General features: G+C 43.6%; 1 protein-coding gene across 3 annotated transcripts; it reads right to left on the reverse strand.

Annotated features, from left to right (window-relative positions):
- Positions 1-1,230: 1,230 nt before the first annotated feature.
- COL28A1 (collagen type XXVIII alpha 1 chain) lies at positions 1,231-88,514 on the reverse strand. 3 transcript variants are annotated; one of them, XM_066575906.1, is made up of 37 exons: positions 88,328-88,514; positions 77,650-77,807; positions 75,348-75,916; positions 48,447-48,467; positions 44,534-44,593; positions 42,167-42,220; positions 41,407-41,451; positions 40,598-40,624; positions 39,683-39,727; positions 38,794-38,838; positions 38,491-38,544; positions 37,464-37,532; positions 35,938-36,006; positions 35,222-35,290; positions 31,009-31,077; positions 30,828-30,896; positions 30,664-30,732; positions 30,362-30,430; positions 27,339-27,410; positions 27,002-27,070; positions 26,779-26,850; positions 25,656-25,724; positions 23,067-23,135; positions 22,843-22,911; positions 22,668-22,736; positions 21,529-21,597; positions 19,776-19,844; positions 19,548-19,616; positions 18,681-18,761; positions 17,025-17,060; positions 16,187-16,223; positions 13,920-14,477; positions 13,395-13,831; positions 10,572-10,680; positions 8,563-8,679; positions 7,782-7,973; positions 1,231-3,505 (listed from the first exon to the last, which is right to left on the reverse strand). In XM_066575906.1, exons 2-37 carry the CDS (start codon positions 77,798-77,800, stop codon positions 3,498-3,500), a joined length of 3,825 nt encoding a protein of 1,274 aa, XP_066432003.1. In that variant the 5' UTR covers positions 77,801-77,807; positions 88,328-88,514; the 3' UTR covers positions 1,231-3,497. The 3 variants fall into 3 exon arrangements, with proteins under 3 accessions (XP_066432003.1, XP_066432001.1, XP_066432002.1); XM_066575904.1 differs by having other exon boundaries at positions 13,359-13,831; positions 88,328-88,513; XM_066575905.1 differs by lacking the exon at positions 88,328-88,514 and adding an exon at positions 87,566-87,589 and having other exon boundaries at positions 13,359-13,831.
- Positions 88,515-144,179: the final 55,665 nt, after the last annotated feature.

Here is a 144,179-nt window from a genome sequence, read left to right on the forward strand (position 1 = left end):
CGACACTCACTTCCATTTAATCTATGCCCTCCCTCTCCCCTGTCCTCTTAGTGGGCGGGCGGGACTTCCCACTTTTTCTTTCACTGCTTCCTCTTCTGAATGATTCCTTTGTTGCTTTCCACTCCTCCTTTTCCTTTTTCTTCCTCTGCCTTCAGTCCATCCCCTCTTCTCGCACTAACCCCTTCCTTTTTCCACTCCCCGTCAACCCTGTTATGTGCGGTTTCTGTGTAGGCCCAGCTGTCCTCGGCTCCAACTCTTCTTGAGCCGGGTATCACGGAGTCGTTTCCGCTGCGCCCTCCACTTCCCCCCCTTTACGTCCAAATGACGACATACACAGACTGGCTTTGGATAAATTTGGCCACAGCAGCCATTTTATTAAATACACAATTGTATATGGAATTTTTCATTTTTTAGCGTAACACCCTACCTTCCCCCGTGTGACCCTGTAAAAGCGGGGAGGTCCTTCGGAGCCACCCATAGGACTGTCGCCTCACCACCTTTTTTAGGGAACATATCCCATGGTGTCTCCCACCATAGCACCTGACTCAGGAGACCCAATTACTCTTCACACATGCCTCCCGCTGCAAGCCACCTGACTCAGGAGGTCCAATATCACCAGTTGCCTAAGCCGGCTACCTGCCAACTCCGAGACCTGCTAGCCGCTTCAGGACTAGCCCACTCTACCATCTCTGCAAGGACACCGCCTTGTCAGAGGCAATTGGCGACATACCTTCACCATACCATTGATCAACCATGTCAGCTCCCAGGGACCACCCACCCTTTTCCGCCACCGCAAGCACGGCTTGACACCTCATACCTGTGAAGCCCCCACAACACCATGGCCCGCTAGATTCCTTCATGATTGCCAATGCCCACGTCATTCATATGAACTCTGTCCCCCCTCCATTGTCCTGCCCCGTCTCCAGATCCACATATCATACCGCTATTCCCCAATACGTCCTACAGATTTCGCTGCTTCGCGATTTAACTTTGCTCGTGCTCTGTTCAAACTCTTTTTATGGAGTTTGCCCGGCACCACTTTTTACGGGGAACAATGTTCGACCAGACTACAACCATCCCTGGGTGGGCCTTCAACGGTCGCATAATGTCGTGATGTATGTCTATCAACAAGTCAGTATAATAATGGTGGAAACAAGAATAATCATGGCTGACCAGATAGTGACAGTATAGAGGTAAAAAATTACAACAAAGAAAAAAATCACACCAGAATTATTTTATGAATTATTTGTCATTTTAATAGATATAGAGTGGCAGAAAATGAAAACAACATCTCTAACTACTATCTAAAAAACAGTGATATGTACAAATGTCAAAGGTTACATTCACGTGTGATATAGACTAGGGGATATAAATATTACTTATGTGTGACACGTAACTAATTAGTTGTAATTGTAAAAAAATAAGAAGTATAAAACACACAGTGCATTGGAATCAGTCTATTAAACACTACCATTCATGACTACATCGTGATGCTACAGTAATGTTGTACAGTCCATTTAATGAATAATATACATACTTAATTCAGCGCCAAAAAACAGATTTACAATATATATGACCTCCACTGATCACGAGGAAGGACGTTCCTAGTCTCCCGTTGTGAATGAAGCAGCGGTCACACATGCGTACTGCAACTCCATTCATCTATATGGGACTGCCGGAGATAGTCGAATACAGCATTTTGCTATCTCCATCAATCCCACAGAGAATAAAGGTGACTCTTACTACCAAACCATTCAGATGGGGATGTTCTGGAACGCCTGTGTCATAATTAGTGTTGGTCCCAGAGGTCAGACCCCTACCGATCAGACACTTCTCACCTACCATAATTAGGATAGCTGATAGTTGTTTTGGTGCAAACACCTCTTTAAGGTAGACCATAAAGCACATCTTTTCCAAAAACATTAAAATCTACTTGTGCTAATAAATGTTTGTTAATATTTTACTTGGTAGGGCAGCAGTTTGTGCTTCGGAGCTGCTTTTCCTACTATATTATACCCATACAGTTGCCCTTGTGTTGACCTGTCATTAGTACACAAGGAAAATGTACTGGCATTGAGGTAGAAATACTCACAGGACAAGCCGAATACTATACATTCTGAAAGCAACGTCTACAAATTGATCGTCTTACAGGAACACTTCAAGCAAAGCTTATAATGTCATAGGGATTGAAAGGGTATAAAAGATTCGTTGTGTTGTACACTACCCTCTCAAGTTCTGTAAATGGAAAGGTGTAAGCAGCACTCCATGGAACTTTTTCCAAGAAAGCATGCTTGAAAAAGTCCTCTGTGAAGGACGAAACGTTGCAAGCTCCAATATATGCATGGAGTTCTTTTAAAAACAATAAAGATGTTGTTTGGATTTTTTACCATATGAAGATCGTTTAAGGATTTCTTGGAAAAAGTTCCATGGAGTGCTGCTTACACCTTTCTATTTACCTGACATTTCAAGGGACTCTGAAAGTCCGGGTCTACTGGTAAGCCTGTACCCTCTAGCTTCAAGCTTTCTTCGTTATATATATCTCCCCCACTTGTGTGGTGACTTGGTGTGCTGCTGAGACCGTGCATTTACCCTCTCAAGCCCTGAGGTATAACACAGTTTACCAGTTCACTAAAGTGTTCTCTTAAATGGTCACTAACCTTTCAAGAAACTTTTTGTATAAATCAAAAGTACAAGCGAATATGAGAAACTTTGTAATATATCTTATCAAAGAAAAATGCTTTTTTTCTGCTTATCAGGTTCCTCTCCTCCATCCTAAACTGTTCACTCACTCAAAAAAACTGCTAAAATCTGTCTTGGTAGACAAGATGGACTACTATTGGTCAGATTGCTTGCTGCCCATAGACATCTATGGAGAAGTGAGGGGGGGGGGAAGCAGGAGCTGAATCAGAGAGAAGCAGAGAGACATACACAGAGACACTGCTGCAGCTAATAGTAAGGGTTTTACTGTACAACTATTGGATTCATATCTACATGGCTCAGAACTGATGTATAATGTCTTCTATGGTGGTGCTGCTTCTCTATGTATATGGGAACAGAATCTCCTCTCTTCATATAGTGTGTGGGAGACATCATAGCAGCTAGTCTATACCCACCAGGTCAGTGAAAACTGAGAATTAGAGATGGAGGAGAAATGGCTAAAAAATGCAATATCATAAAATGGTCAGATATAGTGCTGTTCCTCATATATATACACATGACAGCTTATCCTGAAAAGTCACCTGAAAGTTTAGGTACGCCTGTAGGTTTTCTAAACTTTTAAGGAAGAGAGAAAACAGCTCTAAATATGGTAAGGCATGTCAGTTTTACAATTAAACATAGTGTCATAATAGTGTACCCTAAGGGGCAGCTGTTCAGAAATTAAAGAAAACACAGCAACTTTGATATCCTGTCATGTGACCTGGTTAATTGACACACTTAAGGAAATGTTTCATTGAATCCTTCAGTTTCAAGAGTAGCAGCTCTCACTTTACCCCACATTATATTTCTGTAAAAAATGTAAAAAAAAAAGGAAAGAAAGCTGTTACAATGTTGTGTGTACAGATACGCATTATAAAGTCTACCTTCAAGCATTATTGTACAGTTTTTATATACAGGTGATCATAATTAACCCTTTCCAATCCACTGTCTGACGTCTAAAGACATTCTGATTAAAGCCTGTACAGCTCCGATGTCAGAAGACATCCGGCAGGGTATTCTTATTGTATATTACTGGCCACTCTATGGTCGGCGGCCTCTCCGGCATGTCACATACTGCAGTACTGGCTCTAGCCAGCAGATGGCGACATTGTAAAATGGCAGAAAGAGAAAGCCCCCTAGGAAACCCTGAATCCAAAATTGGATTGCATAAGGTTAAGGTATCCCCATTCAGAGATATGTAGAGAGACATCTACTGAGTGTAACTGAACCAAACTTGGTAATAATAATATGCAGAACTTGTGGAAGCGTTCCATGATTTAAAAAAAAGTTCAAAATGGCTGGTGCCAGCTATCTTGGATTCATCATAAATAAAATATTAGTGGAGAATGGTTCATGAGATACATGATTTTAGGGAAAAATTTCTTCAGAAATTGATTGGTGCAGTCATTTTTTCAATACCTGCAACCATTATTGAATTATGGCTGATGTCATGTTGAATATTAATAAAGCTGTTTTGTTGAATCATGTAATATGGAAAACACCAATCACATGTTTTTTTCTGGTATCAGAAGATGCTATTAACAATCCAGGACAGAATTGAGATCATCCTGATGGTCGGTAACAGAAGTTCATGTGAGTAAGCCGAGGCTTTCAACACCCAGGAAGTCAGCCGGTGAGTGCATAAACTGTCAGGAAACTTATTCAGAAGTTCAATATAACTGGTAGAGTCCAGGACAAACCGAGAACTGGTCATCTGAGCAGTATTTGCAATCCGCAGGTATCGACAGCTGTGCTAGCTTTTTTCATCAAGAGTCCACAGAAAAGTACCAGGAGACTGTAATTGGAGTATGGTGCGAGTCAACCAACTGTTGTAAGGATCCTCAAGGGACACGCAAGTGGCACCCATAGAAACTGCCCCTGAAACAGAAGTTGTGTGAAGGTGACCCTGACAGACACTTGGAATTCTGTCAGTGGGCATTACAGGTGTGTTAACAAGATGGCTGATTCACAAATTCTGTCTTGTTTAGTGATCACTCAATTCTGTCCAGAATTGTTATCGGCAACTTTGGTTACCTGAAAAGACATGAGATTAATGTTTTCCCTACCACAAAATTCAACATAACAACTTTATTAATACTCAACACAACACCAGCCATAACTCGAAAATGGTTGCAGATCTAGAAAAAAATGACCGCACCTCTCAATTTCTGAGCCCTTTCCATTAAAGTTTCTTGGGCTGAATCGAACATGGCTGCCACCAGCCGTTTGGAACTTTTTTTTCACATGGATCTTCGGCATAGTATTATTATCATGTTTAGTTCAATTGCACCCAGTAGATGTCTCTACAGACATGTCTGGATAAGGATACTTTAATTATGATCAACTTTGTATATTGAAGTCCGTAACAAAAGTAATCCAACATCCAGGAGTTTGAGGATTAAAAAACCTTTTGGTTTATTAAAGAAGAGTTGAAATCATACATCCAACATCAAATAAGTTGAGCTGTTTGCTTGTCCCCTTCTGATGTTGGATGTATGATTTTAAAGGGGTTGTCCCGCGCCGAAACGTTTTTTTGTTTTTTTTAACCCCCCCCCCCGTTCGGCGCGAGACAACCCCGATGCAGGGGTTAAAAAAACAACCCGCACAGCGCTTACCTGAATCCCGGTGGTCCGGCGTCTTCATACTCACCTGCTGAAGATGGCCGCCGGGATCCTCTGTCTCCGTGGACCGCAGGGCTTCTGTGCGGTCCATTGCCGATTCCAGCCTCCTGATTGGCTGGAATCGGCACGTGACGGGGCGGAGCTACACGGAGCCGGCATTCTGCACGAGCGGCCCCATAGAAGACTGCAGAAGACCCGGACTGCGCAAGCGCGGCTAATTTGGCCATCGAAGGCCAAAAATTAGTCGGCTCCTTGGGAACGAGGACGCTAGCAACGGAGCAGGTAAGTATAAAACTTTTTATAACTTCTGTATGGCTCATAATTAATGCACAATGTACATTACAAAGTGCATTAATATGGCCATACAGAAGTGTATAGACCCACTTGCTGCCGCGGGACAACCCCTTTAACTCTTGTTTAATAAATCAGAAGCTTTTTTAACCCTCGAACTCTTGGATGCTGGCTTACTTTTGTTACGGACTTCTGTGTGGTGGTGATCCCTTGCACTTAGGATTGGATTCGGGCACAAAGTACAGAAGGATTTCTGCAAATCTAGAAGCTGGTAAATTCTGAGACTTATTGTTAAACTTTGTATATTACGCCTATGTAGCTAAAATATAAAAAGCACCTTTTCCAATAGTCTTGACTAAAAATATCCTTCTACTTTGTGTATACAGCTGCTATCTAAACCTATGTGTCTCCATGGCAACAGACTGCAAATAAAGCCTGTGTAGTCTATCTGTCCTCTACTTTTTGCTAACCTTATAAAATAATGTTAATGAGAAATAAGGGAGAGGTGCAAGGGGGCATAATTGCAGGATTAGACTACACAGGGTTTGTTTAGTCTATAACCAGTTTGCACAGGAGCTGTTGAAACAGCATGGAAGGATATTTTAAAACTAGATTGTCTGGAAGTTGTTTAATGGAGTTATCCCATTACAGACATTTATCTTTCTCTTCATGGAATAGGGGATAAATGTCTGCAACATACAGTAGAAGCAGAACCAAAAGACAGCAACAGCACTAATAATATATTTACTATCAGAGGTATATATACCTATATCAATACTCTAACCACATTAAATAATGCAAGGTTCTTGGTATATAATTCAATCAAATTACATTGGCCCATCTACCAGCGTCCGGGTGACCAAGCTTTCAGATGGGCCCTTCCTAACACTAATACCAGGTGGCTTAATCTTAACCTGGGAAAGTTGAGTACCTACCTCACAGAATACCTCTCTCTTGGGACTAAGCCTTTATCCTTTTTTATGGGATAAATGTCTGTCTGAGTATTGGGATCCCCAGCGATCCCGAGACCGATGCACCCAAATTCCCCATGTAAGTAGAACAACTGTGCACATGCTTGGCCAACACCCTATTCACATCTGTTAGATGGAAAGAGATTGCCAACCCTATTAACCTCCACCTGTCATATAAAAGTGAATGAAGCAGTGGTTGAGCATGTGCACTGCTGCTCTACTCACATGGGGCATTCAGTTGTGTTAGTCTTCAGATCGCTGGGGATCCCAGCAGTCAAACCACCAGCAATCAGACATTTATCCTGTAGAAGGGGATACATGTCTTCAATGGGAAAACAGCTTTAAAGGGGTTATCCGGTTACTAAACACCATCCCTTTAATAGTGCTGCCTGTACTAAAATAATAAACTGTTCATTATTTACCCTTCCGGGATCCAGCGCTACAGCCCAGCTATGGTCCTGGCGTTTGTTGTGGCAGCTGCTTTCACCAGAAGTCAGTTGACCGCTGTTACATCCCCACTCATTCTCCTGGCATTGGTACTCATATCTTGAGCGCCTTGATGCCAGGAGTTAGGGAACGTGACACTCCAGCCTCTGATTGGCTGCATCGGTCATTTGACTTCCGGTGATGTAGGCTATCATAGCAATCACGGGGACCACTGCGGGGCTCCAGATTATTTTACTACAGGCAACCCTAATAAGGGGATTTAGATGTACTGATCCTGAGTTACAGCCCGTATTATAGTCCAGAGAGTCCAGCATTTAGTATTATACTACTTGGGACTATGCCTTTTGACTGAAAATCATATTTAGTCAATTTTATTTAACTTGTTTTTATTCAGTAATTTTCCTTCTTAACAATTATATGGGTCCGCCATTCTTATTTAAATTACATGTCATTAGCTCTACATTTATGACAAACTGTGAAAGTGGTTATATTCTAAGGAATCATGACATATACATATTGAACTTTTCCATAGTGTTCCAGAGCTGTTCCGTCTCTCGTTTGCCATTCTATATGTTTGGCCAATTTTAGACGTGTATATAAATATAGTTAGTTATCCAAACAATTATGCATGTTCAACATTTTCATTGCATGTAGAACTTTGCTGATGGTGCCCACTTTTTTTCTATTGATGCTTATTGATGTTGACTGCCTTCATGAGTTTTATCATCATGCTGCTGGACTTTGTATAACTTACCTCCCTCGAAGGAAAAGACGCAGGATTTCTTACATTCATCCTCAGTATCAAAACGATTACTATTTCCACTGCAGCCGCCATACCAAAACTGGGCACAAGAATTGGCTTGTTTATCATAATACCATTTTATGATATAAGTCCGGCATGGACCCTGATCTAATGGCAGCTTGCAACGTCCATCCTGGATGTAGTCTACAATACATTAAAAGGGATTAAAGCATAATTATTTACTAAGTTTGTTTGACTTCCTACGCACCCTTGGTCAACCATTAGATATGTTGCTATTCAACAGCAGTCTAGTTACAGGGACTATTTATACACCGGTCTAAATCTGAAGGCCACCTGAGGAAGATGGGCCAAGTCTCTTTATTATATTTGTCGCACCTTGGGTTGTCCATACACCACAAAGCTGGCATAGATTTCAACTAGAATTTACATAAATCTTTCAAGACGTAGGTGACCATGCCTCTCACAATAAGCCCTGCCCATATCATTAAGCCCCACACATTTTTAGAACAGTGGTGAGAACAGCTTAAAAGTGGATAAAAATACATATTCTTTCTTAAGTATGGCTATATTGCAATTGGGACTTAAAGGGGTTGTACCCTATTTTACAATAGAGAGTTACCACTTGGAGGAAAGTAGAACCAGAAGAAGGCTTTATCTAAAAAGCCTCTAGGGCCCCTCAGTGCCAGTGTCGCTTGTGCCACTGAATATTTCACATAACATTATGCTTTTCATAGGTTTGTTTCAGAGATGGCCAACTATAACTAAAGCTCACCTATTTTGGGTATTGTTGGTTCAATTTTCTGTGATGAACTTGGAGATAATAAGACAATCTTAGATGAAGATGATGACTGTGATGTTGAAGGAGCTCCAGTCTCGACTGACGACAGCACTATATCCCAAAGAGACAGTAAACAAAAAACATCACAGTTGAAGGGCTTTTCTACCAGTGGACTATTGATCACCTATTGACAGGAAAGTTCATCAGTTGATTGGTGGGATTCCGCTGCTCAGGACCTCAGCTGATCAGCTGTTGTCTCAGCCACTGACAGCATGTATGGATCAGGAAGCAGATGGTGCCATGTATATTTCAACTGCCCAGGCTAGTAATGCAGGCACAGCTCCCATTGAAATTATGCTTGCATCATCACCCCTATATCTCAGCCAACATCCACTAAATGTCAGGGTCATTTTATTCATTTAAAAGAAGCCTGTTAGCACTTTGGAGCCCCATAAACTACATTATGGAGCACAAAAGTGAGGGGAGTCTGGGGAGATATTTTATACTCACCGTGTCCCCCGTTCTAGCACTGTGCCCCTGAAAAATCAGCACGCCGATGCAGTGTAACTGTTTTAAGAAGGCTATGTGCATGCACTCTCCCATGGAGACTAGTGAGAGAGGTGTGTGTACACAGCTTTATGAAAAGAGTCACGCTATGTGCACACTCTGATTTATTGGGGGGCACAGCGCTGAAACAAAAGACTCAATGAGTATAAAAAACAGCTCTTCCCCCAACGATCCCTCATCTTTGAGCTCCATAATGTAGTTTATGGGACTAACAGGTTCCCTTTAAAATATACAGGGCGAGACAAAATTCTGGACACACTAACTGGTGTAATAATGGAAAAATCGGCTTTCAATGTTTGAAAGTATTAATTGGGAGGGACGCTGCATTTCTGGGTGGATGAGACATTTTTGGCAGCCATTTTGAACTCTGCATATTGAATTCAGCTCAGGTTTTTCAAGTGGAAAGGGAGTCATGTGATATATCAATATTGGCTAGAATTTACTCAAAAACACACTGCAGTGTAAATTTTGCCCTATCTGTGCTTCTTTAGGAGTTAAGTGAGGGCAACGTTGGTAAATTGTGCCTGACGTTCAGGGCTTTTTTCATTGACAAATCACTTAATGGGGAGAAGTACCTCCAGATTTTACAGGATACCATAGTTCCATCTTCAATGAGAACAGTGACTTTTCACATTACTTTCAAAAGGATGGTGCACATCCGTACTTTGCTGTGGCTGTACGCAGATAGCTGGATGTGTAATCCCCTAGGCAATGGATTGGGTGTAGATGTCTGCTAGAATGACAACCAAGGTCGCTGGATTTGATGCCTTTGGATTTTTATATCTGGGGGTTGTTTAACGTCCCTTGTGTATGCGTTAAAAATATGCAGTGTGATTCACCTGAAATCATGAATCCTACAGTGCTGTGAAGAAATATCATATTGAGTTCTTCAGCGTTTCTTCAAAGCTTGGATTAAACAGTTAACTATGTGCATTTGGCAAAATAGTGAACACATGTAGCACGTCATGTAAAGCACTTTGTGAAAGTTGGACCTCACTTAACTCCTAAACAAGTAAAGAAGATCGGGCACAACTGACACTTTCAGTGTGTTTTTGAGTCAATTCTACCCCAAACTGATATATCATATGACTCCCTTCACATTTGAAAAACCTGAGCTGGATTCAATATGGCAGAGTTCAAAATGGCCGCAGAAAACATCTACTCTACCAAAAATGCAGCCTCCCTCCCAATTAATACTTTCACACATTGAAAATAATTTTTCTCCTAATTACACTAGTTAAGTGGGTGTGTCCAGATTTTTTACTCACCCTGTTTTTATTAAAGCTTCACATGAATATATATCTGAGTTTCACATTATGATGTAAATATAAGTTATAGTCCTGTAATTAATTCATTCTGTGTGAACTCAGTTGTGAAAACTAATATAAGGAATTAAACTAAAAGAATTCAAACCAAAAGATATAGCAATCAACTACCTCTATTATTAGAAGATGCTGGTGGCTGCACTGTGTTATCTTTCTCTTTGTCTTTATGTTCTTCCTCTCCTCCTTCATTTAGGCTTAATATAGGGACAATTTGCCTTTGCTGCAAAATAAAACAAAAAGTGTTGAAAAAATCAAACACACATTTTTGTAACAATTGATTCCTACAAGGAACTAAAGTTTAATTTTAGATTTGCTACTATCAATTTTATTACATTTGGTCACATCCTACTTTGTCATGCCCTGCCTACGAGGGTCTACTATAAACTATAGAGACCATTTAACAGGAAACTATATGTTTTTAGAATAGATAGATTATAAATAAGGGGCAAGGAAAAGGAGGGTCATCAGGATGGTATAGCAAGATAGGATAAGAATAGATAAAACAAATAGAATACAGAAATTTAGGCTGTTGATAAAAACTAGTGTCATTTTTTGTGTTGTCCAGAAAGCATTAGAGGTGTTTTTTTTTAATGCTATTGTAAAATAATTAGGTACAATGTAAACTTAAGGCCCATTTAGACACAATGATTATTGCTCAAAATTCGCTCAAAAGCCATATTTTGAGCGATAATCGTTGCGTCTAAAAGTGCGCCCATTGTGCCCTGTTCGTTCATCGCTCATTTCTAGCCAGCTAGAAATGAGTGATAAGACTTATCAACGCCGCATGCTGATATCTCAGCGGGTGGTGCTGATAGCATCCTTTTCAACTGGTATCCTGCTGGCAGTTCTCAGCGGGACACCAGCTGAAAGCCTTGAGAACAAAGCAGCTATTTGCATATACAAAACAGCTGCATTGTTCTAGGAGCTATCACGGCAGTGTCCCGCTCCGCCTGCATAACTCTTAAGTAGCTAATTAGCTACTTAGAGTTATGCAAGGATGATCGCTCAAAACTGTCACTCAAACTGTCATTTGAGCGATTTTTTGAGTGATCGTTTTGTGTAAATTGATCTTTAGAAATGAAGAAGTGAACCTTTACCAGTCCAGCCAATGTCATGAAACCGTTTTCAAAGTTGATATGCTTTTGAAAAAATGTCATAACTTATGCCAAATAAGATGTTCTATCTATCAAGGTTTTTTGAAGACCTAGTTAAAACAGCATATAAGCACTTCTCTAACCTCCTTTACACCTCTCATGTTCTGTCAGTTAGAATGGGCATACAATCCACCTGAGGCATAATTCTTCTTGTATGTTATAAAACTTATCAGCAATTCCATAATGGGGGAGACATGAAGAATTTGATATCCCCTCAGCCAGGGGTGTTGCTAGGGGGGCAGGCGGAGCATGTGCCCTAGGTGCAATGACAAAGCGAGTCGTCAGCTCAGCCTGCAGCCACACAAGACTGCCAGCTGATTGTTGCATAAAAACACAGCAAGACACTCCTTTTAGGGCTGAAGGACCTTGATGTGATGATGATGTGACCAGTCACATGTATAGAAGGGCTACTGGAGGAGCTGAAAGATCTTTGATGACATTATGAGCATGTGAACAGTCACATGTGGGAACAGTCAGACTCCAGGCTGCGCTGTTGGGAGACGTTTTTGTAGTATTTTCTTCAATACAGAAAATTAAGATGTTCTCATGAGCAGGTAAGAGACATCTAGCACTGTGGGGTGGGGAGGGGCACATAGGAGGAGGCTATCACTGTGGGGGCACAAAGGGGGATTATTACTGTGTGGGAGGAGGGAAGAAACAAGTCTTGGGGATTGTGCCTCTGATGTCTTAAGAATTTAGCAACACCCCTGGCTGCAAGTGCCCTAATTGGTTACTAAAGACCCTGTTCACATTGGGGTTTGCTATGGATTTGCTGTGAAATCTGTGCCAATTCAGCATCAAATGCACAAGGAAATCAGCATCTCTCACTGCAGTGCATACAATATTGATTTTTTTTCCATACTTGAACTTGAAATCCACATGCATAAGAAAAAGAAGTGACGTGCCCCTTCTTAACATGGATTCTGTGTTTAAAAATCGCACACAGATTTGCCCATTGACTGTGTTAAATTTGTGTGTGGATCCATGGCCCTAACAAATGAAAATTTATGTCAGAAATCTGTGGCAACCAGTCAGATTTCTGATGCAGATTTGTATTCAAATTTACCCCATTTGAGCATAGCCTAAGAGACCCAATGATGTAACACAAAGTTACAGATGGAATGCTGCCACCAGCCATGAAAAGAAGTTACACGGAGGGGCCCCAAAACCGAATTTGCACCAGGATCCATGAGCCTTAATCTACACCCCTGGGCTTAGAGTAGGACCATAGAGCGATGTGGTAGCTGAGAATCATGCCAAGATACTGTTTAGCACAATTTCAAATTGATAGTTAAATGGCTGCTTACTTTTGCTGGTAAATAGCGGTTTTAGCTACAAAACGACGCAGCCAATAACAATCATTTTAGGAATGATGCCAACATGCTGTTCTGTGCACTTTTCAGCTATATCACAGCTGCCCAGAAGCTACACTGTGGGATCTTATCCTCACATGTCCAGATCCAGACTCCACAATGTAGAACTAAAATAACTAAAGTTACAACACATTAATACATTAATTGGTCAAACTCTATTTTTGCCCTGGGTGCAGGAAAACCTAGCTACACCTCTGCTCTGAGCTGCAGTGCTCTGTCCTATATCTCTTTCTAATGCAATACCTATATTACACAAGAGACTATAAAACAAAGAATAAATCCTTATTTCACTTGATCAGTATGCGAGATTTTACAATATAGAAGCCTTATTATCAGTAGATGACATTTATACTTTTTGACAACTTTCATACCAGAACTTGTGGCTCTCGGGAAACAACAAAGTTCACCTCATTTCTTCGTCTTACTTCCTCTTGTCGAGCCCTTTCTTCTGCTTGTCGAAATAGTTCTTCTTGTTTAAGTCTTTCTTCTTGTCTAAGTCTTTCTTCTCGAACTCTTTCTTCTTGTTTAAGTCTTTCTTCTTGTCTAAGTCTTTCTTCTCGAACTCTTTCTTCTTCTAACCTAGTTCTTTCTTGCAACCTTACTCTTTCTTCTTCTAACCTAGTTCTTTCTTGCAGCCTTACTCTTTCTTCTGACCTATGTTTTTCTTCCAATCTCAGACTTTCCTCTGTTTTAACTCTTTCACTGTTGCCTTGTGATGCAGTAAAAGTAGAACCTGAGGAACCTTTCTGTGCATATATTGTACTGATTTTGTTTCCAACTCGGTTGTAGATAAGAGCACCATTTTCATCTTCACAGAACTGGTTAACCAATTTAGACTCCAAAGCTGAAAAAAGATTATATATGTAGTTATTGATAGTACATACAGTAGTGCAATGTATTTGTAAAGCTACTGAACTTTTGTTCTCTTTTACCTGGTAAAGTGTTGAAATCATCAATTAAGTACATGTGTTCAGCATCAGGATCAGAAGCAATAAGATTAAGTTCCCTTATAAATTCTTGTTGAGTTGGGTCAGTGGAATTCACAATTCCAATGGCGTACATTTCTATATTGGCTGCTTGAGCCTCCCGAACAGCTATGTCCAGTTTCACAGCTTCTCTCTTATCGGTTTGACCATCTGTGAGGACAATAGCTACTTTTCTGACACCATTCCTGGCTCCATAAAAGCCTTCCTGTGTAGCTTTTCTTATGGCAGTTCCCGTGTAGGTACCCTCTCCCATGTACAACATTTTTCTAATGGCTTGCTTTACATCTTGCTGGGTGGTGAACCTGTTCAGCCCAAACTCAAGACGAACTTCTAAACTGTAGAGAATAAGTCCTATTCGAGTAGCATTTCGTCCTACTGTCACACGATCAACAAGGGCTGTCACAAAGTCTTTGATAATTTCAAAGTTTTCAGGTCCAACACTCTCAGAGCTGTCGATAACGAAGACAAGTTCCATGGGTATTTCTTTACATTTAACACCACACCCTATAGGGAACAAAACATATAACTTCAGTAGAAGCTTTCCATCTACATTTTAGTCCTTTATCTGATGCACCCATTAAAGTTTACTTGTAAAATACAAAATGTTACCAAAAATAAAGGGGCAGATGAAAGAGAGTATGACTATAAGATAACACTACAACATCTTGAAACAGGATTTATCTTTTAACGTTGCTCAATTGAATGTCAGGATAACTTTTCAGTGAGCATATACTTTATCCCGTTTATGAAAAGGCCTGTTTGCACCTTAATGACCAACTAATTTTTCAGTTTTTTCATCGTCACATTCCTAAAGCCATAACTTTTAAATTTTTCCATGGACATAGCCATGTGAGGGCTTGTTTTTTGTGGGACAGGTTGTTTTTTTTAATGGCATCATTTTTGGGTACATATAATCTATTGTATAACTTTTATACATTTTTTAAGGGGGAATGGGAAAAAAAGAAATTCTGCCATTTATGTTTTGGATTTCCTTTTTCACCATGTTCAGTATACAAAACAAATAATGTAATAATATTATTCTCTGGGTCAGCACGGCTCTGGTGATACCAAGTTTATACAGTTTTTTAAGTTTTGTTATAAACGATATGTTAATTTTTACTTTTTACAACTTTTTAACACTTAAAAAAAAATTATTTTTGTTTCTCGTTAACATTCAAAGACCTCTAACAGTTTTTTTTTTGCTGTGTAAGGGTGTTTTTTTTGCCGGATGAGTTGTCCTTTTTAATAGTACCATTTCTTGATCCATGCAACATTTTGATCACTTTCTATTTCATTTTTTGTAAGGCGGGCTGAGCCTCATAGGCCGAAGGCCATATTGAAGCCTTCAGGTACCATTGGAAACCTGTGATTGCATTGGGGGGGTCCAATAGGTGAGAGAGGGAGCCCACTCCCTCTGTTAGCCTTTTACATGCCACAGTCAACAAGAGGTTTCTCTGGTCCCAGCTGTTTATCAAATAGCTGAGTACTCGCTCTCTCTGGCACAGGCTTCTGATGCAGCCACTATCAAAAGACAGCATATCAGAATAAAGCCCCTTAGCGGTCTCTGTCAAAAGATGCATGGACGGTCGTTAAGGAGTTATTTGTGCTTGTGAAATAACTCAATCCTTCATCATGTAAAAAAGAATCATGTTGTCTTTCATTGCATCCTCAAAAACTTTCTGTACTGCCCAAAACATTACTACTACATTTAGAAGAGAGCTTCTATAAAAAAATATGGTGTTCAGAGTAGGAACAGTGTCCAATAGTAATGTAAACATTGAAAAAGCTGCAGTGCTTCAATGAGAACCGCATTCCCTCCAGATGCCAAGGATCAAACTCCCAGTGCTCAGGTATTGATGGCCTATCTTAAGGTTCTAAGGATGGGCCATTAATTTCAAAAGCCTAAATAACAGCTTTACCTCTGGCAATCCTGTCTATCAAGTGCGCTCTCTGCGTTTTACAAATGGTACTGCATACAGGATCAGACTACAGAGGGGTTGTTTGTAGTTTCTTACAATAGAGACATATAGGTCTGTACAGTAAAAAAGCTATAGGACATTTTTAATCAAGGCCTATTGCGAATTTTGTTTCATTGGTACAATAAAATATATTTGGTTGTAAAGGTGGACATAGCATTTAAAGTTGTAGTACCGTAAGATACCACCATCTAAAAAAAAGTGAAAGCAAGACAGTTAAACAGTCTTAAAGCTTACCGCAAATCTCCTTAATCATCTTAATGATATCTTCTCTCTGGGTGATTTAAAAAATACATTTGATCTATGACAATAGATATGAGAAATAAAATCTAACAATATTATATAAAATACATATAAAAATAAAATAATACATACGTAGATATAACAATTTAGGTATTGCCATGAGGCTGATTATCCCCAGGAAGTGGAAGTCCACTACCCCTCCCTCAAGGCTGATGTGGCTGGAGTCATTGGACAACCTGAAGTTTATGGAGGAATTGTGTGCAAGGAACGAATTGTGATTTGCTAAATTTTATTCAACGTGGGCAAATTGGATCCAATTCTGTTCCTCTCCGGGATTAAATACCTGGCTCACTAGTGGTGCAATCCTGCCTTAACGTAGCTGAAATTGACATTCACCCCTCTAGATCATCGTTCATGAACAAAACTTTGCACTTATAACAGATCCCAGACCTCGCCGGACAAGATATCCCCAATCTCCCCATTCCCCTCCCATTCTTTCTCTTTTTCTCGTTATCCTTTCCCCCTTTCTTTTTTATCCCTCCCTTCCTTCCCTATTTCATCCAGCCCAATGGATCTCTGTTAGAGACATGCGCTGGAGATACTGTTAAAATTGTTCCATAAGTTGATGAGCTCTATACTAAAAGGAAACAGAAACGGGCTTGAATTAATGATATTTTTATTGCAATTTCAAAGCATTCTGTACACACTGCCTTGAATGTTGCAATCTGAATAAACTATATTTGAACCATAACAATTTAGGTGTTACATTGATATGTGTGTGTTGGATTTAATGCATACCCACTTCTAACAAAAATAATAGCAGATAACTTACCGTTAATCCTTGTTCACCTTTAGTTCCAGGTTTGCCCTGTGATAACATGAAAAATAGTTATTTCTGTGCGGCTTTACTGCCATTACATGACAGGATAACATCCCAATCTCAGCTCTCGTTATACAGCTCATGGCATGGAGCAGCCGGACTCACCTGGTGATCAAGCACTGCAGTTCTCGCGGTCCTTCCAGTCTTTGTTTATGAATGGCTACCTTCTGGCTGTTGACGCCAAGTAAAAGCCAAAGTAGTCATCTGCTGTTCTCTTGGCATCACAACTTAGATGCTGGGAGCTATCATGCCAGGACAACAGCACACAACTGCTGTGGCTTCTGATTGGCTGCCAAAGTCAGGTGTAGCCATTTGTAAGCAAGACTGAAAGGACTGTAGGAGTTGCAGCGCTGGATTCTGGGGGGAAGATTAGAATGGTTGCTTTTATTGTTTTAATAGAGTTGTATCCATGTTTAAAAAATAATCCACATGCGGACTCATCGGATATCATTGATTCTCTTCAATTTGAATGTGTGCATTTGTACTAACGAACTGATTTCTCTTACAGGGAACCTGTCACCTGCTTAAAGCTCCAGAAACTAATTTATGGTACTGTTAGGGCAGATAACAGGGAGACGGGTGCTGTTTTTCTTTATACTCACCCGCTTCCTGGTACCCACAGTGGCTGATGCTGAAGTCGGCTTTGTGCATGAAAATCTGACTCTTTTCAGTTTGTCTTGTCCATGCTCCCCCATAAACTTGTATGGGAGAACGCATGCAAGGGACTCTGAAAAGAGTCAGATTTTCGTGATGGACTTCAACGGCGGGCACCAATACATCACCCAGCTACCTTTCACCTGCCCTACCAGCACCATAAATTAATTTATGGTGTTTTAGACAGGTTCCCTGTAAAGTGACAATAGTTTATTGGAGCATATAGGCTGAATGCCAGAAGATACCAACAGACTTCCCTAGCTATGCTCTGTGTGGTCCTGTTACGTTGGATTTCAACATGCCCCATTCTTAGTTCACCGAGGAAGATAAAAACTGCAAGATCTGTCTACCGCAATCGCTTAAATGGCAGAACAACTAAAGGAACTGTCGACATTTTAGCATAAAATAACGCGTGCAGTTAACGGCTTTAATCTCCTGCATTTTCCTCCACAAGCTGTTTGCTCAGGTGGGTGTGTGTTTAGGCGATTCTTATTGCATAAACACTTTGCCTAGCTGAGAAAACATCTGACCAGCAGATTCCATTGTTCTCCTGGTGGATGAGTAAACACTGCACTCATTGAATATGAAAAGCAAAACAAAGCCATCACTTAGCTGCTGGAAGCACTGAACGAACTACATTCAAACTGAAAGAATTTCCAGCAGTCAAACAATGGATTTTATGCCTAAAAACCTCGGCTAATGATAATTGAACCAATAGTGCACGACTGCCTGCGTTTATATGTAACGATTATCACTCATTTTCGACCGTTTGAACTAATTTTGAGTGTTGCGTGTAAACGGGCCTTTTAGGAGACATTACTGATAGCTGTCACGTGAATGGCAGGATTTAACCAAAGTAATTAGAGGTGATCCAGCATCACAATTTTACATTAGGCTGCTGATAAAAAAGACAATGCTGTTAGAAACCTTATTGTTTACAAGCAAATAACTTACTGATTCTCCAGGGCTTCCGGGATCTCCGTTGTCACCTTTATCCCCTTTTCTTCCTCTTTCACCAGCAGAACCACGATCACCCTAAAATGTCAATGGACTCACATTAGAGAAGACCTTAGCTTGGAATTTATTTTTTACGCCCTTTTTGCACGGGACTATTATCGTGTGGTTGGCATGATAATTGTGCAGTGTGAACGCATGCAATGAAAGACCGATCAGCAAAAAATTGCTAATTAGATCTTTCATGCAGACCCTAAAATCATTGTGGGTCCGTCGCTGCATCATTCAGTTTAAACAGGCAGTTGCTCATCCATGGAACGATCCCTGGATCGTTCCACCTCCATTCACTGAGCAATAATCCTCCTGTGTAAAAGTGATCATCGCTGGGATGGCTGTCGGCGCACTTCTGTGCCCCACAGTCGTCCCGTGTTAAAGGAGCGTTACCTGAAGTTTCCATTTCTCAACAACAATAAATAATAGATCTATTGATCGAGGGTGAAATGTTTTATCTCCAGTTACAGAGATTCTGTATTTGCAAAGATTGATGGCATACCTTTAAGATATACTATCAATGGGTGATAGGTGATGGTCGGAATGCTGAGAAAATATGATGTAGTTAATTCACTCTTATGATCAGAGTGTATCTCTTCAGTCAAACGTGCAGTAATAACAGATTCAAGCACAGAACCCCTTTAATTAAGAACTCGATTCTTGTACCATTAATTTGTGAAGTTCTTTTCTTGTTACCTAATTCTTAATAAATATTTTTCTTAATAAATTCACATTCCTCTGCTTCATGATACCCACAATCTAAAACTGAGATTCTGAAAATAGTCCATCTTAAATTTTAATATAATTTGTCCAGACCTTTGGCCCTAGAAGTCCTTCGCCTGGGAGTCCTCGTGACCCTGGCAAACCTGGAACTCCTTGTTCTCCCTAAAAACAGACAAAACAATGCATACATTTACTTGGAATAAAAAGGGTAGAAAGTTCTAAAGAGTTATAAAGAAAAAAAAAAAGTTGTTAGTGGTTGAGTGGTTAGAACATTCAAAGCCACAACATTAATGAGAACGTTGGGTAAAGTGCATTTCTTACCTTTGGACCCTGTATGCCTTCTCCTGGGGGACCCTGGGGACCTTGTAATCCTGTTTTTCCCACATTGCCCTAAGACCAGTATTAATATTAATAGATTATCAAGCATAGCATAAACAACAGATGCATCCTTTTGCCCAAACCGAACAAAGATTTTGCTGGTCCATGCTCTTATATCACTTATTATTGCTTAATCACGATTACAAACTGTTATGTAGAATACTGGCAGACAGGTTGTAGACCATACTACCTGAGATACTTAGTGCGATGCAGAAGGTATTCATAAAGGGGAGGACTTCTTTATAAAATATTTGCACAGCAAATATTATGATCTGAAACTCTAATAGCCCAGTCTCTATGCTTTTAAGTCTAGATATGGAGAAAGCGCTCAACCAAATGTCATAGCCCATTCTGTATGCGGGCTATGTATGTATCCTAAATAGAGTATCCTGTGTTATCAATATATAGGTGTTACATTTCATTGTAATCCTGCAAGTAATAATGATGAGATAACTATTGAAAAGCGATCTCTATAGAACAAGTGTTAACGTATTATTAGGTGTGAAAACTGCAGGTTTTTAGGTTTTTCTTTAAGATACAGATTGTGACATCGAAGATTAAATAAACACCAAAAATTCTTACAAAATACATTTAACATAAAAACTTGATGTATACAATAGGTCGTTTTCTGATGGCACATTCCTTTTAACAGTATATACTGTATTAGTGTAGATCTGCTTTAAAGAGTACTTACACATTTTTTAAATGTACAGAATAGGCATTTTTAAGCATTTTGCAATAGGTTTTATCAGTCTATTCTGTACATTTTACTTACAAAAACCCTCTTAAGCTGTGCAGCTAGGTGAAGACAGGGATGAGAAATCTGTCTTCGCCTCACTGGCTGGTAATAAAGGGAGTTTCATTTAGCTGTGTCTGCTGCTGTTCTCTCTAGAACAGTTGTAGATACACTAATGTCAATTTACAGTTCCATTTTATTAAGAACTGCAGTTTATTTAATGCAATTTCAGTTCTCCTAATGTGTCTGTCCCACTACTGGTATGTTCAATAAATCCTCTCACTCCTGCCCCTATCCCCTGTGACGTGCTGTGTTAGGAGAAGCTGTTCTATTCCGCAGATGGCTTCTCCTCTTCACAGCACGCCTGCTCAGTGCCGGACCCCATGCATTGTCAGGGTGTCAGTGCATCGGGTGTGCAGTAGTGTATGTTATAACCCAATGCACTGAGTCTCCAACAGGAGAACTGAGATTACATTAAATAAAATGCAGGTATTAATAAAATGGAACTGTGTATTGGCAGCAGAGTGTCTAGAGCTTTTTTTAGAGAGAACAGCAGCAGACACAGCTGGATGGCGCTCCCTCTATGGCTATGCAGTGAGGTGAAAACGGATTTCTCAGTCCTGTCTTCACCTAGCTGCATAGCTGAAGAGGGGTTTTGTAAGTAAAATGTACAGAATAGGCTGATAAAACATATTGCAAAAATACTTGAAATCACTTATTCTGTACATTAAAAAACAAAAGTGTGGGTACTCTTTAAGGGTACTTAGGGTAGAATTTTATGAGGTTTTCCTCTTGCATAATTTTCCCAATTTCAGACAAAGTGGAAAACCCCGAAGACTCTAGACATGAGGCATATTCTGGTTCTTTGTCATATAGTGGAGCTTTCTAAAATACTGCTCATTCAAATGCAGCATGACAGAAATGTATCTTAAATGCAATGAATTTAGAACACATTCTTACCTTAGGTCCTGGCAATCCTTCCCCAGGGGGACCAGGTAAACCAAGAGGACCTCGGAAACCAGGGTCTCCCTAAAAAGCAATACATTTGTAAATCAAGTTCGAAAGTATTATCATTAAATTTTTAGATATGATTCTTTCTAAACCTAATAATGCTATAGTCGGGTCATTTGCCTGAATGGTTCCACAGACTTTGGGCCCATATGTAGATCACAGAAGTGATCCTTAACCCTTTCCAATCCACTGTCTGACCTCTGAAGACATTATGATTTAAGGCTGTACAGCTCAGATGTTGGAAGACATCCGTCGGGGTTCTCTTACTGTATATTGCCAGTCTCTCTGCTGTCGGAGCCTATCCAATGTGTCACCTCATGCAGTACTGGCTTTATCCAGCATGTAGCGCCGTTCAATAACAGCAGAAAAAGAGTAAGCCCCCTAGGAAAACCAGGATACAAATTGAATTGGAAAGGGTTAATAAGGATGAGCAAACTTTTGAAAACTTCGGTTGGTCTGATTCGACAAACTTTTGCAAAAAGCTCACTATGAATTAGTTCAAAAGAACTGAAAGTTCACCAGTACGCCTAATACTGGTGTGTAACACTACCTAAGAGATACTTTTAGAGTGTTTTACAGGGCTTTTACAGCTCTCAAACAGTGTTCTACACCAGTGTTCAGGACTAGTATTGAGCAATCCAAACTTGTTGAATCCTCTTTCGAGTAGAACTTTGCTAAAGCTCAGTTTGGGTTCATGCTAAACCAAACTTTTAGCAAAGTTTGACCCTAAACAGGTTTCTGCTGGTTCAGTTAATCCTTAATTACAGGCTTATCTTTAAATGACTGAAAACCTCGGCATGTCAGACTTGACTCTTGAAAGATCAGAGGCTGAGAAACCATAGTGCTGTTGACTAAGCATTATTGTATAAGATAATGCATATTACAAACCTTCTCTTAAAAACTAATTTTGGCAATAGGGCTAAGGACTATTTAGTAGGTGTAGAAATGTCTTTTGTCCATAGGTATAATAATGTTTATTAATTTATTTGATTGGTTAACATTCATCTATGAAGAAATTAACAACTGTGTTTGGAGCTGAATCGACTAATGTTACATCACTTTTATAGTATCTTTAAACAGAAAACTACCTTTGGCCCTGGAAGCCCAAAGCCTTCCGGTCCTAGTTCACCTGGAGGTCCTTGAGGTCCTGGCATTCCCTAATTTCAAATAGAATCAATTCTCAGTTAGTAAATTTTAGATTTTGACAAGTATCATGTGGTATTTGATGTTCCTAAATCCAGCAAAGCATATTGTTTTACTTACGGGAGGTCCTGGAAATCCATCTCCCTTTGGTCCATATGGCCCTGGTGGTCCTGGATTACCTCTGTCACCCTACAGCACATAGAATACAATTATGAATGTATACATGACTAATTCTGATTATATAAAGCATTATATCACCTTTAAAATAATGCAGTGCATAAGATATTTCTATACTGTCAAGTACGAATTATCAAGGTTGACATGGCTGATAAATTTTGTATTACCTTTGGACCAGCAATACCAATTCCTGGTTCTCCTATAAGACCTTGTGGACCTAATGGGCCAATGTCTCCCTTTAAAAGAAGATATAAGAGGAAACTTTATATATAAGTATAGAAAGCTAAACCTAAATAAGAAGTTACTTAACACATATGTAGCCGCGCAGTATAGACATCCATGAATGGAGCTACATTAACCCCTTCTCGCCATAAATATGACTAAATACATCCTAAATACACAAGCCCCGTGCAGTTAGGGCATCTATAGCAGTCCACAGCTGTGCCAGCTTCATACACAGCAGGTATCAGCTGTCTTTGACAGCTGACACTTGCCTACAACAGTGGCAATTTAAATGTCCCAAACTGCCCCCCACGACTGTGGCAGCCTGAAGTCTTTTTAAGGCTCTCAAGGCTGCCATGATTGTTTGCCTATTAGGGACGTGCCTGCGTAACGTCTTTAATAGGCAGCCTTTAAAATATGGAATAATGCCACAGTATTGCAATATGCTATATAAGTGATTGAACGATCATGAGTTCTAGTTCCCTATGGGGATTAATAAAAAAGTAAAAATAAGTCAAATAAAGATTTTTTTAACTGTTGAAAAAATAAAAAAAAATATTAAAAGTAAAAAAAAACCCTTTTTTCCAGTCGTACCTATAAATTGGTATCACTACATCCATAAAGGTCTAATTTATTAAATTATCAGATTATTGATCCTACATGGTTAACTCCATCAAAAAAAACTAAAATGCAATGATATAAGTGCACTCTTTTTAATCACTCAATCTCAAGAAAAAATTTAAATCAAAAGCAATCAAAAAACTATATACTCCCCAAATTGGTAGCAATACAAACAAGAAGTCACCTTGCAAAAAATGAGGTCACGCAGCCTGATTGATAGAAAAGTAAAAAAGTTATCGGGGTCAAAATACGGTGGCAGGAAGCAATTTTTTTAAAGTTGTTTATTTTAAAGTATTACTGAATAAAAATAAATATATAAAATGGTTATCGCTGTAATCATACTGACCCGCAGACTGAGGCCTTAGTCACACGGGCGTTTTTTGCCGCGATTTGTGGATCGCATGACGGATGCGCATCCGCAAATCGCGTGACCGAGACCGAAAAATCGCCCGAAAAAACTGCTCCTAGCCGTGTTTCAATAGAAACGGGCCGGAGCTGTCCAGCACATTGAATTCAATGGAGCCGGCAATACAGCCAGCTCCATTGAAAGCAATGCGCTGCGGGCGATCTCACGATGAATTGTCGGGAAGGGCTTAAATATATAAGCCCTTTCCTGCAATTCATCCAGAAATGTGTAAAAATAAAAATAAAATATATACTCACCTTGTCCCGGCAGACGGAGTTCAGCGCGGCCGGCCGGCAGTTCTCCTGAACTGCTCTCTGTAGTATTCAGCAGCCAGGGATTTAAAATCCCCGCCTGCTGAATGAACTGCCTCTGATTGGTCACAGCCTGACCAATCAGAGGCAGCTCTCACTCACACCCATTCATGAATTCATGAATGGGTGTGAGTGAGAGCTGCCCCTGATTGGTCCGTGCGCTGAGCCAATCAGAGGCAGTTCATTCAGCAGGCGGGGATTTTAAATCCCTGGCTGCTGAATACTACAGAGAGCAGTGAAGGAGAACTGCCGGCCTGCTGCGCTGAACTCCATCTTCCGGGACAAGGTGAGTATATATATTTTTTTATTTTTACACATTTCTGGATGAATTGCAGGGAAGGGCTTATATATTTAAGCCCTTCCCGACAATTCATCCCGCGCTCGCCGGCATCCCATTGCTTTCAATGGAGCCGGCTGTATTGCCGGCTCCATTGAATTCAATGGGCAAACATCATTCTTCTCTGCCACAGCTGTTACAGCTGTGGCAGATGAGAATGATTTGTCTACTATATGTTCTCAATGGGGTCGGCGCTGCTGCCGCCGGCCCCGTTGAGCGCATATAGAGAAGAGAACAGGAATTGCAGATCACAGATAGATGCGATCTGCGATTTCTGTTCTATAATTTATCGGACGAGCGCATAAAAAGCGCTCATGTGTCCGATACCATTGCAAAGCAATGGTTTTATAAAATCGCTGGATGCATGCGCATGCGCAAATCGCACGAAAAAACGCCCGTCTGACTAAGCCCTAAAGATTACAAGTCACTTTACTGCACCATGAACGCTGTAAATATAATCCCTCCCCCAAATGGTATAATTGTGTTTTTTGTCATTTTGCGAAACTTAGAAATTTTTAGAATTCGCCAATACATTAAATGGTATGTTGAATAAAAAATATAACTCGTCCTATGAAAAAGAAGCCCTTATGTAGCTATGTCACCGGAAAAAAAATTATGATTTATTGAATGTGGGAATATGAGAGCTACAGACTGTGACTTGGACCAAGGTGCATCAATGACTCTTGGTCATGAAAAGGTTAACATGGAAGCAAATATTTTATAATTGTTCAAATAGTTTTGGAGTCTATCATTGATTTACCAGTAATTTCCAGCACTTCAACACAGCTGTTAATGCATAAGTACATGTTTATTTGTACCACATATAACTGATTGTGTTACATGTTACAGCAGCGCATACCTTAGGGCCCACTAATGCCCGACCAGGAGGACCTGGCAAACCAAGACGTCCTGCAGCACCAGGTTCACCCTAAAACATAAAGAGAAATTTGTTTTGTTTGAAAGCCGTATAATAAGTGACATAATATTGTTCTTGATCTTGTTTTTTAATATAACACAACACACAACCAAATTGTATATTTTGTTAAACAGCAATCTTAGCTTTATTTCCATCACAAAACCCTATAGGATGATCAAAGGTCAAACCAGCCGTGATTCTTCATACATTTAAAAGGGTGAATTTATATGGGTTACCTATTAAGATAAATGTACTGTAGGCACGGATGTACATAACATAGAGGAAGACCATGCGACTGCTAGGGGGCCCTTGGATAGAAGGAACCTGACAGCTCTGAACGTACCATCCTTTTGCTACTAGGTAGCAAAAACATGGACAGAAGCTTCCTCCAAAGAGGAGCTGCACTGTTAGCAAACACGGAATTGAGTCATTTTAACCTTTTCCAATGCAGTGTTGGACCTCGTCCAACATTCAGATACCCCTGCATAGCTCCGATGTTGGGCACATGTTTCTAACACTATGCAGGACAGCACTCCGAAGTTGGAGGCTGCTCTGAAGATGTATGTTACAGCATGCAGGACAGTGCTTCAATGGAAACTTGTGCTATACACATTGTATGCAGTTATAGGATGCCTTTGTAGGGCACTGTATTACAGATAGATATCATTAGAAAAGAATAGAGTCTTATTATATAATGTGAAACACTCCTCACTCATGTTTAATTGAAAAAGGTTGCTAATAAAATCATCATCATGATAATTCATTTTTAAGTTTTTCTATTGAGTAATTCAAAGGAATCCATAGCACGCTTCTATCTCGCCTAAAATAAATAAGAGCTGGGGAGTGTGCGGGTGGCAGGGAAATTGGATTAGAAAGGGTTAAAGAGCATGGAATTGCAAACAAACGCCAGGCCCTCCTATGCTGCAGGGCAAATCGAAACACCATAATGGAGGCCTATCACTGTACATCACTGACTAGTTATAGTACATCACCAAAAAGTTAGATAGATGATTATTCCCCATGATACATGGCTCCCAACATATTTTTAATAATGGCATTTAATTACTTTTGGTCCTGATGGTCCAGCAGGTCCTGGGGGCCCTGTTAACCCACGGATGCCACGCTGTCCTTGGTCACCCTTGAAAATACAACATTTGAAAAAGTGTGTTACTACCTATCTGGCTACAGTAGTTTTCTGCTAAAATCAAATTGACTCCATGAGATAATAAAACCATATCAACATTAAAGTTAATAAAGTTCATATATGAATTTAAATATTTGTCACTTACCTTTTCACCTTGTATGCCAATACCCAAAGACCCTTCTGGACCCCTAAGACCTGGAAGTCCTGGCTCACCCTATATTAAAAAATATATTTTTTCCTTAGTTTTAATGTCCTTCAAGCTTATGGAATTGAGAACCATTCATCAGTACATGCAAACATTACACAACAATAACATTAATAAAGCAATCATTGCCATTTTTAAATAAATCTTAACTATTTTGCCCATTTATTGATTCTTATAATTTAAAAAAAATCTAAATTTCAATTTGTAATATATACAAATAAGCATAAAGATATCTGACAATATGTAAAAATATTGTAATATTTAAAGATTTTAAAACCTTTTGTCCTGGCGCACCATCTTCTCCTGGTAAACCAGGTAATCCAGCTAAACCTGATGATCCAGGTTCACCCTGAAATATAAAAAATAATAGTTCAATGAAACAACGGCACATAAGTAGTGTATATGAATATACTTAGCTGATGAATTTACATGGTATCCCTGGCCCACCCCTCTTTATTTAGACTTGCCTATATTTTAAATGGTCCATTTATACCACTTCTTCGCTCTACCTTTCTTCTGGTGGAGACAAGATACACCAGTACCAGTGCCAGATGGCCCTACAGATCTTTTGCCTGTGTGATCTGTTCTCTCTCAGTGCAATTAGGAAACAAATGAACAATAAAATATGCAAAGGTGTGCATATCCCGAAACATCTGATACTTTAGTCTATGTGATCTGGATACCTTTCTTGAGTGTAAGAATATTACATGTTATAGTCACTGATTACTTCAGAACTGTTGTTAATCCAGGTATTTATTTTGATTGCCGATTTGCAATTGGGAAGGAATAATTTTTCCATAAAATGAGGAAAATTAGCTTCTTCCTCATGGGGGAATTATGACTGAATCAACATTGCAGGATAATAGGCTGAACTGGATGGACAAATGTCTTTTTTCAGCCTAATGGTACATTTAGATGGGACGATCTGTCCGTCTTAATGACTATACAAGCGGTAACAAAAGTACATGGTTTGGACAGCACACACAAGTTTTTGAATGCACATAAAATTTATTTGCCAGTCCAGATGTTCATATAAGGCATGAGGCAACGTTTCGGGCTGAAATGCCCTTTATCAAGCATATAAGGAAGCTTGGAGTATTAGCGCTTAAAGGGGTTGTCCCGAGGCAGCAAGTGGGTCTGTACACTTCTGCATGGCCATAATAATGCACTTTGTAATGTACATTGTGCATTAATTATGAGCCATGCAGAAGTTATAAAAAGTTTTATACTTACCTGTTCCGTTGCTGGCGTCCTCGTCTCCATGGTGCCGACTAATTTTCGCCCTCCGATGGCCAAATTAGCCGCGCTTGCGCAGTCCGGGTCTTCTGCAGTCTTCTATGGGGCTCCGTGTAGCTCCGTGTAGCTCCGCCCCGTCACGTGCCGATTCCAGCCAATCAGGAGGCTGGAATCGGCAGTGGACCGCACAGAAGAGCTGCGGTCCACGGAGGAAGAGGCCATCTTCAGCGGTGAGTAGAGAAGTCACCGGAGCGCGGGGATTCAGGTAAGCGCTCCGGTGAGCTTTCTTTACCTCCCTGCATCGGGGTTGTCTCGCGCCGAACGGGGGGGGGGTTGAAAAAAAAAAAAACCCGTTTCGGCGCGGGACAACCCCTTTAAAGGTAACAAAGTTCAGCCTGGCTCTGGCTAACATCCAGAAGTGCAACAATCAGAAAAAGTCCTGTGATCTGGAATGAAAAGGGGGAACCTCAGTCGCCAGCTAAGTAACATCACTGCTAGCTGTTAGCGCCCGTGTACAGCATTTAGACATGCAGATCAGCACTGACTATAGCTGACTTCTCTCTCAGCGAAGCACTGAGTGGGGAGTTTTTACACTTAGCGAGGAGTCAGCGATCCAATGATGATTTTTATGCTGGTTGAATGTCAGCAATAACGAAAAGTTAATTAAATGAATAGTAAAGAATTATTTTTAATGATCATCGTGCATTTTCATTCGTTTTGAGCGATAATTGTCCCGTGTAAATAGCCCTTTATACACTTTATTACTATGTTTGGTGCTACAATTTAATTACAGCTCCACGCCTTTATCTTGAATGGAATTGAGCTTTTTCAGTTAATCCATTGAATGAGCCTTTGATTTGCTTATTGGTAAGCCCCAATAAACCCTTTAAGTCTTTGTTTTTCATTTTACTTTTTTAAAACAAGGTCTAAGGCCAAAAGGATAAAATATTACCCTAAAATGGGACTAACAAAGCCCATTTTGAATTCTTCTGCCTCTTATTTTTTCTGTTCTTTTCCTAGGCAGAATATGTGTGTGATTCCCATTACTCATTGAATTACAGTGTAGAGAAGTTCTGTGTGATTTTGGTTTCAAGTAATATGTTGTTTTGGATTCTATGGATGACAGATATTAAAGGGGTTGTCCCGCGCTGAAACGTTTTTTTTTTTTTTTTTAACCCCCCCCCCGTTCGGCGCGAGACAACCCCGATGCAGGGGTTAAAAAAACAAACAGCACAGCGCTTACCTGAATCCCGGCGGTCCGGCGTCTTCATACTCACCTGCTGAAGATGGCCGCCGGGGTCTGCTCCCTCCATGGACCGCAGCTCTTCTGTGCGGTCCATTGCCGATTCCAGCCTCCTGGTTGGCTGGAATCGGCACGTGACAGGGCGGAGCTACACGGAGCCGGCATCCTGCACGAGCGATCCCATTCATAAAAGAAGAAGACCCGGACTGCGCAAGCGCGGCTAATTTGGCCATCGGAGGCCGAAAATTAGTCGGCACCATGGAGACGAGGACGCCAGCAACGGAGCAGGTAAGTATAAAACTTTTGATAACTTCTGTATGGCTCATAATTAATGCACAATGTACATTACAAAGTGCATTAATATGGCCATACAGAAGTGTATAGACCCACTTGCTGCTGCGGGACAACCCCTTTAACTATATACTACATAACAGACTACATGCAAATTATATGATTAGCATGAAGCTGGCTTTTTCATAAGCTGAAAAATGAATGCATAGAGAATAAAGGGGGCAATGACAAAGAGTAAGATAAATCTCTTTTTTGGTACTGTTGACATCACCACCCCTTACCGTCTGAGATAGGAGACATTGATGTGCATGCACTCCCGGTGTTCTCTACGGGAGTGCATGCACACTGATTGACGAAAAAAGTCATGCTGACAAACAAGGCACTGACTTCCCAAGATGATAGTATGGGTATAGGGAGCCCATTATGTATAAAAAGTGCACCCATGGACTCCTCAGATCCTTATGGGCACCACAACTTAGTTTATGATGTTTATAAGATGTGACAGGTTACCTTTAATTATACTATAGTACCTTTGCTCCAGATTCCCCAATCCCTCTTTCTCCAGGTAATCCAGATTCTCCTGGCAAACCTTGGTCTCCCTAAATAACAAATGAATAAGAAAGGTTATGTATACATGAGGTTTTAGTCATAATTTACATGTTTTCTATGGCAGCCTTGAGAAGATTTTTCTTATTACTGATGAGAGTTGCCATACCTAGAAATATGGTTGGCCATGTGCTTCTTACTCAGAGAGGGATCAATAATTAAGTAAAATGATGCAAACCATAACTTCTGTAAATTGTTTTATAATTTGCTAGTATTTTTTTTTTACCTTAGGCCCCATGATTCCTTCTCCCGGTGGTCCTCTCATGCCAGGTGGCCCGTTAGGACCTTGAACTCCCTTAAAACAGTAGAGAAGCTGTGTTTTACTTTACTTTTAAGATCAGAATTCTTTTTCTTTAACAATACATAGTTAATATGTTATTTTTGTGTCACCTTTTCTCCTTGTATTCCAACACCAGGTAAACCAATTGGTCCCGGAAATCCAGGAGGACCAAAATCTCCCTAGAAAGCAAGATACTGATGAGAGCAAGTCTTACAACAAGCAAAATAGGGATAATAGTGTAGGTAATGGCTTAGTTAAGGAAAAAAATAATAGAGTGCCTTAAATACTTACTTTATCGCCCTTAATGCTAGGACCTGGTGGACCCCGAGATCCTCTAGGTCCTTCAAATCCTCGGTCTCCCTATAAAAGGAACCAGTAGTTTAATTTTGCAGTTAAATTACTTAATAAATATGATATATATATGGTATATTGTATAGTGGAAAAGAGGCATAATACGGTGCTAAATTGATCTATTATATTTAATTAAAAGAAATCTTATTAAAGTGTTTTTGGAATATTTTGGAGACAGTATAAAGGGGTTGTCTGCTTTGACAAACCCTTTATGTTTGAAGGATCTCTTGGCAATAAACTGATCAGAGGCTATAGCACTTGTTAAACATTCCTTTCTCCAGTGATTAGATGTTATCTGTGAGGTATCCCAACATAAAGTTCCCCTGTAGCACTCCCACAGGAGAAATTAAACATTACACCTTTTCATTTATATCAATAGGATATCGGTGTGCTGTATAAATGTGTTGGATACTCCAGAGCAAGAGACGCACTTGGTAGCTGCTTTCTATTCTAGTTGATAGATTAAAAATGTGGGACCTTCTGTCAATGCACCGCCAGAGATTAGGTGCGTGTGTGGATCCGATATAACATCATGGCGTCAGCACTGGACCACATTATAAGCTTGCTGGCACATGAACAATGTCATTCCTTGCTGGATACAGAGGTAGAAACATCTCCAATTTGTTTTTAAGCTGATAGGTTGGGTGAGCTGTGAATTGTCTTAGACAGTCTATCAGTAGCTTCTCTTGGGTGTTTATTTCAGCTCCTCTTAGCAAAATGTACCAGTAATACATTTATATACAGGTTATGCTCAGTGGTTGGGGGTGCTTGCCTTGTGCTTCTGAGTGTTTGTTTTGGTTCCATCCTTTTGGAACTTTGGACTTTGGACTGCATTTATTGGAGTTCCTAGAAGGTAATTTGCATATTTCTGGTGCATTCTGGGAAGAGCAAAGAGTCACTTTGTGCAGAATGATTGCAGGGTTTAGCAGGGTCTAGCTGCTCAAAGGACATTGCCAGAATTTTTACACTTCGTATCATCACAAGAATTCTTGACTTTTAGAAGTTCAAAAGTGGACATAAACATGGAAGGGGAGAGTAGCCATATAGTGAACTGCAATGTATACTATATGTTTACAGACCTACCAGAGAAAAAGTCAAACTTCACCTGCCAGAAATGCAGGCTTGTGTCTCTATTGGAGGAAAAGGTGAAAAGTCTTCAGGAAAGAATAGTTACAATGAAACTCATTAAGGAAGATGAGGATTTCCTTGACAGAGCAGAAATGCCTCATTAGAATATTGAAGGAAAATAAATTTTCAGTGAACCAGTAGAAGCAAAAAAGCATGACATAGTGATCATGGGAGATTTTAACTATCCAGACATATATTGGGAATCTTTCTCAGATAAAAGTAATGGATCCAACAAATTCTTACCCACTTTTGCTGACAGCTTTATCTTCCAAAAGGTAGAAGAAAAAACAAGGGAATCTGCTATCTTGGACCTAATTCTTACCAAGAGGGAGGAAATGGTTGATGAAGTAAGGGTGGCTGGGACCTTAGGAGGCAGTAATGATGGTATCATTAAATTTTGGATTACAAGGGGAAGAAGACCCGAGAAGACTCAAATGTCAAGGTTGGATTTCAGAAAGACAGATTTTAATGAACTCAGAAAGAGGATAGGAAGAATCCAATGGTTGGATGTTCCTAAGGACAGAAATGTCCAAGAAGGTTGGGAAATATTTTGCGAAAGGAGATTCTCAAAGCACAATCATTAACAATTCCTAAAAAAGGATGAATAAGAAGCATTTAGAGAGACCAGGATGGATGAACACAGAACTTAAATACATGCTAAAACAGAAGAAAAATCTGTTTATCAAATGGAAAGAAAGGGGGATATCTAAAGAAGAATATAATGTGGTCTGCAGAAAGTGTAGGGCAAGTGTCAGAAAAGCCTAAGCTAATAATGAAATGAAGCTTGCAAGAAAGGCCAAAAGCAACAAAAAAGAACTTTGGGGTTATGTCAGAAACAAAAGAAAAGTCAAAGATTCTATAGGATGTTTACAGGATGAAAATGTGAATTGGTTAACAATTATGTTGAGAAAGCTGAACTTTTAAATTCCAATTGTGCATGTATTTTCTGTCAGAAAATAGATGTAACATCAGCTAATCTTCCCTGTGTTATTGGGGGAATAAAAGAATGCAGGTTATCTATAAGCAGAGATATGGTGAGGGACCACTTAATAAATGAATTCAAGTCTCCAGGTCCAGATGAATTACATCCTAATGTACTGAAAGAATCAGCAGATGTAATTGCTGAACCACACACCATAATCTTTGAAAGCTCCTGGAGAACAGGAGATTTTCCAGAAGATTGGTGAAGGGCAAAAATTGTCCTTATCTTCAAAAAAGGGAAGAAGGTGAACCCAGGAAACTATAGGCCTGTGAGGCTGACTTCATTATTTTTTTCGAAGATCTTTCCCAGTATAGAACAGAATGTATACCAGTACTTAAATGACAATGGAGTAATTAAGCAGAGCCAGCATGGGTTTGTAACAAACAAGTCATGCCAGATGAATCTAATTCCCTTCTATAACAGAATCACCAACTGGGTTAATCAGGAAAATGCAGTAGACATAGTATATTTTGACTTTAGCAAAGCATTTGACAAAGTATCTCATACCATACTTATTGAAAAAATTACCAAATATGGGGTCAAAATGCAACTGTTAGGTGGATTCAGAATTGGCTGAGTGATCGTACTCAAAGAGTGGCCATAAATGGCTGCACATCCAACTGGAAGAATGTGTCAACTGGGGTACCACAAGGCTCTGTCCTGGGCCTATTGTTGTTCAACATTTTTATAAATGATCTGGAGGAGGGAATTGAGGGAGAGCTGATCAACTTTGCCGATGACATAAAGCTAGGAGGGATGGCTAACACTAGAGAAGAGAAAAAAAGAATTCCAAAAGATCTGGACAAGCTTAAACAATGGGCAGCGACTAAAGAGTGGCCTTTAATAAGGTGAAATGCAAAGTACTACATCTTAGCAGGAAAAAAGCACATGCAGAATGTGAGGAATTGAGCTAAGCACCACAGGTGAAAATGACTTGGGTATACTAATAGATCACAGACTGAACATGAGTCAACAGTGTGATGCAGTAGTAAAAAAAGAGAACACAATTCTAGGATGTATTAAGAGAAGCATAGAGTCTAGTTGACTTGAGGTAATTATCCCCCTCTACTCTTCCTTGGTCAGACCTCATCTGGAATACTGTGTCCAGTTCTGGGCGCCCTAATTAAAAAAAGACAAACAAACAGGAGCAAGTTCAGAGAACAGTTATCAGGATGGCGATCAGTCTGCAAACCATGTCCAATGAGGAACGGTTCAATAATCTGGGAATGCCTAACTTGCAAAAAAGAAGGCCGAGAGGAGACTTAATAGCGGTCTACAAATATCTGAAGGGCTGTCACTGTGCAGAGGGATCAGCCCTATCCTCATTTGCACAAGAAAAGACTAGAAGCAATGGGATGAAACTGAAATTGAGACACAGATTAGATATTAGGAAAAACTTTCTGACAGTGAGGGTGATCAATGAGTGGAACAGGTTGCAACAGGACGTGGTGAGTTCTTCTTCAATGGAAGTCTTCAAACAGAGACTGGAAAGACATCTCTCTGGGATGATATAGTGAATCCTGCACTGAGCAGGGGGGTGGACTAGATGACCCTGGAGGTCCCTTCCAACTCTACTATTTTATGATTATTCTGTCTATAGTTCTTGTATTTAGACCATAGCTTGTTCTTTTGTCTTTTCTGTCCTGCCCTATCTTCACATATTCTCTCTCCTTTATTATACACCTAGGGACATATAGGAAAGGTAAGGTTTCAGAAATAGGGTTGTCTTTTCAGGCCGGGTCTAGTCGGGGCAGACCAGGGACAGTTCTTAGGCCTCTCCACCAGTACTATCACGACCAGTTGTTTGGTCCCGCACATCTCGCTACCCAGTAAACCACTGTGTTTTACATGTCATTCAGCCTATCCCTCTCCTCTGTTTCTGAATTTATTGGTTAGTTTCTTTGACAGGACTGGACAAAAATGATACCTCCCTTTTATGAACTCAAAATTCCCTTGTAGGGCAATTGAAAAATGATTTATTAAATAAGTCAACCAATTGAAACATTATATCAGGGAAATACATAAATAGCAAGTCTGCATTACCTTTGATCCAGGTAGTCCTTCTCCTTCTGGCCCCCTTTCTCCCGGAAGCCCCTGTGCTCCCTGAGGACCCTGTTACAATGGAATAATTACAATATATCATTCTTCTTATGTGATATCTGCTTAGTTAGCACTATAAGGCTCAAACACTCTTTTCTTTACAGGCCATCCAGTCGTAACTTGTTTGACATAAATATTCTCATGCTACTTCATATAAGACAACTGACAAAAGCCATATATCTGGAAGCTAATATTTCCTATTGTTGTACTGATTGTGTTGACAGGACAGAAAATGCAAAACTTTTCATTGTTCATTGAGGCCTGGCTTAACCTTCCACATCTTAGATGTGACATTTGCTGATCAGTATATTACATATGATGACTTTTTGTTTGTGAACTTTATAAAACCATGAATAATAGAAATTCAACTAAAGAGTTTTTTGAAGATATGTCAGAATCAGGATGGATTACAGAAACCTGTCCTGGCATGATCCTTGTTTAGGGAAATGACTGGGTTATTGCATTCCATATAAAATCTGCTGGTTAAGAAGATATTAAATATTCTTTCACATAATACAATATAAACTATATTCTAGATATATTATAGTTGACTTTTTTACAATTGCAATATGTCTTCAGTTTTATTAAGTGACGTATTGAGGTTTTACCTCAATAACCACATTCAGTATGAGCCATTGATAATGTGGAGAAATACTTACTGCTGGTCCTGGTTCTCCGATTCCTGGTGGTCCATTTGGCCCTGGTCTTCCTTGAAAACCTATATCTCCCTAAAATGATCAATTTACATTAGTTGGCAACTTTTTTTTCTTAAATGGAATGTGTCATCAGAAAATGACATATTGTATAAATCATGTTTTTTATGTTAAAAATATTTTTAATGCATTTTGGTGATTTTTTGATGCCATGATCATTATTTTAAAAAAAAAACTAAACTAAAACTTTGCCGTTTTTGCACTGACTACTAATCCTAATAATACCCTAATACTTCCCATTCTGTAGAGAAAACCTTTCAGCAGTCATCACAGGAAGGATTACAATGAAAGCAAACACCTATATATAGATAACACAGGATCCACAATTCACAATAGCAGATGGTCACAGCTCACCTCCTACCCCTCCCTGCCTACACAGGTCACAACACTCTTGCATAGAAGTCAATGGGTCCTCTGCTGCCCATTGGGTCTATGGCCTATGAGTTCTGCTGTAAAGCATATCTCTAAATGCTGTTAACTGCAGCTCAGGCAGGATGGCAGCTCCCATAGTCATGCAGACACAGTAGAATTAAAAAAAATCTACCGTCAGAAACTAAAAACAAATTCGAAAATGAAATATGCTTCACTATCTGGTTTTAATTATTAACTAAAGTATAGGTGATATATGCCCTTTAAGATAGCTCTGCCTTTTGTAGCTCCTAGTGATTAGATTATCATTGGGGTAGCTGCTGGTATGGCTTCATTTAGGTGCAGAGAAAATGTAATATTACATGTCTTCTGTTAAAGTCAGTGAATGACTTTGTTATGGGTGGTCATGCCAAGTATAACTTTGTATAAATACATTAGGGGACAATACAAGGATCTCTCCCATGATCTGTTTATACCCAGGACTGCGACGGTAACAAGAGGGCATCTGCTACGTCTACAGGAAAGAAGGTTTCATCATCAACATAGAAGGAGGTTCTTTACTGTAAGAGCAGTGAGACTGTGGAACTCTCTGCCTGAGGACGTGGTGATAGCAAAATCCATAGAGTTTAAGAGGGGACTAGATGTCTTACTAGAGCGCTATGATATTACAGGATATAGACATTAAATAACCAGCGGGTTGTTGATCTGGGTCTTGAAGTCAGGTAGGAACTTTCAAAATGTCGATCCAGGGATTATTCTGACTGCTATTATGGAGTCGGGAAGGATCCCCCCCCCCCCAAATGGGCTAAATTGGCTTCTGTCTCATTGAGCTTTTTTGCCTTCCTCTGGGTCAACAAGGGATGGTGAAAACAGGCTGAACTAGATGGACATTGTCTCCTTTCAGCCTAACATACTATTTATGTGTGTTACCATATGTTCTTAGCGTTGTCCTCTGGAAAGATCAGATACATTTGGCCATATTTACGTAGAAGTTACTAGAAGGTAGATACTGACTTCCATTTTAAATGTTTTATTCATGCTTTAAGGCACTGGTATACCTGCTAGCTGCTAGGAAGCACTAGTACCCATTTTCTTTTTCTTACCTTGAGTCCAGGTAGTCCTATTCCTGTTTCTCCTTGTATTCCAGGTGGTCCAGGAACGCCTCTATCACCCTGTGACAAGGAATAGCATTGCATTGATTTATTGACAGTTTTTTTGGTTTCAGTTTAATGTAATGACTAAAAAGGTGCTAAACATTCCTGTGTTTTATGAGTGATGTTTGATAGATCACTGAATACATGCTAGCCTTGGAAAGACTAAATTAAAGTTCAAGGTGAAATAGCCAAGTACTTCTGTAGGAGATATCTGCTGTCAATTAGAGCACATTAGCATCATCTTGTCTTAATCTGGCCGGGTTTTAGGGCAGCAATGGAGCATCTCAGCAGATCAGAGAATTATGGCTTATCTCATGGCCATATTTTTTGCTGGAATACTCCATTTTTACTCAAAAAGTCAGTGGTACAGTTGAGAACAAGAATAAAAGGCCAAAAAAGCTCTTGCAATGAGTTGTAATTTCCTATTGTTTTGCAGTCCACTAATATAACTTGTTTACCTTCTGCTAGAGAAGGAAAAAGTTCCACCTAATAAAAGGCCAACATGGGTTACAAAAATCCCCATGGCTAAACCATCAATGAACTACAGACCACTGTTTATAAGGTTGGCTTCAGACAAACGTATGAAAGCACGTCCGTGATGTTGTTGTTGTTAGCCGTTTAGTCGATCATGACCCTCGGTGACCCTAAAGGCGAGATCCCTCCATGTTTTTTGGTTTTGCATTGCTTCTTTCAGCCATGTGATATCCATGCCAGTATCAGCTTTGACAGTATCAAGCCTGTCAAAGCTGATACTGGCATGGATATCACACAACTGTATTGTGGACATGTTTCAAAAGACATTGGATCTGTATGTCATTAATTTTTCATCTGTATTTGCCTCCATATTATTATTATTATTTTTTTATTGGACAAATACAGATCTGGTAGGAAATATGGAAAAAATTGATCATGCTGCATTTTTTTCGAAAATCAGCCATAAAAAATAAGGCCATGGGATGCTTTTATACATTTTTACCTTTGCTCCTTGAGGTCCTTCAGTTCCTTGATCTCCTGGGGGTCCTTGGATGCCCTATTTAAAAATAGTAAAACTTTTATTTAACACAGTACAAATTGCTTCATGTCTGGAAGCAGTTGGCCATATGCAATTCAGCTAGTAACAATTTAAGAATTTCTTTATCAATTCCTCTTGGTTCCAAGATCTCTGCTTGGAGTCATTCAATGGGAATCTTCGTTGTTTATTCCAGTGGATACAACTTTGTCCTAAGTGTCTTATTTGTTAATTATGCAGCATTTAGGTTCAAAGTCATTGTTTCCTTACCTGCACTCCTCTCAGTCCTCTAGGACCAGTTGGACCTTCAGGACCCTAAATGACCAAAATAAAACTATTAGCTTAAAATAAAAACCCCCTTTTATTTATATAGTGCATGCATATTACATCAGTGAATATCGGGTACTGTCCCCACTGGGGCTCACAATCTATATTCACTTGTCTGTATGTTTTTGGAGTGTGCGGGGGAAACAGGAGTACCCAAAGGAAACCCACACAAACATGGGGCCAGCATACAAACTCCATGCTCCTAAGCTACGCCAAGCTTCGATCTAGGCTAAAACTCTTATTACTAGGAGAGTGTTGGAGGGCTGCTGACAAGGAGAATACCACCAAATTTCAGCTAAGGAAAACGCATCGCTCAGCTCACAGTTCAGTCTGCTGCTATTGTTATATTGTGTTGGAAACGTTCTTAAAGTTCGGTTTTGCAACCAACACTGTCAGAGTTATGTGGTCCAGACCCTTCAGACTCATCACCACCCTCCTCCTCATTCTGTTTATCAGAGGAACTTGCAACTTAGAGTTTGCCCCGGAACCACTCACTGATGTATCCATAACTTTAGGTGAGCTGCCACTCTGACTGCTGCCCCCGTTAGGCCAGCAGCAGGGATGGTCCTCACTACTGGCCTATCCCTGGGCTATACTTCACAAGCATAACATAAGATTGCAGTATAATATTTGTGCTTCACGACTACATTTATTTATACATTATTATTTATATTCTGGATCTCATATATGTGAGGGATTACATGGAACTTAATTTGCCTGTATTTTACTTGAAACTGTCATGTGTGAACATGAACAAAAGCCTAAAAACATTACAAAATTATTCAGAATTTTTTTGTGGTTTGTTACTGTAAAGTCTTGTTTTACTACATACTCGATCTCCTTTGACACCAGGAATACCACATTCTCCTCTCTCTCCCTAAAATAAAAAACACACATTTTAACCAATAATAATGATTTTCCATTTGTATTAAGAGACCATCCAGTTTAAAACAAAATTCTGTCCCGAGATCAGAGGGGGTAGATGTTATATTGCATACACTGGTTCTTCTCAGCCATCTCTCCATTCTACTGGTTTCGGGTCCCATTTTCAGCACTCCAGGATGGCCAGCGTAATCTTCTGATTACCTTATCGCCATAATGCATTGGTAGTGTTGAGACTACCAATGCACTATGCCTACTATCCTATTGGCCAGTGCTGCTCATATGATCATCACTGGCCAATGAGTGAGCAGTGCACAGTATGCATAAGCTAGATAGAAAATTGCAGCAGCCATCTTTGATGGCCAAAAACCAGAACCAGTGGATTAGATGGACAGCAGAGAACAAGGGTAAGTAATATACCCCGAGGCCCACCACTCCCAGGATATAATTTTGTCCCAAAACTGGAGGGTTGCTTTAATTTGTGTTATTAGGGATTTGAGTTAAAGGTGTAATCAAATAAGGAAAGATACAGTAATACCAGACAAAAAACACATGAACTGTGCAGTGCTGGATATAGATATAGAGGTTGTATAAGGATAGTGAAATAGATTGCTTATACTGTATTTCCAGAAACAATGCCACCTATGTCTATAGGCTTTTCTGTAATTGCAGCTCGTCTCCATTCAAGTGAACCAATCAATGAGTTGCAAAAAATTGATTTTATTCCAATAATTTTCTCAAATTTCTTTTTGTCAAGACCATGGATGATATAAAATGGTGCAGCAAGAGGGGTCAATGTATAAAAATATCTACTAATATTGTATATCTCCTTGTAAAATGGATGGTTAAGAAACCTCATACATACCTGTTCTCCTTTATATCCAGGTTTTCCCTTTGAAAAAAAGAGGATAATTGAATTGAAGAACACTAATTAATTGGAGACAATAAGAATATTATCCTAGATTCTGTATATGTTAAAAAGTAACTGGACCGAACAGTTATAAATGTTGTATACAGCTGTTTTCAGATCTGTGTTGAAACCTCTGGTCGGAGGTCCCATCACAGATCCTGTCCAAAATACCGGAAGAAAAAGTGCTGCATGTAGCACTTTTCCTCCGTCCAAAGGCTGGGCACTTGAGAGGATACCAAATGGACCCCATTATAGTCAATGGGTCCGTTTGGCACTGTTTAGTTCCGTCCTGAGACGGAGCAGGAAAGCAGAACCCCTGATGCAGGTATGAAACCACCCTAATTAAAAGAAAGTTGCAAAAAATCTTGGTTTTGCCATAGTGAATGTTTATTAGGGAGCTCAGTGGAAACTCTTAGGCAGAGCCATATTTAAGTTCCATTCTGGAATGGCCAATAATGACATAGCAACTCTCTATGTAAATTTCAATAAATCCTACTGCTTTGGGACCTGGTTTGCTGGAAGGTCTTGCAGGAAATGAGATGTTGCATTATTGTGTGCTGCATTATTGTTTGTCTTAAGTCATCACATTAGCCAATTGTCATTTGTGCATTAAGTGACAAATTTCACACTACTATTTTACATTGGCGCACCCCCCCCCCCCCAGTGCCTCCACTACTGCCCGTAATGTGAAGTTCTACTCTTTATACTCAGTCCTGTTTTTCTATAAAATTATAATCTTTTTCTGTATGATTTTATAATTCTACCTCTAAACCATCTCTTCCAGGAATACCATTAAGGCCGGATTCACCCTGCAAAGAACAAAAAGAACATGCACATAATTTACCTCTGGTTCAGAAATGCATCTCAAGACAATTAGAAAATATTGAAGGGGTTGTGATTATGGCGGTCCCATCACTGGGACTCTCACCAATCCCAAGAATGAGGGTCTGACAGTCACCGCATAAATGCAGAAGAGGATACACATGCAGGCTGTCGCTCATTCATTTCAATAAATTAACCTGCCACTGAAGGGGTTAAGCATTGCCTTTTATAAGAGCAATGGTAAAGAAATGACATTATGTTGTAGTCCTGACTTTAATCTGTATTAGTAACCATGATTTGCCTTGCAGAAGATGCTTATTTCTGTACTTTGTCTAGTATACTGATGTAGCAGAGTTGAATTTTTAAATGTTGCCGGATTAGGAAGAGAATGAATAATAGTCAGGAGTAAATTTTTTGATGTGTTAATATTGATAATGGGGAAAATATGTTAGCCCTCTTGTGTCAGAATTGTGGCATCAAAAAGTTGCAATTTTGGCACAAGTTTGAGTCAATTTTGAGGAACTAAGCTGGGCCCTCACATAAGTTGAAAAAGTGAGTTGGGTCTAGCACTAGGGGGCGTAGCAGACCCTCAAATTTACTATAGTTTACACAACCTCATAGCTGGCAAATGTTTCAGTCTGGCGCATGGAGGTGTTAGATACAGTTTACATATTCTCAGATATGGGGGAATATATACAGTACCTTACTGCCTTTCTGTCCAGGAATACCATCATCACCGGATCGACCTTTCTTACCCTATGAAATAGAAACATCTGAATTATGGTACAGTACAGTAAAAAGGAATATTTCTACTGCAATCTGTATCAAGAGTGATCTGAATATTTTGGGGAAAAACTGCTCTTATGCCTTAAGAGATCTGTGGGACTTAAACGGGTTATCCGGTTCAAAACAATAAAAAAATTTCAAAATAGGTCCAATGCTGTTAAAATAATAAAAGCAGAGGTACTTATCTATCCTCTGACCTGGTGATCCAGCACTGCAGCCCCACTGTCCTCCTGGTCTTTGTTGTGAAATGGGCACCATGTGAATGCTACAGCCAATCAAAAGCTGCAGTGTCACCATTCTGAACTCCTACCATCATGACGCCAGGAGAACATGTGGATTGACTGCAGCAGTCACTTGACATCTGTTGTCAACATAGATCGGAATCACTGCCGGACCCACTCTACTGTTTACTGGGGAACCAGAGAGGTGACTATGGTCTATTTAGTTATTTTATAGCATGTTCAGTTCTTTAAAAAATGTTTTTGCCATGTGACAACCCCTTTATCTAAAGTTGCACCTAAAATCCAATAACAGTTACGTAATGAGAGACTGTTTACTGTCTGTGTCACATAAGCAGATGTTTAAAGGTTGAACACGTCTGGTTAAACATGGTGTCTGATTTACAGGCATCGTGTTATAGATCAGCAGGAGCTGAGCAGAGTGATAAAGAATTCTTGTGTGAGTCTTGTGAGAAAGAATTTCGTATAATTTGAATTTTAAAATTCCTGATCTTTCTAGGACTAGGAGTCCAGTGGGCGGTCTTATCAGTGCTTGACAACCTCCCCTGTATGAGTATGCATTCTGATTTAGCTCTCAATTACTGATAGGACCGCCCACTGGACTCCTAATCCCAGAAAGAGCAAGGATTTAACCCTTTCCAATCCACTGTCTGACGTCTGAAGACATTCTGATTAAAGCCTGTACAGCTTCCAATGTCGTAAGACGTCCAACAGGGTATTCTTACTGTATATTACTGGCTGCTCTGTTGTCGGCGGCCTCTCCAGCATGGCACATACTGCAGTACTGGCTCTAGCCAGCAGATGGCGCTATTGTAAAATGGCAGAAAGAGAAAGCCCCCCAGGAAACCCTGAATCCAAAATTGGATTGCAAAGGGTTAAATGAATAAAATATAAGTTGTACTGAATCTTTTCCCACTGAACTATATATCAATCTGCTCAGCTCCTCCTGCTCTATAACATGATGCCTGCAGAATGGACTGCATGTACAACATGAAAGGTTCCCTTTAAAGGGGGTATCTCATCACAATATTCCCTTTGTAGATTGACACCTGCTTTTGAAACCCTCACTGATATTGGTCGATAGAAGTTGTGAAGAACCATACATCTCCCCCTTCCATGATATCCATATACCTAATATGGAAAGGAATTGTCTTCATTAGGGCCCATTCACACGGGCATATGGGAGTTGAGCCCAAGATTCTCGGGCACCATTGCATTGGGCAGCACATGGATACATGTTTGTGTGCTGCTCAATATCTGTGGGCAGTGGACATTGCATGTCTGTTTCCAATCTGTGATACGGACTAAAATAGGGCATGCTGCAATTTTTTTCATATGGACCATCGGTCCATGTGAAAAAAATGGCCATGTGTATAACCTAATTGTCTATAATGGTTTAGCGACATATCCTTGTGTCAATGGGCCTTTAGACAATTCTTCTAATTATATGGTATACAGCGGTTGCAATCATACCCAGTCCCTGGTGACTGAGTAAGCACAGCGGCTCTTCTACAACATAAAACACAATTATATACACTTGTGCCAGTTAAGGGGTTGTTTAACAGATTTTTCATTAGTGCTTAGGGGCTTCAAGTTTTGCTTTGTAAGGAGACATACGGTGGCAAAGCTGTGGCACAGAGACAGGTGACAAGATTTTCCACTGTGATAGAGTTATTGCATAGACTTCAATTCTTATTTCAGCTTTAAATCTAAATCTCCACATGTGCAGCGGTTAAGATTGCACATGAGAACATTCTTATCTCTTGTATTAAGCTTTTGCAATCCAATTTTGGATTCAGGGTTTCCTAAAAAGCTTTCTCTTTTTGCTGTTATACAATGGTGCCATCTGCTGGCTAAAGCCAGTGTGCGCGCACCAGAGAGGCTCCAACAACAGAGTGGCTGGCAATAGAAGGTAAGAATACCTTGTCGGACATCTTCTGACATTGGAGCTGTACAAGCTTCAATCAGAATGTAGGAAGACGTCAGACAGTGGATTGGAAAGGGTTAATGTTTATAGTCAGTATCAATGCTCTTTTGTACTTACAGGAGCTCCAGGAAGTCCCTTTTCACCCTTTTCACAGGTGCAAATTGGTGATTGCTGGCACTGCAAATTAAAGAAAACATATGAGGGTCGTACTGAAAGTAATATAAAAGTGGTCATAACTTCTTTATTAACTGGTGTAGATCATTCAAATTGCATATGTAGTTGGAGTGACTCTTCCTCTATACAAATTTGCTATTCAAAATAGTCTCTATTAAAAGCAATGCATTTGCACTACATGCCGCCATTGCATGGACTGATTCTTCATTTCCGGATTATAAAGATATGCCCATGTTACAGTCCCATAAACTAAAGAATAATGTGACAGCATAAATGGTGCAAAAAATTAAAAAAAGATACTTTGTTTCTCCAAACGAATAAGCAACATTTTGACTTGGTAGTCTTAATCAAGCATATGTTTCATCTAGAGATGAGCGAGCATACTCGTCCGAGCTTGATGCTCGTTCGAGTATTAGGGTGCTCGAGATGCTCGTTACTCGAGACGAGTACCACGCGGTACTCGTCTCGATTAAACGAGCACTGACTATTGAATTCAATGGAGTCGGCAATACAGCCGGCTCCATTGAAAGCAATGGGCTGCCGGCGAGCGTGGGATGAATTTTCGGGAAGGGCTTAAAAATATAAGCCCTTACCTGAAAATCATCCTAAAAAGTGTAAAAAAAAAAAAAAAATTATGTCAGCATTAAGATCGTTCTCCTCTGCCACAGCTGTAACAGCTGTGGCAGAGAAGAACGATGTTAGCCCATTGAATTCAATGGAGCCTGCAATACAGCCGGCTCCATTGAAAGCAATGGGCTGCCGGCGAGCGCGGGATGAATTTTCGGGAAGGGCTTAAAAATATAAGCCCTTACCTGAAAATCATCCTAAAATGTGTAAAAAAAAAAATAAATGTATACTCACCTTTCCATTGCGGCCGGAGTTCAGCCACGTCTGGCCGGCAGTTCTTCTGAACTGCACTGAGTAGTATTCAGCAGCCGGGGATTTAAAATCCCCGCCTGCTGAATGAGCTGCCTCTGATTGGTCACAGCCTCACCAATCAGAGGCAGCTCTCACTCACACCCATTCATAAATTCATGAATGGGTGTGAGTGAGAGCTGCCTCTGATTGGTGAGGCTGTGACCAATCAGAGGCAGCTCATTCAGCGGGCGGGGATTTTAAATCCCTGTCTGGTGATAGATCAGCAGTTCAGCACCACAGTGCAGGGGACAGCAGGAGAAGACGCGGCTGTGCTCTGGCAGCTGAAGGGAGGTGAGTATCTATTTTTTTTGTTTTTTAAATCACTTTTAATTCATTTCCAGGGAATGGCTTATATGTAAAGCCCTTCCCTGAAAAAAAGAATTCAGGTGTTCCAGCAGACCATTGTCTTCAATGGAGTCGCTGGCAGCAGCAGCGGCTCAATTGAAGAGAATGCCTGCATTTTTATTCTTTTTTACACTAAAATCTTTCTTTTTCAGGTAAGGGCTTATATTTTTAAGCCCTTCCCGAAAATTCATCCCGCGCTCGCCGGCAGCCCATTGCTTTCAATGGAGCCAGCTGTATTGCCGGCTCCATTGAATTCAATGGGCTAATATCGTTCTTCTCTGCCACAGCTGTAACAGCTGTGGCAGAGGAGAATGATCTTTATGCTGACAGTGCGGGGGGGTGTCTCACTCTTGCCACTATTGTGGCTTAATAGTGAGACCTCGGAGCCCGAAATGCAACCCTGCATGTTGCTCCTTGCCTGCCCTATCCATTTCTGTGTTTTTTACATGACTTTGGTGATTTGCTAAGATTTTCACAAATGAAAATCTTAGCGGAGCACCAGTCATATACAAAAATGCTCGAGTCGCCCATTGACTTCAATGGGGTTCGTTACGCGAAACGAACTCTCGAGCATCACTGAAAGTTCGACTCGAGTAACGAGCACTCGAGCATTTTGGTGCTCGCTCATCTCTAGTTTCATCCCATGTCACCAGATCGGAAACAAATGTGTCTTCATTGGCAGATCAGAGCAGACCTCCACTCTTGGAATCCATTATTCACCAGCAAAGAAGAAAAAGATTCTGAAAGACCTGTATAGAGGAAGAGTCACTCCAACTATAAAGAAGTTATGACCACTGTTGCATTACTTTAGCATATACCCTCGTATATTATTGATATATAGAAAAAACAGCAATTTATAGAAACCAAAGTAGTATTGATAGAGCCAAAATACTTTCATGGTCTTTAGTATATGTCTTCAAGTGTGCATTCCCATGTGATGGGTACACCCAGCCACGGCTAACAATGGGAGCTCAATCTTGCCCATAAGGTCGTCAAGATAATGCTCCCATTGGTGGCGGTGGCTGGGCGGAGTCACAGCCATAAGGCGGTACAATTACGTGGAAATGCACCCTAAAGTGGTTGTCTAGTTGTAAACAATTTATAGCCAGTCTTTATCATAGGCAGTAGATCATCGGGGGTCCACCGCCCGGAACCCCTGCAGAAAAACTGTTAGCTTGGCAATGTGCTCATGCACTGAGCTGATTTCTACAGGAAGCAGACAGCTCCGTTCCTGCAGTGTCCAGGCTTGGTATTATAGGCAGTTCTCCAATTGAAGTGAATGAGAACTTAGGCTGTAATAACAAGACAGACCACTGCATTCTGAATGGAGCTGTCTCCATCCAGTAGAAATAAGTTCAGTTCATGAGTGCACTCTTCAAAGAACAGCTAAATGGCCGGGTCCCAGGCAGCAGACCCCGACAATCTATTATTGATAGGCCATCAATAGTATCCAACTGCACAATCTCTTTAACTTTGTATGACTATGTTCCATATTTGAATAAGCCTTTTCATAAGCATCATCCACTTGTTCGTCTGCTACTAGGATCTCCCAGAACCTTTCCCTTTTGTATAAACAACCAATGTTTGGGCTTATATGCAGCATAAACCCCATACAGTTGCATTGGCGTATGCAAACACATATTTTTTTACATACGTATTTTATGCATGTAAAAAAAAATAGCAGCATGTCCGATTTTGGACCATTAAATGGACCAAAATCACCCATGCAAGTCTATTGGAGCATAGGAAATACACAGTGAATATGAATGATACATTTTTGCAAGAAGGCAGAAGAAATTCATTGGTCCTTCTTGTATTTTTATTTGTGTACATGAAAAATGCAATGAATACGCACACACAAAAAAACACAGCAAGAACTAAATATGCAGCAAATCCTAGCAGTTTTGCTCCATGAAAACACTGCGAGTAAACCCTAACAGCGTATCTGAGGTTTCAGCAGGTTTTCTAAAATACACCAGGTTCTCCTTACTTTTATTTGCTACTGTTTGCACCCTGTTTTTTGTCTGTAAGTTCTGGTTTTCAGGCAGTCTTCTCCATTTTTCTGTTGTTTGCAATCTACCTTGCCCTTACTTCACATGCTGCATTGCACTGTTTCTGGTCCAGGCAGCAGGGATGCAGAATCTGAATGCTGCCCCTTTGCTTTTCAAAGACCATCAGATATTTACAGACATTCTAGTCAAATGGTTAGTAAACCTACTATTGTGTGTGTGTAATGTGTGCATCCAGACACACACCTACACAGATGCTGTGGCAGCAGGAAAGGCAGTGACTGAGGAGATTGTTATCACAGTGTCTGCAGATCTGTTAGAATGCAGCCGGTTTGTCTGTACCCAACAACTGAGAGTGGGTTGTAGAGAAGCTGGAAGGGAGACCCCTAGTGGCAGCCACTTTAAACGTAATACACAGCTAGAAAGCAACAACATTTTTAATGCAAGCATATCACAGAAATGATGAAACTAACACAAGTTGGTAGATGAGTATAAGTTGTTTGAAAGGGTATTTCCCCTTTTAAAGATCTTCAATTTTCATTGAAAATAAGACAAATTATTAAATAGACAGATTAGAAACTTACCCCTTCTTCTGCAAGTTCTTTCTGTGAAGGTTAGAACAAACATATAAGTGGAATGTAATGATGAATGAAGCTTTTGACAAAGTGCAAACTATTTACCATGCACGCATTTTCAAATACATCTTCTGATGATTTCAAAGCAATCTTATAGGACATTGAAACAAGACCCTAATATATATATATATATATATATATATATATATATATATATATATACAATTATCAATATATTGCAAGATGTAGGGCATCATGCTATGTCAATAGTTCTTAGGTTTAGAAGGCCCACTAACCAATCTTCACTTGTACTCAATGTAGGCGATTTGGTAGACTCATGGCAAAAATATTTTTTTCGCCCCAGTGACTGCTTTTTGACCAGCTTGACAAAGACCATAAAGGTTGAAACGTAGCTGTTTTTTGTGCACTATGGGAGAATAAAAGAATCCAAGCTATTTGCATCTATTTATGCTACCAAGCCATCTCTTTACTTTGGACTGTCTATGGCAATGCGGTTTATATCAGACATACAAAAGTAAAATCTCAATCCTCACTATTAAGAAGGGAGAGGAAGGTGGGTGGGTTGTTGCAATGTACGAAGCAGGACATACTAAATGTCCCAATAACATTTCATACTACATAGGAACCCATTTTTTAATATATTTACAGAAAACAATTGAACGATAATTGTTCATTTAAACCTCTTGGAAATACGCTGTCAATTCTAAATATCCATTCACATTCCTTCTGAAGCAATCTTTTATCAACGTTGCCTCGTCGGCCTACTGATGTTATTGACTCAATGCCTTGGAAGTGAATTTGGTCCAGCTCCCCATTGTGGTATTGGCGCATAGGATTAGCGAGGGGAGTACTATCCCCTTTCCTGAGATTACGCACATGCACCAATATACGTCTCGTAAGCTGTTATGTGGTTTTGCCCACATCATTTTTTGGGCAAGGGCATGTGGCCATGTATACCAGATTAGAGGAACAGCAGTTTAAAAACTCCAGAATTCTGTAGGATTGTTTCGTATGGGCACTGATGAAAGTTTCCCCCTTTTTGATAAACGTACATGCCAAACAGTTGGCACATGGGTAAGTGCCAAAGAATTGGGAGCAATCCAACTAGGATAGTTGTTACGGTATACTACCCTTGATACGCCAGCACGGGTGCCCTAAATGTCACCCACAACCCCTGTCCCTGCCTGCTTGCCTCCACTCCTGGCTAACCCTAGGCGGGCAACTCGGCAGCAATCCCTACTCTTACTAGGGACCAAAAAAGGGACAAAAGGTTTCAATAATGACTTATGAAAAACCCTGTGAACCCTCCATGTAGCTGGCAAATCAAGTTCATAAGCAAGCCAGTTTACTACACGTGTGATGACAAAGGGACCCACGTAACGTGGCGACAGTTTCAAAGATGGAACCTTCAATTTGAGATTTCTAGAATTTTGTAGATGAGGAACAAGATCAGATTCTACAGCTGCCACCACCACCCCAGGCGCCAATATATTCACGGAAGCCACTGTCTCACTGTCCGGCGAACCGAAACTCCGTGAGAGGGCGTCTGCCTTCACTTTCTTCTCCCCTGGAATATATGTAACGACGAGGTTAAACCTGACGAAAAACAATGCCCACGTGGCCTGACGAGCTGTGAGTCTCTTAGCGTTGGTGAGATATACCAAGTTTTTATAATCAGCATACACGGTAATGGGATGCCTTGCCCCCTCAAGATGGTGACGCCATTCTTCTAGAGACCACTTAATCGCCAATAACTCACAATTACCCATGTTGTAGTTACGTTCCGCCAAACTGAACTTCCGCGAGAAGAACGCACATGGACTATACCCAGATCTCCTGCTGACTTCCTGGGACAATACAGCCCCACCTCAGACTCATCGACCTCAATGAAGAACGGTCGCCACGCGTCAGGCTGTACTAGCACCGGGGCAACAGTAAACGCCCTTTTGAGACGACTAAAAGCCTCTAGGTCCTCTGGCGACCATCTTACCAAGTCAGCACCCTTCTTGGTAAGATTTGTCAGGGGTTGAGCAATAACAGGATAATTCTTAATGAATTTACGGTAAAAATTTGCGAAACCTAAAAACCGCTGGAGAGCTTTCAGGTTATCTGGTCTGACCCATTGGGAGATTGCTGCCAATTTATCAGACTCTATTTGAATCTCCGTGGGTGAAATCATATAACCAAGGAAAGACACTTGTTTAGTACCAAAAATGCATTTCTCCAACTTGACAAAAAGTTGGTACTCACGCAAACGGGTCAGAACCATCCTCAGGTGCCGCACATGTGAATTTCAGTCTGGGGAATACACCAGAATGTCATCGAGATATATGACCAAAAATACCCCCAGGAAGTTGTGGAAGTCCGTGTTCATAAACCCCTGGAACACAGCGGGGGCATTACAAAGTCTGAAGGGCATGACTAGACATTCAAAATGTCCAAATGAGGTGCTGAACGCTGTCTTCCACTCATCTCCCTTTCAGATGCAAATTAAATTGTAAGCCCCCCTTAAGTCCAATTTGGAAAACCAGCAATAAATCAGGAATCAGGGGCAAGGAGCACTGGTTCTTCACTGTAATTTTATTCAAAATAGTCTACACAAGGCCTCAATGTCCCATCCTTCTTCTCTACAAAGAAAAGACGTGCCCCGGCAGGGGACCTGGATGGCCTGACATGTCGTTTGGCCAGAGACTCTGAGATATAGGACTTAAGGGCTTTGTGTTCACGCCCAGACAAATTGAAAATGGCTCCCTTAGGGATGGGACTGTCGGGGATCAAATCAATACTACAGTCCCACTCCCTATGGGGAGGCAAAGTCTCAGACAGTTTCTTGGAAAATATGTCATGAAAATCAGACAAATATTCAGGAATAAGTATGGTATCTGCTGAACACATGGATAAAGTAGCTAAGTGACTATGACAGGACAACCCCCAATGTGTCAATTCCCGAGTGGACCAATCAAATCGGGGATTGTGCAGTGCCAACCAGGGCATACCAAGCACTACATCAACGGACATCCTTTCCATTACCCAGAAAGACAGATTCTCAAATGGAGAACACCCACAGTGAACTGTAAAATGGGAGTCCTCCATTGTACAACACCTGCAGACAGAAGGGTAGAATCAATACTAGTGAAGCGTATGAGAATCTTTAACGCCAAGAATTCAGTAATCAGAGGTCTGACAAAACTTAAACTAATCAAATTGGTGGCAACACCTGAATCAATAAAAGCTTGACCGGACCGAGTGAAATTCCGGAAGCCAATCTGACAAGGCACCAACAACTTAGGGAGTACCTGTGATCCTAGGCGATCCTCCCAAAAATCGCCTAAGATCTGAAGTTTTCCGCCGGTTCGGACTGATGTTGTAGACACTTCTGAGGACAGGTCGCTACACGATGTCCGGCTTTCTCACAATAGAGGCAGAGACTATGAATCATCTGGAACTGCCGCCGTTCCTCGAGACTTAACTAGTCCGCTTCCATAGGCTCAGCACCAGAAGTTGGCATCGCATCACGAGTGTCACGGGAGCGGGATGAGAAATGAGTAGATCCTTGACAGCGTCAGAAAGACCCAACAAAAACACATCTTTAAGGGTGCTATCGTTCCAAGAGGTTTCACCTGCATATAGTCTAAATTTAAAGCAATAGTCCTCTACCCACTGCTGCCCCTGACGTAGAGACATGAGATGAGATACCGCCAAACCCGCACGGTCCGGCTCATCAAAAATACCTCCAAGTTCCCGAAAAGCAAATCAACTGACTGCAGGTAAGCCAAATTCTCGGGTAAGGAGTAGGCCCATGTTTGGGGGGAACCCCGAAGTAAGGACATACTCAATCCAACTTTCTGGGATTCTGAGCCAGAGGAGCGGGGCCGCATCCGAAAATACAATCTACATGCCTGCTGAAAAAAAAAATAAATTCTCCCCTCCCCTGAAAACACCTCAGGAAGCGGACACTTGGGCTCAGAAATAGAAGGGGTGGTAGAAACGTGCACTAACTCCCGCTGCTCCTGGGCCACTATATGACCGTACAGGTCTTGGATCACGTCCACTAAATCCTGCAACTGAGTTGCGAGGGTACTCATGGCCTCCATTGGAGAGCAATTTTAAGGGCCAGTTATTATGTCACAGTATACTACCCTTGATATGCCAGCCCGGGTGCCCTAGATCTCACCCACAACCCCTGTCTGCCTACTTGCCTCCACTCCTGGCTAACCCCAGGTGGGCAACTGGGCGACGGTCCCTACTCTCCCCAGGGACTGAAAAAGGGACGCTGGCATACCAGGGTGGAAAGGGTAGAACACCGACAGAAAAGGCAGATGTAAATAACCAACACGAACAATACTAAGCAGAACTGAGGCGGATGGAAAACCCTGGTGGATAATAGCAAAGTATATCAGACAAGATGACAGAAGCAGGAGACCAACAGAGGCAGACTAGCTAGCACACTGAGGGAAACCAATAACTGGCAGTTATTGCAAGTCTCTGCCCGACCTTTAAACAAAAGTTTCCGCCCAGGGGGGGAGAGAGGGAGACAAGACAGCCAACTCCCAACAAAACACAACAAAAGGGAACTCATGCACGGCAGCTGCACTCACAGGTGTGCACGCGCTTGGCCAGCGGGACCCCACACACCGCTGCCCCGGGAGGACCATCAACCGCCGCATGGTAACAATAGTGTTCTGTAGGGAACTAGGTGGCTTTTCACTACTCTATCCTTTATATTGCATCTACGCCGAAACATTATCATAGGCCTATCTGGAAGAATGTCTCTCAGATCAGAGTCTTCTCTAAGGATATCCCAATACTTGGATAGCAGATTACGAACCTGCGGAACCCCACTATCATATGTGCCGACAAGCCTCAATTTATGGTCTGGATCTTTTTTGCGTGCAATCAACAGGTCGGTTCTCTTTGACTTCTCAGCATGTTCAAGAGCTTATTTAATGATTTCATCTGGATACCCCCTTCTGATAAATCTTTGGCACAGCTTTAGACTTTCACCTCTAAAGTCATCCTCAGAGGAGCAGTTTCTCTTTAGATGTAAAAATTGGCCCTTAGGTATACATTTCTTTAAAGGAACAGGAAGGCAACTTTCCCATGAAAGAAGGCTATCTGTAGTCTTTTGTTTCTGGTACAGGGAGTATGTAAGTGTACCATCAAATGTCTTACTAATTTTAAGATCCAAAAAGGCTATAGAAGTTTCCTGGATCTCAGATGTCATTTTAAGATTGATGTCATTTCGGCTAAGATGTGACTCAAATTCTTCAAACCCAACAATTGTTCCAGACCATAATAATAGCATGTAGTCGATGTACCTGAGCCAACATAAAATGTTATGCGTCCAGCCAGCATTCATCTCTGAAAAGACCAGTTGTTCCTCCCACCAGCCCAGGTACAGATTGGCGTACAGTGGGGCGCACTGGCTCCCCATCGCCGTACTCCTGAGCTGGTGGAAGAACTAGTGGTTAAAGAGAAAATAATTGCTTGTAAGTATGAAAGATAGTAAATCCGGGACAAATTGGTTATGTCTGTCAAACAACTGACCCCTCTTTTTCAGGAAATGACTAATTGCATTTAATTCTCCTTCATGTGGTATGAAGCTATAGAGCGCCTGAATACTGAGATTGGCTAGAAAAATTCCATGCTCCACATGCATCCCTTCAATATTGCGCAAAACGTCATTTGTATCTTGAGCATAAGAGGGGAGGGCCATAACGAAAGGGCGTAGAATTTTATCAATATAGATACAAGCATTCTGGGTCATACTTTCAACCCCTGAAACAATTGGCCTCCCCTTTAAAGTGTTCAGATCTTTGTGGACCTTAGGTAGGGAGTAGCTATCTTTGGGTGGGGAGTAGGAATTGATATTCTGTAGTGCTAATACAGTTAGCATCTCTCACCTGGATTAACAAAGATTTTAAGATAACTAGAAAATCATCTGTGGGCTCTGATGGTAGTATTCTATACGTTGATTTATCCCCCAAGCGGCTCATACCCATTTGAATATAATTTTCTTGTTCCATTTTTTTTCTAGGTGTGCAACATTCAGTACCCCAAGAATTCTGAGGGACAATATCAATTTCTGTTACCCCAGAATAGAATTTTGATAATTATAGTTTATATATAAAAAAAGGTGGTGGGTTATTTAATTCATAATTTAGGATATTCTTACACTAAGCCTGCGATTTATTTTATATTTATTTATACCAATAAAAGTTAAGTTTTAGACCTCATGTCCACGGGGAAAATCAGGCCCGCCGTGGATTCTTCATGTAGAATCCCGCAGCGGGTTCCTCCTTTCCCCGCAGCCATGAGGCCTAAAAAGAAGATTTACTTACCTGTCCGGATGCTGCGGATCTTCCCTCCGTCGCGGCCAGATCTTCTTTATGAATCATTCTTCTTAGGTCAGGCTTAGGACAGGATCATAGGAGCATAATTGCATCACATCTTACACGCATGATATACGCGCAACTAATGTAAATGGAGTCAATGAAAGTACGTGGATTTTCATTTATCTATTAACATTAGCATTTTTTTTTATTGTGTATGATACGTGCATATACAAGGTACATAGCATGTCCTATTTTACTATGTATTATGTGCAATAGAGCTCTATTGTTCTCTATGGGTGTGTTTTAAACGCTGTACATATGCAAATAAAGAGCGTCAAATGAAAAAACATGTCAGACTGCGCATGACAGCGTGCGTGAGATATGCTGTCATGCACAGGGCAAAATCACTGCCCTATGCAGTGATATGCCTACTCACCATCGGCTCACAGAGGTAAAATGCTGTGTTATACACGCAGCATTTTACGCATATGCTCGTGTGAGCCAACCTTACTCTGTCTACTGCCCTCTGATGTTCAGTACATCAGTGGCCCAGCCACACAATTGCTTAGTTCTGCTACTGTATTTAAGTTACAAGTTTAGTTCTGTGGCTGTTTTTATGTTATGAGCTTTGTTCTGGTATAGTATCTATGTTCTGAAGTTGATTCATTCTGTGCCATATTTGTTATGAGCTTGGTTCTGGTACTGTGTTTATGTTATGAGCTTGGTTCTGGTGCTGTATCTGTGTTATTAGCATAGTTCTGGTACAGTATTTATTCACTGGCTTGCTCTGGTGTTGGTATACTGCTACTTTGCTACTTTTTGCATAAGCAGAATACAACCAAACTGACTATCAGTGCAATATATATTTTCTTTTTCCTATCACGGGGAGGTCGCAAAAAAAAAATCCGTACAGGGTGTTATCTAACCTAAGGCTGGCACTGTAAATATAATGTATGTGTAAATTTCTAACTACTTTGCACAATTGCTGTTGAAAGCAATCAACAAGTCTGTCCACAGATGCAACACTAAGTTCCAATGGTAAAATGGAAAAGGTGGAGTGGCTTACATGAAGACATGCCACAAAAGAAATGCTAGACCTGAACTACTTTCACTGCTTCTTATAACATAGTCATAGCACCCGCCACTAGGGGGAGCTCAGGGAATACAGATCTCTGCAAATCCCATTGAGTTCAATACTTGCTGTGTAAATAGATACAGTTAGGTGGCGCTGTAGATTTACTGTTCCATCTCCCTATTTGCATATTTCCCAGAGGAGCATGGATGACCATATAAGTCTCCTCATACCTTCTAGGTGCTTTCTTTAATGAAAAAACTTCACCCTTTCTAATTCATAGAATGAGGTGTGTTACAAAGTGCTGCAAAAACTGTGCCAAATCTGCAAACTCTGGTGTTAATTTAGCTAACTAATAGCTGTTATCAAGTTAAACTAGATAGCCTAAAGGTGTGCAAGATTTATGCAGCGGGAGTCCGTGTGATAAATCTGGCACATTTTGAGACTGTCCAGTCTAAGTTTGTACTGCCTAATATTAGACAGTATTACTAAATCTGCCCCATTGGGTTTGAATCCAGCCTAAAGAGAAAATCCAACTTTGATATGCCATAAATACATGTGAGAAGATAATAATGGTGAAATCTGTCATCTTGGACCATCACTGATTCTTCAAACTGCTTTGACAATCAGAAATTTCTGAAACTAGAAATCAGACACAACCTACTAAGTAACCTGCCATTAATCTAAAGGGATCTTTACTTGGAATAGATCTTTGCAGTGATTAAATCTCTAAGCAGTGTGAATGGGTTTGAAGTAGTTGTTCCATTTCTAACTATTGATGACCATTCACTTCAATAGGACTCAGCCTGCAGTACCACTCCGGGCCACCATACGATGTACAGAGCTGTGTGTTTTTGACACACAACCGATCCATACAATAGAACAGCAGCCCAGGAATCAGCTGATTAGTTGAAGTCCCAGATTTTGACCCTGCCAATGTTCTATTGATGAATTAGCCTAAGCATAGGATTGCAATAGTTTGATATGGGACAACCCCTTTCAGCCCCTATAGAGTACCTTATGGTGGTTGTTTAAGATGTCACCCATGTCAACTTTCCATTTGTATCAATTACAAATTGGAGGTCAGATACATGTGACCCTAAGGCCGGTGGCACATGGGCAGATTTGCATTGCGGAATCCACGGCTGGTGTCTGCACGGAGGATCTGCAGCAAATGGCATGCATTGAAGGCTTGTAAAAATCGCTACTTAATGGTAGCCATCTGAACCACAGCCCATCCATAATTGCCATTGTTGATAGGCTGCGGGTACCTGCATCATCGCCTGGCAATATTGCGGGAAAAACCAAACATGAAAAAAAACAAAACGTACTGGGCATGACCAATGGCGAGATCCTACGAGGTCATCCTCAGTGTTAAAAATGATAGGTACGCAAGGTCGTTGCCCGTGGTCAGAGTCAGATTCTGCTGTGGGCTTCTGCATGCGGAATTGGGCCCGTACGTGTGCAGCCAGCCTTAGGCCTCATGTCCACGGGGAAAATCAGATCCGCTGCAGATTCTACATGTAGAATCTGCAGCGGGTCCCTCCTGCCCCGCGGACATGAGCGCTGAAAATAGAAATTTAAAAGCATTTACCTATCCGTAGCGGGCGGCGAAGGTCAGCTGTTCCTCACGGCCGGATCTTCATTTTCGGCCGGCGGATGAATTCCTGACGCCGGCGGCACGTCGACGGCACGTTGTCGACGTGCCGCGCGCATGCGCCGGGCACATCCGCCGAGCCGAAGCAAGGGAGATGCGGCCGTGAGGAAGAGCAGAGCTTCGCGGCCCGCTGCGGGTGAGTAAATGCTTTTAATTCCTATTTTAGGTCTCCCGCGGATCCGGACGGCTTCCATAGGCTTCAATAGAAGCCCGCGGGAGCCGTCCCCGCGGGAGACCCGCATGAAAATGGAGCATGGTCCAGATTTTTTCATGCTCCATTTTTTTTTAAATGCCTTTTATTGACGATCCGCGGGTATTTATCTACCCGCGGGTGGTCAATGCATCCCTATGGGGTGCGGATCCGCGCGCGGGAGATCCGCTGCGGATTTTAAATCACATTTTCCCCGTGGACATGAGCCCTTAATCCCTGGATTTCCAGTATTTATTTGTATTTTGACATTTTTGTTTATGTATTGTGTGAGTGCAGTATCAGAAGGGCCTGCAGAGGGTGCTAAACATGCATACTGTACTGATACCTGGAAAAAAGAAATAGAAAGGGTTAACACCCAGGGTGTGGCAGGAGGATAGATGCAAAAGTCCTAGTTCCTGACAGATTTAGGGAAAGAGTACCAGCTCAGTGGAGCTGAAGGGCTGAAAGTCTGAGATCAACGAGACCAGTGAGATCCTTTGGGGATCTGTTTGTGACCGTCACCCGCTTTGACGAAGCAGGACACCCTCCAGACGCCCCGGGCAGGGTTAGCGACAGTGACCCTGAGGGTTTGTGAACCCTGATATACGGATTTTTGTTTACTATGTATGCGGTTGGTTGCTGTGTGCAATAAAAACTGTCAGGCGCCAGTTTTTTAAAGAAATTGCGAGTTTCCTGAGCCTGCTTACACGTGAGGTGCGCCATTTCCTGGATAAAGAGTCTGGCGATCCGCAAGCAATAAACCCCTTTGCCACAGTATATACAGGTCCGATATAGACATAAAACTTATAATGGATAAATATTTTCATGCTCCATTGACTTCTTTCAGGAAAGTATGAAAAGTCATCTCTATCGAAGGCACCATCATAATATGTTCATGTTTCAACATTAAACATATCTGCATATAATCTCTATTACTAAATTTATATAGACGTAAAAGTAGCTGCAAGTCATGTTTGACTTGTGCAATCACGTGAGGTACTCAAAGTAGTCACCATTAACATCCCATCACTGCTGATTTTGGCCAACTAGTACATGAACAACATTGGTTACAGTGTCCACATGGATTGTTCTGCACAGCATTTCAATTTCTTCCCGCAGTTCAGGAAGTGTAGCTCATTGTCTACATTATAGCCATGGCACCCACAAGGGGAAAGGGAAGCCCTACCCGTGGCCAGGTGGCCCAGGCCTACAGAGAGGCCTGGTCGATCAGGAGAAAAAATAATTTTTCTGATACCAATGGCAAAACAAAGCATATGTTACCCTGTTCTGTCCCCACAGCATTCTTAGCTGCTACCATGACGTAACCAAACAAGGAGGTTATAAACCAACCTTATAAAATGTGGGGGCCATAGCGCATCTTTTAGGGTTATTCACAGGTATAAAAAATAAATATTGCTATTTCTATAGGGGTTAAACCTGGGCCCGTAAGGCCTCCCAGTACTTTGAATAGAGCATTATAAATCGAGGCCCTCTTACAGATTTTTGCATTGAAGCCCAGAAGCTTCAAGTTACGCCTCTGAATAAGTGCCAACTTATTGAGGTAATTTGTTTATTACCCCCCACCAAGCTGGGTATTCATTTTACCAACCTCAGAAGGATAGAAGGCTGAGTCAACCTTGAGCCGGCTACCTGATCCATGTGGGGAGATTGAACTTTCAACCTTCAGGTCGTGAGCAAGAGCTTAGGACTGCATTTCTGCTGCCTTAACACTCTGAGCCACACAAAGCTTGGTGGAAGGTGTAGGCAGTAGAGATGAGCGAGTATACTCGCTAAGGCACTACTCGCTCGAGTAATGTGCCTTAGACGAGTATCTCCCCGCTCGTCTCTAAAGATTCGGGGGCCGCCGCAGCTGACAGGTGAGTTGCGGCGGGGGGCGGGGCAGAGCGGGCGGGAGAGAGGGAGAGAGAGATCTCCCCTCCGTTCCTCCCTGCTCTCCCCCGCAGCTCCCTGCCCCGTGGCGGCACCCGAATCTTTCGGGACAAGCGGGGAGATACTCGGCTAAGGCACATTACTCGAGCGAGTAGTGCCTTAGCGAGTGTACTCGCTCATCCCTAGTAGGCAGTTAAAGGGTGAAGTGGTGGATGGAGTATATCTCCCTCCCAGGCTCTTAGTCTGGATAGGGTGGCGGTCCAGTCCACAACTTCAGCCTGCTTCTCAGAAAGCTCAGCTGTAGGCACTGACCCTGTTACCGGGGCATAAAAGACTGCAGTTGTAAGGAGTCAGTGTCTGACAAGCTAGCGAGGGAGCAATACCTTACAGCACGGACCTGAGCACCCTGCATGGTGTATCGTTGCATCTGTTATGTTGAAAGGACTTTTCTGTTGCTTTGAAGAATAGGACTGAAAGTAAGTTTTAGGCATTTTGAGTCCAGAGTGTCATGGCCGCCCCCACCCCCTGCAGGACTTTCTTACATATGGTGTTTGGATGTGGGCAGCAATCCTGACTGCTAAAGGGCAACGGCACGACACCTGGTGAATATCTTGGGTAAAGGCTGTGATTGCGACGCAAGCACCAACCCCAGCTATGGAGGAGCTGTTGGCACGGATGGATCGGCTGATTGATGTCCTCCTAAAACATCCGGCCTTAAGGAAGGAGGGAGCTCCGACCACAGCTAGACCCAGAGAGACTGTGCAAAAATTTCTGCAAAAGATGATGCCTGATGATGATATTGAGGCCTATCTGACGGTGTTTGAGAGAACCGCCGAACAAGAGAAACTCCCCATGGCTGAGTGGGTCGAGGTTCTAGCACCGTTCCTCACTGCGGAACCACAGAAGGCATACCATGACCTCAGTGCTCACGAGGTAAACGACTATGCTAGGTTAAAAGCAGAGATCCTGGCTCGTCTGGGTGTTACGACGGCAGTCCGGGCTCTGAGAGTGCATAATTGGAGCTACAGGTTCTGACCAATCAGCCAGGTTGCAATTGTTTGACCTGTACCATCCGGTAAAAAAATTACTGGAACCGGACGTTTGCACACCCGCCCAGATGGTCGATAAGGTCGTGGTGGATCATTATACCCGTGCCCTTCCGGTAGATCTGCAACACTTGGTCGGCCATGGAGGACCCAAGAATGCTAACCAGCTAGTAGATCTGGTCAACCGCTACACTGCGACTGAGAACTACCTCCAGGACGTCCATTCCGTCCAGACTCCCGCTACAAGTTCCAGGTCGACACAGGGTAAGAGACCACTAGATGCCGGAGGAAAGCTGTGGCATGGTGGGAAGGAGGTCGAGCCACTGGAAGGGGCACCATTGGAGTCAAAAGGCTCTAATAGCCCCTACCAGTTTTCTAACCCAAGGAAACCAGGGCCTTTGAGCTGCTGGAGATGTCAGGGGCTCGGGCATGTGTTGGCTCAGTGCCCTATGACCAATGAGCCTATGGAGTGTGACGGTGCTTGGCACCGGTCCTTGTTCGCAAGTCCTATTTGCAATGCCTCACAGAGACTAGAGACTGAGCCACAACTGTGTCGCATAAGTGTAAACCACCATTCTATGGAGGCTCTATTGGACTCGGGTAGCCTGGTCACCTTAGTGCATGCTAGCCTGATAGCAGAAGTCTTCATACCGGGTAAGCACATAAGTGTGGCATGTATACACGGTGATACAAGGGTGTATCCGTGTAACTTTGAAACTCATGTCGGAACCGTGACCTACGACGTAGGTGTTGTCAAAGGGTTAATGCACAGCATGATATTGGGGTGCGATTTTCCTATATTGTGGGACTTGTGGGGAAAAATGATAATCCCTTCTAAAGAGACTGACGCAAACCCAGCTCACCTTACACCTTCACAAGATAACGGGGTAAATGTGGACATTGAACCAGAGAATGTAACCTTTCCTTTACAGGTCTTGGCTGGAGATGATGCTGAAGAGGAAGTCTCCCCCTCGGTTCAGGATGTGTTCGATCTGGAGGATGCGCCTGGGAACTTTGGGACAGCCAAGTTAAGGGACCCCACTCTTATCAAGAAAATGTTGTGGTGATAAATGGTGTGTTACAGGAACCGGGTTCTGACCAACGGTTCCCCCATTTTGCCCTGAATAATAACTTATTGTATAGAGTGACAAAAATAAGCGGGAAAGTGCTGAAACGGTTGTGCCAAAGCCGTACAGGCGCAAGGTGCTAGACTTAGCACATAATCATGTATTAGGAGGACATTTAGGAACAGATAAAACGCAGGATAGAGTTCTTCAAAGGTTCTTCTGGCCAGGGGTATACAAGGACATAAAGGAGTACTGTGAGTCGTGCCCCACCTGTCAGATCACTGCTCCTGTGTCGCACTTCCGCAGTCCCTTCGTGCCTCTCCCGATTATAGAGGTTCCCTTTGAAAGAATTGGAATCGATTTAGTGGGTCCCATAGTCAAGTCGGCTAGAGGACATCAATACATTTTGGTCGTGTTAGATTATGCCAATTGATACCCTGAGGCAATCCCTTTAAAAAACCCTACTGCCAAAAACATTGCACGAGAGTTGTTCCTTATGTTCTCCAGAATAGGTCTTCCCAAGGAAATCCTCATGAACCAAGGGACCCCAGTCATGTCCAAAGTAATGAAAGAACTGTGCCAACTCTTTAAAATTGATCACATACGAACCTCGGTATACCACCCTCAGATAGATGGGTTGGTAGAGATGTTCAATAAGACCCTGAAGCAAATGCTAAAGCGGGTGGTAGAGAAAGATGGTGGGGCTGGGACCGTCTGTTACCTTATCTCATGTTCTCCATACGGGAGGTGCCACAGGCTTCCACAGGCTTCTCGCCATTTGAGTTGCTTTATGGTCGGCACCCCAGAGGGTTGTTGTATATAGCCAGAGAAACCTGGTAGACCGAGTCTACTCCCTATAGGAGCGTCATAGAGCACGTGGCTCAGATGCAGGACCGCATTAATATTGTAATGCCCATTGTCAGGGAACACTTGCAGAGGGCACAGGAGGCCCAAAGCAGGGTGTACAATCGTTCTGCAAGGTGAGAACTTTTAGTCCCATGACAGAGTTCTCATCTTGGCACCTACTGTAGAGAGTGAATTCCTCGCTAGATGGCAGGGTCCGTACGAAATCGTTGAGAAGGTAGGTGACGTAAACTATGGAGTGCACCAACCGGGAAAAAATGAGGTGTACCATGTTAATTTAATAAAACTCTGGAAGGATAGAGAAGCTTTGGCTACCTCAAGCATCACGAGGGGTGGGCCGTAGCCCTCCCTGCACGATGTTAGAGTAGGTATGGCCCTTTCGGTGTACCAACAGCAGGAGGCAAAAGAGTTCCTGCAAAGAAACAGAGACAAATTGTCTGACCTGCCCGGTTTTACACACGTCATAACACATGATATCATAACTGAACCCGGGATGGAGGTAAACTTGAAACCATATAGGATTCCAAAAGCACGTAGGGAAGCAGTTTCTGCCGGGGTTAAGTGCATGCTCGAATTAGGGGTGATAGAGGAATCAAAAAGAGAGTGGTCAAGCCCCATTGTGTTAGTCCCCAAACCTGACGGTACTTGGAGGTTTTGCAATGATTTCAGGAAGTTAAACGAAATCTCCAAGTTTGATGCATATCCCATGCCCAGAGTTGATGAATTAATTGAGAGACTGGGTAATGCCAGATATATCGCCACACTTGACCTTTCTAAAGGGTACTAGTAAATACCTCTAACTGACAAGGCCAAAGAGAAAACGGCCTTCTCAACCCTACAGGGCTTGTTTCAGTACAAAGACATGCTGTTTGGATTACATGGCGTGCCTGTTACCTTTCAAAAGTTAATGGATCGGATTTTGAGGTTTCTCTGTAACTATTTTGCCATGTACCTAGATGATGTCGTAGTCTATAGTAGCAATTGGGAGAGTCACCTTGGGAAGGTACAGGTGGTCAAGGATGCCATAAAAGGGGCAGGTTTAACCTTAAACCCTGGAAAATGGGCACTAGCCCTGGAGGAAGCCAAGTACCTTGGCTATGTTGTTGGCCATGGCGTCATTGAACCCCAATTCAACAAGGTAGAGGCCATACAGGCATGGCCTAGACCTTTAACAAAAAAACAGGTCAGAGCTTTTTTAGGAATGACCAGGTCCTATCGTAGGTTTGTGCCAAACTTTGCCTCCATTGCAGCACCACTTACGGACTTGACGAAAGGAGGCAAGTCAGTAATAGTGGCATGGACAGCCGAGGCCGAGCAGGCCTTTAAAAATTTAAAGTCTGCTCTGTGCCAACAGCCAGTATTGATATAGTTCTCGAAATAGTTTATTGTACAGACAGATGCTTCTAATGTAGGGTTGGGTGCAGTGTTGTCCCAGTCCATAAAGGGGAAGAACACCCAGTACTGTATTTAAGCCGGAAGCTTTCTCCTGCGGAGAAGAATTATGCTATTGTTGAACGAGAATGTTTAGCAGTAAAATGGGCACTGGAAACATTGAGGTACTATCTCTTGGGGAGAAAGTTCAAATTGGTGTCAGACCATGCCCCCTTGACCTGGATGAAGCAAAATAAGGAAAAGAATGTGAGGGTGATGAGGTGGTTTCTTTCGCTTCAGAACTTCAAGTTCACCCTTGAATATAGACCAGGCGAGTCACAAGGTAATGCTGATGCCCTGTCTAGGGTGCATTGTCTGGTCACTAAAAAGGCCCAGCCCTCAGGTCTGGAGAAGAAAGGGGGAATATGTAGGCAGTTAAAGGGTGAAGTGGTGGAGGGAGTATATCTCCCTCCCAGGCTCTTAGTCTGGACAGGGTGACGATCCAGTCCACAACTTTCTCTCTGCCCTGTGCCGGTCACTGCACTGGCTGCCCGTTAAATTCAGAATTCAATTTAAACTCATTACCTTCATCCACAAAGCCCTCCACAGTGCAGCGCCCCCCTATATTGCTTCCCTCATCTCAATCCATCACCTAGCCCGGGCTTTCCGCTCTGCTAATGAAACCAGACTGAGTGCCCCTTTAATTCGAACCTCTCATTCCCGCCTCCAAGACTTCTCCAGAGCAGCACCGGTCCTCTGGAATGCACTACCAAAGGCTACCCGAACAATCCAGGACTCGCAGAACTTCATGCGTGCTCTAAAAACGCACCTCTTCAGGGAGGCATACCGCATTCCCTAAACAAACCCCTCTGTACCCCGCCTGATAACATGCTCTCTGCCCTAGTGACTGCAATCCCTGCTAGCCATCATAAACCGCTTCTGCCATCACACGGCTAAATGTCTGACCATTGTCTATGTGTATAACATCGCTTACTCTTCCACTTTGCCATACCGTGCACATCTCCAGCCCCTTTACCTTCTGTATCACCCCACTATTCGTAGTATGTTAGCTCGTTGGAGCAGGACCCTCAACCCTATTGTATCAATCAACTGATTACTATGTAACCGTGGTTCTGTAATTTTTGTATTTTGTCTTTCTGTATTCCCCCTGTCTATGTTAGCGCTGCGGAATATGTTGGTGCTATACAAATAAAGTTTATTATTATTATTATTAACTTCAGCCTGCTTCTCAGAAAGATTAGCTGTAGGCACTGACCCCGTTACTAGGGCATAAAAGACTGCAGCTCTAAGAAGAAAGTGTCTGACAAGCTGGGGAGGGAGCAATACCTTACAGCATGGACCTGAGCACCCTGCGTGGTGCATCTTTGCATCTGTTATGTTGAAAGGACTTTTCTGTTGCTTTGAAGAATAAAACTGAAAGTAAGTTTTATGCATTTTGAGTCCAGAGTGTCATTGCCGCACCCACCCCCTGGAAGACTTTCTTACAGAGGTAATAAATAAATTACCTGAAAGCGCTGCAGAATAAGTTGGCACTAGAGATGAGCGAACGCACTTGTCCGAGCTTGATGCTCGGGCGAATATTAGCGTGTTCGGGATGCTCGTTACTCGTAACGAGTACCACGCGATGTTCCGCTTACTTTCAGTTTCCTCTCTGAGACGTTAGCGCGCTTTTCTGGCCAATTGAAAGACAGGGAAGGCATTACAACTTCCCCCTGTGACGTTCAAGCCCTATACCACCCCCCTGCTGTGAGTGGCTGGGGCGATCAGATGTCACCCGAGTATAAAAGTCGGCCCCTCCCGCGGCTCGCCTCAGATGCCTTGTGACTGAGTTAGCTGAGGGAAAGTGCTGCTGCTGGTGCTGCTGTAGGGAGAGTGTTAGGAGTGAGTGTAGGCTTCAAGAACCCCAACGGTCCTTCTCAGGGCCACATCTATCCGTGTGCAGTACTGTGGAGGCTGCTGTTAGCAGTGTTGCACAATTTTTTTTTTTTCAAAATCGGCTGTCTGCAGAGCATTGCGCCCTGCAGTAATAGTCCAGGGACAGAAGTGGTGGTTAGGCAGGGAGAGAGTTAGGAGTGAGTGTAGGCTTCAAGAACCCCAACGGTCCTTCTTAGGGCCACATTTAACCGTGTGCAGTACTGTGCAGGCTGCTGTTAGCAGTGTTGCATTTTTTTTTTTTTTCAAAATCGGCTGTGCAGAGCATTGCGCCCTGCAGTAATACTACAGGGACAGAATTGTGTAGGCAGGGCCAGAAGACATATATTATTGATTGAATATAGTCAGTGGGCCTTTTCTTTTTAAAAAAAGGGAAAAATTCTATGTGCCCTGCCTCTGTCAGTCCTCAGCGTTCTGTGTACGTGTGGTGGGTGGAGATAGTAAACAAATCATACGCAGCCAGCTACGTTTAACAGCAAGCTTGCGCCAATTTATTTCCTGCCTTCCTGGGAAATCAAATCACTGGTAATACACCATGCTGAGGGGTAGGGGTAGGCCTATAGGACGTGGACGCGGGCGAGGACGCGGAGGCCCAAGTCAGGGTGTGGGCACAGGCCGAGCCAGTGCGGTGGCCAGGGGTAGAGGCAGGGCCAGACCGAATAATCCACCAACTGTTTCCCAAAGCGCCCCCTCGCGCCATGCCACCCTGCACAGGTCAAGATGCTCTACGGTGTGGCAGTTTTTCACAGAGACGCCTGAGGACCGACGAACAGTGGTGTGCAACCTTTGTCGCGCCAAGATCAGCTGGGGAGGCACCACCAACAGCATGCGCAGGCATATGATGGCCAAGCACCCCACAAGGTGGGACGATGCCCGTTCACCGCCTCCGGTTTGCACCACTGCCTCTCCCCCTGTGCCCCAACCTGCCACTGAGATCCAACCCCCCTCTGAGGACACAGGCTCCGCTGTCCTCGGCCCCATCCAGCAATGTCTCTCAGCGTAGCGTCCAGACGTCGCTAGCGCCACAGTTTGAGCGCAAGCGCAAGTACGACGCCACGCACCCGCACGCTCAAGCGTTAAACGTGCACATTGCAAAATTGATCAGCCTAGAGATGCTGCCGTATAGGCTTGTGGAAACGGAGGCTTTCAAAAGCATGATGGCGGCGGCGGCCCCGCGCTACTCGGTTCCCAGTCGCCACTACTTTTCCCGATGTGCCGTCCCAGGCCTGCACGACCACGTCTCCCGCAACATTGTACGCGCCCTCACCAACGCGGTTACTGCCAAGGTCCACTTAACAACAGACACGTGGACAAGCACAGGCGGGCAGGGCCACTATATCTTCCTGACGGCACATTGGGTGAATTTAGTGGAGGCTGGGACAGAGTCAGAGCCTGGGACCGCTCACGTCCTACCCACCCCCCGAATTGCGTGCCCCAGCTCGGTGGTGGTATCTGCGGGGGTGTATGCTTCCTCCACTAAACCACCCTCCTCCTCCTCCTACGCAACCTCTGTCTCGCAATCAAGATGTGTCAGCAGCAGCACGTCACCAGCAGTCGGTGTCACGCGGCGTGGCAGCACAGCGGTGGGCAAGCGTCAGCAGGCCGTGCTGAAACTACTCAGCTTAGGAGAGAAGAGGCACACGGCCCACGAACTGCTGCAGGGTCTGACAGAGCAGACCGACCGCTGGCTTGCGCCGCTGAGCCTCCAACCGGGCATGGTCGTGTGTGACAACGGCCGTAAGCTGGTGGCGGCTCTGCAGCTCGGCAGCCTCACGCACGTGCCATGCCTGGCCCATGTGTTTAATTTGGTGGTTCAGCGCTTTCTGAAAAGCTACCCCCACTTGTCATACCTGCTCGGAAAGGTGCGCTGGATCTGCGCACATTTCCGCAAATCACACACGCACGCTGCCACCCTGCGGACCCTGCAACATCGGTTTCATCTGCCAGTGCACCGACTGCTGTGCGACGTGCCCACACAGTGGAACTCTACGCTCCACATGTTGGCCAGACTCTATGAGCAGCGTAGAGCTATAGTGGAATACCAACTCCAACTTGCGCGGCGCAGTGGGAGTCAGCCTCCTCAATTATTTACAGAAGAGTGGGCCTGGTTGGCAGCCATCTGCCAGGTCCTTGGAAAATTTGAGGAGTCTACCCAGGTGGTGAGCGGCGATGCTGCAATCATTAGCGTCACCATTCCTCTGCTATGCATCTTGAGAAGTTCCCTGCAAAGCATAAAGGCAGACGCTTTGCGCTCGGAAACAGAGCCGGGGGAAGACAGTATGTCGCTGGATAGTCAGAGCACCCTCCTGTCTATATCTCAGCGCATTCAGGAGGAGGAGGAGCATGAGGAGGATGAGGAGGAGGGGGAAGAGACAGCTTGGCCCACTGCTGACGGTACCCATGCTGCTTGCCTGTCATCCTTTCAGCGTGTATGGCCTGAGGAGGAGGAAGAGTAGGAGGAGGAGGATCCTGAAAGTGATCTTCCTAGTGAAGACAGCCATGTGTTGCGTACAGGTACCCTGGCACACATGGCTGACTTCATGTTAGGATGCCTTTCTCGTGACCCTCGCGTTACACGCATTCTGGCCACTACGGATTACTGGGTGTACACACTGCTCGACCCACGGTATAAGGAGAGCCTTTGCACTCTCATTCCCGAAGAGGAAAGGGGTTCGAGAATGATGCTATACCACAGGGCGCTGGTGGACAAACTGATGGTAAACTTCCCATCCGACAGCGCTAGTGGCAGAAGGCGCAGTTCCGAGGGCCAGGTAGCAGGGGAGGCGCAGAGATCAGGCAGCATGTACAGCGCAGGCAGGGGAACATTCTCCAAGGCCTTTGCCAGCTTTATGGCTCCCCAGCAAGACTGTGTCACCGCTCCTCAGTCAAGGCTGAGTCGGCGGGAGCACTGTAAAAGGATGGTGAGGGAGTACGTAGCCGATCGCACGACCGTCCTCCGTGACGCCTCTGCCACCTACAACTACTGGGTGTCGAAGCTGGACACGTGGCCTGAACTCGCGCTGTATGCCCTGGAGGTGCTTGCTTGTCCTGCGGCTAGCGTCTTGTCAGAGAGTGTGTTTAGTGTGGCTGGGGGAATCATCACGGATAAGCGTACCCACCTGTCAACCGACAGTGCCGACAGGCTTACACTCATCAAGATGAACAAAGCCTGGATTTCCCCAGACGTCTCTTCTCCACCAGCGGACAGCAGCGATACCTAAGCAATACGTAGGCTGCACCCGCGGATGGAAGCATCGTTCTCTCTCACCATCCCAAACGGGGACATTTCTGCTTCATCAATCTGTGTATAATATTCCTCCTCCTCCTCCTCCTGCTCCTCCTCCTGAAACCTCACGTAATCACGCCGAACGGGCAATTTTTCTTAGGGCCACAAGGCTCACTCATATAATTTTTCTAAACAATTTCTATACGTTTCAATGCTCTTAAAAGCGTTGAAACTTTAACTTGAACCAATTTTTCGTTAAACTGGGCTGCCTCCAGGCCTAGTTACCACTTAAGCCACATTAACCAAAGCGATTAATGGGTTTCACCTGCCATCTTGGTTGGGCATGGCCAATTTTTTGGATGTACATTAGTACTGTTGATACAGCAATTTTTGTGGGCCCTCGCCTACAGTGTAATCAAATGAATTTTTAGCCCACCTGCATTACAGCTGACGTTACATCCGCTGTGTTGGGCAATGCAATGGGATATATTTATGTACCGCCGGTGGCTTCCTGGCACCCACCCATGCTGTGGGTCCACAGAGAATTATAAATGCATCTGAAACCACATCTAAAGAACCCCAGTCTGACTGGGGCATGCAGTGTGGGCCGAAGCCCACCTGCATTAAGCACGACATTACTACCTCAGCTGTGTTGGGCAATGCAATGGGATATTTTTATGTACCGCCGGTGGCTTCCTGGCACCCACCCATGCTGTGGGTCTACAGAGAATTATAAATGCATCTGAAACCACATCTAAAGAACCCCAGTCAGACTGGGGCATGCAGTGTGGGCCGAAGCCCACCTGCATTAAGCACGACATTACTACCTCAGCTATGTTGGGCAATGCAATGGGATATTTTTATGTACCGCCGGTGGGTTCCAGGGAGCCACCCATGCTGTCGGTCCACAGGGACTTCACAATAGGGAGTTGTACCTGCCTGTGTCTATGAATTAAAAACCGCGGTCTGACTGGGGCATGCAGACACCTTGACAGAATGAATAGTGTGTGGCACATAGGTTCCCCATTGCTATGCCCACGTGTGCAGCTCCTGATGGCGGTGGCACAGGATTATATTTCTCATTGCTTCTGTACAGCATTGTGGCCTATCGCCCCGCCCCTTTTAAAGAGGGTCGCTGCCTAGCCGTGCCAACCCTCTGCAGTGTGTGCCTGCGGTTCCTCGTCATGGCAGACGCACTTATAAATAGACATGAGGGTGGTGTGGCATGAGGGCAGCTGAAGGCTGTGCAGGGACACTTTTGTGTGCGCTGTGGACACTGGGTCGTGCAGGGGGGGGTTGGGCAGCATGTAACCCAGGAGAAGTGGCAGCGGAGTGTCATGCAGGCAGTGATTGTGCTTTGTTGGAGGTAGTGTGGTGCTTAGCTAAGGTATGCATTGCTAATGAGGGCTTTTCAGAAGTAAAAGTTGTTGGGAGGGGGGGCCACTCTTGCCGCTATTGTGGCTTAATAGTGGGACCTGGGAACTTGAGATGCAGCCCAACATGTAGCCCCTCGCCTGCCCTATCCGTTGCTGTGTCGTTCCCATCACTTTCTTGAATTGCCCAGATTTTCACACATGAAAACCTTAGCGAGCATCGGCGAAATACAAAAATGCTCGGGTCGCCCATTGACTTCAATGGGGTTCGTTACTCGAAACGAACCCTCGAGCATCGCGATAATTTCGTCCCGAGTAACGAGCACCCGAGCATTTTGGTGCTCGCTCATCTCTAGTTGGCACTATACAAATACCAAGATAAAAAATTTTCATTTAAAGTTATCTGCAGGAAACAGCACACATACAGCAGCGGATAGTCAGACTGTAGTAGTGCAGGTGTAGGCGTGGCCCCTAGAGGGAACTGCTAGGAACAGTTTTCTGCAGGTACCAGCAGATACTCAGACTGCAGTGTAGTAGTGCAGATGCGGCCCCTAGAGGGGGCTGTTAAGCCAGGGGAATGAGGAGAGAATTCAACAGCAGCTCTTCATCCTATCTAGTGTCCTGGCAGAATATCATCGAGATAGGTACTCTTGGCTCGGTGGTGTTGCACCAACTTGTTGGAAGTAATATTGCTCATCCGCAATAAAACGCACAAGTGGCTGGTAAAACAGATGTGTGAAGCATGGCACGGTACACTGGGCCAGTGAGTCTGTCTTCAAAAAAGAATGGTCCAATTAAACCCCTGGATGACAGTCCGCAGCAGACATTGAACCCTGGTAAACTGACTTCTTTGTTCGAGTGAATGTGAAGATTTTCTAGAGCTCAATAAACACAATTATGATGATTTACTGTACCATTTAGTTTAAGATGTGCTTCATCAGACCATTCATTTTCTCCACAAACTTTTCTTCCTCATCTACCATGCATTGAAACCATTCACAATACTGCAGTCTTCCAGCAGGGTCATCTTCATTCATGATGTGTAACAGTCTTGAAATGTAAACTTTCTAATATGCTCTCTTAAAGAGGTTTTTCAAGTTAGTTATTTTATGTTGGTTTGGGCCCCCTGTGCCCAAAACTATATAAAAGAAATATACTCCTCATGCCATCTTAGAGCTAAGGCCATCCAGCCAGAAGGCCTGGTGACGACCCGTAAACTTGTCATGTGGGCTTCTAATGTAGAAGCCTTGAGGCAGGTTTATGGGACGTCACGGATAACGTCCTTGTCCGGCCTCCTATTGGCTGCAGTGGTCATATAGGTAAACAACCCACATAACCGCTACTGCCGATGAGAACAGAAGACTGGAGTGGCGACAAGCGTCAACGGGACAGCAGCGTACAGCGGGACGTTAGTACGTATGTCTTTTTATTTTTTCACATACTTCATCTCTCCACTACCACCAATGATTTTAAACTTGAAGACCCCTTTAAGAATGCGTTGTAGGCTTGAAAAATAAATACAGTTAGGGCCAGAAATATTTGGACAGTAACACAATTTTCGCGAGTTGGGCTCTGCATGCCACCGCATTGGATTTGAAATGAAGCCTCTACAACAGAATTCAAGTGCAGATTGTAACGTTTAATTTAAAGGGTTGAACAAAAATATCTGATAGAAAATGTAGGAATTGTACACATTTCTTTACAAACACTCCACATTTTAGGAGCTCAAAAGTAATTGGACAAATAAACATAACCCAAACAAAATATTTTTTTTTCAATATTTTGTTGCGAATCCTTTGGAGGCAATCACTGCCTTAAGTCTGGAACCCATGGACATCACCAAACGCTGGGTTTCCTCCTTCTTAATGCTTTGCCAGGCCTTTACAGCCGCAGCCTTCAGGTCTTGCTTGTTTGTGGGTCTTTCCGTCTGAAGTCTGGATTTGAGCAAGTGAAATGCATGCTCAATTGGGTTAAGATCTGGTGATTGACTTGGCCATTGCAGAATGTTCCACTTTTTTGCACTCATGAACTCCTGGGTAGCTTTGGCTCTATGCTTGGGGTCATTGTCCATCTGTACTGTGAAGCGCCGTCCGATCAACTTTGCAGCATTTGGCTGAATCTGGGCTGAAAGTATATCCCGGTACACTTCAGAATTCATCCGGCTACTCTTGTCTGCTGTTATGTCATCAATAAACACAAGTGACCCAGTGCCATTGAAAGCCATGCATGCCCATGCCATCACGTTGTCTCCACCATGTTTTACAGAGGATGTGGTGTGCCTTGGATCATGTGCCGTTCCCTTTCTTCTCCAAACTTTTTTCTTCCCATCATTCTGGTACAGGTTGATCTTTGTCTCATCTGTCCATAGAATACTTTTCCAGAACTGGGCTGGCTTCTTGAGGTGTTTTTCGGCAAATTTAACTCTGGCCTGTCTATTTTTGGAATTGATGAATGGTTTGCATCTAGATGTGAACCCTTTGTATTTACTTTCATGGAGTCTTCTCTTTACTGTTGACTTAGAGACAGATACACCTACTTCCCTGAGAGTGTTCTGGACTTCAGTTGATGTTGTGAACGGGTTCTTCTTCACCAAAGAAAGTATGCGGCGATCATCCACCACCGTTGTCTTACGTGGACGCCCAGGCCTTTTGAGTTCCCAAGCTCACCAGTGAATTCCTTTTTTCTCAAAATGTACCCGACTGTTGATTTTGCTACTCCAAGCATGTCTGCCATCTCTCTGATGGATTTTTTCTTTTTTTTCAGCCTCAGGATGTTCTGCTTCACCTCAATTGAGAGTTCCTTTGACCGCATGTTGTCTGGTCACAGCAACAGCTTCCAAATCCAAAACCACACACCTGGAATCAACCCCACACCTTTTAACTACTTAATTGATTACAGGTTAACGAGGGAGACGCCTTCTGAGTTAATTGCAGCCCTTAGAGTCCATTGTCCAATTACTTTTGGTCCCTTGAAAAAGAGGAGGCTATGCATTACAGAGCTATGATTCCTAAACCCTTTCTCCGATTTGGATGTGGAAACTCTCATATTGCAGCTGGGAGTGTGCACTTTCAGCCCATATTATATATATAATTGTATTTCTGAACATGTTTTTGTAAACAGCTAAAATAACAAAACTTGTGTCACTGTCCAAATATTTCTGGCCCTAACTGTATAAGGTCTGCGGCCTTGATGGTGATATCTGCAGCGTACCATCAAGGCTACAGACCTTATATTTATTTTTCTTTATCATTATTTATGTTTTATAATATCTATTGAGGCAATTTAGATTAGTCTAGACAAGCATCCACCTTTCTACAAAAAGAGATATATTAGTATCAGAGAAGAGAGAGGTTGCTCTGCTAGCTCTAGAAAGAAAATAGAAGCTTGGTTTAAATCAGACTAGCCAGCAAAAAGAAACAAGGAGACTATTCCCTCCAGTTTTAAAGAAAGATGCAGCAGAATGTCCATGGGCAATGTTTGTGAATGAGAGCGATCCCCATATAGGAGTGACCAAGTGACTGCTGCTTATGTCCATCTATACATTGCAGTGTTACCTGGTTAGCTCGGCTTCGTCTCTCTCTTTCCTTCACTCTAACTTTGCCTGGAAACTGCATATTTGCCTCTATAATTAGACCTGACATCGTATCAACAATTTATGTTAGACTAGAAAATGATGGGAGATATTCCTCCCTGTAAGGGCTAGGGTGGTTCCTGATGAACTACTTTACATAGTAGGGAAACGCGTCGAACCTAACACTATGAAAATAAACTGAGTGGATCTAAGGATTATACATATAGCCCGAGCAGATATTATCAGTATTCAATTCGCAGTGCGTTATCTATTTACTTCACTGCAAATTGTATAATACTTCTACAAGAGGTTCTGTACCTTAGGTGGTATGTAGTTGTTGTGTGTGTCTGAGTTCCAATTGTGAGTCTGTGTTGAGTCTCTGTTCTCCTCATATGCAAAATAGGAGGTCCAGGCCTTTCTTATGTGCCCTGATTTTAACGATTGAGACTAATAAAGAATTTATTTTTCATTATCTACACTGTGAAAGGGCTTTGAAAGAATACATAGATTATTCTGCCTCAGTGAAATAATTTGTGTTTCACATATGGTGCTACTGGCGTAACTTTATGGGATGCGGTTGCACCCGGGCCCAGGAGCCTTAGGGGGCCAATAAGGCCTCTCTTCTCCATATAGGGAGCCCAGTACTATGAATAAAGCATTATAGTGGGGGACCCTGTTACAAGTTTTGTATTGGGGCCCAGGAGCTTCAAGTTATGCCTCTCTGTGATAAGGGATTAAGAGAAGTTGGGGGCTCCAAGATAAACTTTTGCACCCAGGCCCATGAGCCTTTAGCTACACCCTTGCGATGGCACCATAGGTTGCAAGCCTATCACAAATACGTGTTATTTTTAGGCATGTTGGTGGTTTGGTTTCAAACTCACTTCGTCGTACTTCATACACATTCTCAAATTTGCAGCACCACTTCAAACTTGTATTGCATTGCTCGAAAGTCAAGCATGCCTTGGCCATTTTATCTGACTCTCTTGATGACCACATGGTTAAACAATTGTGCGACTACTGATACTTTTTGAGAAAACATAATACTACATATTGTCGCCATAATTCAATTCGGATTTTAAAAATGGGCATAGATCTCACTATTAAATTGTGTGTACATTTTTTGGGCCACCCTGTATATCGACAAGCATTTTACAGTGTGTGCTATGGGACAATAAACAGACTTGCTGGTGGCAGGAACTTCTACTATGTACAAATCAGAATTGCATGTATTGAACAGGTGTAAAGTAATTTATGGGAGTCACATGGTTACTTACCACTTCCTTGAGGATCTTATCCACCATATCGGTTTCCTGCATATGGAAGACAAATCTAGTAGCAGGAACACTTGCCAGGAGACGTAGTTTTGCAGCATTAGTGGCTTCCTTGGCTACAGATGTCATTCCAACAATGAAAAGCTTAATGTCATGGTTTTTGGCATTAGCAGTAGCAGCAAATATATCAGGATTTCTGGGATGGTCAACCCCATCAGTTAGAAGCATGGCCACCTTCACGCTTTTTTGTGTCCCTTCATTCATGTACAACTGAGTTAAGTTTGTGATGGCATAGGAGGTGAATGTACCGTGGCCAATATATGCAATGGGACCAATGCGAGCTTGAAAGCTGTCCGGACCTCTCCAATCTCTGAATGTTTGCTCTATGAGTACTGTGCTGCTGTACTGTAATAATGCCACTCTCCAGCTGAACGGCCTCTTGGAGTCTAGCTGGACACCCTTTAGCTTGTCCACCATTTGTGAAACAAATTTCTTCTCCTGATTGTGATTATACTCCTTAGCACTTTCTGAACTGTCCAGGAGGAAGGCCATTTCCAGAAGGCAATCTTCATCTGGAAGGAAATCATAGGACATGTACCGAGGTTCTCATAAATTAGTTACAAATTACTCGTAGCTAAAGGGTATGCAAAGTTTTGCAACCAATTGCAATGCATCTAAACTACATAAAGAAGCAACTTTGCAAATAATTTTGATTAAAGGTTTTGTCCCAAGAAGAATATTGTTGATAGTTAAAGGGAGCTGTTCATATTCTTGATTCAACCCCTAGTGAGGGCAACATAAAATAACAGACACACTGATTGCAGTAGTCTAGCACTTATTGGGAAGTGTTTAGTACGTATCATGCACTTACGTAGAGATGATGCTGAGCCTAGTGTGAGTTATTCACTTGCCCCATCTACCTGCCATGATTACACTCTTTGCGCTATTACATTGCATTCTGACAATATTGTGAATCATGGCTGGTGGATGGGGAAAACATTGCCTTGTGAATCTGGACTTATGTCTCACCAGGCACAGTGGCTTCTCTATGTAAGTCCACGAAATCTACTAAACATGGCCCAGAGTGCTGGAATTAGCACGAATGTTTCTACTTTATGCAGCCCTCAGTAAGGTTCCTGAAGGTCCCCTTTAAATCTCGCCCATATTTAGAAACACTTTTTGTAATTAGTTGTTTAAAAAAATGTGTCTATCTCCGGAAATTCCAGGACTACTGTTAGAATAGCGCCTCCTCCTGTTTATGTTCTGTGTCCACCTCAGTAATTATTGCAAGGTGGTCACACCTACTCAGTCTTCCTTCCCTCTCTGCTCCACTAGATATGTGGGGAATTCCTGCTGAGGTGAGCATCTACTTCTGAAGCTGCAGCATCGTCTCTGATCTCACTCTCTTATCACTTGGTCAGCATCTCTTCTGTCAAGCAGAGAAGATACTGGATCTTCAGCGGCAGCCGCCCACCACACCAGGGATCCCTCCAAATGTCCAGTGGACATTACTAAGGTGGACACAGAATAGAAACAATGGGTGGCGCTATTCTAACACAAATCCTATCTGGGGATGCAAACATTTTTTACTAAGTGTTTAGAATTATGGGCAGGCTTTAAAGAGAACCTGACTATAAAATAAGCCTGTAAAGGGAGGGGGGGGGGGGGGGATAATGAGTCTGTTTTGTATTGTATGGATGCTGTAATAACTGTTCTGTTCATTTTAGAGATGTTAAGGGGAGGAGGGGTGACGCTGCTGTGATCGCATGTTTCTGCAAGACTTAGACAGCAGATAAAGACTACTTTTGTGGGTCTTAGCCAGTTGCAGGAAGTTACAGAGCAGACAAAGCGGTACACAGAGTGTGTTTGAGTTTCTTCACCCCAGGGCTACAGACACAGGATCAGTTTGTCGCTGAGCAGAATACCGCTACTCCAGAAAACCAAGACTGTGTTCATATACCGGTATCAGGACAGTGCACCTCTCCAACCCAGCATTGCCTGATTTGTGCCTGCAGCACAACTAAATAATAAATCCACTGTCTGTTAAGTTCATGAAGACGTTACTGTTACTATTTGGAACAATAATCGGAATCGGTGGAGTGAAGTTGTCTGTCTCTGTACGTTCCTTAACAACAGCGCTTCATGTTCCTTACTTCAGAGAGATGGAACAATATTTCCCTGTAGGGCAGCCAACACTGTATTCATGCCCGACCACTTGCTGTCGGCACTACCCCACCCCTGCCCGGCTGGCCTATTCCCAGACCAGTCTTCAAGACAACCGCTTAAACAACTATGTGATTTGTACCTTGTTCACTGAGGTTGGAAATCTTTTCCACCGGGCCGGATATTAATGCTTTAGGCTTATATCTTCCAAATCTCCTCTCTTCAAAATAATTCTGAGCCACATACGTCTGGGCATGTAATAAGAACAAAAGACCCCAAACTCGAGGGAACATGGTAGATCTATAAAGGAAAATGATTTATTACTAAATTCAAGAAAACTGCAAAAGGCATTCATTTCTCAAACTGACACTGGAATTCAATATTTTGTAGTGTCTACATATCACTTCTACCCAGATGACATAAAGTGGCTTCTTCTGGATATAACAATGCAATATCTACATCTATTACTTGTTTTGATGACCAAGGTCACATATAAGGGTAAATAGATTTTGGACCATTTAAAGTATAAGGCTGGTTTCACATCTGTGTGGAGAAGTAAAAGAGAATCCCCGTGGAAGAATGGCTCTGTCTCAGGACGGAACTGAACAGCACTGAACGGACCCCATTGACTACAATGGGGTCCGTTCGATTTCCGCTCAGGTGACCGGCTTTTAGACGGAAGAAAAAGTGCCTAATTGACATATATTTCACTGAAAGGAACAAGCCTAAAATATAACTTTCTTGTGTATATAAAATTAAAATATAGACTACTACCACAGGCTAAAATCCAGACTTGCCAAAAATCACATAAAAAATTGTGATATTCTGACAAAAAGGTTATATCAAGTTAGGGGTATCCATATATAAGCACAGATATTGATAGATATGGATCAGCCCTCTCCTCGCAGTTCTGTTTTGTACTGTTAAATGTTAAAGGGGTGGTCTCGCGAAACCAAGTGGGGGTATACACTTCCGTATGGCCATATTAATGCACTTTGTAATATACATCGTGCATTAAATATGAGCCATACAGAAGTTATTCACTTACCTGCTCCGTTGCTAGCGTCCTCGTCTCCATGGTTCCGTCTAAATTCGCTGGCAGCTTGCTTTTTTAGACGCGCTTGCGCAGTCCGGTCTTCTCCTTTCAGCACGAGCCGCTTCAGTGTGCTCCCCGCTACAGCTCTTCTGCGCATCCCTGTTAGAGGAAGGTGCAGAGCCGCCCAGCTGTCCGGAGAAGCCGCCCAGCTGTCCTGCCGTCCAGGTAAGTGATGGGCCGGGGGGGGCTGCCGCTGCGCCGGGGGGGCTGTTGCTAGGCCGGGGGGGGGGGCTGCCGCTGCGATGGGGGGGCTGTCGCTAGGCCGGGGGGGGCTGTCGCTAGGCCGGGGGGGGGCTGTCGCTGCGATGGGGGGGCTGTCGCTAGGCCGGGGGAACTAGCGCTGGGCCAGGGGGGTAAGTGATGGGTCGGGGGTGATGTTCACTGACAGGTGAAGGCCCCGGAGCCCAGCGCTGGGCTCCGGGGCCTTCACCTGGGCTCCGGAACCTAGCGCTGGGCTCCGGAACCTAGCGCTGGGCTCCGGGGCCTTCACCTGGGCTGAGGGTCTAGCGCTGGGGAGCCGGGAGCGTAGCGCTGGGGAGCCGGGGGCTAGCGCCGGTTACCTGCTGCCTGGCGGTGGGTGACTGGTCGGCGGCTGCGGGGCGTCTGGTCGGCGGCTGCGGGGCGTCTGGTCGGCGGCTGCGGGGCGTCTGGTTGGCGGCTGCGGGGCGTCTGGTCGGCGGCTGCGGGGCGTCCGGTTGCCATGGAGACACAGCTGGCAGCATCTCGGGAGCGCGCACGTCGGGCTGCAGCGAGCGACGGGGAAAGAGCCGGCGGCCATCTTGGGGAAACTTTTATAAGTTGCTGAAACGCTGGAACGGTAAGTACAAACCAGCTAGGAAAGTCATTTACAGGGGTAATTAGTAATGTATGTTTAATTAGGGGGACTGGGCAAAAAAAAAAAATCACTGCTTCCTCGAGACATCTCCTTTAATCTTGGTAATCGAGATAAGTCTTGGGCACTTCACAAGGTACGCAAGCAGTGTGTCGAGAGTTTAAGTTGCCATTTGGTATACCTATGGTTTGGTGAGAGCCACTAGATCATTCCAGGGACAGTTACTTTTGTATAGTGAAAACTTCAGTATATAAGAAAAAATAAATGTAAAATCGAGTATCCTAGTCCACCATCAGCTATACGTCCAGTGTCTCATTCAGCTGAAATCCCAGTGCCAGTTTTCATTGAACTACCCTCCCTTAAAGAACATGATCGTAGGGAAAAACTAAGTGACAGCAATGATGAAGATTTTGAAATAGAAGATGACTTAGTTCATAAGGGTGGCTTCACACGAGCGTGTTTTTGTGAGTGCATACGGGCGCACAAAAACACTCCTCTATTACAACACATGCATTCACTATGGTGTGTTCACATGTCTGAGTTTTACAGGTGTGCGCCTGCAAAGATAGGACATGCGTGCACAATAGGGAATGCACGCATTGTCTTCAATGGAGCCGCAGCTACTGCCGGTGGCTCCATTGAAGAGAATGGTCTGCCAGCCCCCCGTAATTGTTTTTCAGGGAAGAGCTTTAAATATAAGCTCTTCCCTAAAAAACAAACATTTTAGTGTAAATATATATATATATATATATATATATATATATACACACATACTCACCTGATCGCCGCTGCCGTGTCCCCGCAGGGATGAAGAACACATCTGCCGCATGCGGCAGATGCTTGCTTCATCCCCGTGGGGAATAAAGAATTCCCTGCTGTACCTGTCACAGATGTGGCAGATGCAGCAAAGGAACTCAAAATACCCTCGGGGAATAAAGCATTTCCTACCGCAGCTGTCATCTGTGATAGGGGATTCAGCTGCCAGTATCCTGTAATTGTTTTTCAGGGAAGGGCTTTAAGTATAAGCCCTTCCTTGAAAAACAAGGCAAAGTAGTTTAAAAAAATAATAAACACCACATACTTGCCTTCCTTCAGCTGCCGGGGCTCAGCCACATCCTCTCAGCACTGTCCCCACTCTGCAATGCAGTTCTTTGAGCAGGCGGACATTTAAAATCCCCACTTGCTGAAAGAGCTGCTTGTGATTGGCTGAGGCGTTCAGCCAATCACAGGCAGCTCTCGCCTGTTATTCATTCAGCGAGAGCTGGCTGTGTGCGTGCCCTCACGCATCCACTGCCCCCAACACCTCCTAACAGTCTGTTCAGAACTGTCTGTTCAGGTGGCAAATAACTAATCGATAAGGCTATCCAGCTTCTCACCTTCCAATAATGCACCCCCTCTCAAACTTTAACTGGACTAAATCTCTTCGATTGTGTCATAGAGACGTCTAGTGATCAACAAGTTCTGTACAAGCGGAAAAAGAGGTCCACTGCACACAAGTAGTCTCTGAGAGCCTATTTAAAGGCCAAGGGTGGAACTACTTTTAGGGTTTCAGGTGGCAAGACTGTTCAACTAATCACACATGCTGCCTTGGTCAGTGAAGTGCTGGTTTCAGCACTTCCATCATTTTCATTGTTTGGCTCCTATAGTGGACCCAAACAACAAAATTGTGTAACATTACTGTGAACCCAACCTTAGTACGATTCCTGAATTCTCATCTTGGGGTTTCAAGGACTCTATGGATGTGCATAGGTAAGGAAGTAGGACCCCAGACGACAGCTGTGGCCTCTGCAGACAGTGCAAACACATATATGAGACAGAGAGGAATAGGTTCTGGTCAGTGGTGTTTTGGGTCTTCAAGACTGGTTAGACTCAGCAAGCAGCATCCTCCTACTAGCTGCAGCCCAGCAATCATGTTTGAGAACCTTTATTCAATACACAGTGATGAGCAGCTCATCATTATCAGCGGTTCAAACACTGCATCTAGTTTGTTATACAAAGAAAGTTAAAGGCAGATTGATAATTTTTGATCCATAAATTGCGCAACCCTCTTAATGTTACCCTAGGTGCTTGCCTATTCTGCCTGCTTCTTGCCCTGGCCCTACTATGTAAAAGTGAGTCACCTCCCTGCAGCACCATAAAGTAAGTTATGGGATTGTTCGCGGAGGTGACGGGTGTTGTATTTTTTATACTCACCCGCTCCTGCAATCCGGCGCTGTCACCAGCTGAAGTCCACATCAGGCACAAAAATCTGATTCTTTTCTGATTGGCATGTGCATGCTCTCTTGTAGATTTGTATGGGGCAGCGTATGCATGGTAATCTGAAAAGAGTCAGATTTTCGTGCTACGCACTCTAGGTGACAACGCAGAAATGGGGGAGTGTTAAATATATATCCCCTGGCCCCCTGTCACCTCCCTTAACAGCTTATAACTTACTTTATGGTGCTCTGGGGACATGATAGGTTCCATTTAAAAACCCCTGAACAAACACAACACTGGGTTATGCAGCTTTAAAGCAATCCTTTGTATTTTGGAGTCCTACATAGGAGCGCCATCAGAGTATGCTTGTGTCTGGAATCTTCCACATAGATGATTAGTTATACCATGATGCACATATTTTATTTAGAAAGCGACATGTGATGAAAAGAAATGTGTTCGCTGATTAATCTTCAAATTTCAGCCCTAGAGCTAAACTTCAGGTTCACATGTTTGAATAGTCTTGGGGGCAAATCGGTGGTTTTGCTAAGAATGTCTCAAAGCTGGGGGTCAAAAATATAGAAATGTTCTAAAAGGCTTCTATTGTCGTGTTTAAACCTGTGTTGTCTTCTATCTTATAGAAGTATCAGAGTTTATGATATCCTGATTATATAGTGTCATATCAAGTTATGTCTAGTCGTAAAGTCTACTGATTGATGTTTTTATAAAATATATTTATTGCAATTCATATGAGAACTTGGAAAAAGAAAAGTTATAAAAATGAAAGGCGGATTTTATCACAGCCCTTGTGTCAGTTTCCTGGTGTAAAAAGTTGCAACTTTTGTTCCATGACTTCTCTGTGCAAAAATTTGCCAGTTTTTTTCAGTTTTATGGTGAAGGCCGCAGGCTGTGATCTCTGTGCTTCTACGGTCATCTGAGTCGGTATGAATCCAGGTGATATGAGGCTGGCCGGAGTCGGGAAAGGGCAAAACTGGGCCAAGCTTGGTTAGGGAAATTGAAGTCCAAGTGAGTTAGCAACTCTGTCATTAATCCCTTAACACCACAAGACATAGGTTTACATCCTGGGCAAATGGTACTTAACGCAGCAAAACATAAACTTACTTCCTGTAGATGGCATGGGTTCAGAAGTGAGCCTGCGCCATCCACCAGCAGGAGCCGTCTTTAACTGACAGCTAGCCTCATGCTGCAACAGTGGGGATTGGTGAAAACACCGATCCCCGATGTTAATGACTTACATGCCAGAATCAATGTAGATCATGGCAGATAAAGGGTTCACAGAGGGAGCACGCTGTGTGACGTCATTGGCCCTCTGCTCTATGGACCAGAGGATGTATGTATGGAGGTAGGAGCAATGTGTGGTTAACAGACCCTATAAGTTATGGGCCCTGTTCAGCAGGTTGAAAGATTACCAGTCAGAGCCTGCTAGGAGATTTGGCAGGTATGGCCTATGAGAAAGTTAAGCCATAGACGTGTTTAATTGGGAGGTTGCGGCGAGCTGGAGGCTGGAGTAGGCTTGGTCATTGGAAGAAGTGGTGGTGAACTGAAGGCTGGAGCAGCTTGCTCATTGTAGAGATGGCGGTGAGCTTGAGGCCAGGAACAATGCTGTGGGGGCTAATGAGAAGCTTTGTAGAGAGTTACTTGGTGTGATTAGAAGAGTCTGCAAAGAGATATGTTTGATTTTGCCGAGTAAGGCAAGGCCCTTCATGGGAAGCAAATGGTAGACTGCTGAAACACAGGCGTAGGCCAGGCAGAGCCAAAAACCTGGGAAGGTTTCTTTTCTAAACGTTGGCTATTGGCAACCACTCATCGTCATCTGGTCAGACCCTTAGGGTAGACAAGGTGGGCGACAAAAGGTCTCTGTTCACACTCAGAATCGGACATAAGATGCTACCTTGTCATGAAGCAGAACTTGTAATGTTAATAGCAGAAACCAAACCATACAGCAATCAGCAAAGTCTCTCACCCAATTTTGGCTGGAAACACAGGTTCCGGCAGGCAGACAGTCTCTGGATAAGTAATGGAATCCACTCTGCTATTCAAACAGGCAGTGTTTAATCACTGTCACCAACTTCTGGAGGCATTTCCAAACTGTTGTGTAGCTCCAAATTGTTAGGGCCCACTTAACTTCCATAGTAAGCTCCACATTTTACCACCACATAGGAAACCACGCATGCCTGCTCCACCCTTTTTATAGTCCACACCTTTCACAAGACTGCGTGCCAGCATTTTCTCACTTGGTAGAGAACAGCAAAAATAAATTTAAGTCACAGTAAGGCCCTTTTACATGGGATGAAATGACCATTTGTTAGCTTGGAGCTTGGAAAGTTTAGAAGAGGGTAGTTTGCAATGTACTGTGCAAGCCACTACTGACGCAGTATGTTGTCAGCGTGAGAGGAGTTAGCCCTGGGGTGGTTTGCTGGGGCTGTGATGAGAAATGTCAGGATGGAGGGAACAGAGAGGAATGAACAGCGCCGAGACGATTTTCAGTTAGCAGCAATAAAGTGGCAGCATCAGTGGTGTAATAAGCAAAAAAATAGGTTTATTGCTCCATAAAAATGGCTATGTTTCGACTAGGTGAGTCTTTATCAAGCCAAAAGACGATTTTCAGGTGAGGTTGTAGTTAAGTCCTTTTAGGTGTTGTGGAAGTTTCCAGCCTAGGGGGATGAGCTAGTAATTGTTTGCTCTGGTTGCCCTGAGACTTGTAGTGTGGCCTAGTTAGTCCTGAAGTGCAGTGGACTGAGCTTGGCCAGCAGGTCCTAAGACAGCAGAAACTACCCTCCTGAACCATAATAAAATGTGGGTTCTAGGTGGATCCTGTGAAAAGTTACACAGTCCTGGGGTAGGGGTCCTGTAGAGGTTGCAAGATCCTGAGTTGATGAGTGACACAGTCATTCTATGTTATATTATGGTTAGTATGTGTTTAGCAACCGTAACAATAGGGCCACCTTCTGTGTATCGTAACCATTAAGTTTATGTGCCTCACCTGAGTACTGTAACCATTAAGCTTGCTGTACCAGTGTATAACAGGAAGGTAAAAGTAAAGCCGGCTGCACATGGGCAGATTTGCCTTGCGGAATCTAGAGTGGATGTCCACCTTCGGATTCCACAGCAAATACCACCCATAGCATACTGTGGCAAAACACGTTTTCCTTTACATGAGTGGAAATCAATTGCAATTTTCTGCTCGCGGAGGAAAAGTTGTAGCATTCTCTATTTCTGTGCAGATTCCACACGGACGGCTTCCATTGAATCAATGGAAGCCATCCAACCCGCAACCCATCCGCAATAACATTGCGGAGAGGTTGCGGATTCCGCATCATCACCTAGCGATGACGCAGGAAAAGATGGGATTTAAAAAAAACAAAAATGGAATGTGCAGTACATTCGGCGAAACAAGAAAGCATATATGTGCAGATGCCGGCTGGGCACAGGGTCGGATTACGCTGCATGCACCCACATGCAGAATCCGACGCAGTCATGTGCAGCTAGCCTAAAGTGAACCTGTTTGGAATGAACTTGGCCTATGATCGTCTTTTTTCCCTTTCTCTTCTCATATGATAATATGCAAAGCACATAATACAATGTCAGACAGAAAAATATAACACACAATCAGGAGTGGAGCAATCTGAAGCTCCTGAGACCCTATACAAAAATCTTTACTAGGTTTGTCCGCATCACGGGCCATGTAGGGTATAGTCATCCCAGCAGATTTGTTGCAAACAGATCTCCAACTGTCCCAATCAGAAGACTGGAGCTTGCAGAACTCCATGTACAATACTTACAACCATAGCAATTTCATTCAGATCTGTAGAACTGATTCAGTCACAGAAATATCTGCAACAATCTCTCTGCATGTGAATAAACCCTTAATTGAGTGAATATAGTTAGAATATACTGTGTATGATATAGTTAAAGGGGTTTTACAGAATCCATACCCAAATCCGTGGCAAAATTTCACCATGTAAAAAAAGAGGCCTAAGGGTATATTTACCATTTTCTGGGACTCCAGTATTGATAACCTACTCTTTGGATAGGTCATCAATATCTGATCAGTGAAGACAGTTCTCAGGTAAGTGCGCGGCCTCTTCTCAGGCCAGTGATGTCACATTTATTTGTCACGTAGCCTGAGAGTCCCATTCAAGTGAATGGGATTAAGCTGATATACAAGGTATTGCTGCTGCAAAATGTATGGTGCCTGGTCTGCAGTGAAGAGGCTGCAGCGATCACCTGAGGGCTGTGGTTTCTTCAGACAGCTGATCAGTGGTGGTTAGGAGCTGCAGATCACCACAAATCAAGTATTTTTGACCTGTCGTAAGGATAACTCCTCGCTATTGGATTCATGGAAAACCTCTTTAAGGCTTCGACAGATGAGCGTGTTTCGAAATACGCTCGCTCCTGCGCAATTTTTTTGCACAGTGAAAGAGTGTATTTTGTGTGCATGCCTGCAAAAGTTCTGTGCGTATTTGTGCAAGCACCACTCATCCTCAGGGGTGGGGAAGTCACCCGCCCTGATTTACATGGCTAATTAGCCTAACGAGGTGCTAGCATACCCGTGAGTGCAGATGTTCGTGTGTACACACCTCTGATAAGCCTCTATGCAGCTCTTTGGTCTGCAAAAACGCACAGAATAGAGCAGGTGCAATTTTCTTGCACACGTGAAAACAGCGGGTGCAAAAAAAAAAAGAATTGTGAATTAACCCATTGAAATCAGTGAGTTCAAGTCTCTGCATTTTGCGGGCAGGATTTTCAAAAATACAGGAGTCTGTTGAAGCCCTACAATAGTGGATATACCCTTGGATATCAGTGACATGGTGAATTCTGCGGATTCCGCAGAAAAATCTTCGCCATTTTAGCTATGAAACCTGCGTTGTAGTACAGATTTTGAAATCCACGTTGCAGAAACAAAAGGTAGACATGTTGGACAGCTGGGGCAAGATATACCTGTGGATCCACATTAAAATCCACAGCAAAACTCTGTGGCTCATCCTCTGAATTCTGCAGCAAACTGAGGGTGGCTTCACATGTGAATGAGGATTTTTTTGCACGTGTTTCTGCATATTTTACTGTACTATGCAGGAAGGGGGGTGTAGATGCGCACCTGATACCTGCGTAATTGCACAATATGCTGCACAATTTCATGGGGAACCGAACACACCTGGCACTAATTAGGCTGCACACAGCTTGTTAAATAACGGTGCGGGTGTATCCTGCGCCAATGTGAGCAGTCCATGACAGCGCAAGAAAGTACAGTAAAAGTGCGACTATCACGTGCATTTTTGCGCTTATACTCATGTGAAGCTGTCCTTAAAAGTCTATGTGAATGAGGCCTTAGAGTACATTTACACGTAGCAGATTTACTGTGAGTTTTGTCACAAATTTGGGTGCAGGTCTGCAGCAGATTTTACCCCATGAATTTGAATTCAGTTGAATGGATGAAATCTGCTGCAGATCTGCACCAATTCCACAACAAAATCTGCACCAAATCAACTACATATGAACGCACCCATATGGAGCTTCCGTTCTCTTATGTCACACATAGATCTTGATGGGCCACCTAAGATGCCAGGACATGACTGTAAACTCCGTACCCCCTATATTTTGTCTCCAGGACCCCAACTATGTAAATTTCTGAAACTATTTCCAACGTTGTCAATATGGCTGTACCCGGAATGCAGTATATGGTATACTGATTGCACATCAAAAACAATATGCCTTTCGGTTGACCTGTACCCATGTGCTTCCATAAGATCATTACTGAGCATGAGTGACCACCAGCGCTGGACACATTAGGTAGGTATTTTCCATGTGAATATAATGAACACCAGGGGGCAACGCAACAAGTATCTAACAGTAACATCTACACACAGGGTCATCTTTCAAATAATTTCAATTAAAACATGCTATGATTTGACTCACCTAATAGAGAAAAGTCAAGGAGTTTTCTGTGCTTTCACCATTGATGACCTATCCTCATGATTGGTCATCAGTAGTTGATCAGCGGGGGCTCGCCGCTTGGAATCTCTATCAGTCAACTGATCATCTGGCCCACTAGCAATGGGAGTGAAGTGTAATAGGCGGAGCCGGAAGTGTATTAAGGCGGCTTTATTCCTATTGATTTAATTGGGAATGAAGCTAGCTATTACACTCCTGGCTCTGACCCCACTGATGACGTCCGTCTGGCTGCACTGACAGCAGGCTGGACGATCAGCTGATTGGTGGTGATCCTGAGTGGCGGACCTCCACCAATCAACTATTGATGACCTATCCTGAGTATAGGTGATCGATAGTAAAAGCCCAGATATTTATTCATAGGACAACCTCTTTCACCATCATTAATAATCCAGTTCATTCTAGAGGCTCAGTACTAACATTATAGGTTAGGCACAAATTATGACTTTTCCCAATGTGCAATGGATACAGAATGAATTACCTATACTGTATATCCACAAAGCTGTACAGTAATTATAGAAATTAATGATTCAATTCATAATGTGATATTTATGGTAAACTGCAAAAAAGCAACCAAAAACCTAAAAAAATCCTAAAACTCCATCTAGTCACTGCATGGACATAAGAGTGGAATCCTCTTACAATAATACTGCATTAATATTACATAAAATGATACAGTGATGTGATACCTATGTACAGAGTCTATGGTAAAAAAATGAAAGATTTTACCTGTGAGTATTGCGTTGTAGAGTAATGCGAGCAGATCAGGGGTTATTGGAGAGCACAGCTGGGCGACAGATGTTAATAGCCACAGGGTCTCTTCCCCATCCTACTGCTAATCCTTCTTAGATCTGCACTGAAGACTTCTCTAATTCTAGTCTTAGAGGTGTGGGCTGGACCACTCCCGTACCTGTCAGACAATCTGAAATATTGTTGACATTGGGGGTTATGCTAATACACCTGTGAGGAGGGTCTGCACATTTAAAGGTGTTACAAAACTTTGCTGCCAAAGGTATAGCAACTGTGAAATGCCTAAATAAGCGTGCAGAAATATTTCATAAATTACCTGTATGGAAAATCTTCAGTATATAACAGCACATCAGAGATTATTGGGTTTCCACTAAGGGATAAATTGTTACATTATTTTTAAAAGTTCCATTTGAGTGGTTCCTATTATCTGATTGAAAACATATTTTAGATGTGGCACCATCGTTGTATATAGATTTTAGTGTATACAAAGTAGCCAATTCTGCAATGCCAGATCTTCCAAGAATCCTCATCAAGTTTTTTTTAAGAGAAAAAGCAATCACTGTATTTTGAACAGCTGGCGCACAATATCGTGTCCGGTAACACAGTATTATGTGATGGCCATGCCACTATTTGTTCTCACATAATGCACTGACCTCTCATCAACCTTTGACAGTCAAGGGTAAATGTAGTAACTTGCATTACTTTGACCGCTGGCAGATTGTTGGTGGCCGGAGGTGTGGTGCCAGTATTTTTGAAACACTCACACTTTTTGTCTGTCCATGGTATCAATAGTATAGCACGAGTGGTTCAACCATTGACAGACTTCCGGCAGAAGATCACACAGTGGCAGGCCATATGTGGTTGATCGTAGAGACGAGCATTGGGTGGCACGTTTGGAATGTCAGTAATGACGTGCCTGTTAGATATAGGGTTACCACTGGGGGCGCCGGTGTCCGGTTGGTGCGGGCTGCTTGTCCTGGCGCTGCGGGGACCCAGACTGGTGGCTCTGTCCGTGGTTCTCCCACTCTGGTGGTTGTTTGTGGCAGCCGACAGCGTGCCCCACGTTGTGCACGGGCGCGCGCGTCCACTGGCCTGCCGCGCGGTGCTTGGGTCAGTGCGCGCTGCGAGGGGGAGGCGGCTTTATGATTCCCCCAGGTCATCGTGTGACTTCTCACCGCCCAGAGGGGCGGGGAGTTCTGTATATACCTGGCTGGCCCAGACTCTGATTGCCAGTGTTTGGTTTAAGACTTGTCTGCCTATACCCACAATATTTGACCTGACTGCTTTGTGTTTGACTTTGGCCTTTAGTTGACTCTGCCTCTGGTTTGTGCCCCTGTACTCTGCACGTGACTTTCGGTTTGACTCTGCTTGTTTACGACTATTCTCTTGTCTGCTGCTTTTTGGCTTCCTGTCAGTTGCACAGTGCTCGCCTGCCGGTCTCCCTGTCCCTTCTTCTTTGGGGTCCCTGTCAATAGTGCAGTGCAGGGACCATTGCCTAGTTGTCACCCTGGGGCCTAGCCCAGGGGGGTAAATAGGTAGGGACACGGGAGAGGGTTGGCGTAGGGATCCCCTGTCCATCTGCCCTGGCTAGCACTAAGAGTGCCACAGTGAAGAATCAAATTTCCACAATAAACTTTCGGCACACCTTGCGTTGACTGAGGTACAATAGCTGGAGACTAACAAGGGTGCCTTTGATGACCGTATGTAGTTGCCAACAACACCTCACACAGGCCTCAGTTGACCTTGGACACATGGCAGAAGGTCGTCTGAAGTACCAATTGCCATTTCTTGGTAAACCACATGGGTGACCAAGTGGTTTATATATTTTGTAAATAGCATGAAGTTTTAACCCATAGGTTCACTGTTGGGGTTTAACAGGTTGGTTGCTGTATCATGGTCTGGGAGCATTTTCCTGGCATAGCCTAGGACTGTTGGTCATCATGCGACAATCCTTAAACGGTGAACATTACATAAACCTGTTAGCTGACCATCTGCACCAATATCTTCAGGAAGCCTTCCCCAACCACAGTGCTATTTTTTAACAGGACAACACTCCATATAATTGAGCTTGGATCACTAGAGAGTAGTTGGAGGAATGCAACAGTGAATTCTCCACACTGCCTTGGCCCCCAAACTCACGAGACTGTAACCCCATTGAACATCTTTGGGATATGCTGGAATGATCTGTGAGATCTGCTCCCACTTATCCTCAAAATATGCACTAATTGACTGAGCTACTGCAACAGGCACAGGTTGAGTTGAGTATGGAGGTTATTCACCACTTTGCAGCATCTGTTCCTCAATGTCTGAAAGCCATGATCGCCCAATGTTATTGAGTAGCTGTTCCTAATGCAATGATTGATCAGTACAAATGAACAATGTCAGTATGGGTATGTGAAGGAGAATATCACAAATCTGCTACTTTTTGTACCCCCACTGCTGCTTGGCTGTCTTTCATATAAAAGAAATTACTGTAGGGAATAATAATTGATGTGGAACAAGAAGGCAAAGCAGAGACGCATATATTGACAGATAATTCTTATAGATATTTGGTGAAAATACATTGAAAGGGGCATCTATCACTAGGACAGACCACTATAGAGAATGGAGCTGTCATACAGTTATATAGCCTGCTCTTAGCCAGACAGGCTGAAAGTGGCCTCTATTTGGTGTATTATGTAGGTCGAGGACACCTATCTTGTTCCCTGATCGCTGTACTGGCAGAGGAAGTGGTTGCCAGTACCTTAGCTTTTCCATCAATCTCATCCTGTCATTTCTATATTTCTCAGCTCTGGTCTGTGATCTACAGGGCATGGCAACCTTATTAGAGACGCCCATCTAGTAGCGTGTTGGACCTCCTTTGGCTTTCAGATGTACAGCAGTTCATTGTGGTATAGTTTCCACCATATGCTGAAATCATTCTGCAGTAATATTAGCCCGTGTGGACAGTGCCGTATTTATAGCTCACACTGCCCTAATACCACCCTACCATGACCACCATATTTGTTAACACTGCCATAGCATGATTAAATAATACCGCCATTCTGGGACTGGATAACATCACTATACAGTGATTAAATAATGTCAAAAACCCATGCCAAGTAATAGTGGTCTCTATGCTCCTGTCCCCATTCCCCACATAATGATGGTCCCTTTGTGCTCCCCTCCCCAAGTAACGGTGGTCCCTCTGTGTTTCAGACCCCCTCCACAAGCAAGGGAGTGTTCTTACAGCATTATATGATTCAGGGGTTCTGTGACAGCCACAGAAAACAGCGCTATGATGGAACCCCCCAAATGGAAATAGACAGAACCATTCACTTGTATTATGAAGAGGACAGCACTCTGATGTCTGTTTTATATTTGTTTCTGTTAAATTTGGCGTGCAGAATAATTTAGTTGACTGCACTATTCTGTACTCCAAATGAAATGGAAATGAACAGAAACCTTGTAAAACAGACACCAAAGAAGTGTCCGTTTCACAATAGAAGAAATGGTTCCGTTCTTTTCTGTTTAGGGATTTTGTCACAGAACTGTTTTCTACAACTGTCATGGACGGAATCACACAGCGCATTAAATAATGCTATGTGAATGTACACATTGTGAAATTGGTTCAGATTATGACCAGTAGTTTTGCTAGGAAGCCTGGTGGAGAGTGGGTTAAAAAAAGATTTTTTTTTTCAATTAGCTGCCCTGGGACCACCCTCTGAAAGAAGCCGCCTTAGGCACTGGACTTCCAGTGAATAGGGGTAAATACGGTCCTGCATGCATACGGGGAAGTTTTTTGCAGTTGCTGCAAAGTAGATGGAGGTACTGATGTGCTCTGAGCAGCTGAAGGAAGGGTTCTGAAACAATCATAAAGTTTATTTGACACTTTCCACAGCTTAGACACTAATATAAAAACATCAATAATATTTACTGTGGACTGTTAAAAGATAGACATTGCATTCACAATAACCCGTACAAGCTTCTCCAGCTCTAAAAGAAAATCATGGACACATCAAATTGTTTCTTGGACAGCTTCTGGATAGTTTCAAACCCTGTAATAGGCACAGCAGGGAAGCTATATCATAGAGAATGGGGAGACATTTACTTTTTCATTGTTTATAGTCATCACTGCTTGCACCTTATGAGTAGAGTTGGGCCCCCATAGCAGCTAATGTCTACTATCCTGGTAGTTACTCCCATGTTGGCAAAAACCTATTAATGTAAGTGAAAATATCTGTTGCTCTAGGACAGTGGTGGCGAACCTACGGAATGCTGGCCAGACACGGCACGCAGAACCCTACACACTGGCACGCGCGTCAGCGGACAGTCACCACGGCCTCCCCTGATGTCTCCTCCTTGGTTCTGCAAGAGCAGAGGGGAGTTAGCATCCGGATGCACACACTGACGTCATAGTGTGCACCTGGGATCAACGCCAGCAGCAGCACCGAGCAGAGGAGCAGTGGAGCTTAGACGAGGAGGAGGGGGTAGGTATATGGGTCTCAGGGGGGGCGCTATTACTACTGGGGCTGACATAGGGGATATTATTATTAAGAGTGTCCCCTATATCGGCCCCAGTAGTAATAGCATTACTATTGGGACTGTTGTGGCGGGGGGAGGTCACTATTACTACTGGGGCTACTGTGGTGTTCACTATTACTGCTGCGGCCACTGTGGGGGGTCACTATTACTACTGAGGCCGCTGTGGGGGGGGTTCACTATTACTGCTGAGGCCGCTGTGGGGGGGGGGTCACTATTATGGCTGAAGCCACTGTGGGGGTCACTATTACTCCTGAGGCCATTGTGGGGGTCACTATTATTACTGGGATATGTTTAAACGTGGCGGAAATGCTGGAGAATGTCCTCAATGGAAATTTCTGTGGCAAATTCTGCAACATTACAGCATCCAAAAAACAGTCAAAATCTGCACCCTGTCTATTTGAAATAGCCTTGTCCTTTTTATAACGACGGAGGTAAAATCATAAGTCAATAATAAGCCCCGCCGCTGACGTGTTGGCGCTTTGCAATAAATAAGTAGGTTTTGGGTTTGCAGTTTGGGCACTCGGTCTCTAAAAGGTTCGCAATCACTGCTCTAGGACATAGTTTCTCAACATGTGGTATGTGTACTGTAGGGTGTATGTATCCCAGGTATTGGGGCATGTGTGATGCTTATGTTGGGGATTCATCATCTACTATTTCATAATGGCTCTGTTATGGGGCACTGTTCCAGGCTGGATTGTTAAAGAGAATCTATGGAATTAGATACATTTGTTGAAGTGTGCACAATTTACCCAAAAAACTATTGACAAAAGTTATATATACATTGTACTCAACCACCTCCAACTAATGTGAAATCTCTGCCCTAAAGATTATATAAACTAAGAAAAAACTGCCGGAAGGCTACAAGTACTTTAACACAGGCCAACTATCGGTCGAAAAGTCACGTAAGCAATTTTTAGTGATAGTAAACACGAGACCCAACAAGGTACAGAGTGAGAAATCACTCATTAGTCATTAGCTGCTTTGTTGCAGCTCACTGAAACAAAGCAACAGTTGAACACAATGAATGGAGGCGGTTGATCGGTCGGTGAGCTCCACATACATTCATTGAACAACTATTGCTCCTGTGTGAAAGCACAGGAGCGATAATTGTTGGGAAGGCTGTTGGGTGTTTAAGCACCCGACAGTTGTGCCGTGTCAAAGTGCCCTAAGCAGCATTCCTCCCATGTACACAAATTGTCCCTCCAGCCTATTCTTAATGACCCAAAATAATAGACACAAGACAAAACATATAACTTTAGTTGTGTGAAGTCAGGCCACAGCTTTTAATAACTCAAAATCAACTCAGACTTAATGGCATTGTGGTATTATACCGCAAAGCAAGGAGACCGTATGCCAACCGCTGGACAAGTCCTCCTTCAAAGCTCATTCTTTTTTTAAATTCGTTCTATTTTTTTGATAGTCAATTTGTGAAATACAAAATAGAAATAAAGAGAGATTTCTTAGATCTATAGCAATGTAGATATGATCTTAGTTATGATTAGGTTAATACAAGTTTTTGTTGCTGTATTTCTTGAGTTACTGGTTAAACATTTACAACAATAAACTTTGGAACTTTTAAAACAATACAGTGCTGTTCTTCCTTATTCTTGATCCTAGTAGAAGAAAGTTACAAGTTTTCAAGCGCTTGTCAGTGGGGGGGGGGGGGGGAGGGGGTTGGGGAAGAGAGGGAGTGCCAGAGGGTGGGGAGGGAAAGGAAGGGCGTGTTGTAGATTAGGCTTAAGGTTCATTCCATGAGCAGAGTAGAGTGGGAGTCCATCCAAGCCCCCCATATTTTTTGGAATTTGGTCGGGCAGCCTCTGTTTTGGTATATAATTTTTTCATATGAGGCTACAGTATTTACAGTTTGGATCCAGTGTGGGACTGAGGGGGGTTCTGTTGCCATCCATTTTATGGCTATCACTTTACGGGCCAAGAATAGCATCTTTTCAAGGAAGACGCGAGTGTAGTATGGCCACACCTCCTCCTCCAGCAGGCCAAACAGCGCCACCTTAGGGTCCAGGTCGATGGATAGTGGGGGTCGTAAGAGTAAATTTATAAGGTCCATCACTTTTGACCAAAACTCATTGACAAGAGGGCATTCCCAAATTAAGTGCCAGAAGTCCGCCTTCAGTTGGCGGCACCTCTGGCAGGAATCTGAGGAGGTATTACGCATTTTATGTAGACGGCTAGGAGTAAGGTAGGCTTGATGTATGATGTATAGTTGAATTAATTTATTGTTTACGGCCGGTGAGACTGACAGGTGGGATTCAGAGATGTCTTGCCACTCCTCTGGTGTGAGGGATGGGATGGCAAGTTTCCATTTGTCATATGTAGGGGGTGGATTGAGATCTATTTTAGCTGAAAGGAGGTGTGTATATAGGGCCGATATTAGGCCTTTGGGCCCTTGGGATCTGAGGACGCCTATTGTGGGAAATTTAGATATACGAGTTGAGGCGGGTGGAAATTGAGAGTTCAGTGCGTGTCTTAATTGGAAAAATCTGAATAGTTGAAGGTGTGGGGCCTGCAGCCTATCGCGTAGTTGCGTGAATGTGGGAAGTGTTTCGTCTGTGTATATATCTTTTAGTGTGTGTAGCCCCTGGGCGGTCCAGTACTGTGGGTCTGGAACTGACTGTAGTGCAGTGAGACCGGGGTTGTTCCAAAGGGGGAGTTCTGGCACCACATCCTGGTATCTCTGCAATGTCTTTATCTCCTTCCACACGCTGAGAGCTAATTTGTGAAGTGGGATTAGGTCGGTAGATTTGGTGCATTCCGGGAATTCTAAAAAGCTCAAAAGGCTGTTTCCTGTTACTTGTTTTGCAAGTTGTTTATCTGCTATAGGCAATTCTTTGTCTAAGACCCAGGCTCGGATATTTCTCAGTTGCCCTGCCAGGTAGTAGAGCCGGAGGTCCGGGAGGGCCATTCCGGCTTGTTCTTTGGGTCTTTGTAAAATTGATAAGCTCAATTTGGAACGGGAGGAGTTCCATATAAATGTTATGATTAGAGAGTTTAAAGACTTAAAGATGTGTTTAGGGACGCTCACTGGCATGTGTTGTAGTATATACAGGCATTTGGGTTGGATGGCCATTTTGATGAGGTTTATGTGCCCAGCTACGGAGAGTGGCAGCTTGGCCCATCGCTTCAGTTTATGTTTTATGTTCTCTAATAATGGGTTTATATTATCTGCTATTGCATTGTTGTGGTCGTATGACATAACTATCCCCAGGTATTTGAATGCTGAAACTGGTTTTAGTCCATATCTTGTGACACAGGGGTCGTTTTTTGGGTCAGTTTCTGTATAGAGGATTGTTGATTTGGACCAGTTGACATATAACCCGGAGAAGTAGGAGAATCTATCTATGTGTGTCATAGCTTGGGAAAAGGAGCTTAGTGGGTTTGATAGGAATAGAATTGTGTCGTCTGCGTATAATTCCAGTTTGCTTTCAAGGTCTGCCCATTTAATACCGGTCACGTTGGGGGCGCTTCTCAGCCGGATTGCCAGTGCCTCAATGGCTATAGCAAATAAGGCCGGGGATAAAGGGCATCCCTGTCGGGTGCCTCTTGCCAATTGAAATTCCGTTGATGGGATGCCATTTACAATTACATTTGCACTCTGGGACTTGTATATAATTTTGACCCATTGTAAAAATTTGGGTCCGAACCCTAAACGGACCAGACAGGCTTCCAGAAAAGCCCACTCCAAGGAATCAAAAGCTTTTGCCATGTCGAGTGAAACCAGGGCCCATTGCATATTATATTGTTTACCTAGTTGGATGGCTGTTTGGACTCTGCGTATATTTATGGTCGTGGATTTCCCTGGCATGAAGCCCGTCTGGTCGGGGTGTATAATGGACGAAATCACCTGATTCAGTCTGGTGGCCAGGATTTTAGTTAGGATCTTGTAATCTGCGTTTACCAGTGATATTGGCCGATAAGAGCCGCAATCTGTAGGGTCCTTCCCAGGTTTCAGAATCACTACTATGGAGGCTTTATAGAATGTAGGTGGGAGTGTTTTGTCCATTTGGGCCTGGCTTAGCGTCTCAAGGAGTTGTGGGGCTAGTTGTTCACAGTATTTACGGTATGTCTCTATTGGAAGACCGTTGGGGCCTGGTGATTTATTGAGTGCCATATCTTGGATTGTTAGTTGGATCTCCTCCAGAGTGATGGGACCCTCCAGGAGGTCGACTTGCTCCTCGGAGAGGGTTGAGAAATTTAAGTCGTTTAAATAGTCTAGAATATCCGCCACCGTGTTTTGAGAGGAAGAACTGTATAGATTGGCGTAGAATTCCTTGAAGCAGTTTGTAATAGACGGAGCATCGGTTAGCTCTATTCCGCGCTGATTCTTAATCTTAAGGATCGTATTAGCATGGTTTTCACGGTTAATAAGATTGGCGAGTAAATGACTGGATTGGTTTCCTAATTCAAACTAGTGCTGCTTAGCAAAGAATAATTTGCGTTTGGCTTTGGCATGTATTTGGTGTCTATGAAGACGGGATAGACTGAGCCAGGCTATTTTATTGGCGTCTGTGGGGGCAGATATATACATTTTCTCGGCTTCTAGGGTCTGATTTTTTATCTCTTTGTCGGCCTGGGATGTTGATTTTTTGATGTGTGAAATGGCAGACTTAAGGCACCCTCTAATATAGAATCACAGAGGTGAGGAAAAAGAAAAAAAAACACATATTCACTGAAAAAGCCAAAAATACAATACCTGAAGGTCTGCAAAGCAGACACGGTCGCCATAGGCACGATCGCCATAAGGCAGGCACAATCGCCACCGGCACAATCGCCGTAGGGCAGGCGCAATGGCCTTAAAGGGGTGGTCTCGCGAAACCAAGTGGGGTTATACACTTCCGTATGGCCATATTAATGCACTTTGTAATATACATCGTGCATTAAATATGAGCCATACAGAAGTTATTCACTTACCTGCTCCGTTGCTAGCGTCCTCGTCTCCATGGTTCCGTCTAAATTCGCTGGCAGCTTGCTTTTTTAGACGCGCTTGCGCAGTCCGGTCTTCTCCTTTCAGCACGAGCCGCTTCAGTGTGCTCCCCGCTACAGCTCTTCTGCGCATGCGCAGACAAGCTGTCACTGCTCGGGAGCGCGCTGGAGCGGCCATTCTGTACCTTCCTCTGTTAGAGGAAGGTGCAGAGCTGCCGAGCTGTCCGGAGAAGCCGCCTAGCTGTCCCGCCGTCCAGCTGTCCTGGTAAGTGATGGGCCGGGGGGGGGCTGCCGCTGCTCCGGGCTGCGCCGGGGGGAGGGGGGCTGTCGCTGCGATGGGGGGGGGCTGTCGCTGCGCCGGGGGAACTAGCGCTGGGCCGGGGGGGGCTGTCGCTGCGCCGGGGGAACTAGCGCTGGGCCTGGGGAACTAGCGCTGCGCCGGGGGAACTGGCGCTGGGGGGGGGGGCTGTCGCTGCGCCGGGGGAACTAGCGCTGGGCCGGGGGGGGCTGTCGCTGGGCCGGGGGGGCTGCCGCTGTGATGGGGGGGGGGGGGGCTGCGCCGGTTACCTTCTGCCTGGCGGTGGGTGACTGGTCGGCCGTGTTTACTCCAGGGGTCCGGTCGGCGGCTGCGGGGCATCGTGTTGTCATGGAGACACAGCTGGCAGCGTCTCGGGAGCGCGCACGTCGGGCTGCAGCGAGCGACGGGAAAAGAGCCGGCGGCCATCTTGGGGAAACTTTTATAAGTTGCTGAAACGCTGGAACGGTAAGTACAAACCAGCTAGAAATGTCATTTACAGGGGGGGCTTAGTAATGTGTACTTAATGGGGGGGACTGGGCAAAAAAAAAAATTCACTGCTTCCTCGAGATATCTCCTTTAAGCCCTGAAGATATGTAGTCAGCCAGACAATAATGTGTGGAGGAGCAGCTTGTTCCTGGCAGGCTAATATGCAGTCACCCACTCATCCCAGCCCAGTTTGGGGAGGAGTGACTGCATATACTAATAGCCTGCACATGTGAACGATACCAAAGATGTCAGCCATAGATGGGTGGTGACCCACCATACAGGATATCAACCCTGGCTGATATGACAGCGGGTTGCCCTGTATCTCCAAGGTGGGCCACACTGGCTGACATCTTGGGCTCCCCCACCAACTAGCAAACTACATACAAAGATACTAATGCATACTAATAAAATGCGGGTGTTGGTACTGCATTTTGGCCAAAACGCATAGGCTGACGGACCGCGTCGAGGTCACACCGCTTCCGTCAGTACCTACGCTAACTCACAATAAATTACATAAAATCACAGAGGTGAGGAAAAAGAAAAAAAAAACACATATTCACTGAAAAAGCCAAAAATACAATACCTGAAGGTCTGCAAAGCAGACCCTCTAATATAGGCTTTAAGAGTGTCCCACTTCAAGGCAGGATGGGTGTTGTCATTGTGGGCATCTAGGAATAGGGAGATGTGGAAGGGCGTTTGATCGTCTGATCCAATGAGCTTGAGCCAGAATGGGTGAAATTTCCAAGTGGGCCTTATATTATGTTGAGGAAATTTTAGGGTTAGCAGTATAGGACTGTGGTCAGATATGCCTCTCGGGCAATGTGTTATGTTCGAGAGATATACTGCCAGTTCTATGGAACTGAATATGTAATCAATTCTCGTCAACGCGTTATGACCCGGTGAATAACAGGTATATTCCCGCATTTCGGGGTGATGAAGTTGCCAGAGATCGACCCATCCAACGCTTTCGATTAGCTGTCTCAAAGGGGAGTTTAAGGTGGGAGTGGCGTTAAGGGGTACATGGAATTTGTCTTTAGTGGGGTCCATTACCATATTAAAGTCGCCTAAGCAGATCACTCCTGCCAATGGGTACTGGTGTGCAAATGTTATGGCAGTCTGCAGAAGATGAAGATTGTTGTGAGGTGGATTGTAGATGGATAGGATGACATAGGGTTTGGAGTCTATTTCTCCGTATACAAATATAAATCTTCCTTCGGAGTCCCTACGGGTAGTAATAGGGTTCCAGTGCAGCGACTTGTGAATAAGCACGAAGACACCTCTGGAGGAGGAGGTGTGAAAGGAGTGGGCAGTCCACTGGATCCATGGCTTTGAAAGGGTATCAGCCTTGTCCCTAATGAGATGGGTCTCTTGCAAACTAATGATGTGTGGATTTATTTGTTTGATGTATGAGAATAATGTCCTTTGCTTGAGTGTTGTGCCGAGTCCCCGAACATTCCAGCTAAGACATTTTATGGACATTACTGCCTGTATGGATATAGGATTTAGCTATTGTGTCCGTGTCCATGGGGTGAGGTGGGGGGGTTGAGGGGGAGGGTGTTGATGGGTGTAAAGGGAGAGGTTGTGTCAGCGCAGGCTTGTAAAAGACATTAACGGAGAACAGATTACAAACATTTGAACCATTAATCTCTGACATTACTTAAATTACGGCGTAGATGTCAAAGAGCAACAAAATAGAAAGAAATGGAAAGAGAAAAGGGAAGAAAAGAAAACAGGAAAAGAAAAAAGAAATAATTTAGCTACAATCTAGCTAGAAGTAGCAGATGTTATATTGTTGGGGGGAAGCCTCTTGATGGCCTTTAGAGGTTTGAGGTCAGCCTAGTTGACCGAGTTCCAGTAGTAATTTAAAGGTGCCGCGGCCGTACTGCACACCACTTATGGATCAAGGGGGTGCTGAGAACTTAGGTCATAACAAAGCTCAAAGTTCTGCTACAGCTGTGGTGGGATCAGTCGTCCTTTGGTGTTACGGGGTGCATGTCCAGCCACTCCAGGGCCTCAGTGGGAGATTGGAGGAAGATCGCCTTTCCTTGGGCCACTATTCGTAGGCGAGCTGGGTATGCCATTGAGTAGAGAATATTTCTTTCTTTAAATTTTCGTTTCACTTCTGTAAAGGTGGCTCTTTGCTTTTGTAGTTCAGCAGAGAAATCGGGGAATATGGAGATCGTTGCGTTGTTGTGTTTGAATGGGCCTTTTAGTCTGGCTTGACGTAATGCGGCGTCTCGGTCCCTGCAGTTTAGGATCCTTACTAGGAATGGCGTGAGGGGGCTCCTGGTTGTGGCGGTTTTGCAGGGACTCGATGGGCTCTTTCCACTGTAAAGTGGATAGAAAAAGCGTCCTCTCCCAATAACGAGCGAATGTCTCGGCGAATGTTTCCGGGTGGGAGCCCTCTGATTTTTCGGGTAGGCCTATTGTGCGTAGGTTATTACGGCGCGAGCGGTTTTCTAAGTCATCTGTTTTGGATTGGCAAAATTCTATTGCCCTTGTTGCTTTTTTAACCACCGTAGTAAGTGGGCGCAGGGAGTCTTCTGCGTTGGAGACGCAGTCCTCCATTTCCCGCATTCTGTCACGCATATTATGCAAGTCTTGTCTTAACAAGGAGACGTCAGATTTTATCTCCTCTATTTTGTTGGTAAGAGAGGATTTGCAAGTGTTAATTGCATCTAGAAGTTGACGCATGGTGGGTTCTGAGGTTTGCCCAGTTTCATCTACAGGGTCTTTCATCTGAGTGGGTCGCGTTACTCGCGGGGTGTGATCAGAGGTTTCAATGCGGGAGAATTCTTTTAGCTTTTCCGCGGCGGTGCCGCTTTTAGCGCGTGTACTCATGATAGAATTCGTTAGGTTAGCGTAGCGGGTTGTGGAGGTTAGCTCTGGATAATAAGGAGTAAAGGTCCGTATATTGGTATTGTTACAATAACTGTTAAGAAGCGGGGGTCCAACAATCCGGACTATGGTTGCACCGAATTATCTTTGGCCTTGAACTGATCGCGGTAAAGGTGGCGAGAGGCCACGCCAATCAAACGCGGTGGCCTGTCGGCCGTAGGGCACAGCAGACCGCCTTCGCTGAAACAATTTAAGGTCGAAGGTAGGTCGGTACTTACTGTGGGGCCCCTTATTTGTTTGTCCAGCCCAGCTCAGTCCTTTTATAGGTATACGCTGAGGTAGTCAGCCCCTCGGCTATCCCAGAAGATAAAATGGCCTTGTTATCGGCTATTTGGCTAAAGTTTGTGGTTGTGGGGGGTCTGTGTTGTCAGTCCAGGGTGTTGTCCCCCAGCCCCTGATAAACGACTTACGGTTTGTTGCCGGCTCCGAAGGGCCGGGTTTGAGGAGGAGGCTTCTTCAGACGCAGCGCCTCCAGAGATGTCGGGTGTCGCGGTCCGGTGGTAACTGGGCGATCCGGAGGTGAACAGCTGGAGTGCGGTCAGTGTGCTGTGGGGTGCTGGGCGTCACGGCCAGGTGGCGGCAGGGGGTTTCAGAATGGAGGGACAGGGAGGCTGCGACCTCTGTCGGACCCCGCAGCGGTGGCACAGCTGCAGAGGTGATCTGTGTCTCCCTTCCGGGGAGTCAGGTGTTTGGCGGTGGCGCGGCGGCTCCAAAGCAACGGGCAGCCACAGAGGTGTTCCGTGTCTCCCTTCCGAGGAGTCAGGTGTTCGGCGGTGGCGCGGCGGCTCCGAGGAGAAACAGGGAGGACAGTCAGTCCCACCGCGGGTTCAGCTGGGACCGGGTACCTCTCGTCGGGGAGTGGGCAGCGATCTTCAGCCCGCAAGACCAGGTCCGGACCGGTCCGAATGGCCGGAAGTCGCAGGTAAGCGGTGGCAGGGCGGCCAGAGCCGGCAGATGGACCGCGGCTTCCACCCAGGTTTCGCGGCGGCAGTTCGGCTTTGGAAGTGGAGGAAGCGGGGTGTTTCTCCCTTCAGGAGCGGCTTCAGTAGGGGGGGTCGCCCCCACCCGAGTCCCGGTCAGATGTGGGCCGCCGCGGCCCAGAGACAGTAGGGAAGGGGTCCGGTGAAAGCAGAGTGGCAGAGCCAGCCACGGGTCCCGGAGAGGTCCTTCGCCGGGTGGTTGTTAAGAGGGGGCTGATCGTGAGAGTCCCAGTCCAGCCGGCCGGCAAGATGGGTCAGTGAGCTAGGCGATAAGCAGAGCGTGGGAAGGTGGCAGGGCTTTGGCGCCGTCTCTTTCCCGCTCCGGTCCACGGTCCTATTATGCATCTCAGGAGGTTGTAATAGCTCTCAGCTGTGGTCCAGCTTGTTAATTAGGGGTTAGGAGCCCGTTGGCGTTCTTTTAAATGTTCGGTTTCTGGTAAGGCCAGGATTTTGTGCGGATTTTAGTATTCCCCCTGGGGAGCTCTTCTCACATGCGACTCTCCATGTCAGTCGCTGGCCACGCCCCCCCCAAAGCTCATTCTTAATCTCCAAATTTTCACTTTTCTGCCAGCTTCGACTTTTTTGATTAAGTAGATAACACAGAAATCTTCAAAGAAAAATGTTAACAAATAACATATCATATATCACATATATAAACACAAGATCATGATTTGTCATGAAATCCCAACTAAACCCATAGGGGAGGGTAATTATACAGGGGAAAATAGACTACTATTGGGCTGTCAGTGGACCAGACTATTAAGCACTAAGCCAGAAGAGGGGAGTGGAGAGGGAATGCAAGGTACAAATAGGCCAAACCACCAGGATAAGGAGGAAAGGGGCCTGCAAACACTTTGAGTCTATTACACCCTTCACCATCAGCCCCCAGCGGTTTATGTGCACCCTTCCTAATCGGTAGGGTGCACTTCAGGTCATTAGAAACAACACTGCACTAATTGTTGCAATGCAATGTAAGTTAAGGTACCTTTACATGGTGCAATTAACACCCGAATAATCAGTGGAAACAGAGAATTCGGATGGTAGTTGTCTAATGTACAAGCGGTTGCCCAAAGGGCACTGAGCGAGATGTCACTTGCCTATTGGACTTTCTTGTTTTTTTGCTCACCTTAAAACCAAACGACTGTTGACCTGTGTAAACAGGGATTGCTCAATCTTTGAGCGACTGCCACTTTACTATGAATGGAGTTGGGAGGCAAGAGCAATCTTTGGCTCTACCTACATTTTCTGTATGGACTATCAAGCCTGTGTAATGTACAGAAGTGATAGTCGCTAGAATGGCTGCCAGATGCCGAATTTGGTATTGGAGTCTTTCGTATGGTGAGTTGGCATTTCTCATTCCACATCTCTCACTGTTTCTACTATGAAAGAGGCTGGTCAGCATTAAATTTCACATTTTTTTTGTTAGAACAGTCAAAATATAATCATTTTTCAGTTAGAATAATGTAAAAAATGCCCCCGCATGTATTGCTGTAGCATTCTGGTTATGACGCACCCTGATGTTCTTTTGATTCTTTCTCAGAATGTACATCTAATGTGTCCGGTGTTGGTGAGTAGAAGACAATTTTAGTGCACTGATTCTATTTGGCTGGGCTGTACAATTGTAGGAATCACTCCACTGCACTGCCCATATATAAGATGATTCAGGTGATGGCGCTGGGCTACGCAGCATGCATGACCATCAGCAGTTCAACATCTAGAACCCTGAAATATGTTGCGCATGCAGTACAATTCAGGCTTGCAATATAAACCTGTATTACAATCCATTAACCCCCTCTATCTATGGTTACCAACTTCTTTACCAGAAAATACCAGCTGGGGTAAAACTAGGGCATGGTTTGGGAGCATAGGTTAAAACGGTGTGTGATTTTATATAAATTTCATAGGACATTTTTATAATGTTTTTTTTATAACGGTAGTATCCACTTTTGTTTTCTTCTCTATCTTGGTCCAGACAGCCATGACCACTTCCTCCAGCCATGACTCTCTGCACATTCTTCCTATCTTGCTGCTACTTCCAGTGCCTATCTCAGTGTGTTCCCATAGTACTTGTAGCCCCCAAAAATAAGGGTGCTATCTGTGACCCTACAAATAAATAGTGCCCTCTCTGTGACTCCACTAAGAAATAGTCCCTGCTCTGTGGCCCTATAAAACAATAGCACCCCCTATGTGGCCCCACTTAAGTATAGTGTATTTTCCATGGCCCCACATAAGTATAGTAACGCCATCTGTGGCACCATATAAGTCTAGTGTTCTCCTTCTGTGGCCCAACTTAGGTAATAGTCACCCTTCTATAGCTCCACATAAGTATGCTGCCCTCTATATGGCCCTACTTTAGTATAGTTCCCTGCACTCCAAACTCTGGCATCAGTAGGAACTTACCCTGTTACACAGGGCTGCTGCTCGACACCATGCTGTTTTAGTAACAGTATAACAAGACTAACTCCTCTGTGTCCTGCAGATATTGTCCTCTGGGGGAAAGAAATTGGGTTATATTGTGAATAGAACAGCTCAATGTCTGACAGCAGTCCTGTATGACACAGTGAGTTCATATTGCTGCCAGAGTTTGGGGTGCAGGGCCTGGTAAGACAGGATGGGATGGGACTGAGGGGGCACTGCTACCTAGCCGTAGAACTGATTTATTTTCTACCGGCAATTAACACTGTCATAAAAAAATAATACGGTCTCTGGAAGTAGTTACCTGCCAGGCCATTAGTTATTGGCTGGGTTGCAACCCTACCTGTGTCACAGTGTTCTGCCTTAGAAGCAATTCAAGGTCCATTAAACAGAATATTGACATCTCCATACTTCTGTATGACAGTCCTATTGGACAACACTGTTGGACAGTCCATTTCTGTTATAAAGGTCCTCTGGTCATAAGTTGACTAAAAGGTATCCCGCTGCTGCAACAATCAGCAATCAACTGTGATCTTTGCAGCAAGTGTTTAATTTCCCCACAGCACCACCGCAGGAGAAATCAAGTATTACAGTTTCCATTTCAATCAATTGTCTGTGTGTATAATGCACAGATATGCTGGATCCTTCAGAGTGTGAGACACTCTTTGTAGATGCTTTCCACTTTACTTAATAGATGAGTCCTAAATGTGGGACCCACCTCTATTAATTCAAAGCTCTCTAATAGTCTATAAATGGGATTTGCTAACCAGACAACTCATTTAAATGACTAAAGGCTCCCTGCTGATGGATTGCAGGTTTTTACCCTTCTCAATAATGTTAATAAATAAAGGTATCTCTATGCATATCTATCAGTTGTATTTGGATTCTGGATATTATGTCCACAACCTTTGCTATTGTCCATAAAATACCAATTCGAATATCTCTTACAAAAATAATATAAAAAAGATACCCTGCAGGAGATTTGTGGCTCTATATAATGGTGGAAGTAAACACAAAGAATGAAGCATCTGATTATATATCATACCTATTTCTTCCCAGTATCTGTCTGACAGGGGGCATAGTACAGACCAGAATATAAAAGCGAGTCGTGCTGTGATTCATCTTGTGTCTTACATGCTGAAACTCGCTGTCTCAGCATGAAATCCATTTGTGGAAGGCAATGTGTTTATAGCATATAGCCTTTATTCTGTTGCCTCTGTCAAGCAATATATAACTTGTTTGTGTCGGCTATTATATCCGTTATTGTTTGTTTATTTCTGTCTGGCTTTTTCCTATAGTACATAACTTGCTCCGCACCTTACATATAAAACAAAGGAATTTATCCTTCAATTTCTCAAGTTTTATCTTAGAACTTTTTAATGGATCCTCCCAAAGAAAAGTCTGCTTGTCATTTTACTTATAGACCCTTCCATTCCCACTAAAAGTGCTTGTAAAATGCAAATGTTCTAAATGCCTAAAATATTTCACTAAGTATTTCGCAGATTGGTGTTTTTTAATACTAAGGTCAGCTGTGGTCAGGATAGGTACGTTATTCCGAACTGCAACCTTGCGGCTAAACGGTTTTGCAAAACGGAGCTGTCACTAAAGAATGCATCTCCAGATGTTTGAGCATTATATTTTGCTTGCCACTAGGCTTCTAGGTGTTGAGGTTTGAGATGAACTTTATCTGGAAGGTTTCAATTGGTGTAACAAAATAAGTTATATCTGGGCGCACATATGGAATGATACACATCGCATGATCCAATGAGACCAGCAGGTCTTTTGAAAATTGTTGGCACTGAAGTGTTCACACTAATAAGATCAGATTTGTCTGATCATCTATCCCTGACCCTAAAACCAGAGATAACTGTCCCTCTGATATCCTTGGCAGCAGCCCTATTTTAAACACTACTCCTGACGATGAAGGGGGAATAAAACCTAGAGACAAGAAACTCAAACTGAGCTAGAAGCAGAGAGGACAGATACAAACTGGGAACGAAAGGTAACACATGTGGCTGCAAGATGTCCTGAACATATTGCTGAGCTGTCATTGTCCTTCGTACCACTAGTAAGGGGTGACTGTCTGTCATATGTGATGGTCCCCCAGACCATCACACCAGCAGTGGGGGCAGTGTGCCACTCCAGAGCAAAGGCGGGATTGAGGCGCTCACCTCTAGATCTCCAGATACAAACACAGCCATTGTCAGTGACAAAACTAAACTTGGATTTGTCACTGAAGACAACCTGGGTCCACTCTGTTGCAATCCAGTTTCGTCATTCATGACACCACTGCAATCAGACGTGACGGTGGGTGTTAAAGTCAATACATATAATGGGTGCAGTGAGCCCAAATGTCCTTCAGCCAAGCGCCTGGAAATGGGTCCGACAGACACAGAAGGCCTGTAATGATGGTGCCACCTGTCTCTGGATGACGGACATTGAAACAGTTGGAGCTGCTTATGCTTGTCGGATGATCCTCTCTACTGGTGGTCTGTCGAGGGCGTCATGAGCCCAGTTGCCTTATGTGTCCTCACGCATCCACTGGTCCTAACATCAACTAGTAGTCTGGTTAGAACAGCCCAGGTGACTGGCAATTCATTGATACGACTATCCAGCTTCTTACATTCCAATAATCCATGCCCTCTCAGACTGTGTTAACTGGGCAAAATCTCTTGCATCGTTGAGGTGTCTAGCGGTCAACAAGCTCATGACAAAAAGAGGTCACTACACGCAAGGAGCCTCTGAGAGCCTTTTATAGGCTAAAAGTGGAGCCACTTTTAAGGCCTCAGGTGGCAAGACTGTTCATCTAATCACACCACAACTCCAATCATTTACATATCTGCCTGAGATGTATTTGCATGCTGAGTTTTACAGAAAAACAACAACTCCTTCTAAGTGCTTGATTTTTTTTTCTGTGTACATGTGTTCTCTTATAAGTCTCCTCACTCACATCCTAGGTGTCTTCACACACCTTTTAGGTGTTCTCCTTAATGAGAGACGATACCCCTCCTGACCCACATCACAGGCCTCTTACTAGCCAAGCCAGAAACCTACTGTACATTGATGAGGGGCAAAACCCCCGAAACAGCTATCTGTGCATGGTTTTGTGGCTTGGTTTTAAATTCCCAATCAAGTATTGTTCCATCCTCCTTATTTGCATATATTTCCCAGAGGAGCATGCATGGCCTTATAAGTCTCCTCACTCACCTCCTAGGTGTCTCCACACACCTTCTAGGTACTCTCCTTAAGGAGAAACGATACCCATCCTGAGCCATATGTTCTCTGTAACATTTAACAGTACAATGTTCTGTGGTCGTATTTCAAGCACCAAACAGATGACTAGGAGTCACATGAAGCACAACACTGAACACAAGCCGTGTCCTCACATTCCGAGATAATAGGATCATTTTCTGACAGTCTATAATCTTGGTGTATGCATTTTATATTTTTTTGACCTAAAAACAGATGCTTACAAGTCTTTTTTTACTATTTGGTAATTGGTTAGACAAATTGCTCTTCTGTAAAATATAGTTGGAAGTTAAAAAGTACTAAACATTTTTTTTTTAAGAAACCTGTTTAGTCTTGAAATAAAGAAGAAAGATACCGCTTTCTATATTTTTTGCAGCTCCCAATATAGACAATGGATAATGCCATGGTTATATCTGGGGACAAGTATATACAGCTAACTTGCTTTTGTTTCTTCTATTTATATTTTGTGTCAAATCTGTAATATAATATACTAATTATATGTTAAAGGTTTTTTGTGGACTTGAAAAAAGTTAAAAGGGCTTAAAATTAAGAATAATTGAATACTCCCCTCTATTGGCTGTTTAACATTCAGCATTGCAGCCCCGGGGCCCACTGTACACAACCTAGAAGAAGCGGCAGGTGGCTAGGTGCCGTACATTGTGCAAATGCCCGCTCAGCCAATTGCAAGCTTCAGTGGTGATTTTTCTATGGCGGCTGAAACCTGTGAATGGCTGAGCAGTCACTTGCACAATGACCACTTCCTTCTGGGTTCCGTGCACATAAGATAGTTAGCTCATCCCATTGAAATCAATGGGTTTGGATGACTTTTCTCTTATGTGTATACAGTATGTTCACATACGTGTGAGCCTGACATATTTATATAGGTGTTTATTGTAACTTTACCCCATTGACTGTAATGGGGTCCATTCAGTTCCGCATCTGTTCAGCATTTTTATTAGGCGAAAACATCCCGCATTAATACATTTTTGGTCCGGCATTTCATGCCAGATCTGCGCCAGAGGCTCTGGACGCAGTCTCCGACGCAGATGTGAATAGAGCCGTATATGGTGACTGTGTTACAGACTCATCATTTTGTTAAAGCGGAACATTTTTCTGAAAATAGCTTTTTCTTTAAATGGCTCATACCCTGAAGATACAATGTTTCCCAGGTGTAAATCTGTCCATAACGTTTAGTTGGGCCTCAGTAATTTTGCAGTTAGACAATTACACATACAGTAGTTTCCTTTACAGAATTCTAAGTATGTAAAATGCCTTCATGCACTTCCAGACTTGTACCCCCCTCGTTACATGATACTTCCCTCATTTATGATGTACCTTTAAAAACTGATACAAGAACATTGCTCTCTTTATTATATATTTTATATCCACCCAATTGTATTGTTCACGGTTATTTCACAGACAGCATCTTTTGGTAAAACAGTACTTGTGGATTATCTGTCACCACTTTTTTTTTATTGACGCTATCATTCAGGATATTGTCGCGTTTATATCACCTGAGCAATATTATAAATATTTATGTTTTGGAGAAATTAGAAGAGTTTAAATTTTTTTTTACGCATATGTATTGGTGAAATATAATGAGAAATTCATTTAAAAAGTGGTGACAGATAACCCACAAGTGCTGAAAAACACCGCTCACATTTTCATGCACTTTTCAAGCAAAAGTGAATTAAAAAAGAATGGGAAATTGTCACACTGTGATAGGTTGTGCTCCTGGGACTTGTGGTGCTATGCACTTACAGAAGTATATGTCTGCAGGTGTGGCTGATTTGGCTGGCTGTTGTGTGGATTGCTGCAGCCAGCCTGTCACCTGGGTCTGTGCACAGAAATACCAGCCTGAATTACCCTTTGCTTGTAGGTGTGCGAACGCCTGCATTCCCTTCTGTTCTTAGGTCTGCAGGAGCCCGCCTTCCCTTCCGTCCTTAGGTGTGCGGACGCCAGCATTCCCTTCCGTCCTTAGGTCTGCGGAAGCCTGCATTCCCTTCCGTCCTTAGTTGTGCGGACGCCCGCATTCCCTTCCGTCCTCAGGTCTGCAGGAGCCCGCATTCCCTTCCGTCCTTAGGTGTGCGGACGCCAGCATTCCCTTCCGACCTTAGGTGTGCAGACGCCCGCTTTCCCTTTCGTCCTTAGATGTGCAGACGCCAGCATTCACTTCGGTCCTTAGATGTGCAGACGCCCGCTTTCCCTTTCGTCCTTAGATGTGCGGACGCCCGATTTCCCTTTCGCCCTTAGATGTGCGGACGCCAGCTTTCCCTTTCGGCCTTATCTGTGCGGACGCCAGCATTCCCTTCCGTCCTTAGGTCTGCGGATGCCCGCATTCCCTTCCTGCCTCAGGTCTGCAGGAGCCCGCATTCCCTTCTCTCCTTAGGTGTGCGGACGCCAGCATTCCCTTCCATCCTTAGGTGTGCGGACACCCACTTTCCCTTCCGTCCTTAGATGTGCGGAAGCCTGCATTCCCTTCCATCCTTAGGTGTGCGGATGCCCGCATTCCCTTCCGTCCTTAGGTGTGCAGACGCCCGCATTCTCTTCCGTCCTCAGGTCTGCGGAAGTCCGCATTCCCCTCCGTCCTTAGGTGTGCGGACGTCCGCATTCCCTGCCGTCCTTAGGTGTGCGGACGTTCGCATTCCCTACTGTCCTTAGGTGTGCAGACACCCGCATTCCCTTCCATCCTTAGGTGTGCAGATGCCCGCATTCCCTTCCATCCTTAGGTGTGCAGACGCCTGCATTCCCTTCCATCCTTAGATGTACAGACGCCTGCATTCCCTTCCATCCTTAGGTGTACAGATGCCCGCATTCCCTTCCATCCTTAGGTGTACAGACGCCAGCATTCCCTTCCATCCTTAGGTGTACAGACGCCTGCATTCCCTTCCATCCTTAGGTGTACAGACGCCCGCATTCCCTTCCATCCTTAGGTCTGCAGATGCTCGCATTCCCTTCGGTCCTTAGGTGTCTCTGAGCTATGTTTTGTCAGATCTGTTTGCTGGTCTTGGAGGGGGGGGGGGGGTGTCTGTGTTTATGTTTCATGTTGTACTATTTGCTAAAGTTTATATCATGTTTTATCTGAGCATCTAAGTCATTGCTACTTGCTACCTTTCAGCCCTAGGTTCCTTATCGGGATGATTAGTTCTCTTATAGGCAGGTTTCCCCCTTTTGGTGTGGACCAGGGTCAGATATTTCCCTGTTGTTGGTATGACAATGTATTGATGTTGTATACTTGTCTTGTCTATTAAAGTATCATGTGTTTTGGTATATCCTGGGTTTTGTCCATTTATGTTCCGTTAGAACACCATTTGTGCATTCCCGCAGGCAAGGTAAATAAGCCCTGTAGGTTGAAGGTAACAGAAATATAAAGAAAGGACTTAAACGTTTTCTTACTTCTGGATCCACTTTTGAGTTTGGCTGGAAAAACTACATCAAAAACTGCAGTGCCATTTTTTCCAAAAAACTCTGTCCATGAAATTTCCCTCAGTCCAGAATCAGATATGCAGTTATTTAAAAAAACAAAACAAAAAAAAACAACTTGTTTTATTACATTTTTTTTATAAGCAAAAACAAAACAAAACATACCATCCACTTACATTATGATACATTTTTTTTAAATTGTGTAATACATTTACATCTTGAACACATGTACATGTTGCCATTAGGAAAGTATACTCCCCCCAGGGGGAATCCACTTATTAGTCTACTGATATAACTCGATTAAATAAAATGTGAATGCATTGTGTCTTACGTATTCAACATCTTTGAATAATTGCACCGCAATGGTTAACAAACAATGGACAGCTAAGGCTGGGCTCACACAGGGCGGATTTGCCGCAGAAATTTTGTGCAGAATTTCGCTGTGGCATGTCCGCCTGCGGCCGCTTATCCCGGAGTTAGCCAGCCATGTGGATGAGATTTGTCAAAAATCTCATCTACATAGGAAGGCCAATCTGTCGGGGCAAAGGCGGCAGAAGCCAGCACTGCGGCGCGGATTTCCCGGCCGCAGCATGTCTATTTTTTTTCCATTGCGGCCGCGCTGCTCTCTATGGGCCGCAGCGGGATTCCGCCTTGTGAGAACCCAGCCTAACAGTGCATACAACCTATAATATACTAGAGCACACATACATATCAACTAGAGTGTATAAAGTATTGGAATGTATGTATGTGCATAGTATCGTTTTTTATACACTCTAGTAATTGGAGTGCATGTATTTGTAAGTGTATAGTATATGCAGTTTTTTGAGCCCAACACAGGAGTGGACACAGAAGTATCAGTCTTTCCTCTGTATGTTTCATTTTTTTTAAATCCACACTTGTGTTAGGCTTCAATTTCATCCTTACTAAATTTGCATGAGATTAGAAAAGCATGGCTGCTTTTTTTCCAAAAACAGTGCTACTCTTGTACAGTACATAGCCCGTGACGGTATTACAAAGCATCTGTATTAAAGCGAATAGAGCTGAGATACAATTCTAGCCCAAGCCCTTGTACAATAATGGTGCTGTTTTTTCTAATATATAACCTTTTTAAGGGGGTTCTGCCACCCCAAAAGTTATCACCTATCCACAGGATAGGGGACAACTAAATGATTGGTGGGGTCCAACTGCTGGGATCTCCACTGATCCCAAAAATGGGATTCTAAATGTCCCCGAATTAAGGCCTAGTGCCCACGGCCGTGACGGGCTCGCAAGCAGAATTCCGCAGCCAAGTCGGTCACGGCGCCCCCACAAAGACCCCATATTCACCTACGGATCTGCTGCTCGATGTCCTGCATCCCGTGCCGGCGCACATGCGCAGTACAGCGCATGACGTGCCGGCAGTGTCATGTGACGCACTGGCAGTGTCATATGAAACGCCCACAGCGTCACATGACGCGGACATTGGTTGGCGGGGAAGCGTTTTCATGCGGAAGATAGCGTAACGGACGGCTTCCATTGACTACAATGGAAGCCGTCCGCGTGTACGCCCGCGGCAAATAGAACATGCCACGGGTTATTAGGCCTAGTTCCCATAGGCGTTGCCCCGCAGCTATTAGGTTCTATTGAACCTAATAGCGTAATGCTCACAGTGCAGAATTGCACCATGGAATTCCGCCCGGTGAAATCACCCGTAATCACCCACAACATGCTCTATTTGCCGCGGTTATACGCGCAGACGGCTTGCATTGCAGTCAATGGAAGCCATCCGTCACGCTATCTTCCGCTGTAGCACAGCGATAGATAACGTGAAAATGCTTCCCCGCCCACCTATGCCCGCGTCATATGACACGGCTGGTGCGTCATGTGACACTGTGGGCGTGACATATGATGCTGCCTGCAAGTCACATGACCCTGCCGGCGCGTCATGCGCGGTACTGCGCATGCGCGCCGGCACGGGATGCGGGACATCAGGCAGCGGATCCGGAGGTAAGTATGGGGTCTCTGGGGGGGGGAGCCGTAACGGACTCCGCTTCAGAATTCTGCTTGCGGAACCCGTCACGGCCGTGGGCATTAGGCCTTATGGTGATTTCACGGGATGGAATCGCACGGTGAGCATTGTGCTATTAGGTTCAGTAGAACCTAATAGCTGTGGGGCAATGCCACGGATTTAGGTCTTAATGCAGCGGCAGTCGATGGAATTGCAGGAGAGAGCCGAGCATTATATGGAGCGGTGTTGCACATTGCTGTATTTTCTTTAAGGACCTCATGATCAAAGGGGGTTCCAGCAGTTGGATCACCATTATTCAGATAGCTAGTCCCTATCTTGTGGGTAGGGTTAACCATTTTTTTGAGGGGATAACTCATTTAAAGTGCTACTTTAAAGGCCCATTTAGACACAACGATTATCGCTCAAAAGCTGTGTTTTGAGCGATAATTGTTCTGTCATTTACAGCGCAAGATGATCGCTTAAACGTTGAGAGGGGCCACTTGTCTTCTGCATCCAGCTGTCCCCCGCTCTGAGTGCAAGGCTGTTATACAGCCGAGCACTCTGAGCAGAGGATACAGAAGACAACCGGGGTGTCCACACTTGTCTTCTGCATCCAGCTGTTCTCTGCTTGGTGCGCCCAGCTGTTATACAGCTGAGCGCTCGGTGCCGGGTATGGAGAATAGAGCTGCACCGCTCTGTTCTTCATACCCAGCTTGTCATCAGGGAGCGGGATACAGCTGAAACAATAGTATCAGCTGTATCCTGCTGTGAATCCCTGATAAGTCCCATCCTTGTCTTTCAGCATGCTGAAAGACAACAATGAGCAACGGCTTAACGAAAACTGCACGATGTCAGTGTAGTTACACACAACGACTATCGCTCAAAAGACGGCTCTTGAGAGAATTTTGAGCCATAATCATTGTGTCCAAATGGGCCGTTATAGATTAGGGAATTAATTTATTTGCAATTTTCTGGTATTTATCAATTACTCGAATAGCTCCCTTTACTGGTTGGAACTAATTAGTCAAGTGCTGCTATCCCACATCCATTAGTAAAATAATTGCACCATTTATTAAGTCACCTCTTTTGTCAAAATGAATAGTTATTGTGACCAGGAGGACATCAGGAAACTCTAGGGCCCAAAGCAGAATGACACCTGAAGGAACACATTTTATCTGACCATATACATTAGATATTGGGATCAGCCAACCATCTAAAGTGCATGGGATCAGCTTGACAGTCCCCCAGCGGCAGATATTGGGGTGAAGAAGGGTCATGCATGTTGGATTTTAACATTCCTGATCTGTTGCTGCATGGGGTAAAGTGTCTGTCAGAGGCTTCTCTTCTCCGCTCCCTATTGATATAAGCATTCATATTGAACTGAGCCGAGCATGCATGCTTATGTAGGAGTTGGGTAACTGTTGGCTAAAAAAGCCTTCGGCTGAAAGCTATCTGATGTGGTTGGTTGGTTTACGATCAGTAAGGCTCTAATCAGGTTGCTTATTCTGGGACTGGTTAGCCTTCTAAGGTCAATGGCATTGCATGCTTGTTTATCTGTGTGATTATTGCAATAATACATTGGAAAAGTAGTATCATGATAGGTATGATGTTTGTATCAATATTACTGTTACTAGGTGAAGTTACACTTAATTTGTACAAATAATTACGTCATGTAAGAAATTACTGTAGCTCCTCACTTCTCCTTTGTGTGGGTAGAGCGTGGGGTTGCAGTGTGAACAGCAGTCAGAGACCAAGACAGCAGTTAGGGTCCATGCAGGCTTGGCATGCGTTTATTCAAAAACCACAAAAATATAGAACACAGCCTTAACTTCAGGCATAAACAAAATCCTGCTTATCCAGCACTAACTAAACACAGTTTTACCCTGACTATACGTACGGCTTGCTGCAGCCGCACGAAAAACCACAGTATGGCACAATGTCCAGTTTCTTCTCTGGGTCCTGGATAGAGAGTTCCTTGAGACCAGCAGCTTCCAGTTTATCTAGCTGCACCCAGCCTCCTCCCTGGCAGCATAGCTACAGACTTTATGTACTGGGTTAATTACCCAGCCTCTACATCTGGGGAGCTTGCCTCCCCCTAATAAGATTTGGAGTGGAGGGGGTGGAATGGACAGCCCCACTACCAAGCCTGCCATCCATTCCAAAAAAACAGGCCCAAACATGTTTTACAAAACATCTCCAGCAACTACTTTTGCTGGAGATCATATTGCATCCCTGTTTTTTCCCGTCTCCCATGCAGTGAGACACAAACTCCCTTCACTAAATGGGCATGAACCCTGGCAAAATATAGCATCTGTCCACAATTAATCCCTTCAGTGGCTCACATTTTCTATACAGATAGGTATGTCAGTTATTTTGTCAAGATGAGGCATATATTTCGTCTTTCGAAAGCACTCAAATGATATAATAACATGTTATGAATTGCAGTAACTCTCAATATATGCCCAAAAAACCTCAGCCCATAATCTAGCATCAACTAACAAGTAACAGTTTACACAGCTGACCCTTAGACACATGTACCACTGTCATTGTGCACTCACTGTCATAGAATTTGTTATGATTTCATGATCATGGGGTCTGACTGCTGAGATCTCTCTTTATTCTCTAGAACAAAGGGGTCAATCCTAACAACATGCTATTGCAAGGAACTTTCCCCTAAGGGGTTAATGGGGCCCCTGAAAGAGATGGAGGGATGGCCGTGGCTAGGGTGTACTGAGCTTCACGATGGCCAATTCCAACAGAACTGAGTATGCTCACAGCCCAGTATGGATCACTGCCCTAGCATAAAAAAAGACAATTTTGAGCTGCATCACAGGAAGAGCAGAGACCGTGAGAATGCAGAAAGCTGTGCTGAGCAGTGTTGAGGCGCCCCCAGGGAGAGACTGGTAGCAGTAGACAAGTGGTCAGAAAAAGGAGCCTGAAGTGTAGCTGTGGTGCTGCTGACAAGTGAGCCTGAACAGGAAGTGCTGCTGGGAGCTGGTGATGTAAAGGTGCAACTCTCTGAAGAGTAACTGCATTGAGCAGCATCTGAGAGTGGCACAAAAATTTGCAGGAGGACTGCGTGGAAGGTACCGTGACCTCTGCACTGAAGGACCTGTTATGATTGCACATGGAGGTGACTGTAGCATGACCCATGCAAAGGAGTTGTAAGGGGGGCTGGCCTCCAACAAATATGTGTGCACACCACTGGGTGAATAGTTATACCCCATTTAGACACAACGATTATTGCTCAAAATTCATTCAAAAGCCGTCTTTTGAACGATAATTGTTGTGTCTAAACACGCGGCCATCGTGCACTATTCGCTCATCACTAACTTTCAGCTAGCTGAAAGACAACGATGAGTGTTATCAGTGCCGCACACTGAGTTCTCAGCGGGATACCACTGATACTATTGTTTCAGCTGGTATTCCGCTCAGAGAACACAGCAAGAGTATGCAGAAGACAGCGCTCCAGCTGTGTTCTGCATACCCCACTCGGAGCGCTAAGCTGTATACCAGCTGAGCGCTCCGTGAACCCAGCAGGAGTATGCAGACGACAGTACTCCTACTGTCTTCAGTATACCCCGCTTGGAGTGCTCATCTGTTTACCAGCTAAGTGCTCCGTGAACACAGCAGGAGTATGCAGAAGACAGCACTCCTACTGTCTTCTGTATACCCTGCTCGGAGCGCTCAGCTGTTTACCAGCTGAGCACTCTGAGAACACAGCAGAAGTATACAGAAGACAGCGCTTCAACTGTCTTCTGTATACCCACTCAGAGCGCTCAGCGAGATACCAGCTGAGCGCTGCAAGAACACAGCAGTTCTGGGAGCGCGTAAATGCACACAACAATTATCACTCAAAAGATTGTCTTTGAGCGATAATCGTTGTGTCTAAATGAGCCTTTAGTCAGCAGGCCTTCCTGCAAGTTAGGACAACAACTTTAGTGAGAGGTCGGATCCGCATTATTCAATCACCTGTTATAAATTTCGCTCGAGCAGTTAGGAGTGGACTAGTAATGTAACATTAACTCTAGTCAAACCTGAAAGCTCAGTCAGTGTTATTGGAGTTTATGCAAACTGTGTTCCTAAATTACCAAATTCGGGAGAAGTGGAGTGTTATTCCTCTAGAGATTAACTGTGGGGAATGTTCTGCGATTTGCAATTCTGTTACACTGTAATAGTATTTGAACTACATTATTGATACCATTTAGCCTGTGTTATGTCATACTCTGTATATTGTTAAGGCAAGGATTTAGCTAGCGTACTTAGAGTTGAGGAACAATACTGTAAAAGTTGGTTTGCTTAGCTTTCATCACCCTATAGTATAGTTGGAGTCCCCATAACTCTACTTGGGAAATAGTAGAGTAAATTGTAGTTAAAATGGTTGTCCAGCATTTTACTATTGATGACCTATCCTGAAGATAGGTCATCAATCTTTGAAAGGCAAGGATCCGCCTCTTGGATCTCTGCCGATCAGTTGACTACTGGCACTACTGGCAGTATGGACAGCACTTGAAGCAGATAGAGCTCTCTGTATTGCAGTGGCCCAGATTGGTAGTGCAGGCACATCCCCCATACGGCGACTACTTACGCCAACCTGATGGTCTCCACAAGGAGAAACCTTATTCCCCTCGATATATTTCTAGCTAATTGTCCTTCACTATATTTCACATTGCACTTCAATGTAAAAAAAAAATTTGATTTTTGTTATATTCACAGTACTTGCAAAAATAAACAGTTTGAGCCAATACAAGACCCACAACATAAAAAGCACCCCTGACTTTTCAGAATACGCTGCCATGTATATGTACATGAGAAATAACACTATGTCTGGCCGTTATAGGACTTGTGTTTTGCATTTATCTCTAGTTTTCCCTCTGCAAGCTTCATATATCATTTTCAGTTGTCCCTGAGTTTGTTGGTGGAGACTTCTACTATGTCTTATATATATTATACACAGAGAAGAACAAAATATCTTCTTCTCTGTCTCTCTGTAGCACATCCTGATAACAAAAAGCATCATGGAGGACATTATACAGCAGTACTGAGCAGTGTAAAAGTGATTTTAGTAGCTGTTAGAGACAGTATACACCAGTAGCCATATCTGTGTGTGTCTTTCACTTATTCTCTCTTTTCTCCCCATAGACTTCTAGAGGCAGCATGAGTCATCACTCTCTTCCACTTCCTGTCTGCCATCTTGTTATTTCTGTTTCCAGAGACCAACATTGCTTGACAACAGGTAGTGGAGTGCAAATTGATATTTATCTAAGTTTTACATCAACCTCAACTGCAGTGCAAGGATAAAGAAGTCTGGGAAGAGTCAGGGTGGTTTCACACAGGTGAGAAAATCCTGTGATTTTATTTTTTATTTTTTGCCTGATGCAAGAGTCAGTAAAAAAGCAGATTATGGATCCAATGATTTACAATAGTTTTCTTCCCATTAGTGATGTGTTCACGCTATCTTTCTGCGTTTTTGCGGTTTTTTAAAATCTCCTATGGAGCCTCCTGTTTATCGAATTGTTGCGTTGCGATTTTAACATTAGGAAGTCCTATTGACTTTTGCGTTAAAAAAACATGCGCTTTTTAACGCGGACAGCAGCGATGTGAGATTATTCTAAAAAAAAGCATCGCTGACGCTCAAAAATCGCAAGAACAAAGATGCGATTATTCCGCAATTTTCTCGTGGCAAAATCGCGATCCCCGTGTGAAACTAGCCTGACTGGGTTTCTCTGACCAGGAAAGAAGGGGTCTGGTAGTGGTTTTCAGTTTAAGTTTTGCTCTGGGGCGTTTTTTTCTGTATTTATGACCCTCTTAGGAGGCCATAGGCCAAGTGGCTTAGTTGTCCGTGCAGTAATTAGAACTTAAGTACCAGAGATAAAGTCAGAAGGTTGTAGACCTCGGAATCAGGTCCCAGCATTACAAGGATTTCTTAAGTGCTGCTGTGTTTTTTCCATAACGTATCAGTATCAACCTTTTACCCTAGGCTGTCCACTGGAATATTCAGAAATATCAAGTGGACTATGGATGACCTACTTTGTTTGAGACAATAGTAATAGTTTGAGGAGAGGATTTTAATTTCGTACGGATCATCAATGCAAGGAAAAAAAAGACAGCCGAGTGCTTCAGCGCTGCACTGTTTCCCATTAAAGTCAATGGGAGCTATGGAAACAGGGTAACACGGGGCGCAACTCAAGAAGTTATGGAACCAGCATAGTGTGCTGTGCTTTGCCATTTCCATAGCTCTCATTCACTTCAAGAAGAGCTATGCAAACAGCCCTGTGCTGAAGTTCACGACTCTTTCTGACAGGTGGTCGGGAACAGAGAGCTAAGTTTTCCCATCCTGGCCATGAAAAGCCAAGATGGGAATACCCCTTTAGGAATTTCAGCAATATTTGCAGCAGACTGGTTACATGAGTACAATTAATACATGCTGGTTTATTCAGGGTGTAGTCAAAAAGCCTGATCCAGACCTATATCCCCATACTGTTGTCCTATATTGAAATAACAATAGTGCACTTGAATGAGAACGCATGGATGTACACAGGTCCCGGGGGGCCTTGGAACATAGATTTCAATTTTGTTTTGTGCCCCCTGTAAGAGATAGAGAGTAAACCATTTGCAAAGTTGAAGAATAGCATGTGAGCATGTGAGAAAGCGAAAATCCACTTTCTTTGTCTCTCTACGTCCCGTGGAACCGCTGCTATGACTTAACTAAGGAAAGCATAACTGAAGTGGCCTCCTATTGTAGTAACCCGGAAGGTCCTACAGGGTAGTCAATTGGGTTAACAAGTCCTGGAATCCTTGCTATGAGCCCTTATGGAGACATAGGAGGCATTTTGTAGAAGAAAAACACTGTCTTTCCCTAAATATCGGGCTAAAGTTAGTCTGCACAGCAACAGCCCTCTCCAAAGTGGGAGTGGAGTCTTTTTCTACCCTGTGGGAAGGAACCAGAGTAAGGGCAGACCCCACAGAAGTTGGATGGAAACTGTACTTCTTAAGTGTGAGTGAAATTTGGCCCTGCATAGCTAGCAGACAGAGAATACAGACAACTCTGCACCTAGCCCCTCCAAAACCTCTACCAACAACTATCTGTAGCAACCCCCAGATAACTTAGATTGGTGGTCATATCTCCCCTAACAGAGAGAGAAAAAGAGTTAAGAAATCAATGCCTGTTATGCGTGCTTCCAACAAGTCAATTGAAGTTTGTCGTTGACTGTAACATCTGCAAAGTGGGAACTGTTTAATAACTTTCTCAAGTGCTGAGTAAACCGTGTACCTTCAGTTTACCCTGGATTGGTCTCAATAATTTCACTTCTGCAAACACGAGTCTATCCTAAAAAGGTACTGGCGTCACGATCTGACATTACCGGAACTGCATAGAAGTCCATTGCAATCCCCCTTACTGCATGAGTAGCCAGTTTAATCGGAGTAGCCACCACCGTGACCATGCTACCGTTAGTTCATCCACTCAGGCTACCTCTGCCCCTTCTGCTCGCTGCACAGTAATGATAGCAGACATGGCCTCCAAATTCCCCAGATCTCAGTCCGATTGAACATCTGTAGGATGTGATAGAAAAACAAGTCCGATCCATGGAGGCCGCACCTTGTACTGTATAGGATTCAAAGGATCTGCTGCTAGTATCTTGGTGCCAGATACCATACCTTCGGAGGTCTAGTGGAGTCAATGCCTTAATGGGTCAGAACTGTTTTGGAGGCTCAAAGGGGACTTATAAAAAAATTAGACAGCCTCATCCTGCAGAAGTAGAACATATGGTAAAGTTACTTAAGTACATTGCAGGAGAGGTTTTCGGCATCATATTGTGTGGCAGGAAATAATGTGGCCTGTTGCGGTGAGCCCTTTAATTATCTTCTATTGAACTGAAAACATAAAATGCAACAAGTCTGTCTCCACTTAAAAACCTCAAGTGTAATCCATTCATGCCTCTAACTAAATATAAAAGTATTGTTCAATCATTGTAATTTGGATTAACCATTGCCGTTTACAGAATTGTTTCTCACATATTTTCCTTCTTTTTTAGTTCTTTGAAAAGCAAAGGAAATATTGGAAAAATCAATTTATTAAGTGTGTGACAGTAAGGAATGCCTTCATTTTCTTCTCCTTTGCAGACAGATCCTAAATGACCCTGAAGCAGTTAACTCACTGTAAAAGGAACAAGCGTTATTTCATGAGCAGTAATATTTAAAGTGCACCAGTTCTTACAAGTAGGCTGAAGTATTTAGACGATTGCTGTTTCACTTGGTTTGACCTATAATGCACTTATTTTTTTTTAAAGTACCTTAAATTACATTTTTGCTAAAGCAAAAAAACTTATACATATGCAAGTATTTGAAAAGTTTCAGCAAGTGAACTGTACTTTATTGAAAGAGAGTCTGTCAGTCTATCGGGAAAGAGTTCTACAAAGCAGGGTGCCTATCAGATGATCTAATAACACTATTCAAGTAGGCATAATAGCTTTCTTAAAGGGGTTATCCAGACTGCTCCAACCCCTATGTAGCTGCCGGTGCTCGTAATTGCTAGCGAATCAATGGCGCAGGCGCTACTAGACAGACAATCAGGGCATGTACTTTAGTAAGGGACCTTTCAGATGAGCCAATTATCGTTTGAACAAACGAGTGACATCACCGCTCGCTCATTTGCTTTCGTGCAGCCTGTTTAGACAGGTATATGCATTGTTGGACCGTTCACATGAGAATCGTTCACAATCTTTCAGTCCTTCACATTCGCTGTATAAGTGAATAAAAGGGATTGAACAAACTCTGTTTAAACCAAACAATTAGGGAACGAGCCAACGATGGTTTTTATGCCTACATAAAATAAACAATGAAAACTAAACAATTATGGCTCATCATTCAGTCGTTGGCTTGTGTTTAGGCCGAATGGTTATTATTGTTCCATTTCGCTCATTTGAATGATTTTTTGGGGGATGATAATCTGTCTAAAAGCACCTTTAGAGCTTAAACAGACCACCGTGATTTTGTCCCGTCTTGTGCAAAATGGGATGAATTGAAGCCATTGATTTTAATGGTTATGTTTTGACTAGCGGGATTCTCGCATGTTAATACTTCGTGGGAGAAAAGATAGGACTTGCAAATGCAATAATACCTGTTTTGTGTACAGTTATGTCTGACTTAATAGGGTTTGCTCTATAAATACTCAAACGAAGCCAGTCTTGGAATCCCTCCAAAGCGTTTCAACACAGTCTTTTAGAATACCATTAACCTTAGAGTGATTGGCAGAAATACCTCCCCATGACCCTCACTTCCAGGTTGGTGGAACGGAGGCATGGGCGTCCGTTAGAGCACAACACCGAGTGTTTGGCGTCGACCCGCCCCAATTGGTGTGAGCGCGTCTGCAAATTGGATGGCCGGGCTATTGGAAGATTCATCATGATCCTGTCCATATATCCCAAGTTGATTAGATATGTACTACTATGCTTAGAAAAGGGAGCTAGCCCCCGGAACGTTCTATACTGTTTTGCTGGATGTTGTTATATCATTATACCGATTCAATCACCACCATTATTCCGGTTTCCTATCCCTGAATTATTCTTTAGACCCCTCATTATAGTAAGTGTTACTCTTACTTTTGTTAAAACCCACTGCATTGGTGGCACGAACGTCAGCCTGGGAGCCTTTTATAATTTACTCTCTCTGTCATTCCGAACCACCCCCTTTTTGGCTTTCGGATGTTCCTAAACGTTCTTCCAGTTTGTGGATATCCTAGGTCTCCAAAGTGTTACCACTGTTTGGCGTACGGGGACTAGAGGTGACAGCTGGCCTATATCTGGACTCCTCTGTCTACACCAGGTAAGTCCTCTTCAATTCTGATCAATACTTATTTGCATTGTTATTATTCCTATTTATTGTCTTTCTTTGTTTATACTAAAGGATTTGCCGCAGACAAACAATGATTTTTAGGTCCTCATGAAAGATCCAATTTATTGTTAATTGGTCGCTGCACGTCTTTAATCCTAGCCAAAACACGTAACTTAATGATAATTCACACAATAATTGTACTGTGTAAAAGCCCTTTAGAGATGCTTTACATAAGCCTAATGGGCCACTCACACAATTGCATTTTATAGGAGAGTGTTGTGGCATGCTCTGTGACCTGGTCAGAAGCCAATGTGCAGGGAGGGGAGGAGGTGTGCTGGGACCATTACCTATTGCAAATGGTGGATCCTCTTTTATCTATTTATAGGTGTTACTTTTCATTGTAATACTGCCTGTAATGAGGATGAGATGACAGCTGAAAGGTTTTCTCTGCAGAACAGAAAGGCTAACTTCACTTAGTGCAATATCGTGCTTGCCAACATGTGGTTTCCCTGCAAATTCAAGATGTTTCTATATATCAAAACTGCCTTGTATCACTTCGGGGAAGTAGCAAGGATCGTGGATTATCTCCCATTGTTTTCAATTTGCATCACATTGCACGCACGTGCACCTAGCACGTGGTGCGCTGCTACCGCTGGCCTCATTGAAGCTAATGGTCGATGGCAGGGCACACCCAAAGATAGAATGTGCTCGATTTGTTTTGGGGAAAAACGCTTGTATGACCCCATTCAAAAGAAGGGGATTCATATTCATGCGAGATTTGTGCCTCTCGCAACGCACAGATCTCGTACGATTTTCTCGGCCGTGTGAAAACGGTCAAAGTGTCAGACTATTGAGGCTTAGTGGTCAGTGTGCAAGACCTGATGGATATCAGGAATTTTTTTCAAATACAGATTGTAACATTGAAAATAAAAAAAAACAAAACCAAAAATTCTTAAAAAATATGTTTTAATATAAAAGCTTGATTCATACCATGGGTCAGTGATGGTGAACCTTTTAGAGACCGAGTGCCCAAACTGTTACCCAAAACCCACTTATTTATCTCAAAGTGCCAACATGTCAGGGGGCGGGGCTTATCACGATGTATAATTTTACCTTCGTCGTTATAAAAAGGACATGGCTGTTTCAAAATAGACAGCGTGCAGATTTTGACAGCTTTTTTGATGTAGAAATGTTGCGGAATTTGCCCCAGAAATTTCCGTTGAGGACATTCTGCAGCATTTTCGACACGTGTAAACATACCTCGGCAGTTATAGTGCCCCCATCAGTGGCCTCAGCAGTAATGGTAACCCCTACAGTGGCCTTAGCAGTAATAGTGATCCCCTACAGTGGCCTCAGCAGTATTAGTGACCTGCTCAGTAGTGTTAGTGACCTTCCAGTAGTAATAGTGTCCCCAACAGCAGCCACAGCAGTAATAGTGACCCCCCCCACAGCAGCCCGAATAGTAATAATGACCCCCCCCACAGCGGCCCCAGTAGTAATAGTGACCCTCACAGTAGTCTCAGTAGTAATAGTGACTCTCACAGTGGCCTCAGCAGTAATAGTGTCCCCACAGTGGCTTCAGCAGTAATAGTGACCCCCACAGTGGCCTCAGCAGTAATAGTGACCCCCCCACAATGGCCTCAGTAGTATTAGTGACCCCCACAGCAGCCCCAGCAGTAATAGTGACCGTCCCCCCACAGTGGTCCCAGTAGTAATTGTAATAGTGACCCCCCCACAGCAGCCCCAGTAGTAATAGTAACAGCCACAGCAGCCCCAGTAGTAATGCTACTACTACTGGGGCCGATATAGGGGACACTATAACTAATAGTATCCCCTATACCTGCCCCAGTAGTAATAACACCCCACTGAGACCTGTATACTTACACCCTCCTCCTCGTCTAAGCAACGCTGCTCCTCAGCTTGGCATTGCTACCGGCGCTGATCCCAGGTGCACACTGTGATGTCAGTGTGTGCGACCGGACGCCTCCTCCCCTCTCCCCTCTCCAAAAAAGAGACTTCAGGGGAGGGGGGAGGAGGATCCAGGGTGAACAGTGATGTTGCAGTGTGCACCTGGGATCAGCACCGCTGCTTAGAAAATACCGGCCAAGGAGCTGCGGCACCTTGGCCGGTATTAACTACCATGGTGAGTGGCCTCCGACGCACGTGCCGGAAGGGAGGGCTCTGCATGCTGCTTCTGGCACGCGTGCAATAGGTTCGTTACCATTGCCATAGGTCATTTTCTAATAACACATTGCTTTAACGGATTCTAGAAGTTGCAGATCTCCAGGTTTTAAGATGGTTTTAATAAAGTTTATATCCAGTTATATAGTAATGTTCTATAGGAAAGTACATAAGAATGGTTTTACTGAATAACTTGCATAGCTGATTTTGCTTGTAAGTAACAGTATAATTGTCCGCGGTCTGCAGTGTGGGCTGCTCATAACTGTGCATTAGAATACAGAGAATTCTATTCAGCCTCCTAGTCAAGGGCCTAGCTATAGGCAATGAAGAGATAGCAGTCGCTACCGGGCCCTGGAGTCATAGGGGGGCCAAAGGCTCCTTTTCCAGTATTATAAATGGCACATGGGTGTTTGGGCTCCCCCACATTTAGTCTCTGCCTAATGTTTTAGAACTCAATTAATGTCCCACCTGCTAGTGTTGCATTGATGGGCTTCTTAAGAGACCCAACGTTGCAGAGGAAAGTTGTGGGTGGGCTGCCATGCTGAACTTTTGCATCCGGCCCACGAGCCTTTAGCTATGCCTCTGCTCCTAGTTTCCTGTATTCAGTAGAGGAGCCAGCGGTGTACAGTAGAATCACATTTCATTCTATAGAGCTGGATACGGGGAACTAGTTTTTCTAGATAATTGGAGATACACAGTAAGTACTTTGGTGAGCTGGGGCGCCCCCTCTATCTGTATCTGTAGCCGTACCCATACCTAAACCATGCTGCACAGAGACATAACTTGAAGCTTCTGGGCCCCAATGCAAAACCTATACAGGGCCCCCAACTATAATGCTTTTTTCATAGTACTGGGCTTCCTATATGGAGAAGAGAGGCTTTATGGGCTCCCTAAGACTCCTGGGCCCGGGTGCAACCGCATCCCCTTCCCCCTTTATAGGTACGCCCCTGCTTTAGTGTTTGGAGAAGTATATAATGCAGGGGTATGTCAATCTCTCGTGAGTGGTTGTTACTTAGCATCTATGACCTGTAATCCTAGGAACCTTTAATGCTGGAACTGGGTCATACATTGGAGTATAAGGTCAAGGTGAAAATATAAAACAATGAGGCTAATTTTCATTTTCACAACTGTAGACTGTAATTACCTCCCGCACCTGGCCAATTTATGGGCTTGTCCGTCTGCTGAAGGAATTTTCATAAATTGCTCACATATTTGCTTTTAACTGTCAAATGTCAGCAATAGAGTTTCCCCGACTCATGTCATGAAGGATGTGCTCACCATTCATCACTGTCAGCGCATTATTTAATGATGATAATGTCAGCTGTAAAAAATACATTCAAGGGGTTGTCCACTTTCTACAATTTTGACAGTTTTTATTTATTTCATTATAGAATAGGAAATCATACTATTTCCTAATATACATGTATTTAAAATTCTGCTCACATACCTTTCTTATATTAGAGGCCCCTATTTGTACAGTGGATTTGTGTAGTCCATGGACTGGTCTGTCCATAGTAATGGATGTCAGTCATGTGACCCATTAAATATGTCATGTGACCCTCGGTATTCCGCTGACACTGATTAGGCATCTGATAGGTGAATAGTAGATTACTGAGAAGCAGAACTCACACAGTGTTACAGCAGCGTCTCATCATGTCTGTCAGTCTCTATGGAGATGCAGCTCTTACAGTCCAAGCACAGTATTGATTTTTTGAACAGCTCTTTCTCTTCTCTTCCATCCCCACTGCCCAAGCATAGGGTGGTTGAGGGAAGAGGAGCGGGACTACAGGTAGTTTCACATCTGCCTTGAGGGTTCCATTTTCCATAAAAGGGGAATCCCCGGGCCGAATGGCTCCGTCTTATGATGGAATTAAATAGTGCTGAACAGACCCCATTGACTATAATGGCGTCCATTCGCTTTCTGCTCAACTGCCAGGCCTGTAGCCGTAATAAAAAGCACTGCATGCAGCACCTTCTCTTCCAGTATTTTGTGCCAGATCTGCAATGGAGCCTCCGAGAGGAGGTCCCAAAGTAGATGTGAAACCATCCTACAGCAAAGAGAGCTGTAAAAGAAAAATCAGTTTGCTTGGATGGAGATGCATCTGGTTCACCTCACTGACAGGTCCCCAGTGGCCAGCCCTTGTAATTACAAGCGCACAGTGAAGCTGACTTTGGCCTCATGTCCACTGGCGGGTCGGATTCCGCCTGCGGGAGCCTGCAGTGGAATCCCACTTAGCCCGTGGCCGAGGACAATTATTTATCTGTCCGGGTCTTCTGCATCTCGGTTCAGTTCTTCTTTCTTCTCCACTGCGGGTGTGTGCGGGCACACCGGCCGCTCGCATACGCAGTACTTTTTTTAAACTCCTGCTTTCCCACGGATCTGCAGCCTGTCCGCATTGTCAGCTGCGGATGTGCCGTGGATCGGACGGCTTCCATTGACTTAAAAGGAAGCCGTCCGTGCGGGATCCACAGCAAAATAGAGCATGCTGTGATTTGTTTTGCGGACCAAAAGGTCCGCAAAACAAATCTGCATGCTTTAATGCATTTGTGGACGCCCATGCATCCCTATGGGCAGCTTGATCTGCAGATCGTCCGCGCTGGTGCCCTGCACGGATTTCGCAGATCAAACCTGCCCATGAACATGAGGCCTAAAGCGACTTTGCAGGCAGATTAAACAATAAAAATAATTATCTTTAGCATAATAAAAGTCTCCTTGTCATCTTCAATCGCTCCCCCTCATGGCTGTATACTTTCATATCTAAAATTCCTTGCTGACTGTGAAGAACACCCCTCCCCAAGATGGAAAACCAATCAGTCTGTCTGAAGTTTTTTCAAGAATTTCAGCCCTCCAATTTGTAGAGTAGAGCTGTATACTACAAGCGTAGGACGAAAATGGTGAAAAAAGATTGTAATACATTAAAATTCTAAAAACATTTTTACATAAAAATTTGTTGATGCTTTTAAAAAGTTCACAAAGGTGTATAAACCTTTAGGGCTGGCTTCACATGAGCGTACGTACACTGACAAAATGCATTGACTTCAATGGCTTTGTTCACATTTCTGTAGTTTGAGTGCGCATGTTCTGTTTTTCAGCATATTTGCACACCATAGATCTCCTTAGAAGTCAATGAGAAGTGCACAAATGCAGGTCGAATTTAAATAGGTTTTTGGAGCTTTTCTACGTGTAATAAAGATAGGCCCTGCCCTATCTTCCCCCTTCTTTTTTCCAAAGTCGCACACTATATCGCAGAGTTTGAATAGTCAAAAACAGTAAACAAGAAAAACTAGTCCATGCGCTACTATGCCTCATAGCAGCGAGTGCATTAGCACATTTGCCCTTTGTTTAAGCCTTTTCTGTTCTGCCCATGGCAACTTATCAAATTAACACCTGTAAAATGACAGAGCCGACTGCTATGAGGCCGCTTTCACACGGCCAAGAAAATCGTGCAAGATTTGTGCATTGCGAGTAACACAAATCCTGCGCAAATAGGAACTCCATTCTTTTGTATGGAGTCACATATATGAGCGACTTTTTTCCGCACTGCATCGGTGCAGGAAAAAATTGCAGCATGTCTTATATATTCTGGTTCCTTGGAAAGCATTGCACATTGTTTTCAGTGGGACAATATGCACACAAGTGCGCTGCGAGGTTTCCCATTGAAAACAATAGGAAACAATTGCCGGTCCTCCTTTACCTGAAGTGATAGGAGACGTTTTTAAAGAAAAACACCTTGCATCTGTGGGTAAATCGCACGTTGGCGAGCGCGATATCAGGAGGAGTTTCATGGCCCAATATTGCGCTCGCCCGTGTGTAGGTAGCCTAAGGATGTAGTCTTAAGATGAAGGAAATCACCAGTATGATACTTGATGCCAGAGTTTTGGAACAGGAAGTTTTGTTGGGACAAAGCAAGTTGTATATAGGGGGTCCTATTGGAAACATAAAGCTGGGGTGCGGGGTTTTGGCACCAAGTAGACTATGGGGACCCTATTACTACTGGGGTCATTATTACTACTGCGGCCACCATGTGGGTCACTATTATTGTACTGTCTTACAATTACAATCGGCCCTTTGAATACGCCCATAAGGCTGATGTGAAAATGAGCTTGACGCCCCTGCTCTAGGAGGTTTCAGCAGCATAGTTCAATTCCAAAACATTAACTTCTCCTAAGGCCAGCCTCACAGGCAGACCGGATTCCGAAGTGGATTCTGGCTGTGAGCCCAGCCGGCGACCCTGTGTACCTGATTTTCCTGTATTGCGGAAGGAGTTCACCCTGAAACATGTATTTTTTGCTGGCTTTTAATTCACTAGATAAAAGAGAAGTTGGATATTTCATCCTATTGTTTCACAACTTTCATTGGAAAGTTGCGCCAAGATAGAGGTTTTCTGTATTCGCATATCTAGTCCGCCCCCCTTTGGTGGGTTAACCTGGCTGGCAGCACCTCACTAGATGCCTTCCATAACCCTCCTCAAAACTCTTTGGGTCCTGGACTTACGCCTGGGACTTACGCTTCTGATACTTTTGGGTTTGCTCCACCCCCTTTATTTCATCCTCACCTATCGTCAGGATAGGTCATTAGTAGTAGGCTGGCAAGGGTCGCTTTTTTAGCAGCTGGTTGACACGTGGAATAAGGAATGTCAGTTTCTTGCTAAAGTCTTCTTAAGGATTTTCTTGCCAGTAATCAATCCTTCACATCCTACACCGTGTGATCAGACATTCTCCAGCCTCCTGCACGTTGAGTCAAAACTCTTCCGGTTTTCTCCAATTTTTTTCACCAATCTTTAAATACCGGATTTTTTCGGTAACCTCCTTTACCGCACTTATTCCTAAATGAATCCGTTGACCAGTATTCGCGAACAATAAAAGCACGCTGTCCGACTGAGTCCATGTTTGTGGCACATTGGCCACCTCTCGATATCATGGGTACAGTCCACTCCATTGAGAGATGTGATGGTTTGATAGACATAATCTTCAGTCAGGTCAGTTTTCATAGAGAACCATACATGAAGCGGTTATTGAGGAATGTTGGGGTTCCTATCGAGAGAATCCCCCTGCATTATTAGGTAGTTATCTACTTGTACATTTATGACTTCAGTAAGTATTATTCATTTATTTCCCCTCTGCACTGTCACTTCCATCTCCATCAACACCCTTGCATTTCATTTTGTGAGTGGGGTATTTCTCCTGCAGCTCATGCCGCTCACATGACTGGACCTTTGAACTTGTGCGTGAAGAATGTAATTCGAGGTCAAGAAGAACTCCTGCCTGGTCATGCTTTATTGCTGTAATAGGTTGTATCCTTCACATTGCAATCTGGAGAGTGACAAATACATATTAGAAACACAAGCTCCTTCTTGTTGCCCTAGGACTAAGTAGAATGACACCTGTAGCGCAAAGAATCGTTGGGTTACGGCAGATAAAAAGAAAAAGAAATATTTACTCACCAGCTATATATGTTATTGGAATATTTGCCATTCCAGGTTTCACAGTCACGAATGCTGAATGATGAAGACATGCAGAGCTACTATGTAGTGATTTACCAGCTTCATACTAATGAATGGTGAGGGTCTCTGAGTCAGGACCACCAATTTCTATATGTCTCTTTCATGTATCAGAAGTATTCTGATAGCCACACCGATTGTAGCTGTTAACCCGTCAAATGCAATTCTGATAGCAGCATTTAAATGGCCCAATCAATAAACTGAGTTCCCGAATGCCAACATATCGATTGAAATGGCTAATTAGATCCACGTGTGTTTTTTTCCACGTTGTGTTTTACGCATCTCCTTGCACATTGTGTGCGAATTTGCTCACCACCCATTGACTTCTATGGGGAGCTTTGGTGCACAAATACGCAGAAAAATAGAGAAAAATATAGATTTTTTTTGCTTGACCAAAATGCACAGGAGAGGAAACGTGAATGTACCTGTTAAAAGTCAATGGGTACTATTCTCTGCGTATTGCGCACGCAAAATACATATGCAAATACGGCGGTGTGAAGCCGGCCTCAGGAGTTAAAAATTAAACAGGTATAATAGAGCATATTTATTATTAGTGCTGTGCCAGAATTCTGGAGTAAGTTGCACCTTTTTTTGGTGCAAAGGTACTTACGTTTGGCACAGTTTACCAGTTTTGCCTTTGGAGATAAAATATCTTCCCAGTCACAGGTGTAGGTAATTCAGACTTTTAAGGAAATGGTAAATTTTACGTGGCCTGCTGTGGGCCCAGACTGCACTTCTGTGTGCCTCTCATTGTATGCAGGCACACTGATATTTTTTTCTTACAAATTTATATGGAATCCAAAGTGTGGAGACAAAAATTTGTGGCATGTTGTATAAGGGTATTATTCTCCCCATTCCCTGGATGTGAAACCCCTGGATGCTGTCACATCCAGGGGTTTCACCTTGTGGTCAATGAGGCCAGCGACAGCAGCTGCAACCCCACTGACAACACACAGAGAAGACCGCAATCCTCTGCCACAGCTGTGACAACTGTGGCTAGGATTTTTTCATCTCCGCGGGGAGTCCCCTCATTACTGAACACTGTGACAGCACTGTCACAGTATTCAGTGACAAGGGGACTCGCCGCAGGGATGAAGGAATCCACGTGACAGCTGTGGCAAAGGACCGTGATGCCATCCCATTGCTTTTAATGGGGCTGGCGCTACTGCCACCAGCCCCATTGTAAGCAATGGGATGCAGGCAACTCCCGCAGTGATTTTCGGGGAAGGACTTGAAATTTAGGCACTTCCCTGAAAATCATCCCTAGCTGCTGTTAAAAATAATAAAAATACATGACCTCTCTGCCGCTGTCGGGGCTCCGACGTGTCTTCTCACTGGCTCCCCAGCGCTCTGAAGCTTCTTCTCCTGATGAGTATTTAAAAATCCCCACCTCCTGAAAGGCCTGCTCAAAAGTAGATGCACTAGCAGCTGTGGGGGCAGCATCTGCAGGGACTGTGACAACTGGCGCGGCAACCTGTGCTGAGTCTAGCAGGGCACTGGCGCATCTACTACAACTGGCTGGATGCCAGCTGGGTTATCTCCATTATCCAACATTTTGAGGAGGGATTACTTGGGAGGCTTGCAAAATGTTGAAACTGGTGATTGCAATTTAGGTTTTCTGCGTTACCATAACCACATGTATGTGGCTCAAAGGCGGCTTTATCCTGTTCGTGATGCCATGGCTGGCAGGTATGCAACGGCCGAGCTGAGTGAGCCAAAGTGGGTGAGATCAAGAGGATTGCAAGATGGCTGTCACGGGTGGCTCTGTAATCCCTCCCAACAGTGGCGATAATGGTGCTCTGCTCAGCTGTCGCACAGAGGCAATGTGTACGTATGTGGATATGTCTGGAATAAACAATTGTTTTGTCACGGGTGACGCCAGTACTCCAACCTGAACTTGCAAGTCTAACGATGGCGGAATAACTTGAGACAAGTCCGGTAGCTTGTATTAGTAAACTGGGAGCACACAGATTTACTGAAACTTTTGGTGATAACAAAATATAATACAGCAGAACTTTGTAGCAGTGAGGATGTAGCAGAGCCGACAATGAGGCAGTAATTGAACACGATGAATGCAGTAGATTTGTATTTTAAAACAACAATATCTTCAACGCTCTCTCTCTATACTCCTAGAGGTTCCTCAGCAAAGATTTTCCCTCAGTACTAGTTAGCTGGTGGGTTTACAGGAAGTTTAAGTTGCAGGTGTAGAATGATAGCTAAGGATGGCTGCTGAACTAATCCTGGTTTTGAATTCACCTCATAGTTAAATTCACTGTTTAGTGGAACGTTGGCCTCCAACTCGGATCTCCTCACTGCAGGAAAGACAAGGGAGTGGAAAGGGACCTCGCTACCCTTGCTGGCGTGACAGATAGCCAATAGGTAACCAGCTATTTGCCAACGCTAAGCTCTGAACTCAGGAAGAGGAGAAACAGAATTTCTCTGACGCATGGCACCTTCTATGCCTAAGAGAAGCGCACAGACAGGTGTGACAGGACAAAGTTGATTTGACTATTCTGGAGGACCCTCTGGGCAACTACACAGTTGCCTCCAGTGATCATAGGTGTCGTCTTCTCTGATTGGTGGTAGCCACTTCCGTTTTTGTTATTCATCTGACCATGAACATCTCCTGTCTTACCTCAATGTTTGGCTAAGTAGATGGCAGCAGCTGTAGGATGAATTATTGTTTATCTGACAGTTTATGAAGATGTATGGGCACCTTAAAGGGGTTTTCCAGGGAGAATCCTACTGATACCTATCCTCAGGATAGGTCATCAAAAATTGATCAGCTGGGGTCCATTGCTCGGGACCCCGACCGATCAGCTTAGCGGGTGCATGCTGTCAATGCTGAAAACACATGGAGGTCGGAGCAAAAGCAACAGAAGTCTCCGCGTCGTCCTCTGTGTAGTGGCCAGTGTTTGTAACTGCAGGCTAGGGTTTCATTGAAATCTATGTGAACTGCGCATGCAGTTCAAGCGTCGGCCTCTGCGTCAAGGTCGACGCAGAGGCTTCTGCTCCCAGCCTCTGTGTATTTGTAGTGCTGACAGCATGTGCCCGCTCAGCTAATCAGTTGGGGCCCCGAGCCGTGGATCAAGAATTGATGACCTATGTCCCTGGAAAACTACTTTAAGTCTATATAAAGTGGATCTGTTGGGACAGAGGCGTAACATAAGGCTCCAGTACAAATTCTAGTGTGCCACTTAAAATTAACATGTAAAACTGTGTGTGTGTATATATATATATATATATATATATATATATATATATATATGTATATATATAAAATATAATTTGTATGCTGATGTCCTCTTATGTTTCAGAGTGGCATTTGGGGCCCATGAGGCACCAAGGAGGTGTTTGCACCCTCATTGGCTATGGGTGTGTGTAGGGACTTGGTGCCACTGTACATTGTCTAGGGTAAGGACTCCTGTCCATGGGCGTAGGGATATCCCATGGCAGATCTCCGCCGCAGGAGCCGACACTGGGGAGCAGGGGAGAGCTGACGGCTCTTCACGTTGAGCCTATCTGATGGATAGACTCACCATGGAGAATCGTGGCTAATCGCAGCATGCTGCGATTAAAATACCGCAAGTGGAGAATCGCTAGCATTCTCCGTTTGTGGACAGTGGGGCTGCGCTTTCCATAGTAGTCTATGGAAAGCGTTTCCCGCGGCCGGATTATCGCCATGGGAAACGCAGTGAAAAATCACCCGTGGACAGGCAGCCTTAAGGTTTGTTGCACTCTGTTCATGAGTTCACAAGCTCTGTTCACAAGTCTATTTTTTCATGTGATCTGCTGCATTATAACATTTTACCACTAGATGGCAATGTTGGCTTTCATTCCCACCTGCGGCACACCGTTCACTAGTCTACCGGTATAAATATCATGTCGGGAATTTAAAGTTATTTTATTACTTTGATAAATGCATCATAAATTCAGTATTTTCATGTTTAGATGCACAATAATTTCGTACATAACTTTTCAGGTTATTTTCTGTAAAGCTAATATATCATTTCTGTTATTTGTTTCAGGAAAATAATTTATAATTTAGAGCTCTATATAATCATCTAAAAAAAATTCAATAATTTGATCCGTGCCTAGAAAAGCCTCACTTATTAAAAGCGTTGGCCAGTTGTAAACTAAAAATCCCATATCCTCAGGATACGTCGCTAGTAGAAGATCGGTGGGGACACATTGCCCATGTCCAACGCTGATGAATTTTTCACCATGCTGCTGCACTTGTGCACGGAGATGATTATTGCAGGGAGCAGAGAGCGCTGTTCCCACCACAGTGGCCAGGTTTGGTATTGCAGACCAAGTTCCCATTGAAATGAATAGGTCCAGAGGACTTATTGGTGGGGGGCCTGTTTGATGGATCCTCGCTGATCTACTTATGATGGCCTATCCTGAGGATGTGCCATCAATAGCTTACAACTGGAGAACCCCTTTAATGTACCCTTGTCATTCCCCAGAGGCCTGTTAAACAAGGGCATATACACCCTTGTCCGTGGGCTGCATGGAGTATTACAAGTCAGCTCCGTTCACTTTAGTTGTTTGGATGGATGTTTATCGGTACTTCCAATAAACGTGAGCACTTGAGAAGCATCGTTCCTGTGCGCTGGACCCTTCACTATTTATATACCGGGGCTCACTCACATGTGCGTGTTATGTGCGTTGTTTTCACATGGGTAATACCTGGTTCTAAAAACCCATCATTTCTAACTCATGTATGAAAAAAAGTAGCATATCCTATTGTGATGCGTATTACGGCTTTTTCAGACGATCGTATGCGCAATTGTGCACGCGTCAGTGCTACGCATTTGTGACGGGAGGGAGGTAGATTTGCACACATATCAGCGCATAGCATTTTGGCACACGCAGGGTTGTACACATGTGTGCAAAACACCCTGCTGTAATTTAAAAGGCTATTTAGCCTAATGAGGTCCAGATGCGCTCTTTTCCTTGTGGTTGTGTGATGTATTTCGCATGTGCCATTACATATTTATGCAGACCCATAGACTTCTATGGGGCACTTTGGCGAGACATGTGGGTGCAAAATATGAGAACTGAGAACGAACCCATTGATATCATTGGGTTCTACTCTCTGCATACTCATGTGCATGCGCACATACGTCCATGTGAAGGAGCCCTTACACACCAATATAGGCCATGGGGATTTAACATATGGAGCAGATATGCATGTTACATGCTATCTACTGTATATTACCCGCTTGAAAAATGCAGTCTTATGTCGTGACAATGCGCCCATATGAGTGAGCCCTAAGTATCCGCGTTACAATATATTCAATTGGTGAATGAGTATCTATAAAGACAGACACGGCATGCTCATGTATATGTGACATGTACAATAATGGGAAGCCTCAGTCTCTCTAGTGTCCGCTATAGGCTGCTCTCTTGTTAGGGCTCATGTCCACGACCGCAGCTTCACCGCATTTTTTCCGTACAAGATAGGACCCGCTCTATCTTTGTCCGTGTTGTGCAGAAAGCAGCCATAGACTTCTATGTCAGCTCAAAAAAAAGGGAGGGGGTTGGAGTTACCCTGCGGGCAACGGAGGGAAAAGAAGACAACTCGCCATAATTAGGCATTTAATTGCCATTCAATTCCATGGGAAGGGTGTTACATGCTAGTGTGTGAACTGGCATTTTAATTGCAAAAGCAATGATCTGCTGGCACGGACGTATCAACCTGCTTCTTGCCATCTCCTCACGTCGTTCAGGTAAAAATATGTTCCGTGCCGGCGCGCATTGTAGCTCTACGCTCGTCTGAATCCACCCTCAGAATGCGTTCAAAAATAAAAGTATTAATCGTCTATTTTTGTCAGTTAAGAAAATGCAAAGTGAATGAACAAAAGTGAAATTTAAGGCCGGATAAACACATATATATTTGCACAGCGTATTAAGCAAAAAATATTTGCGTGCGCAATACATCGTGAATAGAACCCATTGATTTCACACGCAACATGCTCAACTTTCCTGCTTATTTGTGCATATGTAATTAGTTACACTTATTGCCCTTTTTATTGAATGGGAGCATGGTTCCGTAAATTTTTTGCATGCGCAAATGTTTACGATTTGGGTGTGCAAGAAGTACAGTAAAAGATGCACATGTGCTCTCAAATATGCAACGCTCCTTGCGCAGATACACGACACAAATACGCAAGTAAATGTTTGTGTAAATGATATCAGTATGTGGTGTGAGCACCCTTTGCCTTCAAAGCCGCATCAATTCTTCTAGGTACACATGCACACTGTTTTTGAAGGAACTCAGCAGGGAAGTTGTTCCAAACATCTTGGAGAACAAGGTATAGATTTTTTTTTATAGATGTAGCTTGTTCAGATCCTTCTGTCTCTTCATGTAATCCCAGACAGACTGCATGATGATGAGATCAGGGCTCTGAGGGGCTGTATCATCACTTTCAGGACTCCTTGTTCTTCTTTACGCTGAAGATAGTTCCTAATGACGTTGACTGGATGTTTGGGGCCGTTATCCTGCTGCAAAATAAACTTGGAGCCAATCAAATGCCTTCTGTTTTTGAAAAAATTCTTACTTTGCAGCATTGTTTCCAACCTGCCTAAAACTTTTACACACTAGATGAAAACTGTATATTGTGACAGATATAGCAAACTGGGCACAAGTAGTAAAATGTATGTTAGTAAATCAGATTAGGTTTAATCTACAGATTGGCTGAATTGACGATACTTTCTATAAATGTGGGCTATAGTATTAGTTCTCAGGAAATGTCACTCCCTACTAGCTGGATCTCTACATGGGGAATCAGTGAGGTTGTATGTGACATGAATACATATGCTGACAATATACAGTACATCGCATTCATACATTGTACATGTGCCTTAGAGGGGACATTGATGAATTATTTATCCCCCTTCATTGCAGTGTATGCTGCAGTTCATTCTACATATCACTCAATGCATAGCCAGCATCTGCGAGGTCGGGCGAATGTTGTGACCCGCCAGAGGGGGTATATATATAGATATACTGTATCTCCAGGATGCGCCAGTACATAACTGGCCGAAAAAAAAGCTGAAAAGTAAAAACCACCTGGACATATTTTGTATCCCTGGTAAAAGTAGCGCAATTGTTTTTTTTCTGCATTCAACTTTTCACCCTGCAATGCAAAAAAATTGTGGACAACCTGGAAAGTTAGTGGAGTTGGAGAAAATAATTTAAAAAATCTCAATGAAAACTTTCATGTTATTTATTATGTTTTTTTATTGTGTGCTGAAAGGTTACACTGCGCATTTAAAGCGGTTGTCTCGCGAAAGCAAGTGGGGTTCAGCACTTCTGTATGGCCATATTAATGCACTTTGTAATATACATCGTGCATTAAATATGAGCCATACAGAAGTTATTCACTTACCTTCCCTGCGCTGGCGTCCCCGTCTCTATGGCTCCGTCTAACTTCAGCGTCTAATCGCCCGATTAGACGTGCTTGCGCAGAAGGGTCTTTTCCCTTCGGCTCGGTCCGGCAGTAGCTGCGTTCTGGCTCCGCCCCCTTCTACGCGTCATCACGTAGCTCCGCCCCATCACGTGTGCCGATTCCAGCCTCCTGATTGGCTGGAATCGGCACACGTGACGGGGCGGGGCTACGCGATGACGCGTAGAAGGGGGTGGAGCCAGAACGCCGCTGCTGCCGGACAGACCCGAAGGCAGAAGACCCTTCTGCGCAAGCGCGTCTAATCGGGCTTAACTTAAGAAAAACAAGTTCAGGGTCAATTTCATTCTATGACCAGCCATGTTTAGTGGAACATCTTAATTGTCGTAAACCCTTTGCAGTTAGGGAACTCACATCTTTGTTTTGTTTGCCAAAAACCCGGGTCAATGGTCAACCAAGTCCTTGTGAACATCAACCGATGGGGCGCTAGCTGCAGGAGCGTCTTCGGTACTTTGCTTAGAATTGATTGTGAATCTTCCATGCTTGGGCGACCTCTCTGATGTTGCTATCTTGCATAGGGTTTTATCTAATTCAACTCTGAACTTTTTAAAAAAGTTTTTAAAGTTTTTTCTGCAGGAACTGCAAGATCTATCATATGGTAGAAGAGACGAAAATATCACTTTCTGCTTCTCATTATTATTTTATATCTTCCAGTTAAGCTGTCAAGAAGATCTACACCTCCCATGTCCTTGTTATATTCTTGTATATCTAATGGGCAAGAAACCATTTGGTGGTTTCTTTCTTTGCCAATATCACTTTTGATAGGCAGTATACCAACTATCACAATAGATTAAGAAATCTACAGCTCATGTATCAAATCTAATGCTATCCGTTCAGTTGTCTCTGACTCTTGGATACTCGGTAGGTCAGTCCTCTCCATGCTTCTCAATTCTTTACGGCTGCTTTCAATTGCCTGATGTCCATTCCCGTGTCCTTCTTGATGGTGTCCAGCCAACATGTCTGTTGTCTTCACTGTTTCCTTTTACTATTCCAAGTAGCATCTCTTTTTCCAGTGAATTCGCTGTCATCATTTGTCCAAAGTCTCTGTCTGGTGATCTTGCCTCCCAGGGACACCTCTGGGTTGATACGTCCAGGACAGTTTTGTTGGTGCCCCTAGCTGTCCAGGGAATTCTTCTAAGTGTTCTCCAACACCACAGCTCGAAAGCATCCATTTTTCTTCGGTCTGCTACCCTCAATGTCCACGTCTCACAGCCATATGTTGCAATCAGAAAGACGAATACTGTGATTAACTGTTGTTTGATGGTGACTGAGACATCCTTGCACTTCCATATTGGGTCCATGCTCACCATGGCCGTACGTCCCAGTGCTAATCTACGCTTTATCTCACCAGTCGAGCTGCCCCCATGATCGATGAGGGACCCAAGGAATACAAAACTATTAACCACTTCAATTTCCTCATTGTTGACCTTAATGTGGACTTTCTCATTGGCAATAGTCATTATCTTTGTCTTCTTGATGTTCAGCACATGTATTCCTACAAAAATATATGATAGCATATATCAATATAAATTGCAATAAATATCTAATTCCCTTAAATACCTTATAGGAAAGTCATTGATCAAATCTGTCACTCATAACTATATTTCATAAGAATAGATCCAATAGAAAATGTTTTTTTATAGTGTGTAAGAAAATAATATAATATGTATAACTAAAAGCTCTTCAAAAGCCTTCGAGTGCAGCCAACTACACGGAAATGACTACATTCCATTACTAGAATAGTTGAAGAGAAAGCTCACTGCATAGTGGTGCCATCTCAGGGAACATATAAACAAATCATTGCACTTTGAATCATATGTATTCAAAATTCTCCAGCATGCATTGTAGGGTTAATAAAAGTGCATATAAATGAGAGGGTTACTTCTGTGTATGACAAAGTGGCACCAGAAAAAACTACAGCTTATCCTGCAATAAAAAAGACGCCATACAGAAATGTTGATGTAGATATCAAAAAAAGTTCTGGCTGTTACAGCTATCAATGAGGGAAGGCAATAACTGAAAGGATTCTTCTTGTCTTCTCAGCAAGTACAGCACCCACATTTTTGGCAGTAAATGGATTAACTTTGCAGCATACAGCTGACGCTCTCCTTTTAACAGTATGTTAGATTCTCCAGCCTGGGCAATTTTTGAGCCAAGGAAGATGAAGTGTCACATGCATTCTATGGCCTCATCGCCATTTTTTGCAGTTGTCATAATTTTTGTCTATTTTAAATTCAGGTAGAGGCCCATTTTTTCATTTTCAGTTTTACCTTCCATATCAGCTGCTTCAGACCTGCTTCTGTTTCTGCAAGCAGAGTTGTGTCATCTGCATAAGGGCTCCTACCCACTTGTGGTTTTTAACGCTGCAATATCGCTAATTTTTTAACGCGATTGTCAATGGGACTTTTGAATGTTAAAAACGCATCGCACAAAAATTGCAAAGCACAAACTTGCGATGCGTTTCTAACATTAGAAAGTCCCATTGACAATCGAGTTAAAAAAATGCAGCGTTATCGCAGCGTTAAAAAAAGGAAGTGTGTGGGAGCCCTAATGGAGATTGCTGATGCTTCTGCCACCAACTCTCACCCTGATTACCAATTCGTCTAGATCCATTTTCCGCATGATCAGTTCCAAATATAGTTTAAACAAGAAGGGAGAGAGAATGGAGCCCTGTCGGATGCGTTTGCCGCTCCCAAACCAATCTGTGTCCCCATACTGTGTTCTCACAGTGGCTTCCTGATTGGTATAAAGTGATTTTATTAACTTGACTACATACGCCAATATGCCCAGCTCTTCTAGGGTCTGCCATAGCTTGCCATGGTCGACGCAGTCAAAGGCCTTGATGTTGATGAAGCACATGTAGACATTCTTTTAGTATTCTCAAGCTTTTTCTATGGTCCATCGCAGGTTTGCAATATGGTCACAGGTATCACGTCCCCGCCGGAATGCTGCCTGCACATCAGGAAATGCTGCTTTAATTACTGATCTCAGTCTTTCCTGTATAATTTTGGGAAGGATCTTGCTTGTGTAGTGGCCCAGTACATGCTTTTCTGGCCCCCTCCATAATGTCATACATGTATGTCTTATGTAGATGCTCTATGCAAAACTGGCTTGTCGTTCTGTTATGTGTATTGCACAGCTGCAGCAAATGAGAGGTTAATGTCTGGTGTGAGCTGACTGTTTGTAAATGTATCAGTTTATGTTCTGCCACGTGGTATGAGAGAGGTTATAAAAGTGGGTGCTTGAGAGCAGGAAAAGGTCCATGTCTTCTGGAGTCCTTGTCAGGAGGCCCAGCTGCATGGGGGCATCTTTAGCCCTCATGTGGTGAAGCATGGAGTAGGAAGAGAGATTTTCCCAGTTCGTATGTGCATGTAAGAAGGAAGGAGTGAGCCCCTTCTAAGCAGAGCGAGAGGAACCACGAGTGAGTGCTTGTCAAGGCCCAGTGCAGAGGTACTATCTACGTCATAATTTCCTACATGGCTGTCCAGAGCTAGTGGATCACCACATAGAGGTACACCCATTTTGTCTTTCACGCACGGCTGTTCTGAAGTCTGGATCACCTGGTTGAGGTACTCCTAAGTGTATCGTTCATGCACGTGTGTTCTGACGTCTGGATCACCGTGTGGAGGTACTACTGTTCAATTCTATTAATTTCCTGCACTGTCATTGCTCTGAATTGTGCCTTGTCTTGTTGGAGTTTGCCAAGTAAAGTTTATTGAAGGCCCTGACCATTCACAGGCTCCTGAGGTACTCTATCACTGTCTGTGGCTCAATCATTTCCCCCCCTATGTTCATGCCAGTGAGCACCGGAACAGTGGCGTCACCAGTGACAACCTCATCACCTCTTATACCATTTATTGGGCATCCCTATGCTGGGGGTGTTCGAACGAGGCCCAGCGCTGCCCTGGCCTTGGCTGCGTGTGACCCTCAGGGAGGGAGCATGCTAAGTGCCGCCCTGACATGCCAGCATCTTGCCCTTCCAGCTCCTCAGTGTATGCCAGTCCTGTGGCAATTGTATGGATGCCCATACTGCCTAGCACAGAGTTCTGCTGGTATGTTATCTATGTTATCTATTGTTTCCCAGTAAACAATCATAATTAGGTTGCACATTGTTCCAAACAGGAAGATTGATCTCCTCAAGCCCCATTTAGATGGGATGAATGTCGGGCAAAAGATGCCCCACACTCGTCCCTGCACATACACGCTCCCGTGCTCCTGTATGGGAGCTTGTATCGCTGGCTCACAGTGGGGCAGCAGGAGGAGATTTCAGTTATCGCTCTCCCCCGCTCCTCTCCATTCAGTTAACATAGTGGCCGTTCAAAAATCAACAGCTGCTATTTACACTGCACTGTCATAGTTAAACTCATTGCTCATCATTTATGCTGCCTGACATTCATCCTGTCTAAATGGGGCTTTAGGCTGCCTTCACATTTGTGTTGGGGGTTCCATTTTCCTGCTACGTTAGGAAAGCAGAAAAGGGGAATCACCTGGCCGAACGGCTCCGTCCAATGACTATATAGGGTCTGTTTCGTTTTTTCTCAGCTGCCCGGCATTTTACCAGATGAAGAAGCGCTGCATGTAGAGCATTTACTTCCGATATTTTGTGCCGGATCTGCGACTGAACTTCCGAACGCAGATTCCAGTACAGATGTGAAGGCAGCCTTAATCATCTTTGCTTAGTAATGTGTAAAGTTTTATTTTCACAATCGATGTTTAAAAAGCCATTCTATCAAAAAAACATTTTCCCATCCCTGACCCCTCAACTGATAGCCTGTCACGCTCTGGACATCTCCGATATATATATTATAGTCACTTCCATGCAGTGCAGCCTCCTGTCTGATAGTTATCAGGCACCATCTTGATGCTGAGATTTATCCCTGCTCACTTTCTCTATGCTCTGCTAACACTACCACAATGTATCAGCACAGCATCACGTAGCCAGCTAGAGCCTGTACCATCTCTGCCTGCTGGGAAGACACTGAGATTACCTTTGGTATTTAATAATCACTTAAATAAACTACAGACCATAATTATATAGTCAAAAGGAAGGTGTGACAACATCAGGTGGTACCATCACTTGATGCTGTCATATCTTCCTTTTGACTATGTAAGATTTGGACCCTGGATCTGGTCCTTTTTGTGAGTTTTCTACCCTGCTGAATCAGAATTGAAGATTGGGCTGCTGGCATGTCTTTCTCTCTTTGGCATAATTATATAATCTGGAGGATGAGCTCCTTCATTATAACTGTGTGACAGGAGCCTCTAATCATCATCAGTAACTCTGATATGTGTCTGTGTCCCTCTATGAAGAGCTTGTGTGGTACACTCCATATAATATCACGCAGGAATTATGCTGACTGACAAATTGACTTCTTGAGAGGACATAAAGCCAAGTAAATCTCAGGTGGTCAGAATGAGATCACATGACCAGCTAAAGAGAAGGACTCCAGGAAGTTTCAGGTAGGAAAGGAATAACAAACCAACGTAATACTAACCAACTTATGTATACTGGGGGCTAATTACATAATGAGTGAAACATTTTTTTCACTAGGATGGCCCTTTAAAGGAAGCCGACCAGCTCTCACATTAGTTGCAGGTGAACACAGATTTTCTCTCTAGTGGGCACTGTAGTAGAACTGTAGTAC

The sequence above is a fragment of the Eleutherodactylus coqui genome, chromosome 8 (genome assembly GCF_035609145.1).
Source record: "Eleutherodactylus coqui strain aEleCoq1 chromosome 8, aEleCoq1.hap1, whole genome shotgun sequence".
NCBI classification, from domain to species: domain Eukaryota; kingdom Metazoa; phylum Chordata; class Amphibia; order Anura; family Eleutherodactylidae; genus Eleutherodactylus; species Eleutherodactylus coqui.

What these genes read in the sequence shown, in the direction of transcription:
- COL28A1 (XM_066575904.1), bottom strand. Translation starts at nt 77,800, where the DNA reads ATGTTCCCTCGAGTTTGGGGTCTTTTGTTCTTATTACATGCCCAGACG. An exon ending in CTGGAAGAGATGGTTTAGAG is followed by an intron (nt 40,625 to 41,406) that starts GTAGAATTATAA and finishes TTTTTTTCAAAG; the next exon opens with GGAAAACCTGGATATAAAGG. An exon ending in TTGGTATTGCTGGTCCAAAG is followed by an intron (nt 22,912 to 23,066) that starts GTAATACAAAAT and finishes TATGTGCTGTAG; the next exon opens with GGTGACAGAGGTAATCCAGG.